This window comes from Oryctolagus cuniculus, chromosome X (genome assembly GCF_051225735.1).
Source record: "Oryctolagus cuniculus isolate XC-2025 breed Fujian yellow rabbit chromosome X, ASM5122573v1, whole genome shotgun sequence".
NCBI classification, from domain to species: Eukaryota; Metazoa; Chordata; class Mammalia; order Lagomorpha; family Leporidae; genus Oryctolagus; species Oryctolagus cuniculus.
In genome coordinates, this window is record NC_142888.1 from 97,300,946 (window position 1) to 97,445,124 (window position 144,179).

The window sequence follows — 144,179 nt, forward strand, 5'->3', positions numbered from 1 at the left end:
AGTTTCATTCATTCACAGACTATATCCTGATCAGTGACATGTTTTATGTTTGATGAAGAATTGTGATTTTTAATATTCCTTAAAAATTTTAATAATGAAATATTTCAAAAGCAAATATATTATTTCTTTTACTAAGTTCCTCAATTTTTCTCAACATTGTCAGACTATTTTTAATTTCATAGTATCAGTATCTAGTTGATGTTTTTGTCCTTACATTTATTATTTTCACATATGGAAATCATAACTATTATGGTGTAAGGCAATCATAGCATGTGAGCTTGTGGACATGTTTATTGGATTTTTTTTTTCTAGTTGAGATCATCTCCCTCTGAATTCTGTAAATTGTCATGGAAAATTTCTTGCATACAGACAACTTATGCTGATGGAGTTAATTTCCTTTCTTGATTATATTTTATAAGTTTTCTGGACTTTAATAGGTCTATAACTGCCCCTTAATTTATTTTTGAATGTATGTATACATTTGGGTTTTATTGTAATACAGCAACTTTTACACTTTTTAACACTTAAACTGAGCCTGATCTTTCATTTGCGTTGAAACAAAAGAAAATAAAGATGAAGAAAATTATAATAGATAATTTCAATGCTAAGTAAGATCCTACAAGCTCTGCTTATTCTCCCAAGTGGCAGAGCTCATCATTATTAGGAAGAATTTGATTTTTAAAAGAGTCATCTTGAACTTCAAGGATGTCTATTAAACAGTTAATCATGCCGAAAGAGAAGCTGTATTGTTAAAATGCCAATTTAACCAGCCCAAACATCGCAAATCCACCCTTTGCTGATGTTCCATAACCACATTTTTAAAAGTTTTTTTGTCTTTTTTTAACTAAGAGAAAGTAAATAGATACATGTCGGTAAATGTTAACTGAGCCCAATATACAGAGAAAGGAAGAAAAGTGGTGTAATTCTGTGTACTACTACGCAGGGGCCTAGCACCCTCCAGCACTCGGCAGAGTGAAGGCAGTATTCTTTTTTTCCGCAGACATAGAAATGCTGATTCTGTAATGTTTTTCTCAAGACAAGAAGTAATAAAAATTGAATTTGGAACAGAAAGGTGTAGAGATTCTTTTCTTATTTACTCTGGCCAAGGTATTTGCCCATAATGAGATGAGGACCATAGTCTTTGAAAGGATACCTTAAAGGCAGGGTGACTGAGGAAAAGAAGAAACTGATAAAAATAACAGACTGAAACTTGCTCCCAGTTACTGAAGAAAATTTTTTTAAAAGTATCCTGTAATCCATCAATGCTCTATTAGCTATTAGTCATCATCTCCTTTCATCCCCTCTCCTTCTGCTCCATTATTTTAACACACAGAAAGAAAGAGAAACAGAGGGAGATCTAGCTGCTGGTTCACTCTCCAAATGGCCTTAAGGGCCAGGGCTGGGAAAGGCTGAAGCTAGGAACCGAGAGGTTCTTCTGGGTCTCCCACGTGGGGGCAGGGGCCCAAGAACATGGACCATCTTCCTCTGCTTTTCCAGGCAAGGAGTTAGCAAGGAGTTGGATCGGAAGTGGAGCAGCCGAGATTCAAATTGGTGCCTCTAGGGGTTGCTGGAGTCTCTGGTGGAGGCCTTACTCTCTGTGCCACAACATATTACCCTTCATCTTCAACTTCAGCTTCTTCACTTCCATCCTCAGCCCTTTCCTAATTAATATCATAAATAGCCCCCTCTTTCTTTGCCTTCTTCATTTTCATCCTCTCCTTCCCCGTCCTCATCATCCACATCAGGAACCAAGTACCACTGTAATGGATTCGACCAAATATCTTTGATGGGCTCTGCTCTCCCATCTGCAAGTACATTACAATGGTCAGTAAACCAGATAAAGAAGCCTTCTGTAGAAAATTAAAAATAAGAAATGGTTGGAATTCATCAGTTCTTTATTAGTAATCTCCTTCATACTTCTCTACTTCATATCATCACCTTCTTGACTTTTATCTTCATACCCTTCTTCAATGTCTTCCAATACTACTTCATCATTGTCATCTTCTCCTTCCCCTACCTCATCATCAGCATCAGAAACCAGGTACTTCGGTAATGGATTCTGCAAAATATCATCTTTGTGGACCTCTCCTAACCTATCTGCACCTGCAATGAGATGGTCAGGAAATCAGGTGATGTGCCTTTTCCTGCTGGCTTTGTTCAGCATTTGAATTAAAGTTTTCCTCAAGTCCTTTCCAGATTTCCATCTGAGTTCCATGGGCTTTGGAGAGGGATCACTACTCTCATTCAAATAATGATTTTCATCAAAAATATGTATATTTTGTATATAAAAGCATATATATTCTGTACCTTGATTTAATATATTCAAATTATATATTTTCAAAAGTGTATATATTCAAAAATATATTTATTCTGTATATACTATATATTGTATACATAAAAAATAAATATATATATGTATATTCGGTAACTTGATTTAACATATTCAAATTCTGCATCTTCAACTCTTGTCGGGTAAGACAGAGCATTTTTAGCCTCTGGAGCAGGGCAGACACTTTTTAAATTCATGGTTGACAAACTGTTACCCCCCCAAAATCTGGGATTTTGGCGATCAGTCGTTGGCGGAGTTTGTTATATTTCTGTCTCACTGCCATAATCTCCTCAGGCGCTTATTTCAACCATAGTTCAGTTGCTTGTTCTCTGAGCACCTATAGGTACCTTAGGGTTGAGTCCAGCTCAATTTTCCTAACCTGGGCCGCCGACTCGCTAGGGGGCGTGTAGCGACTTCCCCTTGTGCCTAAAGCGCTGGGGCTCACTCTACCCTAAGTTGCCACCCTTTCAGTATTTCCCCGCTCTGTCCCCTCGCCCACGTGCTACATCTGTCCTTACTGGGCAGCCCCTTTGCCCGAGTGCCTCCAAGCCCACTCCTTGGCGGGTGCCAGAACTGAAAAAGACTAGGGGCGGGGCGGCGGGGCTGAGAGGGAGCGGGGCTCCTGTTCACTTTGGTGAGGCGGCCACGGCAGTGGTGGTCAGCAGCACTGTCACTGAGCTCAGTGCCCTGTGTGCTGTTTGTTCTCCCAAGGGAGCCCAGTTTTGCTTTGGTAAGTGCCTTGGGTGTGAGCGGGAGTCCTGTGCTGGCATGTTTATGTTCTCAGTAACTAATGTCATGTGGATGTCTTCTTTATTATAGCAGTCCTTCCTGTCTACTTGCCTTGTTAGTGCCGTTGTCACAAAATCTTCCTTTCCATGACTTCATAACAGTATCATTTATATAGCAGCAGGCATGTCCTGTTGTTATGTTGTCATTTGTAGATTACCAGCACCTGAGCATGAAAGCCAGTGCCAGCCCCTTGAGGGTGGGCCATGAGCTTACATTTCCACAGCGCCCTCAGCCTGGTCCAGGGCGTTGTTCAGGATGCCTTCATGTACACATTTATGACAGGGAACTAGGGCCAGTATCATCTTTCACCCCGTCAAGGTCACATGTTTTTTTCCTTCCCTACATTTTTATGGGATTTACATAACCATGAATTTTTGAAATTTTCCAAAGTATAATTCTAGACACCAATATGCTTATTTAATTCTATTCTGTTAAGTTACCTCATCTTAAATTTGATTTCAGTTCCTGGAATATTTTATTAGAATTGTTTTATCTGACCTGTTTCTACCAAATTCTGTTGTATCTGCTTCTCAAATTATTCTTGCTCTATCTAAATTTGTCAGTAATCACAATAACTTTTATAACACATGTTCATCACCTTTTTATTTTTTTCTGCTTGAATATGCTGTTCTGTGTATTTATTTAATTGATATCCAAGTGTAGTCCAATCCTAGAAGTGTTAATTTATGACCATGATGGCTGACTATTCATTGTGAAGTCATGTCCCTCAAAACTCTGTATGTCTCATGAACATCAGGTATGGGGTTGCTCAGATCCACCTTATGATACTCTAATCATTTAATCTTCATTTACCATGCTGATCTGTTCTGTGGTTTTACAAATTTTAGAGTGTACAGCCTTGGACACTGGATTATTTCTTTTAAAATTCTTTGTAAAGTTGTAGAATTTTTTTCCTCCAATTTTTGGTTCTGAAAATTTAAATTTAATGAATTGAAAACTTACATACAGAGGATGGATTCCCACCTGCAGTTTCACTCCCCCTGTATATAACATCAAGGAGGTGGGACTTCAGCCTTGGTCTCCCACATGAGTGGCAGGGTCTGATATACTTGACCTATCTACGTTGCCTCTCAGAAACTGAAATCAGGAGCCAAATCTGAGATTCAAACTGAGACACTCAGCTGGGGAACAAGACCTCACCCACCACTGTCTAAACCACTAGGCCAACTATACTTTCTGCCCCTTATATTTTCTGAAATAAATGCAATATTTTTTACCTGATTTTGGATTGACTTTCAATTTGTCCAAACTATAAATGAAAACCTCATATCATTTCCTTGAGATTATACTGGTAAATACGATTATGTTTCCTAGACTTAATATCCTGCTAATTTCCTTTATTCCTTTGTACAGATGACTTTAGAACTGCTTTGCAAAAATGTCCCTTTAGCTACTTATGCCTAGATTCCTACTTATGCCACATTATTTTTCTAGTCAAAATATTACATTATATATTGTAGTATGTGCTTTGATTTTTATTTTTTGCTTTGTCTCCGCATGATTATGGACATCTGGGTTTATCATCAATAAACTATTTGTAAACATATCTCACATAGTGTATCATGGTTATTTTAATTTAGTTTTTAATAGTAAAGTCAGCAATTTTTTATGAATTCTGAATGTGATTCCAGCAACTTTCGTGTTCCAAAAATTTTCACCGTTGTCCAGGGCCATGCCATGCCATGATTCTCTATTGCAGGTGATTATATATGGAAATGTGTGTGTGTGTATCTCCTTTGTAGGATTTTTATGGAACTTAAAATTTCTCTTTTTTATGTTTTCCAAATTACAATTGTTTATGCTAGTATCATTTCTTTAAGTTTGTTACATGAAGTCACATTTCTTGATTTCAATTTCCACAATTTTCTTTATATTCTTTCTTAGATGTAAACTTTATGGAATCTTTTTCACCCAATTTCTGCATATGTGTTTGTCACTGTAATATGTTTCTTAGAAAATTACCCAGTTATACTCACAGGAATCACAGTATCATTTTATATTGTCACATGTCTTATTTCTTAATTTGCCTTTCATTTTGCTAGTTTTACCTGGTTTTGTCAATAATATAGTGCAAGGTTTGGTGTGCACAGATATCTAGAGCCAGCTGTGTTGTTGTTATCCCAGCCAATGGAATAGAAACAGGCCCTGGTAGAGGCTTGAGCAGCTCCCTCACCAAAACTAAGCAATGTACTCCTTGGACTTTGCTGTTACCTCCTGGTGGGGACACTACCCAGGTCCATAGGAATCAGCTGGAAGCTGCTATTAGTCTTAAGTTTTTTTCTGAACTTCTCTTGGGCTCTTCACTGAGGTCCTGTGAGCCTTGAGGCCAGAGAGCACCATTGTGTGGTTCAGGGCTTCTCCACAGGAAGCTTTGGGGTACAGTAGCACAATGACTGGCTTGAACCAAATGAAGGACTCCAGGGCTTTTGACCTGACCCACCTCAGGCAGCTGCTGTTAGAAGACCTCCTTGGGCCTGACCCTACCTTCTGCCATCCTAGGCTTTCTGTAATGTTTCAGAGAGGACCTTTACCTGATGCCTTTAGATCATTCAGGTCTCTGTGTAGGGAGAGAACCAGCTGGAAAAGAGGGTTCAGTGCCAGGTTGATGCCTATGTAAGGCTTGTTTTCCCCTATGTAACTGTTTCTGAAGATGCTGATTTTAAAGGCCAACTCACAGCAAGCTACCAAACCAGTGAGGTTGTGGAAAATTCCAGACCTTACCTGCAAGTCTCTCCTAACTGCCACTGCACCCACTACATGTTGGCTATCTGAAACCCAGAGGTGGATGCCCCTGTGGACCTGAATTCTTTCCCCAGAGATGACCAGCATTTAACCAACCCAAGACCCCAGGACCTGGAGCAACGTCACATGTTACGGTATAGAAGCAGGAGAAGACCTCACTAACTTGTCAAAGAAGGAGCCCTGGTCAGTGTCCACCCTCTGGCTGCACATTAGAAGAGACCAAAGGCTTCAATTTTGCTCCTCTTCAGTTGAGAGCAGGGCTACAAACGGACTGCTCCTACAAAGATTAGTGCACTGAAACTCAAAAATACTGACTGGTTGGTAGGCAGGTGCTGTCTGGCAATGGGGAGGAGGGTGTGCTTCACCCTTTCAGCCTTGGCTTTTCATTGGTTTATGGCAGGGGAGCATCCATTTCCAGTGTAGTGGAGGAAATACCAAATGTGTTGTTGTTCTGCTCAATCCGTTTCACTGTTTCTAATAAAGGAAGCAGCTGAAGAACAGCAACAAAAAATGCCTTTGCTGTGAAATTATTGTATTAAGTATTGTATTGTATTAAGTAGCAGTATAGTATTTTTATATTCTTTTTTTATATTCTTCTTCCTCTGTATCTAATTGTGAATCTATTAGTGAGTCCAGCTAATTATATATTTCTACTCAGAATCATCATTATAAAAATATATCTTATGACATACATCAATTATTAATTTTCACATTGTATTTGTTTTTTTAAAGCTTTTATTTAATGAGTACATTTTTCATAGGTACAATTTTAGGAATATAGTGGTTCTTTCCCCCATATCCACCCTCCCACCCCGACTCCCATTCCACCACCTACTCCCTTTCCCACCCCCTTCTTCATTATGGTTCATTTTTAGTTTAACTTTAGATACAGAGGACCAACTCTATGTTAAGTATATAGTTCAAGAATTTGCACCCACACACCCACACAAAATATATAATACAGTTTGAGTACAAGTTTTGAGTTAATTCTCCTAGTATTACTCATTAAGGATGGAGGTCCTACATGGGGAGTAAGTGCACAGTGACTTCTGTTGTTCCTTTAACAATTAACATTCTTATTTATGACATCAGTGATCACCTGACGCTCTTGCCTTGAGCTTCCATGGCTATGAAAGCCTTTTATGACCGAAGACTCCATCAGTAATTGGACACAGTCATAAGCAAAGTGGAAGTTCTCGCCTCCCTTCAGAGAAAAGTACATCCTTCTTTGATGGACCCTTCTTTCCACTGAGGTCTCACAGAGATCCTTCATATAGGATATTTTTTGCCACAGTGTCTTGGCTTTCCATGCCTGAAATGTTCTCACAGGCCTTTCAGCCAGACCAGGTAGCCTTAAGGGTCAATACTGAGGTCAGAGTGTTATTTACAGCGAATTTCATTCTAGGAGTCTGCTGTGTGGACTGCTTCCCGTATTGGACATTTCCTACTTTTTAATTCTGTCTGTTATTATTTCCAGGCACTTAATGTTATTTATATGGTCACTTTTACACTTAAATCTATCTATATGTTGACTTTAACATTTAATATGGTCACTTTAACAGTTATGATGGCGTATGTACCACCGATTTTCATGGTTTTGGAGTCCCCTGACAAGTTTTTAGGCTGTAGGCTTTGAAGTAAGTCTGTAGGACTGTATGCAGAACTATACACCTTTATAGTTATATACTACCTCCTCCCTCTCTTATTTTTTACATATGATTAACTCGGTGTTACATAAAGAGTTCAACATTAGTATGAAGAAGACAAAAGAAAAGGAAAGAAAGAAAACAAATAAAAAAAGGAAATACAAAATAAAAAGTAACAATAAAAAACTGTCCCTTGACCAGACGAGTGTTATTCAAGTCAATGTTTCTAAAAATGTCTATTTCACTTCTATAGTTTTCATTTTAGGATTGCTATTAATTCTCACAGATCAGGGAGAGTATATGGAATTTGTCTCTTTAGGACAGGGTTATTTCACTAGTATGAAGTTTTCCAGCTTGATACCTTTTGTTGCAAATGACTGAATTTCATTTTTTAATGCTGTGTAGTATTCCATAGTGTACATATCCTACAATTTCTTTAACCAGTCTTCGGTTGATGGGCATTTAGGTTGATTCCATGTCTTAGCTGTTGTGAATTGAGCTGCAATAAAAAAGGAGGTGCAGATAACTCTTTTGTTTACAGATTTCACTTCCCTTGGGTAAATTCCCAGGAGAGGGATTGCTGGGTCATAGGTAGGTCTATATTCAGATTTTTGAGGTATCTCCATACTATCTTGCCTAGTAGCTTTACCAGTTTACATTCCCACCAACAGTGTGTTAGGGTGCCCTTTCCCCCACATATTCTCAGGAATTTGTTGTTTGTTGATTTCTGTATGAGGGCCAATCTAACTGGGGAGAGGTGAAACCTCATTGTGGTTTTGATTTGTGTTTCATTGATGGCTAGTGATCCTAAACATCATTTCATGTGTCTGTTGGCCATTTGGATTTCCTCTTTTGAAAAATATCTGTTTAAATCCTTTGCTCATTTCTTAACTGGGTTGTTTGTTTTGTTATTGTGGAGTTTGTTGATCACTTTGTAGATTCTGGTTATTAATCCTTTAACAGTTGCATAGTTTGCAAATAATTTCTCCCATTCTGTCAGTTGCCTCTTCACTTTACTGACTGTTTCTTTTGCTGTACAGAAGCTTCTCAAATTGAGGTAATCCCATTTGTTCATTTTGGCTTTGACTGTCTGTGCCTCTTGAGTATTTTCCAGAATTCTTTGCCTGTGCCAAAGTCTTGCAAGGTTTCTGCCAATATTCTTGATTAACTTGATGGTGGTGGGGCATATATTTAAATCTTTAATCCATGTTGAGTGGATTTTTGTGTAATGTGTGTAGTAGGGGTCTTGCTTCATACTTCTGTGTGTGAACATCCACTTTTACCAGCACCGTTTGTTGAAGAGACTGTCCTTGCTCCAGGGATTGGTTTTAGCTCCTTTGTCAAATGTAAGTTGGTTATAGATGTTTGGATTGATTTCTGGGATTTCTATTCTGTTCCATTGGTGTATCTATCTATTTTTGTAACAGGACTAGGCTGTTTTGATGATAACTGCCTTGTAGTATATCTTAAAGTCTGGTATTGTGATGCCTCTGGCTTTGTTTTTGCTGCATAAGATTGATTTAGCTATTGGAGCTCTCCTTTTCCTCCATATGAATTTCAGAATCCTTTTATCTAATCTGAGAAGAATGTTTTTGTTATTTTTATTGGTATCACATCGAATCTGTAAATTCTTTCATAAGAATGGACATTTTGATGATATTGATTCTTCCAATCCATGAACATGGCATAGTTTCCATTTTTTCATCTTCTTCTATTTCTTTTTTTAATATTTTGTAATTCTAATCAGAGAGATCTTTGACATCCTTGGTTTGGCTATTGTGAATGGGATTGATCTTAGAAGTTCTTTCTCAGCAGTGGCATTGTCTGTGTATACAAAAAATGTTGATTTTTGTGTATTGACTTTATATCCTGCTGCTTTACCAAACTGTTCTATGAGTTCCAATAATTCTGTAGTAGAGTCTTTTGCATCTCTATAAATATAATTATTTCATATGCAAAAACGGATAGTTTGACTTCATCCTTCCCAATTTCTAGCCCTTTGATTTCTTTTTTCTTGACTAATGGCTCTGGCTCATTCTTCTAGAACTATATTGAATAGCAATGGTGAGAGTGGACATCCCTGTCTGGTACCAGATCTCAATGGGAATGCTTCCAACTTTTCCCCATTTGATAGGATGCTGGCCTTGTGTTTGTCATAAATTGCCTTGTTTCTGTTGAGGAATGGTTACTTTAAACCCAATTTGATTAGAGTTTTCATCATAAAATGGTGTTTTATTTTATCAAATGCTTTCTCTGCATCTATACAGATAATCATATGGTTTTTGTTCTTCAATTTGTTAATGTATGTATTACATTGATTGATTTGCAAATGTTGAACCATCAATGCATTCCAGGGATAAATCCCACTTGGTCCAGGTGAGTGATCTTTCTGATGTGTAGTTGGATTCGATTGGCCAGAATTTTGTTGAGGATTTTTGCATCTATATTCATCTGAGAGATTGGTCTATAGTTTTCTTTCTCTGTTGCTTTTTTTCCAGGTTTAGGAATTAAGGTGATAATGGCTTCATAGAAAGAATTTGGGAGTATTCCCTCCCTTTCAATTGTTTTGAATCATTTGAGAAGAACTGGGGTTAGTTCTTTAAATGTCTGGTAGATTTCAGCAGTGAAGCCGTCCAGTCCTGGACTCTTCTTTGTTAGGAAGGCATTTATTACTGGTTCAATTTCTGTCTTCATTATGGGTCTGTTTAGATTTTATTTACCTTATTTGCTCAATTTAGGTAAGTTGTATGTGTCCAGGAATCTACTCATTTATTATAGGTTTTCCAGTTTGTTGGCATACACTCTTTCTAGTAGTTTCTGGTGATTTTTTTTTATTTCTGTGGTGTCTATTGTTACGTTTCCTTTTCCATATATAATTTTATTGATTTGCATCTTCTATCTCCTTTTTTGGTTAGTTGGGCAAATGGTGTGTCATATTTGTTTATTTTTTCAAAAAAACCACTTCTTCAGGGCTGACGCTGTGGCACAGTGGGTTGACAATTTGGCCTGAAGTGCCAGAATCCCATATGGGTGCCAGTATGAGACCCAGCTGCCCCACTTCTGATCTAGCTCTCTGTTATGGCCTGGAAAAGCAGTAGAGGATGGCCCAAGTCCTTGGGACCCTGCAGCAGCATGGGATACCCAGAAGAAGCTCATGGCTCCTGACTTTGGATCAGCGTGGTTCCAACCATTGCATCCAACCGAGGAGTGAACCATCGGATTGAAGATCCCCCTCTCTCTCTGCCACTCCTCTCTGTGTAACTCTTTCGAATAAACAAATAAATCTTAAAAAAAAAAAAAACAGCTGTTCGTTTTACTGATCTTTTGTATTGTTTTTTTGGTTTCAATTTTGTTGATTTCTTTTCTAATTATAATTATTTCTTCTACTGGTATTGGGTTTAGTTTGCTGCAGCTGTTCTAGATCCTTGAGGTGCATAGAGAGTTCATTTATTTGGGCATTTCCAGTTTTTTGATAAAGGCACCAATTGCTATAAACTTTATTCTTAATACTGCTTTTGCAGTATCCCACAAATTTTGGTAAGTTGTATTGTCATCCTCATTTGTTTTGCAGAACGTTTTTTATTTCTTCTATGACCAACTGCTCATTCAGAAACATGTTGTTCATTCTCCATGTGTTTGCCTATAATGCAGATTCTTGAGTTGTTGATTTCCAGCTTGTGGTCTGAGAAGATGGATGGTATATTTCGATTTTTTTTGAATTTGCTGAGACTCCCTTTATGTCCTAGCATATGGTCAATCCTAGAGAAAGTTCCATGCACTGGGGAGAAAAATGTGTACTCGTTTGCTGTAGGGTGGAAGGCTCTTTAGTTATCTGCTAAGTCTGGTCTGTAGCATCAATTACCTCTATTGTTTCCTTGTTCATTTTCTGTCTGGTTGATCTTCCAATGCTGAAAGTGGGGTATTGAAGTCCCCTGTTACTATTGTATTTGAGTTTACATATCCCTTTAAATCCCTTAATAATTCTTTCAAATAGCCTTTGTCTCTTTTAATAGTTTTTGTGTTAAAGTCTATTTTGTCTGATATTAGGATGGGCACATTGGCTCTTTTTTGGTTTCTGTTATCATGGAACATCTTTTTTCATCCTTTCATTTTCAGTCTGTGTGCCTCTTTGTTGGTAAAGTGTGTTGCTTGTAGGCAGCAGATAGATGGGGTTTCTTTTTTAATCCATTCAGTTAGTCTGTGTCTTTTAACTGGGGAGCTGAGACCATTTGCATTCAGTGTGACTATTTTTAAATACTGGCTTTTTCTTGTCATGTTTCTGTAATGTGGATTTCGTTTGTACTTTTGCTGGGTCATTTTTTACATTTATCTTGTTTTGTAGTGAAGTTCCTGTTTCTGAGACAGTGTTGTAGGTCTTTGTGCAAAGATACAAATTGTTTCAATTTCTGTTTGCTGTGGAAAATCCTTATTCCTCCTTCATTCATAAATGAATGTTTTGCAGGGTACAGTATTCTGGGTTGACTGTTTTTTTTTCTTAGGACTTGAAATATATCTTGCCATTGTCTTCTAGCCTTGTAGGGTTTGTGATGAGAAGTCCGGCGTGAGTATGATTGGATTATCTCTGAATGTGATTTGTCATTTTTCTCTGGAACATTTTAAAATACATACTTTGTATTTCACTGAGCTGAGTGTTGCCACAATGTGAATGGTGAATTCCTTTTATGGTCATATCTATTAGGAGTTCTGTGTATTCTTGTACTTCGATGTCTCTTTCCATTTGTCTATTGTAGAGGTTTTCTGATATAATTTCATTTAGAAGTCCTTCTAATCTGTTCTTTCTTTCCACACCTTCTGGAACTCCTATGATCCATATATTCAGTTACTTTATAGAATCTTGTAAATCTGCAACCATGATTTTTAATTTTCTAATTTCTTCTTCTTGTGCTTGGTTTGACTGTATTATTTCTGGAAGTCTCTCTTCTAGTTCTGATATTCACTCTTCTATCTCATGTGTTCAACTTCTAAGAGTTTCCACTGTATGTTTTATCTTGTCAATTGAATTTTTCATTTCTAGTATTTCATTTTGGCTTCTCTTTAAAATTTCAATTTCTTGGGAGTGCTTTTCATTCATATCTTGAATCTGTTTTTGATTGCTTCTAAGTAATCTGATTATTACTTTTCTGAATTAGTTTTCAGGCATAGTCTCAATTTCTTCTTATTCAGCCTCCATTATTGAAGATTTAGATTGCTTCATTGTCAAGTTCATAAATTCTTCTTTATTCTTATTCAGGATTTTTCCTTTCTTCTTCAACATTTATGTTTGGTTTCTGGTTGGTTTTATTTTTAAATTGATTTCCCTCTGCTATGAGCCACTATGTGTCTGCGTCCTTTGCAAGTGGAAGCACGCAGCTCCCCCTCCTGGAGCTTTGTTTACTTCTGGGTCCTGATGGAGGTGGATACCCGGGCTTTGGTGTATAAGCCATGCCTACTGGGGCTGGGCTCCCAGCCCATTTGTATGTAAAAGGAGCATGGGTTTTCGTTGTTTAATATTACTCTTTTTTTTGGACAGAAAGAGTTAGACAGTGAGAGAGTGAGAGACAGAGAGAAAGGTCTTCCTTTTCCATTGGTTCACCCCCAAAATGGTCGCTACGGCTGCAATGCTGCACCAATCTGAAGCCAGAAGCCAGGTGCTTTCTCCTGGTCTCCCATGTGGGGTGCAGGGCCCAGGCACTTGGGCCATCCTCCACTGCCTTCCCGGGCCACAACAGAGAGCTGGACTGGAAGAGGAGCAACTGGGACAGAATCCGACACCCCAACTGGGACTAGAACCTGGGGGTGCTGGCGCCACAGACTGAGGATTAGCCTAGTGAGCCACGGTGCTGGCCAAATATTACTTGTTGTTGTATAACTTGTGTGATGGGGGGAAGTCACTCTGAATTGTTGTGATCCTTGTTCCCACATGAGTGTGTTGTGAGGTTGCCCCCGCAATTGATGGGTTTGTGCATGGGAGGTGAATGTGGTAGCCAGCTGCCTATATTCAAAAATATAAACAATCAATATAGCTTCTCTCTGCCAGCTGTAGCTCCAATGGATTGTGGCGTGTTCAACCTCTCTACCCATCCCCCAGAATTTCTGCTTCTTCCCGCTTAGATCTCCAAGCACTGTTCACCAAATTAACCCAATCATCAATGTCTGCATATCTGTAGGCTGTCAACCTCTCAGCTGGTTTGCTGAGGAAGTGGCACCTGTCTCCTCACTGGGTCCCTGTGCCACTTCTCTACACCTTGGCCACCTCTCTGCTTCCCCCAGCATGGACCTGAGCAGCTTCTGGTGGAATCCTGGCCCACTCCACGTGAACTTTCATGATTCCACCACCTGCTTGTACCCCTCTTCTTATTAATTATCCGTTTTTCCTTGCTGACTTGGAATGTCCCACTGCTATACTACCATCTTGCCCCAACCTCCCACATTATCTTTGAATGCATTCCAATAACTTGTGTATATCACGAATAAATTCCTTCACTCCAATACTAGCAGAAGGAATCCATGGACACTTGGGTTTGCTTTTTCATTGTTTGGTCATTAATTCATTCTAAATTCTGTAATTGGCTGTAGCAAGATTCATGTTCAGCACTTCTCAGAATTATCCAGGGCCAGCTGTCTCTTCTTCACTTTCTGCATTGCAGTATGTGTGTGTGTGTGTGTGTGTGTGTATAGGTGTGTGTATATATATAATGTGTATATATATATTTCTTTTCTGGATTTTTATGAGACTGGAAATCTTTGAAGTTTTAAAATTTTCAAACGACAGTTTGTCGTACTGGTATTTTAATGTTTAGTATAACAGTTCCATTATATGTTTCCTTCATTTAAGTTTCAAACGTTGTATTTATATTAAGTGTGAAATTTAATGAACACCTTTTCGCCCAATTTCTGTATCTCATGGCACAGCATCAGGAGAATCTGTAGGGTCAGGTGGAAGCAAGTGCACACTGATGCTCATTTTCATAGGATTGGGACATCATTGTTGTTCCACCAGGCCCACACATGAATGTTTCTCCAAGGCATGCATTTCCTCATGTCCATAGCAGGGGAAGTTGATGCAATAGTGGTCTAAAAGCTGATTTAATTATATCATGGTTGACATAGGTTTGACTGTGTGGAATTTGGCTTCTACTGCCTAAAAACACCTGGTTGGTTAAAGTGTAGTATTCATAATCTTGACCAGATTGCATGGTTCTGTTTACATAGACAAGTACATAAGATTAGAGAATATTGAACACAATTCTTATTCTTTGTTGTTTCTGTGTCTAGATACTATTCTCCATAAGAGTAATAATAACAAGATTTTAAATGAATGATTATAAATGATTTTGATGAGAAGAGACAGGAAGAGAGATCATCCACCTCCCGTTTGAATCCACAAATGACCACATTATTCTGTCTGGATAGCTGAAGCCAGTAGCACAGATCTCCATCCAGGCCTGTCATGTGAGTGGCAGGGACTCAAGAATGGTTGCTCCCCGGGGAACTTGATGGAAAGCAGCATAGATGGGACTCAAATGTGCACTCACATATGGGTTGCCAGAGTCCACAAGATCTTCTTAACCTGCTCTACTACAGCGTCCACCTTAATATAAAATATATTTTTGGTAAAAGTTAAACAGTAACAGAGTTTGTATATTTGGTGTATGTAAAACTACAGATTTGATGGGGGCCTCTAAATATGGCTAATGTGCTTGCATTCTTGAGACTGATGAAATGGAGGATTAAGTGTTATTAGGACAATCTTCTAACTCCAGATGACCCCTGGAGGCCTGATGAGGATGTAGTAATTCCCAAATGAACAATAAAGGCCACGCAGGATGCTGGCCAGATCTTGGGGTCAAGGGAGTCACAGGAAGACAGCAATGAAGTGTGAACCTCTAACACTCTTCTTGGAACCTATTGGAAACAGATAAAGACAGAAAACAAGAAAATCCTTGCCCATGAACATAATATCCAAAAGGGAAGGAAGACTTATCCCTAACCCAGATCCCTTTGATCCCAAGGACTGTGATATCCTCCTAGGGAAATGGGCTCATCCCTGAGACCCCCACAAACCAGACAATGATGAGATGGACCCCATCATTCCCATAGCACAGGACCAATCCACACCTGTTCAGGAAGTCATAGAATATAGGATCTCTTAAGGCAGATGAAATGCAGGGCTGACTTCAGAATAGACATGACACTGTTGAGGCTTGTCTGCCAGCTGGCAGCTGCTGACAGAGAAACCTACACCCACTGTCTAAAGGAGGCTGTAATGAAATGCTGACCCCAGCTGGACAAGCTCAGAATGTCCAGTTATTACAGATGCAACATTCCATTCATTTCTCACATGCATGGATAAAGTAACATTGATCTATAAGAACCACTCCTTTTTTTGTTAGAGCAACTGAGAAATATGGGGAAAGAGATGAGGGGAGCTTGAGGGAGAGATACAAAGGCACAAATAAAATAGAGTTCCCAAAAAGCTGGTTTATTCTCCATGTGGGAAACATATGAGACAAGGCCAGGTCACTACCTCTCATTCTAGGTCACCTACTTGGTGGCATGTACCAATGCCAACTCACTAGTCAAAGTGATCAGTTTCAGTTCATAATTGATCATAATGATAGGACTAAGAATCAAAGAGATCACATAAACAAGACTAGTGTCTGCTAATATTAACTGATAGAATTAAAAAAGAGAGAATGATCCAATATAGGAAGTGGGATACACAGCAGACTCATAGAATGGCAGATGTCCTAAACAGCACTCTGGTCTCAGAATCAGCCCTTAAGGCATTCGGATCTGGCTGAAGAGCCCATGAGAGTATTTTAGGCATGGAAAGCCAAGACACTCTGGCAAAAAAAGGACTTAAATGAAAGATCTCTGCAAGTGAGATCCCAGTAGAAAGAATGGGCCATCAAAGAAGTAGGTACCTTTCTCTGAAGGGAGGAAAGAACTTCCACTTTGACTATGACCTTGTCTAAATGAGATCGAAGTCGGCAAACTCAAAAGGCTTCCATAGCCTTGGCAACTGGTGACAAGAGCCTTGAGTGATTACTGATGCCATAAAAAGAGTGTCAAATTGTTAAGTCAACAACAGGAGTCACTGTGCACTTACTCCTCATGTAGGATCTCTGTCCTTAATGTGTTGTATAATGTGATTTAATGCTATAACTAGTACTCAAACAGTATTTTACACTTTATGTTCTGTGTGGGTGCAAACTGATGAAATCTTTACTTAATATATACTAAATCGATCTTCTGTATATAAAGAGAATTGAAAATGAATCTTGATGTGAATGGAATGGGAGAGGGAGCGGGAGATGGGAGGGGTGCGAGTGGGAGGGAAGTTATGGGGGGGAGACATTGTAATCCATAAACTGTACAATAGAAATTTATATTTACTAAATAAAGGTTAAAAAAGAAATTTATATTTATTAAATAAAAGTTTAAAAAATAGTTGCCTTACAATAAAATGATAAATTAAAAAAAGAAGCTTCAATGTGCAATGGATCCTGTACATGAACCCATGCACTAGGTGATGATTGCAGTTCTCTGAAGGGCATGATACACCTGGGCCAAACTCCTGCTAAGGCCTTTGACCTTACTTGATGCATTCCAGATGCAGTGAGACCAATAGTGTATGTTGGGCCCTAGTGCTTGCATGCATGTCCTTGTCTCTTATTGGCCATCATTAGCTCTTTTACTTGGGCTGGTAAGATCTCTCTGAGTGTGGCTGGTTTTTTAGCTTTCTTGTTCACTGCATCGCTTTCAAGTTTTCCTGCCTTAGACTTATAAATTCTTTCCTCTTCCATCTTTTGACTTGTGCCCCTCCATACCCCACATTTGTTGTTTTCTCCTATACTGGAAAACCTTGTTTGTTTCCACAGTCAAATGACTATCTTTGTGTCAAATCCAGCCCATGACCTGTTTCTCCAAATAAAGTTTTATTAACACATGGTCCCAATCAGTGTTTATAGAATGATTAGGACTTCCTGCTTGGTACAGAGGCAAGCTGAGTGGTAACGACAGATGCTGGGAGAACCTCAGAGTGAATGATGTGCTGGGTGGCTCTGATTAGGCCCGACATGTAAACATTTTCAATCCAGACCACAGGGCCCTTGCTCGTGTTATTTCCTCAGCAGGCTGAATTCCTTCCCTGGCCTGAGCACCCTCGCTGCTTCTCTTGCGGGGAGAGATGACCACGGGCAATCTGTGAGTAAACTACCATCTGGTTGAAAGTGGAAGAGACCAGGGAGCGGAGTGAAAGGTGGATGGGGGGAGCTCAGACTACAACTTGGGTCTGTGGGGTCTGCTTAGTTTTTATAAGCCCTGGGTACTGACCCTACCCCTTCCTCAGGTGGACTCTTGCAGTGGAGCTGGACTAGAATCACCCTCCTCCCTTCACCTCCCCAGCCAGAAATTGTCGCTCCCCCTCTTCGTGGAGGAACGACACTAAGCCCTGCCTAGGCTTCATATCCGAGTCACGGCACCATTATGTCGCTCCCCCTCTTCGTGGAGGAATGACACAGGACCCTGCGCTGTTCTTTGTCTGCTCGGCCCTCCCCGGGTTTGCTGCTGGTTCTTCCCGGGTTGGCTACTATCCCTTCCACCTCCGTGGAAGGGCAGTTCCCCCTGGCCACATTCCCCACTTCCGCAGGGGAGCGGCACACCGCCGGCCGGCTCTCTCGGGGGCTGCACAGCTGTTCCCCTTAGATGTTCCTGGTGCATGCCGTCTCTCTCCTCCTTTATAGTCCTCCTCCGCCAATCCCAACTCGGCTGCCCACACGCCGAGTACGCTGCTCTCCAATCAGGAGCAAGTCCTACAGTTAATTGGTTGAACTGGAGGCAGCTGTGCGGAAGCTGTTTACTTCTCTCCCAGCGCCATATTGTGGGAGAGCAGATGCATAGAATAAGTCTTAATTCCAGTAACTCAGTCTAGTCCGGTTGCTCCCCACAGAAATCATACCCGTCTTGCTTGCACAACTGATGGGTTTCCAGGGGAAGGCCAACTGGATTTAGTCCTAGGCAGTGGGCTGTGCCTGTGGATGTGGAAGTCCTGAAAACGATGACTATAATGGAAGTGGGCATTGTCTTCCTGCCACCCTCATCATCTAGGTCTTTATCATTTGTCCAAGAACACTGCCCTTAATGCTCAGCATTCCCCCTTCAAATTTAACCTTCTCACATTATGTACCTGGGTATTCCATCTAGGATTACCCCAAGCCCTAGCCCATGCCCTAATATTAATAAAACCATAAGCACTTGTTCTTTTTTGAATATTTTATTTAAGTTATACACATTTCACATTTTCCTTTACACCATTTTAGGAACATAGTGGCACTTCCCTCCCAACCATGCTCCAACATTTCCTTCCCCTCCTCTTCCCTCTCAAACTCCCACTCTTAATTTTTACAGTGATATTTTTTGAGTAAATAAATGATCTTATAGTTAACTTTACCTTAAGTAAATTAGTTCAGCAAATATTATAAATAGAAAACGAAACAAAACACTGATGCTCAATAAAAGAGACAAGGGTTATAAACAATCATCACTTCTCAAGACATCTATTTAATTCCAATATGTTATATTTCAGGTACTCTATTAATAACACTTGTTCTTTTTAAGGTCTATTAATTTATTTGACAGAGTTACAGAAAGAAGAGTGGGAGTGGAGGGAGAGACAGACAGATCTCCCAACTGCTGGTTCACTCCCGAAATAGCTGCAATGGTTGGAGCTGGGCCTATCTGAAGCCAGGAGCCAGGAGTTTCTTCTGGGTCTCCCATGTGGATGCAGTGGCCCAATTACTTGGGCCATTTCGCTCTGTTTTCCCCAGGCATATTAGCATGAAGCTAGATAGGAAGTGGAGCTGCTGGGACTTGAACCAGTGCCCATATGGAATGCTGGTGCTTTAGGTAGCAGCTTTACCCACTATGCCACAGCGCCGGCCCACAGCAATTGTTATTAAACATATGATAATACCCACGCACTGTTAACCTCATGACCTTACTCAACCAAAGGAACTGGCCCTTACCTCCTGGACTTACATGGAAGTCCTACCCAACCTAGCCCAAACATGAGACCATATGAACCTTGCAAGTCTCCCTTGTTCTTTCCAATCTGGCTCTGCATGCTTGGCCTTGCTGTACTATTTACCCTTTTGGCCAGACCACTTGTCTTTTCCACTGTTCAATGCACATGTAGGCTTCTGCACTGGGGTGACCCACCAAGTCATCACTATATAAGAGTGTCTGCAATATGAATGTCATATCCATTGCCTTTATCTTAGTCTATATGCATCTCTCCAGTCTCCCTTCTTACTGACCTGGTCAATCCCATGTGATATAAATATTATGGTGTAGGGTCTGGGCTGTGGCATAGTGGGTAAAGCTGCTGCCTGCAGTGCTGACATCCTATATAGGCACTGGTTCATGTCCCAGCTGCTCCACTTCCGATCCAGCTCTCTGCTATGGCCTGAGAAAGCAGTGGAAGATGGCCCAAGTGCTTGGGCCCCTGCACCCTCATGAGTGATGTGGAGGAAGCTCCTGGTTCCTGGCTTCAGATCTAGCCCAGCTCTGACCATTGTGGCCAGTTGAGGAGTGAACCAGTGGATGGAAGACTTCTCTCTTCTTCTCTTTGCCTCTACCTCTTTGTAACTCTGCCTTTCAAATAAACAAATCTTTAAAAAAATATTGTGGTGCAATGAACAGGCCATAACTGTCCTGCTCTTAACAGCCAACAGTACTCATGTTTACTTAGATATTTGATCTCAATCATGTCATCCCCTTAGAGAAAGAGTCTTGTGGATACACACCAGTGGCAAAACTAACTGTCCTGAACCCTGTGATCTCACAATCCCTGACTTCCCCACCTCACCATTCTGGCCCTCACCTGCTGAGCAGGCTGACCCACATTGCCTTAAGCTTCTAGATCCACACACTGGGATGTCCTCACCTGGCATTACACTGTGGCCAGAGCTCATGCTCTTATCTTTGTAGCAGGTTATATGCATATAATCCTGACAATATCTTGTCCATCCTTGACTGGTACTAACCTGCTAGTCTTACATCCCAAGGGAAAATACCATATATTTCCTCACTCTCCTGAGCTCTACCCCATCCCCCTAGTCCTAACTCACTGACTTAATTCAAAGATCCTTCCCCCTTCTGCAATTCTACAGCCTCAAAGTCTTGCACAAGACTCCCCTGTGGTTTCGCCCCCTCTTGTGAACTTTTTATATTTCCAACCCTGTATGCCTTTCTGCCTTTTCCCAAGACCTGCCTACAATGCTTTGCCAACCTGGTCTTTCCCACTGAAGCATCTTCCTTGGGAACTAGCCCATGCACTAGCCTTAACTCTCACAAAACCTTACTTGCCCATTCCTCCTGATTTACAGCCCGAGATATTCCCATATGGTGTTCACCTCCCAGCATACTTAATTGGTCATAACATCTTTGCCCTAACCACCTTAGAATTGACACCCCAGCTTCCTCTGCACAAGGGATCCACCTGCTGATTTGCTACTTTCCAGCTTCATTCCATTGTGGTTTGAGAAGATGCATGGTGATTGCAATTTGTGAATTTGGTGAAACTGGCTTTATGTCGTAGCATGTGGTGAACCCTGAGGAAAGTTCCATGCACTGGTGAGAATATGTATTCTGTGGCTGTAGGATGGAAAGTTGAGTAGACATTTGTTAGGTGCAATTGGTCTATAGTATTGATTAACGCTGTTGTTTCCTTGCTCATTTTCTGTCTGGTTATCTGTCCATTGCTGAAAGTGGAGTACTGAAGTCCTCATTACTATTGCATTTGAGTCTATGTCTCCCTTTACATCCCTTAAGATTTCTTTTAATTGGTCAAGTGCCCTGTAATTAGGTGCATATACAGGTATAGTAGTTATATCTTCCTGTTGAATTGATCCCTTAATCATTATGTAGTGCCTTTTTGTCTCTTAACAGTTTTTAAAGTATATTTTGTCTGATATTAGGATGGCTACAACAGCTTATTTATGGTTTCTGTTAGCACGAAATAACTTTTCCTATTCTTTTGCTTTCAGTATGCATGTAGTGATGACTGTGTTTCTCTGCGCAGCCCATCCTTAAGACTCTGTGGCAAAAAATATCCTACATGAAGGATCCTTGTGAGAATTCAGTGGAAAGAAGGGGCCATCAAAGAAGGATGTACTTTTCTCTGAAGGGAGGGGAGAGCTTCCACTTTCCTTACGACTGTGTCCAATTACTGATGGAGTCTGTGGTCACAAAAGGGTTCTATAGCCTTGGCATCTTTGAAAGAGCCTCAGATGATCACTGACATAATAAATAAGAGTGTTAATTGTTAAAGGAACAACGGAAGTCACTGTGCACTTACTCCCTATGTTGGACCTCCGGCCTTAATGAGTTGTGCTATGAGAATTAACTGCAAAACATGTTCTCAAACTATACTCTATATGTTGTGTGGATGTGTGGGTGGCATTGTCTACCAAACTTTATGCCCCTGGATTAAACCTCTTAACATTGTACTTCTGTCCTCATAATCCAGGTCTTGAACATTTGGCCATGATATTTTCCTTGATGCCCAATCCACTTCCCCAAACAACTTAATCTTCTGACATTTTCAAGCTGGGCTTCCCCATATGACATTAACCCCATGTTGTAACCCTTCATTCATAGGAATATGCCCATAACTCCTTGTTACAAATCTGAGCATACCAGTGTGGCGTTAATCTCCTGACTTTTCTCACCAGATGGTAAAGTTCCATTACCACCTGGAATTCTACGGAAGGCCTAGCCAACCTGTCCCAATCCTGAGGCCATAGAACAGTTGCAAGTTTTTCGTATTCTCAACCAACTTGCGTTGTGTCCATGACCTTGCTGTCTTCTTGCCCTTATGGCCTGGCCCCTTGTCCTTCTCACTATGCAATGCCCTCTTGGGCTTCTGCACATGGATCAACTACTGAACCTTCACTATATACCAGAGCCTCCAATATGAATGCAAGATCCATTGCTTTACCTTAACCCATACTCATCTTTCCATTCCCCTTGCTTTACCAGCCTGTTCATGCCTAAGTGGTATTGACATTGTGGTGAAATCGCCTAGCTTTTCCATTGTGTCCATAACATTTTAGGCATCAACAGCGTTAATCTTACTCACTTAGAAACATGATCATGTCTGTTCGTTGCCATGTGAAATGAACCCTGTGGTCTCAGGACTGTGGATTTTCCTACCTCATTTTTATGTCTCATCACTTGCTGAGCAGGCTTTCTCACATTGCCTTGAGCATCCAGATTCAGCCACTGGGATTTCTCCGCCCAACATTACACCATGGCCAGACCTCAGAACATTACCCTATTTGGTTTTATGCCTACAATCGTCTGGCCTTTAATACTTGTATATCCCCAGCTGAAATTTACCCGGCAGCCTTATTCCACAAGTGAAAGCCTCCTAGGATTTACTTCCTGGCCTTAGCCTTACCACATTAAGCAGATGGTCATAACAAAGACCTTTACCCTTTTGCTCTGACCCCATGGCCACCAACTCCTATAAATTCTCACTGTGGCTTCTCCAGTTGATTTGACCCTTTGGAATACCTGCATTCTGGATGTCTTTCTGCTTTGCCTATGCCTCGCCCTACCATGATTTTCCAGCTTGGCTTTAACACACCAGACTATAACAGGATATTCCTCATGTGGAATTACATCTCCATTGCCCTTACCTTCCATGAATACTCATCTACCTATACCCCCTTATTTACACCACTGGATATCCCTGTCTGATGTTATACTCCAAGTATATTGAACTGGTAACAACATCTTGGTCTTTGCCTCCTTGTCATAGGCACCTGAGCTACTCTGGTCTGGCCTGCATAGAACCACATGTGTAGACATATGCATCTTTCCCAATTCCTTGTACTGATTCCACATGTCTTACAATCATGTCCTTATCAATCTCACTTTTACTTCCTGAAGACATCAGGCTTGCCAACCTTGCCTTAAACTTCTGAATGCACTTTGCCACCCAAACCTGGCATTGATACCTGACCCGACCCCAAGCCCTGACTTGTCCCCATACACTATGCCCATTAGTCTCAGTGTTCTGACTTCCTGGCCTTGATGACCTGATCACAAATAGTGTACATTATACCACAAGCCCCCTATTATTCTATTGTTCTCTTGTATAGACGCCCCACAGAACACAATGTTGGTGAATACACTTCTGAGCAGATACACTTGGATTGTCCCCATTGGCCTTGTCCATCTGGCATTAACCATATGTTTCTATCATCTTGGCCTCTCCAAACTAGCTTTTCAGTGTATATTTGCTCAGCTGATCACAATACCTTGGCCATAAACCTCTGCCCAGAGAGTGTAGTCCTTCCCCACCTATCTGCCTGACCCTCAGCATTTGCCCATACCCAACAGGCCTTAAATTCAGACCTTGCCCACTTGGCCAGAACCATAAGGCCATTCACCCTTAGTCAATATTCCTTCCCCTCAGATATCTCTACTATGTGCCATCTAGCCTAGCCTACAAATAATTACCATCCAGGCCTTAAGCCCATTCCCATAACCATCATTTACTATGACCACAACAGAAATATTCTGGCCAAATCAGGAAATCTTTGGCCCCTGACAAAATACAGGCCCACTACCACTTTCACACCAGGATTAATTTTCCTGATACTGCCCAGATACCTGTTATTTGCCAGTCACATTCCCTCAGCCATAGCCTCTTATCCTTAACTCTTTTGATTAACCCATTGGCTTCTATGACCTGCCTTAATTCCCTGCCCAGTCTTTGCACTCAAATCTTGCCTACCTGATCTATACCCCAAGGCCAGGTGCCTGTGACTGAAATTCCCAGTACTTACACCTCTGCCCCTATCCAACCCCAGTATTGCCCAACCACCCTCATCTTACTGCTCTTGCCTGTCTGCCATTTACCATGTGGCTTTGTTGACCTGACTAGACCTACCTCTCTTTTCACTGTGGTCTTGTGGTCAAGTGGCCATAAAGTCTAGGCCACAAATCCCTACCTGAATTTCCTTGACCTTGTCCCTTTGGCCTTTGACCTATGGCCTTGACTCCTAGGTAGTGTCCCCTTGTCCTCTTCAGCCTGGCCTTGACTCATTCACTTGCTCACCAGGTCTTCTGGAGGTGACCGCTCAAAGTGGCTTTACATTCAGCCCTTGTGAAAGATAACAAAAACTTCTGGTCCAAAAATCCTGGATGGAATTCTCTGTCCTAATTTCTATTCCCTATGTGCCCTATGACCTTCCCTATTTGGTATTTTCCCTATAATCTTATCTGATGGGCATTTCCAATCTGGCACTACCCTTATATCCAGACCCCATTGTCCATAGTGCTGCCATATGCACCAATCCCATCCCCCCACCCATACCCACCTCATCTGACTACCCATTCTTTTCCACATGGACAACTTCATGTGATATTTCCACACTAGCCCTTATCCCTGGATTACACCCTCCTAGCTTTAAGGCCATGTCCTCATATCCCACATTGTTATAGTTCTACATGACAATCCACCCTTACACACTGAGCTGGAGAATTGTAGGCATAAACTCATGACTAGACTCCTCTGTTTTAGCCTCATTTATTTATACTTCTGGCATCACCTCCCAGGCTTCATGCTTCTGGGTTAATCCTGTTGACATGGTCTTTCCAGCCTCCACACCCAGGTCTTGACCATTTGGTCATGATTACTATCCTCGATACCCCAGCCCTTTCACAACTCCCACATTAACCTCTGACATTATCTACCTGGGCTTCTCCATCTGGCACTACCCTCAACCCAAAACTGAGCAGTTACCCTTTGTTATGGTCATATGCCTTCAGGCCCCTGTGGTTATACACATGTGGAATTAACTTGCATGCCTTACTCACCAGATGGTAACTCTTTGGCTCTTATCTCCTGGTATTAACCAATTGGGCTGACTTGGAAGGCCTAGCCAACCTGTACTACACCTGAGGCAATAAAACTTTGGCAACATAATTGCCCAATTGGTCTTCCATGATTGCATTGTGCTTTTGTGTAGATTCCCTTGGTCAGATATTGTTGGTGATAGACCTGTGGGAAAACTCAGGTTGATTGTTTGGCCTTCTCTGTGTGGCATTAACTACATGTCTACCCTAGTGGCCTGGCCGAACTAGATTTCTATCATATATCTTTTCCTCCAGGCAGAAACTCCCTACCCACAACCACCTGTCATACCTCAGCTGGCCAGATGTCTTAATATTTGTCCTTACTCAATCAGTCTGAAGTGTAGACCCTGTAGACTAGGCCAGAACTATAAGGAGATCCACCCTTGGCCAGAATTCCTTCCCCGTAATTCCTTCCACTTTTAGCTGCCCTTGCTTACAAATCCTTCCCAACCTGGCCTTAAGCACATTTCCATACCAACTGGGTACTCTAATTGTGGCGATAACATTCTTGACAAATCCCATAACCCTGGCACCTGATGACATTTGAGGACAATTCCCTCTGCTCTTAACCTGGTTTGTTTGAATCTCTGCTATTTCCTACTAGGATATAGTCACCTGGTATTGCCCACTCACCCATTATCTCCAGCTGATATTCTCATGACCAAACCTCTTTGCCTTAAATCTGTTGATTAACTAATTGGCCTCAACCTCCTGGCCTTAGTACCTTTTGCTGGCCTTGTATTTATTTTTGCCTAGCTGACATCACCCTAATATCAGACATCCATATCCAAAATTCCCTGTCCATGCAACTCTCCCCTACCCAACCTATCTTTTGCCTACAAACCCTTTTCCTTTTGTCCTGGCCTTGCATATCTGCCATTCATTGTGTGATTGACCTGACAAGACATAGCACTCATTTCACTGGAGACTTGTCCACTTGGCTGAAAAATCTGGGCCTCTAACCACTGCACAAACTTCCCAAACCTTGCTCATCTGGTCTTTTATCTAGGAATTTGTCACCTTCTGGGTCATGCCACCGTGTCCTTTTCTGCCTGGCCTTGCTTCCTTGAATTTCTTACCATGATTTTGCAAATGGCCTTGCTAAACTGGCCTTATATTGACCTTTAGGAAAGACACCAGTGCCCACGAGTTTTGAAATCCTGACTGCATCACTGTGGTGGAATGAGAAGGCCATGCCAAGATGGTCACTGGCAAGCGAGCATCAGTTACTCAGGAATGGCTTCGGAAACCACCTGGCAATGAAGCCTGCCTGCATGGCAACAGGCTGTGATTGGCTAGGGCATAAACTGCCCCTTGACCGGATTGGCTGCCTTGGCTATATAAGCTGCTGTACCAACTGAAATAAATGAGTCTGCGAGCTGCTCACCTCTGGCCCGCTTTCACCTGATTCGTGGTGTCTGTGTGGTGACTCCGCGCCTCTTGCCCCCACCATGCTCCTCTTCTCAGAGTGAATCCACAGCAAAACATCACCTTATTTACTAAAGCTGAAAAATATGCAACAGAGAAAGAGAATTACAGACCAATTTCCCTGATAAAAATAGACACAAAAATCCTCAACAAAATTCTAGCCAATAGAATCAAGCAGCTCATCAGAAAGATCATCCACCCAGACCAAGTGGTACTTATCCCTTATTTGCAGGGCTGGCTCAACATTCGAAAATCAATCAGGGCCAGAGCTGTGGCACACTAGGTTAATCCTCCACCTGCAGCACCAGCATCCCATATGGGCACCAGGTTCTAGTCCCGGTTGCTCCTCTGCTCCTCTTCCAGTCCAGCTATCTGATGTGCCCTGGGAAAGCAGTGGAGGATGGTCCAAATGCTTGGGCCCCTGCACCGCATGGGACATCAGGAAGAGACACTTGGCTCCTGGCTTTGGATCAGCGTAGCTCGCTCCAGCTGTTGCAGCCATTTGGGGAGTGGAAGAGCGGATGGAATACCTCTCTCTCTGTCTCTCTCTCACTGTCTGTAACTTTACCTGTCAAATAAATAAATAAATAAATCGTTAAAAAAGAAAATCAATAAATGTAATAAACATATTAACAAACTGCTGAACAAAAACCATATGATTATATCAATAGATGCATAGAAAGCATTTGATTAAATACAGCACCCTTTCATGATGAAAACTCTAAACAAATTGGGTATAGAAGGAACATTCCTCAGCATAATCAAGGCAATCTATGAAAAAGAAAATAATAAAATAGTAAGCTCTTCCTCGACTGTCAGGACAATAGCTGATCAAGTCATTCCTTCTCATAGTGTCAGTTTCACTAGTACAGGTTTTCTTTTAAGTGCTCAGTTAGTTGTCAGAGATCAGGGAGAACATATGATATTTGCCCCTTTGGGACTGGCTTATTTCATTCAGCGTGGTGTTTTCCAGATTCCTCCATTTTGTTGCAAATGATGTTTACCTACCAACCAATGCTAGAAGCAACTCAGAGGAAGTTACCAGTATTGAACATCTTATTCCTTCTACCTAAAGGGTTTCTATATGGAATCAATATATTGTTGAAGTGTAGACTGAGCATCCATTCCCAGTTTTCATTTGGCTCTCTACCTCAAAGCAAATTTTGCTGAAAATTATGATTATATACCGCTATATCAGAGAAATGTTCATGGTATGGGAAATGCAGAATAAATTCTTAGAACCTAGAACATGACACCATATTAAAACCAATGAGTTTCAGGGAAGAGTATAAATGCAAGGAAATGTAAATTGTACTACAATGTGGGCATGTCACCAATGTGAGAAGCTAAGGTTGTTACAGTATTGAAAGTTAATATACTATGAAATGCTTCTGAGAAAGAAAGAAGCCTTAAATAAAAAGACTCCTCAAATAAAACTAAATCTCATTATTGAAAATCACTTTGTTCATTTACTGTGAGTTCTTTATTTGAACTATTTGCATACATTAGAGTTTTTTTTTCTACTTAAGAGATTTTTGTCCTAGAAAATCTGAATTTGTTTAGGCAAATTTTTCCCTTTAAATATTGTGGATTTTAAATATGGCTGCTCTCTGATCCATAGTTTTCAAATGGCTTAGATTCTGTGGTGCTCTGTATGAATAGTATCAATATATGCCTATTACATGTATTTAGTAGTTGATGTCTGAAATCATTCATAAAGAAAATTTTAAATTAAAAAAATAATAATAATAGAATTAAAAAGGAGAGAATGATCCAGCATTGGAAGCAGGCCACACAGCATACTCATAGAATGACAAATGTCCTAAACAGCACTCTGGCCTCAGAATCAGCCCCTAAAGAATTTGATCTGGCTAAAAAGCCCATGAGAGCATTTCAGGCATGGAAAGACAAGACAATGTGGCAAAAAATGACCTACATGAATGATCTCTGTGAGTGAGATCCCAGTGGAAAGAAGGGCCATCAAAGAAAGAGGTACCTTTCTCTGAAGGGAGGAGAGAACTTCCACATTGATTATGGGCCTGTCTAAATAATGTCAGAGTTTGTGGACTCAAGAGGCTTCCATAGCCTTGGCAGCTCATGACAAGAGCCTCGAGTGATCACTGATGTCATAAACAAGAGTTTCAAAGGGCTGATGTTGTGGTGCAGTAGGTTAATCCTCCCCCTGCAGTGTTGGGATTGCATATGGGCACCGGTTCTAGTCCCGGCTGTTCCCCTTCCAATCCAGCTCTCTGCTGTGGCCTGGGAAAGCAGTAGAAGATGGCCCAAGGTCTTGGGCCCCTGCACCCATTTGGGAGACCAGGAAGAAGCACCTAGTTCCTGGCTTCGGAGCGGCACAGCCCCGGCCACTGCAGCCATTTGGGGAATGAACCAGTGGATGGAAGAGCTTTCACTCTGACTCTCCCGCTCACTGTCTGTAACTCTATATCTCAAATAAATAACTAAATAATAAAAGAGTTTCAATTGTTAAATTAACAACAGGAGTTGTTCCCTTATTCCCCATGTAGTGAGCTCTGTCCTTAATGAGTTGTACTTTGAGAATTAACGGTTAAACTAGTCTTCAAACATTACTTTATACTTTGTGTGTCTGTGTAGGTGCAAACTGTTGAAATCCTTACTTAGTATAAAGTTGATCTTCTGTATATAAAGATAATTAAAATGAATCTTAATAAAGAGGTGGGACGGTTTTTTGGGGGTGGGAGGGCGGGTATGGGGAAAAGTACTGCTATAATCCAAAAGTTGTACGTATGAAATGTATATTTATTAAATAAAAGCTTTCTAAAAAAGAAACCCTGGCTGCAGTTCCCTTTCCTGATGCCCATGGCCTTCCCCACGTGGCTTTTGCATATAATCTTATCCAATTGGCACTCCCAATCTGGCGGTATCCCTTTACTCAGACCACATTGCCCCTAGTTCTGCTGCCACACATAGTCCTGTTCCACCTGCTTCTATCCATCTTGCCATAAGTTCATTTTTCTATATTTACATACCCATAAACCCATATCCTTGCACATGTAGTGACACCCAGCTTGAGGTAATATCAACTTGGGATACCATTCCCAATCTAGTGAGTAAATACTCTGGAAATATCCCCATGTGCTTAGGTACCTTTCCTTGGACCACTGGCCTCTCCTTGTCCCTCTACTTGTGGCCATGCCCCCGGATCCTGCCCCACATACCCTACCCTCATGGCCATATGTACCTGTGCTTATCCACTGCGGCTTCTGCTCCTGGCAGTTCACCCCTGGCTAAAACTTTTAGCACTTAATGTTACATCCATACTCATCTACCCATTCCCCATGCCTCTATTTACCTGGCCAGATCCATCTGCCCTTGTGCGGTCACAGGTCATAGACTTAAGACCTTATCCTATAGGCTTTCATCTCATAGTCTTTGCTGACTTATGCACCAGTTCTTATTCCCTGCTCTGCCCACTATAACAGGCTCCTTGGGTCAGTACACCTTTGTGTACTTACAGCATTACACTTTGGCCTGGTCTCCTTATCTGTAACCCACAATGTCCACCAGGCTTTTCCATCTGTGGTAAGCACTTCCCATTATCCAAGTGGGCCTTCCTCACCTGACATTCTTCCCCATCCTAACCAAATGCCCTTACCCTTTTGGCATGCCTATATACCTTTAAGTCCCAGGAAGTACACAGCTGGCCGTAAAACCGGGTGGTCTTACACTTGGGCCTTGTTTACTTGTTTGATCCAGTGGGCAGACCTCTATGACAGAAACCCATGTCCATGGTCTGCTTTCTTTGTCCACCAGTCCTTGCTAACCTTTACTTTTGTAGCCATGCCTGTAGTTCCTGTGCCAGTACTGCCCAAGTGGGCATATACACCTGGGATTAACCAAAAGGGCCATCTCCACCTGTCCATACCCTCCTGCCCAGCAGACTGCATTACACATACCCCACCTGTACTCCTCTGCCCTTCCTTGTTGCTTTAACCACTTGGCTCAGCCCATCTGCTGTTAAGTTCCTGGTGTAGTCACCAGATAATAACCTCATGAGTTGAACCTCTACACCCTAAGTAACTTGGCTCTATGATCCAATCTTCCTGAGAAGCCTCCAGGATCGTGAAGTTCTGAGGAGACTTGTGTAGTCCAGTGTGTCCTGAACCCCTTGCCCACCAGACCTGCATATATTGCCTTAAGCATCTAGACTGAACATTTTTAAACCTTCCCCAACTGGAATTTGTTTCTGGCCTGACTTCATACCCATAGCCTTTTGCCATACCCGTGCAACCAGAAGTTCTTGCCTTTACACATTTGCCTATGCATATCCTGTATTCATCTCCAGGCCTTACCCGACTCAACTGGGATAGTTCTGGGATAGTACCACTTGTCCATCTGTCTTAATGTAATGGCAGACACCCATTACATTGATTCCCTCTAGTTCCTTCCCTTGTCCTACAGTCCAGGCATTTTCATTGTTTACTGACCTTTCTGGACCTTCTCTCCATACATTCCCCATATGGCCATTTGCACCTGAACTGACCCATTGCACTATCCCCAAGTGCTATGCAATTGCCAAACTCTTTTTTTTCCTGAATATTTATTCATTTACTCATTTACTATATAGATGGCAGAGTGACAGATATGGAGGGAGAGAGACGAAAGTTTTTCCTTCTGCTGCTTCTCTCCCCTGAATGTCCCCCCAAATAAGGCTGATTCAGACTAAAGGAAGGAGACTGTTTTACTCTTACCAGGTCATAACCTCCTGGCCTTATCCCATACACCTTCATCTCCTGGCCTTATTCACTGGACTTAACCACATTGCCTTTGGTACCACTATATTAGTGGGCTTAACACATATGGCTTTGTATTCAGGCTGTGCTAGCATGGCCAGGACTCTATGGTCATAGAGCCCTGTCTGATATTTGCCCTTTTACCCTTCTCTTCCTATTTTCACCTCTGTCACCTTGTCCTCCTGGTATTGCCCACTGGGCCCTTCTACTCCTCCCTTGGCATTTCATCTGGACCTAACAGATCAAACATTCTCCTCCTTGGAATTCCCCCACCCCAGCCCAATCTCAATGCCTGAATCCTTGCCAACAGGTAGATACTCTGATCTTTACCTTTGCCAACAGAATAGAAGAACTACCCCTGTAGTTTCCTACTCCATCTGATTATCAGCTCTGAAAACCTGATCATAGATGTTTGGTATACCTATGTGGTTTTTACTGTGATGTCTTACATCCTGAACCAAACCTGGTGACCTTTATGCAGAGGCCATAATGTTTGGCACTAACTCCTGGACCTATCTTTCTGGACTTATATCACCTGGTATAAACTCACCGGCTTTAACAACCTCATCACAAGTACCTGGAGTTATTACCTTCCTGATTATCTTACCTAACACATCAGGCTCAAACTTTATGCTCATGCACCCCTGGCCAGAATATCAAGTCCTTCTCTTGTAGCTTTATCCACCAGGCAGTGAAACTGGGTCTAACCTCCCTGTCCTTGCTTACCCAGATTTGACATCCTGACATTGTCCTCCTACTTCTCCCTCTTGGTTTGGTTCACCTGGTCAAAACCATCTAACTTTAATATGGCCAACCCAACTGGCATGGCAACCAGTCATTGCCCCTAGTTTGAAACGCAGGGGCATGAGCTTCTGTCCAGAACTCCTAGTCTTTGAACATCTCCCCTGCATTTCCAAAGCTCTTACCTCCAAGATCTACCCTTCAGTGGACTTTTGCACATTATCTGATCCACCCACAGTACCTTTCTGACTACACCCCATTGTTTTTATCCCCTGTAATGACAAGGCCCATCTCCCTGTCACTACACCCTTGGACTCACCATCTATCTTTCCCTCCAGGCCTTACCTTATGGTATTGGACTCATGGCCATTGTTATCCATTGGTACGGTACCATTCTGCCACTAAACTCTTGGCCATAAGTCCCTATTCTCACTTCCTGCTCTAAAGACCTGGCCTGCATACCCTGGCCTTCACTCCCGAACTTAGCCCCAGGCTACTTCCCCATGGCCTTAACACATTGGCTTTCATTTCATGACCTCTATACCATAGCCTATCCTACTGGTCTTAGCAAATGGACCAAAATACATTGGACATTACTTAACTGATCTTCCAATATTACATTTCCCTTTCTTTCTGATTCCCATGGGCATACACTGTTGGTGACCTACTTTTTAGCATGTTTACTTTGCAATGCCCACCTGGCCTTGTCCACCAGGCAATAACCATATGGATCATAACCTTCTGGTCTAACCTAAGTGTCTTTCTAGGATGTCTTTTTCCAACAGGCCAGAAATACCTTCCCAGAACACCATCCTTTCCAGCAGGCCACTTGACCTTCAGTGTTTTCACTTGCACAATGGATCAAACATTCAGGCATTCCACACTTAGAACCATAAGGCCATCTACCCTTGGCCAGAATTCTTTCCCTATACTCCCATCCACTGATTGTCTGTTTGCTATTACTACAAACCCTTCAAGTCCTAGCCATGAGCACATTCTACTGTCCATTGGGTACTCTCAATGCGGCAATAAAATCCCCATAACCTTGGCCCCTTAAAACACATGAAGCCCATTCCTCCTGCCCCTACACAGCTGGTCTGACAGTCCCACTGAGATATATTCACCTACTATTGCCCATCTATCTTCCCTCCACTTGCCAGTCCCCAGGACCTCATCTCTTGGCCTTACCTCCTGTGATTAACCCATTGGTCTTAATACACTTGCACTCAAGTTTTGGCTGCATGACCTCAACCCTAATGCTAAATGACCATGACCAAAATTCCCTGTCCATCCACGCTTCCTCTACCTGACCCCAGCTTTTCCTACCAGACCTTATCCCACTGGCCTGGCCTTGCCTATCTGCCATTTACAATGCAGCTTTGTTAACTTGGCCAGACCTACCAGCCTGTTTTTTTCTGTGGTTTTGTCCATGTGGCCATGCTTTTTCCCTTCTGGCTTTTGACCTGTGGCCTTGCCTCCCAGATATTGGACCCTTGTCTTTTCTGCCTTGCCTTGCCTCCTTGGTGTTGTCAACAGATATTTTGGAGATGCCTTTAGCAAACAGGCCTTGCACTGAGGCCTTGCACAACATACCGGAACTCACCAGTCCTAATTACACCTGCCTGGAATTTGCTCTTGTAATTTCCATTTCCTAGATGCCCTCTGGCCTTCCTTCCACAAATGGCTATTGGCACGTTGCATTATTTAGTGGTCATCCCCAATCTGGCAGTAAACCTCCATACCAATCCACTTGTCCATAGGACTGCCCACATGCCTAGTACCATTCATTCTGCCTTTTCCCACCCACTCTGCCCACACATTCTTTACCACATGGCCATCTCCATCTGCTATTTCCATCCCAGTGCTTATCACTAGAGCCCAGCCTCCTAGGCTTAAGGCCCTGGCCTCATCTATTTGTTATTACATATTAAGCATGCATTCTGTTCTTATACACTATGCATAAGAGCTACTGTTTTACACATGTGTGCTGATTCCTCTATTCTTAACTGATCTCTTTGTACTGGTGGTTTTGTCTCCCAGAGTTTCTGTGCCTGGCCTTAGCCCCATGATATTGTCTTCTGCCACCTGGTTCAAATCTTGACCATATGGCCATGAACACTGTCCTTTATGTTCAGCCCTCACCTGCCCACAACTTTACATTTCTTAGACTGTCTACTTGTGCTTTTCCCCCTGGCATTCCCTCTAGCCCTATGACCTGACCATACCCAGCAGACATTAACTTCCTGGCCTTACTCAACAGATGGTAACCTCCTGGTATTAACCAACTGGATTTACATAGAAGGCTTAGCCAACCTGTCCTAAACCTGAGGCCATGGAACCCTAGAAAGCCTCCCCAGTTCTTAGCCAGCCTGCTATGAATCGTTGGCCTTCTTGAGCTCCTCCTATACTTATAGTTACTTGTCCAGCACTTCCCATTGTGCCTCAATCATGTGGCCTTCTGTATCTGGGATCAACCACTGAGTCTTCACTACATGTAGTGCCTCCAATGTCAAGGCCAGATCCATTGCCCTTACCTGAGTCATACCCTTCTCCCACTTCCATCTCCCTGCTTTACATACCTGGCCATGCCTGTGTGATATTAACAAGTCTGGTGTAATCACCTGGAAATAATTTTTGGCCACCAAAATCTATCAATCATATTCACACAGATACTTGATCTTACTCTGGCCATTGCCACATGGAGAGACCTGCATGGTCATTCATAACTGTCAAAATTACTTCCTGAACCCTGTGGCTTCACAATCACAGATCTCCTTAGCTCACTTTCCAGCTCTCCCTTGCTCAGCAGACTTGCCCACATTGCATTAAACATCTAGATTCAGCCACATAAATTCTCCTGCCTCGCATTATACCCTAGTCAGACCTCATACCTGTACTGCTTCTAGCTAGTTATATGCCTAAAGCCCATGGACTTTAATAATTGTCCATCCCCAGCTGGAATCAGCCTCCAAGTCTTACTCCCCAAACTAAACTCTTCTAGGATTAACTCCCCAGTCTTAGCTTTACGGCCTAACCAAAGGGCTACATTCAAATGCCTTTGCCCTGGCCCAGATACCATATCTACCACTTCCTGCACAGCTTCCCCTATGGTTTTTCCCCTTGATGTGACCCTTTGGCACACCTGCAATCACACAACTTTCTGACTGCTACATGGCTCTGCTTACCATGCTTTGTCAACCTCATCTTAATAAACTTGGTCTTACTCAGTGGGTTTTCTTCCTTTGGAAGTACCCTCTTCATATCTTTACCTCCTGTTAATATATTTCTGCCTGTTTGCCCTTATTTACACAGCTGGGTATGTACAAGCTGACATTGAACTCCTGGTATTCTCAACTGGTCATAACATTTTAGGCTTAATTTGCTTAACAGATATCTGAACTTACTCTGGCCTTGCCTGGGTAGACCCACCTGTGTGGACTTAAACCTCTGGCCACATTCCCTGTACTGACTCCTGGTGTGTTGTAACCATCTCTTTGAAACCTCACCTGGACTTGTTGACAGGCCCAACCAGGTTTGCCTACCTTGCCTTAAAACTGGAATGCCCCATGCCAGCCCACCCTTGTAGTGTTCCACTCCAAGCCAAGCCCTTACTTGTCACTATATCCTTATGCCCATTAAGTCATGGAGTTAACACTTTTGGTCATACCTATCTGATATTAACCTACTGACTTTACTCACCAGCTAACAATATCATGATATCAACAATATATTCCTAAATTCCTGTTATTATCCAACATGTTATATGCAATTGCCTTGTCTGCCCAACCCAACGCAACCCAACCCTATGGTGTTATGTACCTGGAAGGTCTCCCCTATACTGAACTCCAAAGGTCTTGTATACTCTTTTCTCACTCTAACTTTGACCTTTTGCCTATGGCCACTAGCCCTTTGGAACATACTATTCTCACATGGGCATACAATCCTTGGCTTACTCATTGTCCTTTCCACCTGGCAGTTCTCCTGGTATTAAGAAAGTTCTTTTCCCCTCTGCAAGACCCATCTGTGTTACCACACTAACCATATTAAAGTGATATAATCCTTCTGCTGTACTCACCAGTCATAACCTCCTGGCCTTATACCCAAGGCTTTAACGTCCGGTCCCTAGCTAACTGTCCTTAAGCATCTGATTTTACTCAGCGTGCCTACACATCTTGAGCAGCCTCCATGAATTTTTTTATCAGTGAGACTCTCAAGTCTTAAGCCTGTGGCCCCATCCCTTGTATTATCCTTCTAACTTTGTGCATTGGAGCTCCCATCATGCTTTAATGTATCTAAATTCATTTTGCTGAAACCATGTCCCCAGAAACCCTTGTCCTTACACATCTGATGACACCCAACTGGAGTTAATATCCTCATCATTTCATAATGTGATAACATCCTTACCAAAAACCACTGGCCTTATATATTAACCTTGTCCACCTGGACCAATTATTCAATATATAAAAATTCCTGGAGGCCGGCGCCGCGGCTCACTAGGCTAATCCTCCGCCTAGCGGCGCCGGCACACCGGGTTCTAGTCCCGGTCGGGGCGCCGGATTCTGTCCCGGTTGCCCCTCTTCCAGGCCAGCTCTCTGCTGTGGCGAGGGAGTGCAGTGGAGGATGGCCCAGGTGCTTGGGCCCTGCACCCCATGGGAGACCAGGAAAAGCACCTGGCTCCTGGCTCCTGCCATCAGATCAGCGCGGTGCGCCGGCCGCAGCGCGCTGGCCACGGCGGCCATTGGAGGGTGAACCAACGGCAAAGGAAGACCTTTCTCTCTGTCTCTCTCTCTCTCACTGTCCACTCTGCCTGTCAAAAAAAAATTCCTGGAGATATTGCGATTTGCTTAGGCTCCCAGCCTTGGAATGCTGGACTTGCCCCACTCTCCCTCAGCCCTGGCCATGCCCCCAATTTTGCCCTCTATGCCCTGTCCTCATGGCCATCTGCATGTGCCTAGCTACTGCTTACCCATATGCATGTATCCACAGGCCATAACTCTGAGCTTATCTACTTGAGTATTTTGCTCTTGGCAGTTCATCCATGCCAGATCTTTTAGCACTTGTTCCCCATCCATCCTCATCTGCCCATTACCTTGGCTTAGTCCTACTGGCCACATCCATCCAGTATTAACACTCCTAGCCTTATGCCATAGGCCTTCATCTTGTTGAGTTTTGATGACTTATGACTTCTCTACTAGGCTTATTCACTATTCCACACACCGTGACAGCTCCCATGCACATGCACCTGTGACTGTATGCTTTTATCTTTACCCCATGGCCTGGTCTACTTATCGGTGTCCTCCAAAAATTGTCTTCCAGGTTTTCTTATCTTCCCAAATGTATCTATAGTTATCCACTGGGCTTTCCCCACCTGGTATTAGCCCCTGTGTTAACTTTTCCCATGGCATATGTTTATGCCTTTAGGTTCCTGGCTTCACACAGCTGGCCATAGAAAAAAAGTCATATTAAAATTAGGCCTTGTTCACTTGCTCAAATCCAATGGGTAGAACATCTAAGAAAAAGCCCTGTCGGTAGTTTGTTTTCCTTGTCCACCTGACCTTGCTCCCTCTTATTTGCTTTTGCGGAAATGCCCATAGTGCATTCTCCATGTGGTGCATGTAGCCATATACATCTTGGGTTACCCAGTGGTCCATCTCCACCTGTCCATACCTTCCTGTCCAGACATCTTTTCACTGAACCCTGCCCATACCTATCTGCCCTTCCTTATTGCTTTACTGACTTCGCCATGCCCATGTGCCGTTAAGTACTTGGTGTACTTCCCACATCATAACCTCATGTTTTGACCTCTAGACCCCAACCAACTTGCGTCTATCATCTGGACTCACTCTCTGTTCTTGCCAACTTGAGAGACTCCAGTGGTTGTTAACTTATGGTGAGACTCTCGTGTCTTAGTACATGTCTTGAACCTCTTGTTCACTAGGCTTGCTTGTGTTGATTTAAGCATTGAGACTGAAAATTGTTGTGCCTTCCCCAATTAGGATTTGCTCCTGGCTTGACTTTACACCCACAGTCATTTGCCATACCTATGTGATCAGAAGCTCTTGGCTTTACACATTCACCAATACACATCTAATATTAATATCATGGCTTTATTCTCTCCTTAAGCACCTGCATTTTACTACTTGGTGGCTGTTCAGGCCTGTTCATCTGCCTGAACATAATGGCAGACACCCATGGAGATATTTCCCTGTTGTTGCTTCCCTTTGCTGGCTTCTCTGGTGTTCCCTATGATGCCTTCCCCATGTGATTGCACCTGAGCTGCCCAACTGCACCATCCCTACATGATGCTACTCCTTTGCTTGATTCTTTTTTATTTCCTTAAAATTCATTCATTCATTCATTCATTCATTGATATGATTGGCAGATTGATAGCGACAATGGGAGAGACACAGAGATTTTCCATCTGCTAATTTACTTCTTAGTATTAACATGAGGCAGGACTGGATTAGGCCAAAGGCATTGGCCTGGAACTCTAGGTTGGCAATCCCCATGGCTGACCAGGTACCCAAAGGCTTAGGCCTTTATGTACCCCCTTCCTAAGTGCATTAGCAGGAAGCTCAATGAGAAACTGAATTATTGAGATTCAAACCACAGCTCTAGTATGGAATGTGGTATTCCTAGCAGCATCCTAACCTGGTGTGCCACATGCCAACCACTTGCCTCATTTCTTTATTCTTTCACAATTCACATATACCCTTCTCCCTTGGATTTATCCCCTGGCTATACTGTTTATATTCTGGTGTACTCACCAGGTCATAACATCCTGGCCACATCCTCTAGACCTTCATTTCCTGGCTTTAAATGTTTTAGTTTTTAAATATTTATTTGAAAGGCAGAATTACAGAGATGCAGAGAGAGAGAGAGAGAGAGAGAGAGAGAGAGAGGTCTTCCATCTGATGATTCATTCCCCAAATGGCCATAGTGGCTGAAACCCTGCCGATCTGAAGACAGGAGCCAGGAGCTTCCTCCAGGTCTCTAACATAGGTTCAGGGGTCCAAGGACTTGGGCCATCTGCTGCTGCTTTCCCCGGGCACATTAGCAGGGAGCTGGATTGGAAGTGGAGCAGCCAGGACTCAAGCTAGCACCCATATGGGATGCTAGCACTGCTGCTTTACCCACTATGCCATAGCACCAGCCCCTTCTATATGTTGTGTGGGTGTGTGGGTGCAAACTGTTGAAATCTGTACTTCACATAGAATTGGTCTTCTGTATATAAAATCAAACTAAACACGAAGCATAATGAAGAAGGGGATGGGAGAGGGAGTAGGAGATGGGATGGGAGTCAGGATGGGAGTCGGGGTGGGGTGGGTGGGTAGGGGGGAATGAACCACTGTATTCCTAAAGTTGTACCTATGAAAAATGCATTCATTAAATAAAAGCTTAAAAAATGAACTGTGTCCAAAGGCACCTGTGCTCTATTGGCCTCTTACAGGATACTGTTGCAGGGTGATCGAGGAGAGAGAAACATGCCCCCTGCTTCTTTTCTTCCTCTGCTTTGCCAGGTATACTATCCCGAACAGGGCTCCTGGCCAGATTCTCTCCAGGCTCTTCCCGTGGCTTTATTGCCAGTGACTTGGGATGCTGCAGTCTGGTCTCACCTCACTTTGGAGCTGGTGCTGAGGTTCTCAGCTGCTGGGGTCCTGAGTTGTGTGTGTCCACAACCTCCACGTAGGTCCAGAGTTTCCCTCTAATTTGTGTGGATTTTCCTCTGCAATTGTTTCCCAACTTATCCCCAAGAACAAACTCCTTCCACTTTTTTTTAAACTATCTTCTCCTAGACTGTGGGGAGCAGTAAGCTCCCTACCTGTCCCGCCATCATGATCCAATCCTGTATCCCTGTATACCATGGGTTTTGATATGTTGTATTTCCATCTTCATTCATTTCAAGGGATTTTTTTATTTCCCTTTTGATTTCTCCTATTACCCACTGTTCATTCAGGATCATGTTATTCAGTCTCCATGTGTCTGCATATTTTGTGGAGAATATTACATTACTAACTTCCAGCTTCATTCCATTGTGGTCAGAAAAGATACATGCCATGATTTCCTTTTTTTTTTTTTTAATTTTCTGATACTTGCAATATGGCCCAGTATATGATCTACCCTAGAGAAAGTTCCACTCACTGAGGAAACAAATGTGTCTTCTTTGTCGCTCCCCCTCTTCGTGGAGGAATGACACAGGACCCTGCGCTGTTCTTTCGTCTGCTCGGCCCTCCCCGGGTTTGCTGCTGGTTCTTCCCGGGTTGGCTACTATCCCTTCCACCTCCGTGGAAGGGCAGTTCCCCCTGGCCGCATTCCCCACTTCCGCAGGGGAGCGGCACACCGCCGGCCGGCTCTTCTCGGGGGCTGCACAGGTGTTCCTTCAGCTAGATGTTCCCCATAGATGTTCCCGGTGCATGCCGTTTCTCTCCTCCTTTATAGTCCTCCTCCGCCAATCCCAACTCGGCTGCCCACACGCCGAGTACGCTGCTCTCCTCCAATCAGGAGCAAGTCCTACAGTTTATTAGTTGAACTGGAGGCAGCTGTGCGGAAGCTGTTTACTTCTCTCCCAGCGCCATATTGTGGGAGAGCAGATGCATAGAATAAGTCTTAATTCCACTAACTTAGTCCAGTCCGGATTGCTCCCCACATTCTTCAACCGTGGGGTGAAATGTTCTGTAGATATCAATTAGGTGCATCTGGTCCATAGTGCAGATTAGCTCTGTTGCTTTTTCTGTCTAGTTGATATGTTCATTGTTGAAAGGGGGTATTGAAGTCTCCTATTAATATTGTATTGGAGTCTGTATCTCCCTTCAGATCCATTAACATTTGTTTTAAATAGCCAGTTGCCTTGGCATTGGGTACATATATATTTATTATAGTCACATCTTCCTGTTGAATTGATTCCTTAATCACTGTATAATACCCTTCTTTGTCTCTTTCAACAGATTTTTGCATTAAAGTCTATTTTGTCTGATATTAGGATGGCTACACCTGCTCATTTTTGCTTTCTGTTAGCATGTAATATCATTTTCCATCCCTTCACTTTCAGTCTTTTTGGTTTTTTGTTGGTAAGGTGTGTTTCTTGTAGTCAGCCAATAGATGGTCTTGTTTTTCAATCCATTCATCCTGCCTGTATCTTTTAATTTGAGAATTTAGGTCATTTACATTCTAGGTTGCTTTTGATAAATAATAACTTGGCCATGCTCTTATTCCATAAATATTCCTATTGTTTGCATTGGATGTCTTTTTTGTGCTTTTACTGGGAGATTTTCTGCCCTCACATTCTTTCATAATGATGACTATCTTTCTGTGTCTCTGTGTGTTACACGTCCTTAAGCATCTTTTTAAGGCTGGAGGAGTGTTGACAAATGCTTTCAATTTATTTTTGTTATGGGAGGTCTTTATTTCACCTTCCATTCATAAATGAGAGCTTGGCAGGGTACAGTATAATGGGCTGACATTTTTTTTCTCTTAACACTTGGACTGTGTCTCTCCATTATCTCCTAGCCTGTAGGGTTTCTGATGAGAAATCAGCTGTCAGTCTAATTGGAGATTCTCTGAAAGTAATCTGACATTTCTCTTGGGCACATTTTAGAACATTTTCTTCATGTTTTACTGTTGACAGCCTGACTACAGTGTGTCTTGGTGAAGGTCTTTTCTGGTCATGTCCATTAGGCATTCTATGTGCTTCCTGTACTTGGAGTTCCCATTCTTTCTTCAAAGCAGGGAAGTTTTCTTATTATTTCACTGAATAATTCTTCTAATCCATTTTCCATGTCTTCATGAACTCCTAAGACCTGTATGTTGTATCGTTTGCTAGTATCCCATAAATTCCCAACACACTTTTCTTTTTCTAATTTCATCCCCCCTTCTTTAATCTGATGAGATATTTCCAACGATTTATCTTCTAGCTCACATATTCTTTGCTCTACATCACCAAGTCTGTTGTTATGACTTTCCACTGTATTTTATGTGACCTTTTGCATATTTAATTTCTAAACATTCAGTTTGATTTCTCTCAATGTATCTATCATTGGTAAAATTTTCATCCGTTTCATGTATGGATTTCTTTAACTCATGAAGTTGCTTCTCATTGCCTCTGAATAATCCTATGATCATTCTTCTGAATTCCTTTTCTGGCATTTCATCAAGCTGTACATCTTCACATTCTAACGTTAAGGTGTTGTTGTGTTCATTTGGGGGTGTCATGTTGTCTTCATGTTTCTTGTACTTCAGCATTTATTTTTAGGCATTTGTGGAAACACTTGTTGGTTATCTCCTCTGATGGCTTTTATCTCAGAACTATGCCTTTGTGGTTTAGTGGAGTGTCTGCTCCTTCACTGCTCAGAAGTGTGTGCTGGGGGCGAGGACAGGGAGCTCAGGTCAGTGCTGAAGGTTGGAGTGAGAATCCAGGGTGACACCTACGTTGGACCTACTAGATCCCCTCTATTTTCAGCAGGGCAGAGGGTATGATCACTTCCATCGGTGTAATCACACCCTCACCTCTTTGCCAAGGTGATCAATGCCCAGTATTAGCCCACATTAGGCATAACCCTCACTGAAGTTGGCACGTGAACCACATAAAGGGGTTTGTGCAGACCTCAGTGTGAGCATGGAACCCTTGGCAATGATCCACTCCAGGTAGTCGGAACCTCTGGCTCCAGACAGAGTGATTGTCCAGAGACCCAGCTACACCCCATGCCCAATTATGAAGTCACAGAATTCTCACAATCACAGCTCTGAAGGCTCCCATGATCACAGGGTACAGTGCATCCCCTCGCAGCCCTGAAAACCTACCCTGTCCACGGAGAGAGAAGTGATGTCCCCAGAGCCTGCTGCCTGTGGGTGCTCTGCCTTAGAAGTTTGAGCCCTGGAGCCTGTGATAGGTTGAGAGGATGGGGGCATCACCATCACAATCCTAAGTGGGTGCCCAGGACCCATCATCCCTCCCAGCCACACTCAAAATCAGTGGGAAATGCAGACTTTTCCCCTCTGGTAAAATCCCATGGTTGGTGTGCACGAAGAGCAGCCACAGCCTCTCCTGGTATCAAGATGGCACCTTCTCCCCACTGGTTGTCGGGCTTCCTTGTTGGGGAAAAGGGAGAAAAACATGTGCTTTTCCTTCCCTGGATTAGGTGGGTGCACTGCCCCTGATAGGGCTCTAGGCCGGATTCAAATTCGGTGTGGTCCACACGGTTCTCCCTCACGCAATATCCACAGTGGCATGGGCTGCCATGGGCTGCCTTCACCTTGCTCTCAGAAGCTGGTGTCTCCTCCAACCCCCAGCTGCAGATGTCGTGTCGTAGTGTCCCCTCTGGCTGCTGTGCGTCCACTCTTTCCACACCGCTCGATGGCATCCCGCTTCTTTCTGTAGAATTTCCACTGCAAACTTCTCTCCAACTCTCCCCTGAGAATACACTTCCTCCGCTTTTCTTCTGCTACCCTCCCCTGGTCAATGTCAGCACATCATTTTCCTATTCAGCAATCATGGAACCCAATCATTTTTCAATAATGCTTTCCTCTGTGCTGTTTTTTCTGTCTAAAGTCTCTTACTTTCTTCCTTGTGCTAGCATTGAATTCGTTTCTTCTTTTGTGGTTGTTTGTATTATATACATACATCAAAATTTTGATTTCAGATATTTGTTCTTTACTATTGTAGATGTGTGTGAATATAAATTGTCCTCTGGGCATTACTCTCGCTGTACTTTTTTCATTGTAATTCATCTCTAAGTATTTTCTAATGTCCTCAGTGATATTGCTTTTAACCCACTGGTTGTTGAACTGTGTGTTGTTTATTTTCACACATTTGTGAAATCCATTTTTCTTTCCTCTATGGATATATAAGTTCATTGTGATTGGTGAAGATATCTTATATGACTTCTGTCTTTTCAAGTATATTCAAACATGTTCTGTGGCATAGCAATTGAGGGGTTCTGGTGAATTTTCGTGTATACGTGAGAGAACATGTGTATTCTGCTGTATGATTGAAAGGTCTGTTGAGAATATTTGCATTCTAGTTTTGTTTTGTTCAAGTACACCATTTCCTATTTGATCTCTTTCTAGTTGTTCCATCCCTCATTGAAAATGTGGGATTGGTGTATCCAAGGATATTGAGAAATACCTATTTCTCCCTTTACTTCTATCAGTGTTACTTCATATAGAGCGGCTCTATTGTTAGGTGTGTTACCGTCTGTAATTGTTTTATTGTGTTGTATTTATATAAAAGGAACACATTTCATGTATTTTATATGTACAGTATTAAGTGCATAATAATTCCCAACCTACACTCCCTCCCCCTTCCTTTATTTTTCTTATTTTTTTTTTCAGGGACATACTTTTAAATTAGTTTATAATCATAAGTGTAACTCTCCACGAAATAATGAATTCAACAGGTACTACATAGAAAACCGCTGTTCCTCAAATGGACATAAAAGGGACATAAACTAATCAAATCTCAACATCAATTTCACTCATTTTTTTCCATCCTCCGTATATTAATTATCACAAACCAGGGAAAACATATGGTAGTTGTCTTTTGGGGACTGGCTTATTTGACCAAGCATAATAGTTTCCAGTTGCACCCATCAAAAGTTTCTGGTTGCAAAAGATAGGATTTCATACTTTTTTATGTCTTAGTAGTATTCCATCGTGCATATATACCACAATTTCTTGCTTCAGTCATCAGTTAGTGAACATCTGGGTTGGTGCTGCTATAAACATGGGGATACAGATAACTCTTTCATACACTGATTTCACTTCCTTTGGGCAAGTTCCCAGAATGGAATGGCTGGGTCTTTTTTTCTATCTGAGAGGGAGATTTCCCCATATTCGTCTTCATTCCCCGATTGCCCACAACATCCAGTGTTGAACCAGCTGATATGGCACGTGGACATCGTAATCAGTGTCTTAACCAACAGGGCAAATTCTCACTCCATGTTATATCTTACTAGTGCAATAATTTTTTCAATATATAAAGTCCTTCTTTGTGTCCTATAATCATTTTGGTCTCAAGCATGTATTATCTGATGTTAGCATAGCCACACCAGCTGGATTTTTCTGTATGATATAAACATGCATGTCCTATTCCAGCCTTACTTTCAAACCATTTGTGTATTTGAATCTGAAGTAATTTTCTGTAGACAGCATATGATAGAATCAACTTTTTGAATATTTATTCTGTAAAATATGTGCTTTTTCATTGGAGAGACAAATCTATGTACATTAAAATATTTATGACATAGTTGAATGATTTGTGAATGTGAATATTTTAAAATTTACTGCGCATGGGTGAAATGGTCATTTTCCCATTCAACTATTGGTTATAGCTCTTGTCTACATTCCCACTAAACTAGAGATTTTTTGCTTTATAGTTGTTAAACTTCTTATTCAGAGAAGTATTAAGCCTTTTTAATGCAATGTAATTTTAAAATATATTACCTCAAGAACTAAAAGAAAGGGAAAAGGTAAGGGGAGGAGGGAGAGATGGAGGGAGGGAAGAAGGGAATAACATTATGCCCTTAGAATTGTATCTACAGATCACATTGAATCTGTTAAAATGAATTACGATTAATTTTTTTAATCTAAATTATGATACTACTTTTGAAAACTTGATGTTTGTTTTCTGTTATGTCTTAAGCATTTTCTCCTCCTTATTTCCACCATTACCAAGTTTGTAAAAGTTTAGTTGAAATTTTGTAGTGAACAGTTTTAATTCCCTCCTCCTTTTCTTATTTGGATGCATTTGGGATACTTTGTGTACATATTGGTGATACTCATCCTAGCATAATTAGTATAGGAGACAAAGAAGGACATTATGTATTGATGAAAAGCATTGTGTCGAGAAGACATAACACGGGGTGGGTATTTGGCCTATTGGGTAAGACACCAGTAAGGATGCAGACCCCAAATATATATAGGAAATTATCTCAAATATGTTAACATTGGAGTTAGATATAACATCCTAAATTGGTATCTATTTAATTTGAGTTGATGCTACCTAAAATGGTGTACAGAGAGTCTACTCCTTGTCACAGATTATAAAATCTTTATATATTGCATGTACAAAAATGTACATTTATAATTATTTTTGTATATTTTTCCTTGAATTGTACATGAGATAAAAAGTAGAGCCATGGAAGGGCATTTGGGGTAGCCCTGAAGTCACCTCTTGGGTTGCTCAGAGGGGAAGGCCCACATGGTTGTAGCCCAGATTGTGTTCCTGGCTCCACAGCATTTGTGGGGAGAGCCAGCAGGTGGGAGCTCTCTCTTTCTCTGTCTCTGCTCCGTTCTCGTTCTGCCTCTCAAATAAAAAATAAACATATGGGCTTCAATGTGGTGTTAAAACCCAGAAATACAACAATACTGGCTTTTATACTTGCCATGCAGTTACCTTTTTATTTCAGTCTTTATTTCTCATATTGCTGAGTTTGGGCCTCTTGTCCTTCATTTCAGTCTTGTTGAGAATTCTCAACTTTGTTTCATATGAGCATGTTTTAATTTCTCCCTCATTTTGAAGGATCCCACTGTTGAGAGCGCAGTCCTTGGCCGTTAGTTTTCATTAAGCATTTTAAAGGTTTTCTATATCCCGGCCTCCATGGTTTCCAGTGATTTAACCTTATTGAGGATCCCTTGCATGTGATGAGTCTTTTCTCTCTTGCTGACTTCATATTTTTATTTTGTCTTTTAAAATTATTTATGTTACTTAATATAAGTGAGAGTTAGAGAGCAGGAGAGTTAGCATGAGAGTACTTCCATCGGCAGCTCACTCCCCAAATGCCTGCCACATCTATGGCTCTGAAACCTGGAGTGGGTAACTTCATCCAGTTCTCCCATGGCAGTGTCAGCAACCAAACTACTTGAGCTATCTCTGCTGCCCAATAGTGGCTGCATTAGCAGGAAGCTGGAACCAGGGGCCCGAGCTGGAACTTGAACGCAGGAATGCCAATATGGGATGGGGGTGTCCCAACTGGTGCCTTAACCATTAGGCCAGACATGTGTCCCAAACTTTGTCTTTTTCCAATTTGAATATAACATGTCTCAGCATGGATCTCTTTGAGTTTATCCTGGCTCAGGGGTTTTGTACCTCTTGGATGTGTACACTCTTGGAAGTGTACACTCATGTCGTTCCTCTAACTGGGAATTTTTTTTCAGACTTTTGTTTCTTCAAATATTCTTTCTGTCTCTTTATGGCTCCCATTTTTATGTAATTTGAATTATTAAAGACCTGATATGCTTGATAGTGTCTTATTGGTCTTATTTACACTCCATTCGTGTTTCCTTGGTTTTTTTTTTCTTTCTGCTCCTCAGACTAGAAAATCTCAATTATGTTCCATTCAAGCTCACTTACCTTTTCTTCTGCCCACTCATATCTGCTTTTAATCTTTTCTAGTGAACATTTTACTTTAGTTTTTTTTTTTTTCTGGCTCCAAACTTTCTGTTCGCTTCCTTTCTGTCATTTGTGTTTCTTTATTGACATTGTCATTTTGTTCAAATAACGATTTCCTGATTTCCTCCAGTTCCTCTATGGTTTAATTGGGCTGTTTCTCTATCCAAAAGCGTGGCCTCAACTTCTGTCCTTGTGGACAGTTTCTAATAATTTCTTATACTTCTGGTAAAAGAGACGTGCTTTCTTGTTTGCATGACACACGGCTTCTTGTTTAAGACACATACATCTATCATTCATATCTCTGCCCCATCGCGGTTTCAGGTTCGTTGTTCCTGTTTGCTGTGTGTTATTTCTTAACAAATTTTGAAAATTCTGTGTTTGTTTTCTCTGGCTACTGAAATGTGCGTTCTTTCCATCAGGGCTCAGTGTTTCTGTTCCTAAAATGCCTTACATCTGTGTGGGTCCACTTCTTAAGTGGCTAGCAAGAACGTCTCCTCTTTGCGATAGCCTTCTGTTCCTGCTTGTGTGCATCCTGCTGATCAGCCAGAGGGGAAATCTTAAGGCACTACTCTGGTCTTTCCTGAGCATGCATCCCACCTTGGACATGTGTGTGGCATTCCTGATTACAGGCTGTAAGAAAGAGGTTTGAAAGCCCATGTTACCCTGGGTGTGTCCTGTCCTGTCCCTTCACTCCTTCTCCTTTTTGATCAGTCTGTGGCTCATCCCAGATCTTCTCTGATATCCCTGGCTTCTGGGGCCCATGCTGGTTCCTGTGTGAGCTTTCAGCAAATGTCACCTGAGAAACTGCCCCAGCCTTGGAAATGCTCCAAGTCAGGCAAAACAAAGACAAGCCTCTGTGCCACTGCATCAGGGACCATCACACAAGTTGAATAGACAAGCATGGTCATTAAGATTAATGCCTGTATTGCTCCTTCTGGCATTAGCAACCTGCATCAGGAGTTTGTGTTGCTGACCTTATCAGTGGTTGCTCACCTGAAACTGGAATATGTAGGCAGGCATTTAAGCTGCAATAGCACTTTCTTAACTCAAAGCCACAGAGTCCTTCTTTATTTTCCAGGTCCTTAGTTGCTGCTGAGGAGTGATCTAGCCCTGGATATCCCTACTTTGCAATTTTCAGTGATATTACCGTGCACATGGTTTTGGTTATGAATATGGGCCTGACTTGCCGAGCCAAGGGCATTCAGATGAGCAGATTCTGTTCTGTTTATTTGCACTCAAAGGTTCCTTTAACTCATTCAAATGCTTCATTAAGGTGCTTATTTAAAGATTGGCTTTCTGCAGTCGGAAGGCCTAGACATGTAACCCAGAGGCTCTGAGACTACTGGACAAAGTGCTTATCCTCCTGGACACAGGTGTCCACATCTGTAAAAGGAGCTATTTTGATGAGATCTGCTTGTCAGATTAATGCAGGCCTGCCATTCCAGAAGTCTGTCACTCTATTTTCAAAGTCATCTTAGGGAATTCCGGGATTGTTCTGAACCTAACTGGGTCACACTGTCCCCACAAGTTCATGTTGAAGCTCCATACTCCGCTGTTTGGAATGTGACTGTATTTGTTTATTATTCCTTTTACAAAGTAATTGGATTAAAATGAGGCCATTAGTTTTGGCTAGAGTCCAAGTGGACTGTTTCTTTAAGAAAGGAAGTATTGGGATTTACAGGGAACCAGCAGGGGTATTTGCGCACAGATAAAAAGGCAGGTGAAGATACAGTGGGAAGGCAGCCGTCTGCAAGGCAAGTAGAGTCTCAGAAGCAGCCAACCCCGACAGTACTTTGCCGTTTGACGCCCAGCCACCAGAACTGTGAGGAATTAACTTTGGTTTTTAGCCACTTTGCCTGTGGGATTTTATGATAGCTTCCCTAGCACACTCATCAGGGAATTTCGTCCATCAAAATGAGCTTGCCTTTGGCCTGGGAAACTTTTAGAACGCTGCCCCTCAGCTCACTAAAATGCTTTTTATCGCCCCCATGTGGCTGCGCCCACTTCCGGCATAAGGCCATCTGGCAGACCGGAAGAGGTGGTTGATCAGGCAAGATGGCGGCGGAAATGGGCGCTAGCGTGGGTATGCGCGTGGGTTCAGGGATCCAAGGTGCAGAGGGCGGCAGCAGAGCTCTGTGTGAGGGTGCATGGGTGGCGGTGTTGTGCCTGCTATGGTTTGCGCTGAGCACGGGTGGCAGCGTGATCAACAAGCTGATCCTGAGCACCTTCCCGTTCCCGGTGACTTTGTCACTGTGTCACTTCCTGGTGCTGTGTGCTGGACTCCCACCACTGCTCCGAGCTTGGCGTGTGCCCTCAGCACCACCTGTCTCAAGCCCGGTGTCCAGCCCGCCTACCTCACCCAGCCAGCAGCTGCCTCCGCATTTCTACCCACGCTATGTGCTGCCGCTTGCCTTCGGCAAGTACTTTGCATCCGTGTCGGCGCATGTGAGTATCTGGAAGGTGCCCTTGTCCTATGCGCACACCGTCAGGGCCACCATGCCCATCTGGGTGGTCCTTTTGTCCCGGGTCATCATGAAAGAGAAGCAAAGTACCAAGGTGTACTTGTCACTCATCCCCATCATCAGTGGCGGCCTACTGGCCACTGTGACCGAGTTGTCTTTAGATGTGTGGGGACTCCTCAGCACCCTCGCTGCCACACTCTGCTTTTCGCTTCAGAACATATTCTCCAAAAAGATATTGAAGGATTCTCAGATCCATCCGCTCCGGCTGCTGAACATCCTGGGCTGCCATGCCATTTTCTTTATGATCCCCACGTGGGTCTTGGTGGACCTCTCTGCTTTTCTAGTCAGCAGCGACTTGACCGACGTCTCCCAGAGGCCTGGGATGCTCCTGCTCCTGGCTGTAAGTGGCTTCTTCAACTTTGCCCAGAACATCATCGCCTTCAGCATCCTCAACCTTATCAGCCCCCTGAGCTACTCGGTCGCCAATGCCGCCAAGAGAATCATGGTTATCATCGTATCCCTGATAACGCTGCGCAACCCAGTCACCAGCACCAACCTCCTGGGCATGATGATGGCTATCCTGGGGGTCCTCCTGTACAGCAAGATCAAGTCCGAGGCAAACCAGCAGGCCCAGAAGCACCTCCTCCCCATCACCGTGGCTGACCTGACTGGCACCCAGCGAGAGCAGAGGCTCCTTTCTCGGCAACCCGGGGGCTACCAATATGGCTACAACGTCTTAACAGAGCACTTTCATTAGAGCCAACAGAGCTTCTCAAACTCAGAGTTTCAACCCTTATGATGTGTAGAGGCCAGGGGATGGGAGGAGGCCCGGCTCAGGTTCCTTCCCCTGCCTTCCCGGCAGATTCAGAAACTGGTGACCGCCCGTGAATGCTGCTTTCACTTCACATTGCCGGGATGTGTCCAGGAATGACATGGGCATCAGGCAGACCAGGAGACTGGTCTGGGAGTTCTTCAGGTCACCTCCAGCTGTAAAGTTTCCCCATCATCCCTGTGGCTGTTTGCAGTCACTGGCAAATGTTCCCATGTGCAAAGCAATCCCAGTTAGCCTTGAACTCCTAGAACTTGACTCTGGGATGTGCAAATGGGTGCTGGTATCTGGCAGATCCCGAGGGTAGGGAAACTAAACTCTTGCCTCTGCCCTTGTCTTCTCATGCCAGAGCAGGGCACCTCTCCTCTCAGAGTAGTGAGGCGGCTCTTTAGGAAATCATAGTGATCCCGGTAATGTCTGTTGTATTTATTATCTTTTAGGGCACATTTCTGCCATCTCTTTGATGAGCTGGTAGGATGTTTCACCTTGCACTTTCTCAGGGGATGTTTTGTAGTTGTGTGTTTTTGTGTGCCTGAGTCCCCATCAGGGGACACTTGAGGACTGGTCTATGGCTCAGATATGGTTTTGTTTTTACTGCGGCTGCTTGTCTGATGCATGATGGCATTTGGTCTGTCTGTTTTAGCTTGCTTTATAAATATGCAGGTTCCAGGTTTTAGGGCAGCTGCAGTGTTGAATGGGAAGCAGAAATCTTCCAGGGCGTTATTTGTGAAAAGAACTTGCCAGAGGCCTACACCAGAGGCTAGTATCTGCTGTGAGACCTTTCTCACTGCTGAACTACAACAAATGATGAATCATTTTGCACTGTGAAGATCTTACACTCATTGTCAGTATGCTTATGGTGACCGAGTCCTTGAACTTCTTCATTGAACTCCGAAATGAGTTATGCCTCTATTTGGATTTAATGAAATTTCTGATGTAGGGACAATGACTGGTTTTATTATGGTTTATGAGTTAAGAAATTGGATATTTAATTTTGTACACTAAGAAATAAGGAAAATAAAATGTTTTTCCCCTTTTGTCTTGAAAGATAGGCCCTTGGGAATAGCTGGACAGAAACAGCGCCCTTCACATTTATATCCTTACCATGTGTGCAGTTCTTTTTATGTGCCAGGCATTGCCCTACGTACTTTACAAATATTAACCCATTTATCTTTATAATGTCCCAGAGAGGAAGGCACACTCATCATCCCCACTGCTCATGAGAGGGAACTGCAGCCAGCAAGGGTTAAGGATCTTGGCCGATGTTCCAGGGCTACTCCATAGCAGAGATTCCACCACAAGAGTGAGATAGGAGAAACATCTTCCCCAGGCTGTTGCTGTGAGGAGTGGGAGAGTCAATGCGTGTGGTGTGGAGTGTTTCACTCTGCCTGGCACGTACGGAGCAGGGGCTCAGCAAGTGGCCAACACTGCCAGTGTGACTTTTAGTATCGGTATCTAAAGCTGAGTATCTGAAGGAGGAACACAGATGTTTCATGTGCCACCACTAGGAATAACATAGAATGGTGATACACTGACACACCAATTCCTTGAAAATAACAGGTCTGAAGGTTTATGTGCCATGTCCCAGGCAGATGTGTACATTCAGACATAAATAAGGTTTTACAATATACTAGTATATTTACTTCTCTATAATGCTGGAAGTAAAGTAAAGGGAAAAGGCATCCTCATCTCAATATTTAGTAAACATTTCCTGAATACCAGGTTAGATAAGGAAACAGTAGGAAGCCAGATCCCAAAGAATAAAACCTTTGTCCTAATTGTCATGTAAGTTTCTGCAGATTAGTTGTTGTTTTTGTTGTTGCCATTGTTCAAACAAGGAGTTTCAAAACATTTCTGTTCCTCAAAATCTATTTATATATGTGAATATTTACTGCTTTCCTGTCTCTCATTCCCACTGCAATATACAAATATGTTGTCGTACAGTATTATATAAGTTAGTCCCTGCCCTTTGAATCATTTATGTCATTTGGAATCTTGTGATTTAAAGTAACAATTTTTCTCAGCTGCTTCTGCAATGGAGCTTTGCATAGCTTGGTGCTATTGGCTCTGAGAAAATTCATTAGGACTTTACATACAAGGACAGCATATTCAGTCTGCCACGGCATGGTTTGTGGACACTTAAGCTTCAGTCTTTTAAATTTAGTTAATGAAAATTAGAGAGTTGACATTGTAAATAATGACTTACAGCCTCAAAATAATGTGTGCTGTGATGTGAAGGTGTAGCCACCTAATAATGATAGAATGCGAGCTAGATCTACCATGGAAATATTTTAACTTGCTTCCTTCAATATCTATAATTTGTGCCTGATATTTGTTATACCTATTGCATACATTATTAAGGTGGGGGCAGTTTAGCTGATAGGTTAGAGATTTGTAGATCCCTCCAAAAGTTAAGAGGCTATTTTGCTTTGGTATACTAATTGATTCAGTGCAATTATTTTTTCTTGCTGAATCTTAAAAATCTATCTTAATTTTTTCTCAACTTCGACAACAGCAAGTGGCATTTTTCCCCCCAGGAACTGTCTACATCTTTCCATATCCACATGAATTTTTCTACATACTTTTTTTCCCTCATTATGGAACAAGCAGTCATTTTATTGTAGGTCGGAATTAATCTTTTAAAACAAAAACACATTTTCCATACATTGCCCAAAAATGATTTCCCATTCCAAAGTTGTAATATACATGGTTATTAACAGATCCAAATACGTTTTTCCTATCTGTAGCATATCAGAATAAGGAAAAAAGTGCATGAACTTAGTAACCTAAAGGTAGCAGTTAATGTTTAGTATTTTATTACTTTGAAATGATCAACATATTAATGGCATCTGTTATTTAATTTAGCATGTGTTTAAGGATCCGATTTACAGAAACTATTCTGGAACATATTTTTAAGCTGACTTTTTAAAAAATTAATTAATTATTTTTTTAAGGAATGCAAATTTCGTAAGTACAGCTTTAGGTATATAGTTGTTTTTTTTTTTTTTTTTTTTTTTTGACAGGCAGAGTGGACAGTGAGAGAGAGACAGAGAGAAAGGTCTTCCTTTGCCGTTGGTTCACCCTCCAGTGGCCGCCATGGCTGGTGCGTTGTGGCCGGCGCACCGTGCTGATCCGATGGCAGGAGCCAGGTGCTTATTCTGGTCTCCTATGGGGTGCAGGGCCCAAGGACTTGGGCCATCCTTCACTGCACTCCCGGGCCACAGCAGAGAGCTGGCCTGGAAGAGGCGCAACCGGGACAGAATCCAGCGCCCTGACTGGGACTAGAACCCGGTGTGCCGGCGCCGCAAGGTGGAGGATTAGCCTAGTGAGCCACAGCACTGGCCGGTATATAGTTATTCTTTCCTCCATACCCACATCCCCACCCATACTCCCATGCTTTCACGTCCTCCCTCTCCACTTCCTAGTCCCATTCTCCATGAAGATTTATTTTCAATTAATTATGTACACAGAAGACCAACTCTATACTAGGTAAAGATTTTAACAATTTGCACCCAAACACACATGCACACACACACACATACACACCAAAAATAAAAAAAAAAAACCTGAGAACTAGTTTTAGAGTTAATTCTTATAAGAGAACTCATTGAGGACAGGGTTGTGCATGGAGAGTTAGTACACAGTGACTCCTGTTGTTAATTTAAAAATCAACACTTTTGTGTATGATGTCAGCAACCCCCCAAGGCCCTTGACATGAGCTGCCTAGGCTGTGGAAGTCTTTTGAATCCACAAACTCCATCAGTATTTAGACAAGGCCATAAGCAAAGTGGAAATTCTCTCCTCTCTTTAGAGAAAAGTACATCCTTCTTTGATGGCCACTTCTTTCCGCTGGGGCCTCACTCACAGAGATCCTTGATGTAGAAAAATTTTTGCCATGGTGTCTTGGCTTTCCATGCCTGAAATGCTCTCACAGGCTTTTCAGCCAGACCAGGAAGACTTAAGGGCTGATTCTGAGGTCTGAGTGTTATTTAAAGCAATTGTCATTCTATGAGTCTGCTGTGTGGACTGATTCCCATGTTGGAACATTCTCTCCTTTTTAATTCTATCTATTATTATCAGACACTTGATCCTATTTATATAGTCACCTTAACACTTAATATGATTACTTTAACACTTAAGATGGCATTTTTACCACACAGCTTAATGGGATTTGGGGTCCCATGACAAGTTTTTAAACTTACTTAGAAGTAAGTCCTTATTATCCTTTATGTAAAGGATGTCAGGATAATGACTCAGTTTCACTAAACTCACATTTTAACTTTACAGAATCGTATATATCTCATATACTCATTGTCATATTGCTTGTTTGACAAACTTATTTGTATTAATGGAGCATGTACCTCAGTAGCCTAAAATGTATGCCTATATTGTGAGTAATAAGGATCATGAAGATGCCACAGCTGTTATCATTACAAACAGTACAAAAGCAGTCTTGGTTTTGAAAGACTGGTCTAAATCACATGAACTGGAACTTTCACAAAATTTGGGTTGGATTTTATAAAATTCATATTTTCTATACAGCGGATGTATCACAAGTATAGTTTTTTGTGTTTTTTTAAAATAAAACTTCTCTTCATTTTAAGGGTACTTTATATTTATCAACACTTGTTTATTTTTAAGCCAGTTAAAAACAGCATTTCTGTGAGGGATTTCATAAATTCGTGTGGAAATAATTTTATAGGCTAGGAAAATCTCACACAAGGATAGTTCAAGAACTTTGCAGAAGAGCAAAATTAATTGATAGGTTCATTTTGTGCAGAAAAATTTTGAAATTTTCCATGAGTATGTTGATTACTCCTTATCTGCATAGATTTCCAAATATTTTTGCACCAGAATTAACTAAGGTTTTCCTTCAATTGTCCAAGACTTTTTCCTGCATGTTCCTCATAGATAAGTACCTGCATAGGTAAATACCTGCATGTCCCCATGCATGTACAAACATAGAGACCATCATGGATACACATCTCAGAACTTGCCTTCTAAAACTTCTGGTATGGCTCAGGGATAAGCACAGAAATGCAGAACCCTCTGCTGTATATTTACAACAGTAGGTTCTTGTGTTTACCCCACTTGGTATTTTTATCTGGAATGTGTATCTGGCAGATAAAAACCAGTTGAGGTTCCCTGTCCAATATGAGGATTGAAGCTTCCCACCAGCCAGTATTTGTGGAGGATATTTTTAACAGTTCCTTTCCTCTGATATGACATGTCACCTTACCAAGGCTATGGACTAAAATTTTGGGTGAGGGATCAAGAGGATCTGGAAATGAGCAGGCAGATGTAATTAGGACTGGTGAGTTCCGGTATGTTGTGCAAGGCCTCAGTGCAAGGCCTGTTTGCTAAAGGCATCTCCAAAATATCTGTTGACAACACCAAGGAGGCAAGGCAAGGCAGAAAAGACAAGGGTCCAATATCTGGGAGGCAAGGCCACAGGTCAAAAGCCAGAAGGGAAAAAGCATGGCCACATGGACAAAACCACAGAAAAAAACAGGCTGGTAGGTCTGGCCAAGTTAACAAAGCTGCATTGTAAATGGCAGATAGGCAAGGCCAGGCCAGTGGGATAAGGTCTGGTAGGAAAAGCTGGGGTCAGGTAGAGGAAGCGTGGATGGACAGGGAATTTTGGTCATGGTCATTTAGCATTAGGGTTGAGGTCATGCAGCCAAAACTTGAGTGCAAGTGTATTAAGACCAATGGGTTAATCACAGGAGGTAAGGCCAAGAGATGAGGTCCTGGGGACTGGCAAGTGGAGGGAAGATAGATGGGCAATAGTAGGTGAATATATCTCAGTGGGACTGTCAGACCAGCTGTGTAGGGGCAGGAGGAAGGGGCTTCATGTGTTTTAAGGGGCCAAGGTTATGGGGATTTTATTGCCGCATTGAGAGTACCCAATGGACAGTAGAATGTGCTCATGGCTAGGACTTGAAGGGCTTGTAGTAATAGCAAACAGACAATCAGTGGATGGGAGTATAGGGAAAGAATTCTGGCCAAGGGTAGATGGCCTTATGGTTCTAAGTGTGGAATGCCTGAATGTTTGATCCATTGTGCAAGTGAAAACACTGAAGGTCAAGTGGCCTGCTGGAAAGGATGGTGTTCTGGGAAGGTATTTCTGGCCTGTTGGAAAAAGACATCCTAGAAAGACACTTAGGTTAGACCAGAAGGTTATGATCCATATGGTTATTGCCTGGTGGACAAGGCCAGGTGGGCATTGCAAAGTAAACATGCTAAAAAGTAGGTCACCAACAGTGTATGCCCATGGGAATCTGAAAGAAAGGGAAATGTAATATTGGAAGATCAGTTAAGTAATGTCAAATGTATTTTGGTCCATTTGCTAAGACCAGTAGGATAGGCTATGGTATAGAGGTCATGAAATTAAAGCCAAGCTATTAAGGCCATGGGGAAGTAGCCTGGGGCTAAGTTCGGGAGTGAAGGCCAGGGTATGCAGGCCAGGTCTTTAGAGTAGGGAGTGAGAATAGGGACTTATGGCCAAGAGTTTAGTGGCAGAATGGTACCGTACCAATGGATAACAATGGCCATGGGTCCAATACCATAAGGTAAGGCCTGGAGGGAAAGATAGATGGTGAGTCCAAGGGTATAGTGACAGGGAGATGGGCCTTGTCATTACAGGGGATAAAAACAATGGGGTGTAGTCAGAAAGGTACTGTGGGTGGATCAGATAATGTGCAAAAGTCCACTGAAGGGTAGATCTTGGAGGTAAGAGCTTTGGAAATGCAGGGGAGATGTTCAAAGACTAGGAGTTCTGGACAGAAGCTCATGCCCCTGCGTTTCAAACTAGGGGCAATGACTGGTTGCCATGCCAGTTGGGTTGGCCATATTAAAGTTAGATGGTTTTGACCAGGTGAACCAAACCAAGAGGGAGAAGTAGGAGGACAATGTCAGGATGTCAAATCTGGGTAAGCAAGGACAGGGAGGTTAGACCCAGTTTCACTGCCTGGTGGATAAAGCTACAAGAGAAGGACTTGATATTCTGGCCAGGGGTGCATGAGCATAAAGTTTGAGCCTGATGTGTTAGGTAAGATAATCAGGAAGGTAATAACTCCAGGTACTTATGATGAGGTTGTTAAAGCCGGTGAGTTTATACCAGGTGATATAAGTCCAGAAAGATAGGTCCAGGAGTTAATGCCAAACATTATGGCCTCTGTATAAAGGTCACCAGGTTTGGTTCAGGATGTAAGACATCACAGTAAAAACCACATAGGTATACCAAGCATCTATGATCAGGTTTTCAGAGCTGATAATCAGATGGAGTAGGAAACTACAGGGGTAGTTCTTATATTCTGTTGGCAAAGGCAAAGATCAGAGTATCTACCTGTTGGCAAGGATTCAGGCATTGAGATTGGGCTGGGGTGGGGGAATTCCAAGGAGGAGAATGTTTGCTCTGTTAGGTCCAGATGAAATGCCAAGGGAGGAGTAGAAGGGCCCAGTGGGCAATACCAGGAGGACAAGGTGACAGAGGTGAAAATAGGAAGAGAAGGGTAAAAGGGCAAATATCAGACAGGGCTCTATGACCATAGAGTCCTGGCCATGCTGGCACAGCCTGAATACAAAGCCATATGTGTTAAGCCCACTAATATAGTGGTACCAAAGGCAATGTGGTTAAGTCCAGTGAATAAGGCCAGGAGATGAAGGTGTATGGGATAAGGCCAGGAGGTTATGACCTGGTAAGAGTAAAACAGTCTCCTTCCTTTAGTCTGAATCAGCCTTATTTGGGGGGACATTCAGGGGAGAGAAGCAGCAGAAGGAAAAACTTTTGTCTCTCTCCCTCCATATCTGTCACTCTGCCATCTATATAGTAAATGAGTAAATGAATAAATATTCAGGAAAAAAAAGAGTTTGGCAATTGCATAGCACTTGGGAATAGTGCAATGGGTCAGTTCAGGTGCAAATGGCCATATGGGGAATGTATGGAGAGAAGGTCCAGAAAGGTCAGTAAACAATGAAAATGCCTGGACTGTAGGACAAGGGAAGGAACTAGAGAGAATCAATGTAATGGGTGTCTGCCATTACATTAAGACAGATGGACAAGTGGTACTATCCCAGAACTATCCCAGTTGAGTCGGGTAAGGCCTGGAGATGAATACAGGATATGCATAGGCAAATGTGTAAAGGCAAGAACTTCTGGTTGCACGGGTATGGCAAAAGGCTATGGGTATGAAGTCAGGCCAGAAACAAATTCCAATTGGGGAAGGTTTAAAAATGTTCAGTCTAGATGCTTAAGGCAATATATGCAGGTCTGGTGGGCAAGGGGTTCAGGACACACTGGACTACACAAGTCTCCTCAGAACTTCACGATCCTGGAGGCTTCTCAGGAAGATTGGATCATAGAGCCAAGTTACTTAGGGTGTAGAGGTTCAACTCATGAGGTTATTATCTGGTGACTACACCAGGAACTTAACAGCAGATGGGCTGAGCCAAGTGGTTAAAGCAACAAGGAAGGGCAGAGGAGTACAGGCGGGGTATGTGTAATGCAGTCTGCTGGGCAGGAGGGTATGGACAGGTGGAGATGGCCCTTTTGGTTAATCCCAGGTGTATATGCCCACTTGGGCAGTACTGGCACAGGAACTACAGGCATGGCTACAAAAGTAAAGGTTAGCAAGGACTGGTGGACAAAGAAAGCAGACCATGGACATGGGTTTCTGTCATAGAGGTCTGCCCACTGGATGAAACAAGTAAACAAGGCCCAAGTGTAAGACCACCCGGTTTTACGGCCAGCTGTGTACTTCCTGGGACTTAAAGGTATATAGGCATGCCAAAAGGGTAAGGGCATTTGGTTAGGATGGGGAAGAATGTCAGGTGAGGAAGGCCCACTTGGATAATGGGAAGTGCTTACCACAGATGGAAAAGCCTGGTGGACATTGTGGGTTACAGATAAGGAGACCAGGCCAAAGTGTAATGCTGTAAGTACACAAAGGTGTACTGACCCAAGGAGCCTGTTATAGTGGGCAGAGCAGGGAATAAGAACTGGTGCATAAGTCAGCAAAGACTATGAGATGAAAGCCTATAGGATAAGGTCTTAAGTCTATGACTTGTGACCGCACAAGGGCAGATGGATCTGGCCAGGTAAATAGAGGCATGGGGAATGGGTAGATGAGTATGGATGTAGCATTAAGTGCTAAAAGTTTTAGCCAGGGGTGAACTGCCAGGAGCAGAAGCCGCAGTGGATAAGCACAGGTACATATGGCCATGAGGGTAGGGTATGTGGGGCAGGATCCGGGGGCATGGCCATGAGTAGAGGGACAAGGAGAGGCCAGTGGTCCAAGGAAAGGTACCTAAGCACATGGGGATATTTCCAGAGTATTTACTCACTAGATTGGGAATGGTATCCCAAGTTGATATTACCTCAAGCTGGGTGTCACTACATGTGCAAGGATATGGGTTTATGGGTATGTAAATATAGAAAAATGAACTTAGATACTTATGGCAAGATGGATAGAGGGCAGGTGGAACAGGACTATGTGTGGCAGCAGAACTAGGGGCAATGTGGTCTGAGTAAAGGGATACCGCCAGATTGGGAGTGCCAATTGGATAAGATTATATGCAAAAGCCACGTGGGGAAGGCCATGGGCATCAGGAAAGGGAACTGCAGCCAGGGTTTCTTTTTTAGAAGGCTTTTATTTAATAAATATAAATTTCATATGTACAGCTTTTGGATTATAGCAGTACTTCCCCCCATACCCGCCCTCCCACCCCCAAAAAACCATCCCACCTCTTTATTAAGATTCATTTTAATTATCTTTATATACAGAAGATCAACTTTATACTAAGTAAGGACTTCAACAGTTTGCACCTACACAGACACACAAAGTATAAAGTAATGTTTGAAGACTAGTTTAACCGTTAATTCTCAAAGTACAACTCATTAAGGACAGAGCTCACTACATGGGGAATAAGGGAACAACTCCTGTTGTTAATTTAACAATTGAAACTCTTTTATTATTTAGTTATTTATTTGAGATATAGAGTTACAGACAGTGAGCGGGAGAGTCAGTGAAAGCTCTTCCATCCACTGGTTCATTCCCCAAATGGCTGCAGTGGCCGGGGCTGTGCCGCTCCGAAGCCAGGAACTAGGTGCTTCTTCCTGGTCTCCCAAATGGGTGCAGGGGCCCAAGACCTTGGGCCATCTTCTACTGCTTTCCCAGGCCACAGCAGAGAGCTGGATTGGAAGGGGAACAGCCGGGACTAGAACCGGTGCCCATATGCAATCCCAACACTGCAGGGGGAGGATTAACCTACTGCACCACAACATCAGCCCTTTGAAACTCTTGTTTATGACATCAGTGATCACTCGAGGCTCTTGTCATGAGCTGCCAAGGCTATGGAAGCCTCTTGATTCCACAAACTCTGACATTATATAGACAGGCCCATAATCAATGTGGAAGTTCTCTCCTCCCTTCAGAGAAAGGTACCTCTTTCTTTGATGGCCCTTCTTTCCACTGGGATCTCACTCACAGAGATCATTCATGTAGGTCATTTTTTGCCACATTGTCTTGTCTTTCCATGCCTGAAATGCTCTCATGGGCTTTTTAGCCAGATCAAATTCTTTAGGGGCTGATTCTGAGGCCAGAGTGCTGTTTAGGACATTTGTCATTCTATGAGTATGCTGTGTGGCTTGCTTCCAATGCTGGATCATTCTCTCCTTTTTAATTCTATCTATTATTATTATTTTTTTAATTTAAAATTTTCTTTATGAATGATTTCAGACATCAACTACTAAATACATGAAATAGGCATATATTGATACTATTCATACAGAGCACCACAGAATCTAAGCCATTTCAAAACTATGGATCAGAGAGCAGCCATATTTAAAATCCACAATATTTAAAGGGAAAAATTTGCCTAAACAAATTCAGATTTTCTCGGACAAAAATGTCTTAAGTAAAAAAAAACTCTAATGTATGCAAATAGTTCAAATAAAGAACTCACAGTAAATGAACAAAGTGATTTTCAATAATGAGATTTAGTTTTATTTGAGGAGTCTTTTTATTTAAGGCTTCTTTCTTTCTCAGAAGCATTTCATAGAGTATTAACTTTCAACACTCTAACAACCTTAGTTTCTCACATTGGTGACATGCCCACATTGTAGTACAATTTACATTTCCTTGCATTTATACTCCTCCCTGAAACTCATTGGTTTTAATATGGTGTCATGTACTAGGTTCAAAGAATTTATTCTGCATTTCCCATACCATGAACATTTCTCTGATATAGCGGTATATAATCATAATTTTCAGCAAAATTTGCTTTGAGGTAGAGAGCCAAATGAAAACTGGGAATGGATGCTCAGTCTACACTTCAACAATATATTGATTCCATATAGAAACCCTTTAGGTAGAAGGAATAAGATGTTCAATACTGGTAACTTCCTCTGAGTTGCTTCTAGCATTGGTTGGTAGGTAAACATCATTTGCAACAAAATGGAGGAATCTGGAAAACACCACGCTGAATGAAATAAGCCAGTCCCAAAGGGGCAAATATCATATGTTCTCCCTGATCTCTGACAACTAACTGAGCACTTAAAAGAAAACCTGTACTAGTGAAACTGACACTATGAGAAGGAATGACTTGATCAGCTATTGTCCTGACAGTCGAGGAAGAGCTTACTATTTTATTATTTTCTTTTTCATAGATTGCCTTGATTATGCTGAGGAATGTTCCTTCTATACCCAATTTGTTTAGAGTTTTCATCATGAAAGGGTGCTGTATTTAATCAAATGCTTTCTATGCATCTATTGATATAATCATATGGTTTTTGTTCAGCAGTTTGTTAATATGTTTATTACATTTATTGATTTTCTTTTTTAACGATTTATTTATTTATTTATTTGACAGGTAAAGTTACAGACAGTGAGAGAGAGACAGAGAGAGAGGTATTCCATCCGCTCTTCCACTCCCCAAATGGCTGCAACAGCTGGAGCGAGCTACGCTGATCCAAAGCCAGGAGCCAAGTGTCTCTTCCTGATGTCCCATGCGGTGCAGGGGCCCAAGCATTTGGACCATCCTCCACTGCTTTCCCAGGGCACATCAGATAGCTGGACTGGAAGAGGAGCAGAGGAGCAACCGGGACTAGAACCTGGTGCCCATATGGGATGCTGGTGCTGCAGGTGGAGGATTAACCTAGTGTGCCACAGCTCTGGCCCCAATTGATTTTTGAATGTTGAGCCAGCCCTGCAAATAAGGGATAAGTACCACTTGGTCTGGGTGGATGATCTTTCTGATGAGCTGCTTGATTCTATTGGCTAGAATTTTGTTGAGGATTTTTGTGTCTATTTTTATCAGGGAAATTGGTCTGTAATTCTCTTTCTCTGTTGCATATTTTTCAGCTTTAGTAAATAAGGTGATGTTTTGCTGTGGATTCACTCTGAGAGGAGGAGCATGGTGGGGGCAAGAGGCGCGGAGTCACCACACAGACACCACGAATCAGGTGAAAGCGGGCCAGAGGTGAGCAGCTCGCAGACTCATTTATTTCAGTTGGTACAGCAGCTTATATAGCCAAGGCAGCCAATCCGGTCAAGGGGCAGTTTATGCCCTAGCCAATCACAGCCTGTTGCCATGCAGGCAGGCTTCATTGCCAGGTGGTTTCCGAAGCCATTCCTGAGTAACTGATGCTCACTTGCCAGTGACCATCTTGGCATGGCCTTCTCATTCCACCACAGTGATGCAGTCAGGATTTCAAAACTCGTGGGCACTGGTGTCTTTCCTAAAGGTCAATATAAGGCCAGTTTAGCAAGGCCATTTGCAAAATCATGGTAAGAAATTCAAGGAAGCGAGGCCAGGCACAAAAGGACACGGTGGCATGACCCAGAAGGTGACAAATTCCTAGATAAAAGACCAGATGAGCAAGGTTTGGGAAGTTTGTGCAGTGGTTAGAGGCCCAGATTTTTCGGCCAAGTGGACAAGTCTCCAGTGAAATGAGTGCTATGTCTTGTCAGGTCAATCACACAATGAATGGCAGATATGCAAGGCCAGGACAAAAGGAAAAGGGTTTGTAGGCAAAAGATAGGTTGGGTAGGGGAGAGTTGCATGGACAGGGAATTTTGGATATGGATGTCTGATATTAGGGTGATGTCAGCTAGGCAAGAATAAATACAAGACCAGCAAAAGGTACTAAGGCCAGGAGGTTGAGGCCAATTAGTTAATCAACAGATTTAAGGCAAAGAGGCTCGGTCATGAGAATATCAGCTGGAGATAATGGGTGAGTGGGCAATACCAGGTGACTATATCCTAGTAGGAAATAGCAGAGATTCAAACAAACCAGGTTAAGAGCAGAGGGAATTGTCCTCAAATGTCATCAGGTGCCAGGGTTATGGGATTTGTCAAGAATGTTATCGCCACAATTAGAGTACCCAGTTGGTATGGAAATGTGCTTAAGGCCAGGTTGGGAAGGATTTGTAAGCAAGGGCAGCTGAAAGTGGAAGGGATTATGGGGAAGGAATTCTGGCCAAGGGTGGATCTCCTTATAGTTCTGGCCTAGTCTACAGGGTCTGCACTTCAGACTGATTGAGTAAGGACAAATATTAAGACATCTTGACAGCTGAGGCATGACAGGTGGCTGTGGGTAGGGAGTTTCTGCCTGGAGGAAAAGATATATGATAGAAATCTAGTTCGGCCAGGCCACTAGGGTAGACATGTGGTTAATGCCACACAGAGAAGGCCAAACAATCAACCTGAGTTTTCCTACAGGTCTATCACCAACAATATCTGACCAAGGGAATCTACACAAAAGCACAATGCAATCATGGAAGACCAATTGGGCAATTATGTTGCCAAAGTTTTATTGCCTCAGGTGTAGTACAGGTTGGCTAGGCCTTCCAAGTCAGCCCAATTGGTTAATACCAGGAGATAAGAGCCAAAGAGTTACCATCTGGTGAGTAAGGCATGCAAGTTAATTCCACATGTGTATAACCACAGGGGCCTGCAGGCATATGACCATAACAAAGGGTAACTGCTCAGTTTTGGGTTGAGGGTAGTGCCAGATGGAGAAGCCCAGGTAGATAATGTCAGAGGTTAATGTGGGAGTTGTGAAAGGGCTGGGGTATCGAGGATAGTAATCATGACCAAATGGTCAAGACCTGGGTGTGGAGGCTGGAAAGACCATGTCAACAGGATTAACCCAGAAGCATGAAGCCTGGGAGGTGATGCCAGAAGTATAAATAAATGAGGCTAAAACAGAGGAGTCTAGTCATGAGTTTATGCCTACAATTCTCCAGCTCAGTGTGTAAGGGTGGATTGTCATGTAGAACTATAACAATGTGGGATATGAGGACATGGCCTTAAAGCTAGGAGGGTGTAATCCAGGGATAAGGGCTAGTGTGGAAATATCACATGAAGTTGTCCATGTGGAAAAGAATGGGTAGTCAGATGAGGTGGGTATGGGTGGGGGGATGGGATTGGTGCATATGGCAGCACTATGGACAATGGGGTCTGGATATAAGGGTAGTGCCAGATTGGAAATGCCCATCAGATAAGATTATAGGGAAAATACCAAATAGGGAAGGTCATAGGGCACATAGGGAATAGAAATTAGGACAGAGAATTCCATCCAGGATTTTTGGACCAGAAGTTTTTGTTATCTTTCACAAGGGCTGAATGTAAAGCCACTTTGAGCGGTCACCTCCAGAAGACCTGGTGAGCAAGTGAATGAGTCAAGGCCAGGCTGAAGAGGACAAGGGGACACTACCTAGGAGTCAAGGCCATAGGTCAAAGGCCAAAGGGACAAGGTCAAGGAAATTCAGGTAGGGATTTGTGGCCTAGACTTTATGGCCACTTGACCACAAGACCACAGTGAAAAGAGAGGTAGGTCTAGTCAGGTCAACAAAGCCACATGGTAAATGGCAGACAGGCAAGAGCAGTAAGATGAGGGTGGTTGGGCAATACTGGGGTTGGATAGGGGCAGAGGTGTAAGTACTGGGAATTTCAGTCACAGGCACCTGGCCTTGGGGTATAGATCAGGTAGGCAAGATTTGAGTGCAAAGACTGGGCAGGGAATTAAGGCAGGTCATAGAAGCCAATGGGTTAATCAAAAGAGTTAAGGATAAGAGGCTATGGCTGAGGGAATGTGACTGGCAAATAACAGGTATCTGGGCAGTATCAGGAAAATTAATCCTGGTGTGAAAGTGGTAGTGGGCCTGTATTTTGTCAGGGGCCAAAGATTTCCTGATTTGGCCAGAATATTTCTGTTGTGGTCACAGTAAATGATGGTTATGGGAATGGGCTTAAGGCCTGGATGGTAATTATTTGTAGGCTAGGCTAGATGGCACATAGTAGAGATATCTGAGGGGAAGGAATATTGACTAAGGGTGAATGGCCTTATGGTTCTGGCCAAGTGGGCAAGGTCTGAATTTAAGGCCTGTTGGGTATGGGCAAATGCTGAGGGTCAGGCAGATAGGTGGGGAAGGACTACACTCTCTGGGCAGAGGTTTATGGCCAAGGTATTGTGATCAGCTGAGCAAATATACACTGAAAAGCTAGTTTGGAGAGGCCAAGATGATAGAAACATATGGTTAATGCCAGATGGACAAGGCCAATGGGGACAATCCAAGTGTATCTGCTCAGAAGTGTATTCACCAACATTGTGTTCTGTGGGGCGTCTATACAAGAGAACAATAGAATAATAGGGGGCTTGTGGTATAATGTACACTATTTGTGATCAGGTCATCAAGGCCAGGAAGTCAGAACACTGAGACTAATGGGCATAGTGTATGGGGACAAGTCAGGGCTTGGGGTCGGGTCAGGTATCAATGCCAGGTTTGGGTGGCAAAGTGCATTCAGAAGTTTAAGGCAAGGTTGGCAAGCCTGATGTCTTCAGGAAGTAAAAGTGAGATTGATAAGGACATGATTGTAAGACATGTGGAATCAGTACAAGGAATTGGGAAAGATGCATATGTCTACACATGTGGTTCTATGCAGGCCAGACCAGAGTAGCTCAGGTGCCTATGACAAGGAGGCAAAGACCAAGATGTTGTTACCAGTTCAATATACTTGGAGTATAACATCAGACAGGGATATCCAGTGGTGTAAATAAGGGGGTATAGGTAGATGAGTATTCATGGAAGGTAAGGGCAATGGAGATGTAATTCCACATGAGGAATATCCTGTTATAGTCTGGTGTGTTAAAGCCAAGCTGGAAAATCATGGTAGGGCGAGGCATAGGCAAAGCAGAAAGACATCCAGAATGCAGGTATTCCAAAGGGTCAAATCAACTGGAGAAGCCACAGTGAGAATTTATAGGAGTTGGTGGCCATGGGGTCAGAGCAAAAGGGTAAAGGTCTTTGTTATGACCATCTGCTTAATGTGGTAAGGCTAAGGCCAGGAAGTAAATCCTAGGAGGCTTTCACTTGTGGAATAAGGCTGCCGGGTAAATTTCAGCTGGGGATATACAAGTATTAAAGGCCAGACGATTGTAGGCATAAAACCAAATAGGGTAATGTTCTGAGGTCTGGCCATGGTGTAATGTTGGGCGGAGAAATCCCAGTGGCTGAATCTGGATGCTCAAGGCAATGTGAGAAAGCCTGCTCAGCAAGTGATGAGACATAAAAATGAGGTAGGAAAATCCACAGTCCTGAGACCACAGGGTTCATTTCACATGGCAACGAACAGACATGATCATGTTTCTAAGTGAGTAAGATTAACGCTGTTGATGCCTAAAATGTTATGGACACAATGGAAAAGCTAGGCGATTTCACCACAATGTCAATACCACTTAGGCATGAACAGGCTGGTAAAGCAAGGGGAATGGAAAGATGAGTATGGGTTAAGGTAAAGCAATGGATCTTGCATTCATATTGGAGGCTCTGGTATATAGTGAAGGCTCAGTAGGTGATCCATGTGCAGAAGCCCAAGAGGGCATTGCATAGTGAGAAAGACAAGGGGCCAGGCCATAAGGGCAAGAAGACAGCAAGGTCATGGACACAACGCAAGTTGGTTGAGAATACGAAAAACTTGCAACTGTTCTATGGCCTCAGGATTGGGACAGGTTGGCTAGGCCTTCCGTAGAATTCCAGGTGGTAATGGAACTTTACCATCTGGTGAGAAAAGTCAGGAGATTAACGCCACACTGCTATGCTCAGATTTGTAACAAGGAGTTATGGGCATATTCCTATGAATGAAGGGTTACAACATGGGGTTAATATCATATGGGGAAGCCCAACTTGAAAATGTCAGAAGATTAAGTTGTTTGGGGAAGTGGGTTGGGCATCAAGGAAAATATCATGGCCAAATGTTCAAGACCTGGATTATGAGGACAGAAGTACAATGTTAAGAGATTTAATCCAGGGGCATAAAGTTTGGTAGACAATGCCAGAGGTGTGAAAAATGGGGTAGGAACAGGCATTCTGGCTGAGGGTATATGACTATAGCTCTCTGGCTTAGTGTATAAGGACGTAAGGACTTTTCTTAACGGTCGAGGAATAGTTTCTTTTTTGTTTCTTCATACTGTTGTTGAATCTTAACAGAGATTTAATCATATGTGTATAAAGTCAATTGAAAAGAGAGTTCAGTAAAAAATAAGAGTGGCAATAAGAGTGCGAATAAGAGAGGGAGGAGGAAATTTGTAACTGCAAAGTTGTATAATTCTGCATACATTCCTACAGACTGACTTCTAAGGATACAGTTTATTTTTTAAGCTTTTATTTAATGAATGCATTTTTCATAGGTACAACTTTAGGAATACAGTGGTTCATTCCCCCCTACCCACCCTCCCACCCCGTCTCCCATCCCATCTCCTACTCGCTCTCCTATCCCCTTCTTCATTATGTTTCATGTTTAGTTTGATTTTATATACAGAAGACCAATTCTATGTGAAGTACAGATTTCAACAGTTTGCACCCACATACCCACACAACATATAGAGTATAGTTTGAGAACATGTTTTGCAGTTAATTCTCATAGCACAACTCATTAAGGCCGGAGGTCCAACATAGGGAGTAAGTGCACAGTGACTTCCGTTGTTCCTTTAACAATTAACACTCTTATTTATTATGTCAGTGATCATCTGAGGCTCTTTCAAAGATGCCAAGGCTATAGAACCCTTTTGTGACCACAGACTCCATCAGTAATTGGACACAGTCATAAGCAAAGTGGAAGCTTTCTCCTCCCTTCAGAGAAAAGTACATCCTTCTTTGATGGCCCCTTCTTTCCACTGAATTCTCACAAGGATCCTTCATGTAGGATATTTTTTGCCACAGAGTCTTAAGGATGGGCTGCGCAGAGAAACACAGTCATCACTACATGCATACTGAAAGCAAAAGAATAGGAAAAGTTATTTCGTGCTAACAGAAACCATAAATAAGCTGTTGTAGCCATCCTAATATCAGACAAAATATACTTTAAAAAACTGTTAAGAGACAAAAAGGCACTACATAATGATTAAGGGATCAATTCAACAGGAAGATATAACTACTATACCTGTATATGCACCTAATTACAGGGCACTTGACCAATTAAAAGAAATCTTAAGGGATGTAAAGGGAGACATAGACTCAAATGCAATAGTAATGAGGACTTCAGTACTCCACTTTCAGCAATGGACAGATAACCATCAGAAAATGAGCAAGGAAACAACAGCGTTAATCAATACTATAGACCAATTGCACCTAACAAATGTCTAGACAACTTTCCATCCTACAGTCACAGAATACATATTCTCACCAGTGCATGGAACTTTCCTCAGGGTTCACCACATGCTACGACATAAAGCCAGTTTCACCAAATTCACAAATTGCAATCACCATGCATCTTCTCAAACCACAATGGAATGAAGCTGGAAAGGAGCAAATCAGCAATATCTATAACATATTCAAACATAAGAGAGACTGAACAACATGCTACTGAGTGAATAGTGGGTCACTGAAGAAATCAAAAGAGAAATCAAATAATTTCTGGAAATAAATGAAGACGAAATACAACATATCAAAAGTTATATGACATAGCAAAAACAGTGTAAAGAGGAAAGTTTATAGCAATTGACGCCTACATCAAGAATTGTCAAAGACACCTAATAAATGAGCTATTCATGCATCAAGGACCATGAAAAACAACAGCAAACCAAACCCAAAACTAGTGGGAGAAAAGAAATAATTAAAATTAGAGAAGAAATCAACAAAATTAAAACAAAAAAGTACAAAAGATCAGCAAACCAAGAGGTGTTTTTTTTTTTTTTTGAAAAATACACAAAATTGGGGCCTGCAGCATGGCTCACTTGGTTAATCCTCCACCTGAGGCATCGGAATCCATATGGGCACCAGGTTCTAGTCCTGGTCACTCCTCTTCTAGTTGAGCTCTCTGCTGTGGCCTGGGAGGGCAGTGGAGGATGGCCCAAGTGCTTGGGCCCCTACACCCACATGGGAGACTAGGAAGAAGCGCCTGGCTCATGGCTTCGGATCAGTGCAGCACCAGCTGTGGCAGCCATTTGCGGGGTGAACCAATGGAAGGAAGACCTTTCTCTGTCTCTCTGTCTATAACTCTACATGTCAAATAAAAAAGTAAAAACAAATAAAAAATACACAAAATTGATGTACCATTGGCCCACCTAACCAAAAACGGAGAGAGACAACCCAAATTGATAATGCTAATGGCCTTGTCTAAATACTGATGAAGTTGGTGGACTCAAAAGGCTTCCATAGCCTAGGCAGCTCATGTCAAGAGCCTTGGATGATCACTTTCATCATACATAACAGTGCTAATTTTAAATTAACAAGAGAAGTTACTATGCACTAACTTCCCATGCAGGACCTCTGTCCTCAAAGTGTTATATTATCAGAGTTAAGAGTAAATCTTGTTCTCAAAGATTTATTTCATCGTAGTGTACTAAGTGGAGGATATTCTTATGTCTCATAAGTTTTAATTATGCCTAAGTGTCCAACTCCATTGCTTGTTTTCTTAGGGGCTTCCTTAACTAAGGATAAAACTTGTTCTCAAGGACCAATTTTCTTTAAACATATTAAATGGAGTATATTTTTATGTATCATAAGTTATAGTTATGTCTAATTCCACACAAAAGATGTATCACCCTTGGGTGCTTCATTAAAGTTAATTAAGTTTCTCAAAAGAAGTGAAATTAACTTTGAGATACAATGACTTTGAACAGCACTAGGCTCAATTGTTGAGGAACAGGTTTTTTTTTTTCATGCAAACAGTTGAACTCTTTCCTTAGTATAGAGTTGGTCTTCTGTGTATAAAGTTAATTGAAAATGGATCTTAGTGGGTAATGGGACTGGGAATGGGTGAGGGAGAAGGAAGAGGGGTGAGAGTATGGGTGAGAGGGCGGGTTTGGTGGGAAGAAACACTATATTGCTAAAGTTGTACTTATGAAATGCGTGAAGTTTGTATTTGGGAAACTTTATTTGGGTTTATTTGGGAAAATTTTTAAAAATAAAAAATCTTAAAAAAAAGAGTGAGGTTTATAGCAATTAGTGCCATCAAGAAATTGAAAATGCATCAAATAAATGAACCATCAATGTATCTAAAGGACCTAGAAAAATGGAAAACCAAACAGCAAATTTAATGGGAAGAAAGAAATGATTAAAATTAGAGAATAAACAAACCTGAAACAAAAAATATAAGATCACTGAAATAAAGAGCTGGCTTTTTGAAAAAATAAACAGAATTGATACACCATTGGCCCAACTAATCCAAAAAAAAAAAAAGAGGCAAAAGTCCCAAACCAACAAAATTAGAGTTGAAACAGGATGTAACAACAGATACCACAGAAATAAAATTAATCATCAGAATTACTAAAAAGAACTGTATGCTAACAAATTGGAAAATTGAGAAGAAATTGATAGATTCCTTGACACCTACAACCTATCAAAATTGAGTCATGAAGATACAAAAAATCTAAACAGACCAATAACCAAGATGGAGATTGAGTCAGTAAAATATACCTTCGCAGCAAAGAAAAGTTCAGGACCAGGGCCTGGTACTATGGTGTACATAGTAGGCTAACCTTCCACTTGCAACTCCGGCATCCCATATCAGTGCTGATTCGTGTCCTGGGTGCTCCGCTTCTGATCCCCTCTCTCTGCTTGTGTTCTGTGAAAGCAGAGGAAGATGGCCCAAGTGCTTGGGTGCCTTCACCAATGTGAGAGACCCAGAGGAAACTTGTGGTTCCTGACATCTGATCAGCCCAGCTCCAGCCATTGTGGCCATTTTGGGAGTGAACCAGCAGGTTGAAGACCATTCTCTCTGTCTCACCCTCACTCTGCTTGTAACTCTGCATTACAAATAAATAAATAAATAATAAATTAATAAATAAATTAATAAATAAATAAAAGAAGAGCCCAGGTCCAGATGTCTTCACTGCTGAATTCTAAATTTTTATGGAAGATCTAATTCCAATTATATTCAAATATTCAAAACAATTATAAAGGGAGGGCATCCTCCCAAACTCCTTCTATGATGTCAGAATCACCTTAAATCCAAAACCAGAAAAAAGATATAGCAAAGAATACACCAATATTACTGATGTACATAGATGCAAAAACCATCAACAAAATACTAGCTAATCAAATCCAACAACACATCAGATAGGCCATTCACCCAGACCAAATGGGATTTATCCCTGGTATGCAGGGACACACAACATACACAAATCAATTAATGTGATACATCACATTAACAGATTGAAGAATAAAAATCATGTTTATCTCAAGAGACACAGAGAAGGCACTTGAAAAAATATAACATCTCATGATAAAAAAAAAAAAACTTAAAAGCAAACTGTAGATAGAAGAAACATTCCTCAACACAGTCAAGGCATATACAACAAATCCACAAACCTACAGCCAGCATCACATTGAATGAGGAAAAGTTTGAACGATTTACACTAAGATCCAGAACCAGAGAAGTATGTCCATTTTCACCATTGTTATTCAATATAGGTTTGGAAGTTTTAGCCAGAGCCATTAGTAACATTGGTAACAAAAAGAAAAAGTGCTACAAATTAGAAAGGAGGAAATCAAATTATCTCAGTTTAGAGATGACATGAATATATGTACACATATACGCTCCAAGAGACTATTTGCCTATTTATACTCCTAAGAGAGTTTGGTAAAGTTGCAGGATATAAAAATCAACTCTCAAAAATCAATAGCCTATGGATACACAGACAATGTCATGGCTGAGAAAGAATGTCTAAGATCAGTCCCATTCACAATAGATAAAAAAAATTAAATACCCTGGAATAAATTTAACCAAGGAGGCTAAAGATCTCTATGATAAAAATTACAAGATATTAAAGAAATAAAAGATACAAAAAAATGGAAAAATATTCCATATTCATTGATTCAAAGAATTAAAATCATCAAAATGTCCATAATACTGAAAGCAATTTACAGATTCACTGTAATTCCAATCAAAATACAAAGGATATTATTCTCAGATCTAGAAAAAATTGTAGTAAAATTCATATGGAGACTCAAATAGCTAAAAGAATCTTAAACAACAAAAGCAAAGCCAGAGGCATCACAATATCAAATTTCAAGATATACTACAGGGCAGCTATAATCATAACAGCCTGGTACTGGCACAAAATCAGACATGTAGACCAACAGAACAGCATAAAAACTCTACAAATCAATCCAAGCACCTACCATCAACTAATCTTTGACAAAGGATCTAGAATCAATTCCTAGAGAAAGGCAGTCTCTTCAACAAATGGTGCTGGGAAAACTGGATCTCCACATACAGAAGTATGCAATTAGACCCCTACATTAGAGCTTATACAAAGATCCACTCTAACTGGATCAAAAACCTAAATCTACAACCTGATACCATAAAAGTGCTAGAGAAGACATTGACATAGGAAAATACTTTTTGGAAAAAATCCCAGAAGCACAGGCAATCAAAGCCAAAAATAGACAAATGGGATTGCATCAAGCTAAGAGGCTTCAGCAACTGAAAAGGCAATACTTAAAGTGAAGCACCCAGAAGATAACATTTGCAAAATATGTAGCTGATAAAGGATTAATATTTAAAATGTATAAAGAGCTGAAGAAAATCATTAATAACAAAACAATCTGGTTGAGAAATGTGCATGGGACTTGAACAGGCATTTGTCAAAAGGTAAAATTCAAATGGCCAACAGACTCATGAAAAATGCTCAGAAACACTATTCATCAGGAAAATGCAAATAAAAACCACAATGAATTTTCACCTCATTCCAGAATGGCTCTCATATAGAAATTAAAAAAAAAATCTGGCAAGGATGTTGGGAAAGAGATGAAAATAGATCTACCACACTATCCAGCCATCCCATTCCTGGGAATTTACCCAAACAAAATGGAATCAGCATATGAAAGTGTTATCTGTATCGCTGTATTTATCACAGATCAATTCACAATAATCAAGATTTGGAATCAACCCAGACGTCCATCAACCGACGACTAGATAAAGAAGATGTAGTATATATATTCTGTGGAATACTACTCAGTCTTAAAAATGAAATCCTGACTTTTGCAGTAAAATGGATGCAACTGGAAATCATTATACTTAGTGCAATAAGCCTTCCCCACACAAATACCATGTTTTCCCTGATCTGTGGTAACTAATAATATACAAAATATTATGTATATGAGAGAAACTGGCATTTTGAGATTTGATTATTTTTATAGCCCTCATCTCTACTGTTGAGGAGCAGTGTGTTTTTCTTCTATTTGTTGAGTTCCTTAGTTTGTAGAGGGTTAAGCTTATGATTATAAAATAAACTGAAAGTATGTCATTATACAAACTAAAAGAATGAGAAAGGAAGGAGTAGGGAGGGTAGGGTGAGAAGTATCACTATGCTCCTAAATCCAAATGTGTTTATATAAATGTATGAAATATATATTCACCTTATATAAATTTTAAAAAAATAAGTAAGAAAATTTATTGAGGGTTTAGAGACTTGGCACTGGATTAAGCTGTTGCTCATCAGATTCAAGTGTCAGCTTCTCTGCTTACAATCCAGCTCTCAGCTAATATCCCTTGGAAGCAGAATATCATGGTTCATATACCCAAGACTCTTGCCACACACATGGGAGACCCAGATGGACTTCCTGGTTCCTGGCTTCCACTTCACTCAGACCTGGCTGTTGCAGCCATTTGGAGTGAACTGGAAGATGGAAGGTATTCTTTGTCTTTTCTCTCTCTCTCTGTGTGTGTGTGTGTGTGTGTGCGCGCGTGCACATGCATGCACATGTGCGAATGTGCACACACCATTCTATCAGTCTCTTTCAAATAAATATTTTCATATCAGTAGAACCAAGCTTGTTTATTTGATAAATCAACAAAATTGACAATCTCTCAGCCAAATTAAGAAAAACAGTAAATTTGTTAGATGTTGTTGGTCTCATGGTGGGATACCAGGGGTTCATTCAGGTGAAAACATCCAGTTGTTTGCATCTCATCACCATTCCACCTTTCAGGTGTGCCTGCTTCATGGCTAGAGTCACCCTTCCCTTTCTTTCCCAGAGCTGGGAAGAGACTGAAGCTAGAAATGGAGATGCGGTATCTGGAGGCCCAAAACCTTGAAAAATGACCTCTTCACAATTCTGAACATCTTAACTCTGTCAGGCAAAACTTTACTCCTTCCTCTCCTGTCCCCTTACTTCCCTCTGCTCCTCTGCTGGAGTCCATAGGAGACAGCATGAGACCCATGCACAAAGGCCTACTGCCACAGAACTCCTAGAAAACATCCCAAATCACACCAACATAAATTTCCTAAACCCATCCACAGTGAGCGGAATCTCTGGGAGATAGATCTGCATGGCTGGTTGGGCATGCTTTCCACAGCTCATCTTGGGATTCTATAAATTGATTGCTTTGAATTGGAGAGACCTCAAGGACAGAGGGAAGCCAGGTTCCCTAGTTTCCATGCACAAGAGAAGTGTGTATGTTGAGGGGGGTGACTTTGGAATGTGGATGAGGTGCATGTTACAGAGAATTGTTCTCATGATCCCTGTAGTTGGACTCTTCCTCGGGTGGGGAGAGATGGTAGAGGAGCATCAAGGAAGGTGGGCTATAATCTTTGGCAGGTTAAATGACCTAACTCACATAGATCAAAACACAAATGTAAGAAGGATATGTAATATATGCTTTGTGACCAGGACTTAAACAAATGCCTTGTATCCCTTATAGATTTGAGAAGACTTTAGTCGGTACACTTGCTTAGACCATGCTAGAGTTCAAATTTGCACAACATTCAGAGATGGTAAGCATTTTGATGTCCCCTGTATTGAGCTTCTCCAGATACTGAAGAGGGAACATGGTAGAGAAAATTTGAGGCCTGGGATGTGAAGGTCTGAATAGTGAGTGGTAACTATATCTCTTCACACATAATCCAATTACACCACCCCTTCCAGAAAGGTAACAACAGGTGTTCCTCTTTAAAAGAGGCTCAGAAATGGACATATTTGGAGTCTGTAAACTCAATACTTGGGACCTGATGATCTGACAAGACTATCAGATGGTGCATACTAGTGCCAGCCTGAGAAGACAGGCCAGAAATGCAGGCTGCGAGGCTGAACGCATCAAATTAGGTATGCACATGACATAGCCCTCACTGGTCACCCCATCTTCTCCAATATGTGACAGAAACTGGCTTATATTTGAAAATAATTTCACTTGTTTATACACACTTGTTTATGAAAAGGAGAGATATGTGTCAAGCACTGCAGTTTCCATGGTGAATAGAACAGGGCTTCTCCTTTTCATGAGCTCAGGCTAGTGGTGATTTTTTAAGGATCTATTTCTGTTATTTAAAAGACAATTAAGTGCTCGCTTCGGCAGCACATATACTAAAAAAGACAATTATAAGACAGGGAGAAAGGGGAAGAGGGGGATGTGGGAAGGAGGAGAGGGATATTTTCTATCTTCTGGTTTACTTCCCAGATTGCCACCACAGCCTAGCATGTGCCAAGCCACAGCCAGGAGCCTGGATCTCCATCTGGGTCTACCACATCCCTGGCACAGGCCCAGGTTAGGCCATTCTCGGATGTATTCACAGGCACTTAAGCAGGGAGCTGGATAGCGGGTGGAGCTGTGGGGTCTGGAATCAACTCTCTTAAAGGATGAAGGTGTTGCAAGCAACTGCTTAACCCAGACGATACAACAACTGTTCCATAGTGTTGAATATTTTCATGTGCTCATCAGAGCAAGTAAAATACTACAATTCCCTTAGTCTGAAGAGCTTAGCCAACACTACATCAAGCCTGGAGGTAGAAAGGCGTAGAGTAGAACAGGATGTCATATGAGAGGACCTCAAGAGAAGGAGGGGAAGGAAGGAAAGGGATGAAAAGAAGCACAAGGCACACATAGAGAAGGAAACACTAATGATCAGAGGCAAAAGAAGACAGAATGCCTACTGTAATGGCAAGCATACCCATACAAGGTAAAGTGCACACATCTCACTCATGTCCATTGCAGGCTCTTCTATTTCTCCTTGCCTAAGAAGCTAGGCCACAGTTTGTCGTTCCCCTAGGGCACAAAAAGCCATAGCAACAGGCAGATAAGAAAGCAGAAGTAAACAGAATGGCCAGGGACACACAGCTCTGCTCTAGTGAGGACGATCACAAAGGATAGTGGAAGGGCTGCTTTCAGTTGCCTGGATTCAACTCCATCCTTGTTTCTTGGCCCTAGCTGTCTGGTTCCCAGATCAAAGGGAGAATATTAATGGAAGCATCTGTCCTGTGAGCAGATGTTGGTTTTGGTGAGCTCAGTGCCATAAGATGACAGGCCAGGCTTATCCCTTGCTCCTGAGGACTCCCTTCAGGCAGGTAGCTCCAAAATTGGGATATCAGTAAGATCTCCATTACCTTCGGCTACCAGGCTACTGTTCTAGGAAGCAAGAATTGATAGCACAATTACAAATAGGACCTCTAGACTCCAGTCAGTAGAGCAGGGAAGGATTCCCTATGTTTGTAGTAAACCTTTATACATTTACTTTTCTATTAATTTGAAACATTTCTGATCTCATTTGAGTCCTAGAACAGCTTTGTGTGATTTTCAAAATGGCAAGACTGATGGAATAGGCTCCATGTTTTGTTCATATTTACAGACCAAGTACTAGAGTTGGAGAGAAACCTTGTCTGCCTGTGTTGCCCCATATGTTCACAACTAAACCAGAAATGACAGCTTTTCTAACTTTTGTCCTTAGAACCAGAATAAGAAAGCCAAATCTGCTCCCCTAGTCAATCATATATGATGCATATAGTTGTGTTGCCTATAGCTTCACCAAACCAGCAATCTCCCATCAGGTCACACTTCAAACCTTCTCTTTTTTCCCACTGTAAAGCCTGAAACCCTCCTGTCCATCTCTGCTTCTCTGCCAAATGCAACTGTTCACAGCTGACTTCCTTTCTATAGTAATTTCTGAACAAATAGACCTTGCTTGCTTTCATTACGGTAGTCCTTATTTATTTCCATAAATCCCTTGAGTCTCGGTTGTCATATGCACAAAGGGAGCCAGTCAAGTGTCACATTATGGGTTCTGGACACCGTCAAGACACCCAAGGGTCTGGAGTATCATTATTTAAGATGTGACCTGACCTCTGAGGCCTCAAGCAGCACTCAGTGCATTTCTCCAAAGACAAGTCTGCATTCCATAGTCTAGAAGGAGGTTCAGTGATAGCCAGGACCCTTCCTACTCACACAGATGAAACCATTCTTGACCTGGTCCCTGGTGCTCTGGAACAGGTGGGTGGACTGCAGGAAATCCCGGTTGGCTTCAGACTATAAGTGTGGCCCTGGATCAGGGACCACTTAGCTACTGTGGCTCTCCAGGCTTCAGCTTCCTCATCTTCAAAGTGAGGCAGAAAAATGCCTAAATTCAGCCCCTTTCACTGGACACTAACTACCGAGGAGGTGACAGTATTTGTAGGACCCTTGGGTGGGTATTGAATACAGAATTGAACTTTGGAGATATTTGACAGGAAGGGCCCCAGTTTAGATTGCTTCTGTTCCCAAAAGTGTGGGATTGCAAAGGGGTTACAGGAGCCACTCAGCACTGGAACCCAGAGCCCCAGCTGCATTTCCTTACACTGCATAATTCATGGACATGGAACATAAAACACCTCTGCAGAATATACTTGATGTCAAATACTTAAAAGATAAATTGAAGCCAAAATAGACAAATGCACTTAAGTCATCACCTGCTGCCTTCCCCGGCACATTACCAACAAGCTGGATCAGAAGAGGAGTATCTGCAACTTGAATTTACACTCCAATAGGGGATGCCAGTGTCAATAGAGGGGTCTTAACCTTCAGTGCACCACTGCTGGCCCTACACTATGGGACTTCAATATCCCAATTTAAACAATGGGAAGATTATACAAATGGAAAAATAAATGAGACAGTGGCCTGTAACAATATTGCACATCAAATGGTCCTAACAGATAGATACAGACCATTCCATCCAACAGCAGCAGAGGACACAACCTTCTGAAGCATAAGCCACATGGCAGGCCACAGACCATAATGCATTTCAGAACGTCAAAACTCTTTCAAGTATCCTGTCCAACTACAATTTTATGAAAGTAGAAAGCAAACTAAGGAAAAGAGTAAAAATGTCACAAATATGTGGAAATTAAGCGGTATGCCGTGAAATAAGCAAGGGGCCAAAGAAACTCTCAAAGGGAAATAAAAGCTATCTTGAAGTATGCAAGAATGGCATCCAAAACGTATGTAATGTGACAAAAAGAACCAAAACAGGGAGCTGACAGTGATAAACAAGTACATAGAGTTAAAAACAACATCTCAAACAAGCTAACATTACACTTGAAGGAATAAAAACAATATAGGACAAAGCTTAATGCTGTACAAAAAGGAAATAAGAAAGACCAGAGCATAAACAAAAAAAAAAACAAACCAACTGTAAAAATATATACAAGATCAGTGACACCCATATTTAGTTTTTGAAAACACCAACAAAACTGACATTTAGCTCAACTAAGGAGAAAAGGTAGAGGACTAACAACAAAATAAGAAATGAAAGAGGAGACACGTCAAGTGATACCATGGGAATTAGAAAAGATCATAAGAGAATATTATAATTATATGCCAATAAATTGGATAACCTGGAAGAAAATGTTTAATTCTTCAAAACATACAACCCACCAAGACTGAATTATGGAGAAATACAAAATACAATCAGACCAAAAACAGATGAGAAGATTGAATCAGTAATCAAAAATTTCCCAGCAAAGAACATTCTGCTTCCTAAAGGCCTCATGTTGGACTTCTACCAAACATTTAAATCGATTGATACCACTTCCTCTCAATTCCTGGATATGAAAGCCAGAATAGAACACTATAAGAAAAGCACTGGCCAAAATTCTTGATGAATATAAGTATAATGTTTTCAGCAAAATACCAACAAAATGAATTTGAAAGCATAGTGATCATATACACTGATGAGGTGGGTGGTTCAACACAGGCAAATCCATAAGCATGGCATCTCGCATTAACAGAATCATAGTACACACAAAGCATTTGACAATAGTCAATATACTTTTATGATAATTACCCAACAAATGAGGTATAGGAGAAACTTATGTCTACAAAATAAAGGCCAAGTATGACAACCCCCAGCTAGCATCATAATTAATGATGAAAAGTAGAAAGTTTTTCCTCTAACATGAGAAAAAAAGACAAGGATGCCTGCTCTTTCCACCTCTATCCAATACAGTTCTGGAAATCCAATTCAAGGAAATCAGGTAAAACAAAGGGGAAAAAAAGCATCCAAATATGAAGTGAAGAATTAATATTTTCTCTGTATCCAGATAACATGTTCTTAAAGATGCCCAAAGACTCCACAAAAAAAAAAACACTGAAATCAGTAACCAGATTAATTACAGCATGCAAAATTAATATATAGGTATCAGTTGCATTTCAATAAATCAACAACACAGAAAAAAAGGAATTTAGAAAAAAATCCCATTTAGGATAACACAAAAAGAATAAAATACTCTGGAATGAATAACCTAATCAAGGAGGTGAACGATATGCATATGAAAATATAAAACTAATGGAAGAAATTGAACATAAACATGAATGGAAAGATATTATCTCATCATGGATCACAAGAATAGTTTAAAGATGTCAACACATCCCCAAACCATCTACATAAAATGAAATAAATATTTATGTTACAATGGACTTTTCACAGAAACAATGATTCTAAAATTTGTATGGACCATCCAAAGTTCCCTAAAAGCCACTCAAGGCTGGAGATTTCATATTTTCTGATTTCCATCTGTATTGCATACCTATCATAATCAAAATGGTATGGAACTGGCATCAAAACACACAGGTAAGTGCAACAGCGTAGAGAGCACAAAAGTAAATCTACACATACATTGTCAACTATTCTTATACAAAGGTTCCATGAATACACAATGGAGAAAGAACAGTCTCTTTAACAATAAACAGTGTTGGAAAAACTGAATGCCCATTCTGTAAAAACAGCAAAAAAATACAAAAAGGGGACAAGATCTTTACCTTGTACCATACACAAAAATCAACTCAAGGTGCACTGAAGATAGAAATGTAGTGCCTAAAGCCAGAAAACAACTTTCAGAAGAAAATACAGGGGGAGGACTCCATGACATTTATCATGAATGAAATTGAGTATTAGGACATGACCCTAATAACACAAACCAAAAAAAGAAGGGCAGGGGGATACATCAAACTAAAACGTTTCTGCAGAGCATAGGAAAAAATAATCAACAGAGTGAAAACAAAGCATACAAAATGGGGGAGGGGAGGATAGTTCAGAATCATGTATTAAATAAGGGGTAAATATGGGCCGGCGCCGTGGCTCAATAGGCTAATCCTCCACCTTGCGGCGCCGGCACACGGGGTTCTAGTCCCGGTCAGGGCGCCGGATTCTGTCCCGGTTGCCCCTCTTCCAGGCCAGCTCTCTGCTATGGCCAGGGAGTGCAGTGGAGGATGGCCCAGGTGCTTGGGCCCTGCACCCCATGGGAGATCAGGAAAAGCACCTGGCTCCTGGCTCCTGCCATCGGATCAGCGCGGTGCGCCAGCTGCAGCGGCGGCCATTGGAGGGTGAACCAACGGCAAAGGAAGACCTTTCTCTCTGTCTCTCTCTCTCACTGTCCACTCTGCCTGTCAAAAATAAAAATTAAAAAAAAATAAGGGGTAAATATGAAAAATAACTGGAACTCACACAATTCATCAGGGAAAAAGGATTAAAAAGTAGCTAAGGACCTTAAAACACATTCAAATAATAGATGCATACAAGCGACTGAAGTTTATATGAAAAGCTGCTTGATGTTGCTCATCCTCAGGAAAAAGCAATGTTAGCATGGCCAGTGCCAGAAATTCACAAGATAGCAAATGCTGGTCAGGATTTAGAGAAAATGGAATGACTATACACTGTAGGATGTAAATTCCAACAGTCATATGGAAATCAATGTGGAGATTCACCAAGAAAATTTGAACTAGAAATATCATATAGATCTAGTAACCCTACTTCTGGGTATATACCTAGGGGACTAAAATCACAATATCCCAAAGATGTCTACACTCCCATGTTCATTGCATAATTACTCATAGCTGATGAGATATGGAAACAATCTAAGTGTATATCCACAGATGAATAAATAAGTAGATTTCATACTGGTATGTATCCATGGTGTTGATATACTCCTACACTCCCACAGAAATATATATATAGATAGATAGATAGATAGATAGATAGATAGATGATACATACATTCATATATATGAAAAAGAGAGAGGCCTTCAGAACCAGTGGGGTGGGAGGTTGGGGGTTGGGCAATCTAAGAATGGATCTGGAGGTGGAAACATGGCCATGTGAACCCTAACCAAGGCTGTCCCCATACTTACCTGAGGCTTATCCAAGTTTTTGGCAGCCTCTCTTGGAATGGCAATGACCTTTCTCCTAGAAACTTCAGCCTTTTACAGGAAAGGAAGCTGAGATCTGCAGAGGGCAAGGCACTCAACCAAGCAAGGAAACCATCAGGCTTCACCACACTGCCACAGGAACCATACATTCCTGGCTGGGACCACAACTGACTGAGCTGTCTTCATCCTCCTGAAAAGAATTTGGGTGCCTGTCCCTCTCAGTCTCGGCTTTCACAGTTGTGAAATGGCGAAAGTCCTGCCACCCTCCAGAGACTAAAGAGAGACAGCTTTAAACGTAGTGGTGCTTAAATGTCCTGCTAACCAAGACACGAAGGCCCCCGCCCATGTTTGAGCTTTGGCCTCTGGAGAAACAGGGGCTATTCATGCACAAACTACACATCAGTATTCTTGGATTCCCATTACTTCAAGCTGTCTGCGTCTTAGGCCCTGTCATTCACCCAGAGTAGGAGGAATGCTTCTGGGCTACTCCTGGGCTGTCTCTTCCCATTCAGGACCCAGCCTGTCCTAGAATCCTTTCCTGAGGCCATGTCCCTGCCCAAGGCAAGAGCCTGCTGGGGAAGGCAGTGAAGCGGTTTTATGATGACTGCAATCTGAAGGTACCCACACACCTCTTGGGGGCTTCCGTTGCTCATGGCTGTGAAATGGAGAGGGAAACTCCCCTGATGTGGGTGGATGAGGTTTGGAGGAGAACTGGTGGCTGCCAGCAGGTGGGTCAAGTATAACCCAGGATTTTAGGACTGCCCACTTCATTAGTAGTTGACCCCCCCCCCCCCAGAGGAACTGGCACACCTGTGTGTTCACCCACTCATTCACTCCATTAAAAACTTCTCCTACATGTTGATGAAAGGGAGCACTCAGTGTGTTTTCAACTCGAGTTTGTTGAATGAGCAATCTGGGGGTGCCTGGCTGTGGAAAGAACCAGTGATAATTGGAGGCAGGCAGCACAAAGAAAGGCTAAACAACGGAACAGCTGCTCTGCTTGTTTTGAATGCCTCATCCACTGGGGAGGAGCAGTCTGAAAGCCCCAAGTCTTGGTATTCCACTCTGAACATAGGCTTCATATCTGCAGACAGGGATTTCAGAGATATGGTGAGGGTCTCGCCTGAATCCCCTCATCAAACATGGCTTATCTCAGGCATTCCTGATCCACAGAAAACCTGCTCACCAACCCTTCTAAGGCCCTGATTAACTAGGAGGGGGCATTTTGAATGAGCTTCTGGGCTCTTGGGTTATTTCTCTCAAATCAGACAATCATTTCAGAAACATAAAATTCTTGACTCTGGTTTCCATTCAATAGAAAAGTAATCTGTCTCATTAATTAGAAAAGAAAATCCTCATCATGGACAAATTCCAGAAGGTTCCATTACAAAATGATGACTCAAAGAAGCATAGAAGCCTCATGGTGGTTTGTCTCACTTATATGATTTTTTGTTAGCATTTTTTTTAAAGTCAATTGAGCTTGTAGCTCCAAATAGCTATTTAGCGGAGAAATGTGTTTTTTCCAAAATTCCATTTTGGAACAGGGACAGAGCCAGAACTGTTATCTTTTTTAGGTGTACATTTTATAGTCTGCTGCTTAAAGGAACAGAACAGAAGCCTAGGAGGATCTAGCCATACCCTGTGATGAAGTTCTTGTTCAAGTTTAAGTTCTCACAACTAATGGGTGAGGTACTCACTACCTGACTTCGGTTACAAAGCAGCTCTTACCATTGCTCAGCCATTCCTGTGCTGTCTGCCTCTGACCATTACCCAGTCTTTACCCAGTCCACACACAAGTGAATCATTCCCTCCTGTGAAGCTGAGTGAACCTTACTCCCACAGGACTGAGCACTGCAACTTCAGCAGCCGTCTTCAAGGCTCAGCTGCTGCCTATATCTGCTCAGACCATTTCAGTTAATTTTCCCAATCATCTTAAAGGAAAATAAGAACATGCTCCCTTCCCCCATCTCCAGGACTGACAAATGAGGCCCAGCAAAGGAAGGCACTTTGCTTGGAACACCACACTGGTTGCTGATGTGTCCAGAGCTCCCTGTCACAGCCCTTCCTCCAACCACGGGACTGAGCTGATGAGCTGGGGAATGCAGCAAAAGACGGAACAAGTGATTGGGGCCCTACCATCCACGTGGGAGTCCCACATGAAACTCCCGTCTCCTGTCTTTGGCTGGCTCATTCTTTTTCTTTGTGTCCACTTGGGTAGTGAACCAGCAGATGAAGGCCCTCTTTCCCTCTCTCTCTGTAACTCTAACTTGCAAATAAATAAATCTTTCACAAAGCAAAAAAAGAATGAGCTTACCACTAAGAGAAACCAAATGGACAAGAAAGATCAGCTGAGGTAGTATCGGGTTCTTTACTGTCAGGCCTGTTGTCTGCCACTCGTAAAATGTTGGATGCTTGTGCTCAGAGTTTTTATATCAGAACCGATTACTGAAAGGGAAATATAAATTAGAGAAACTTCAGGCAGGAGTGGTGGCTAGAGCAGGAGCAGGATTTATAATGAAGATAAATGAGACAGGAGAGTGGCAGCAACAATAAGTAGCTCATAAATGTTTTCACTTACATTATACTTCCCAGAGAATGAAAAGTATTTCAAATTGTTTTTTCAGGAACTTAGTACATTGGAAGTTTCCACATATATCTGCTCTACAAACCTTGCTTAGATGTCCAACATACATTTTTTTCTTGAATTGAAAAAGAATCTTGGGATACAACATAACTGAAAAACATGTACAGTGATCTAATCACAGTAATAATATTTTTCCATCTACATAGACATGACAGCACACACAGTTTGATAAAAAATATTTCAGTCAGTTTCTAGCAATTGAAGAACTATAAGTTTCATATAAACACTTTGATTTTGGTCAATCTTGAAAAAATGAAAAACTTGGCATTTCTGGCCCAACATTTTAGGCCAGCAACACTTGAAATGAAGCTGAATATTGACTGTTCTTTTGGAAGAGAAAGCGTCTTCTCCAGTTTGCTGTGGTCCTCGCCCCATTTGCCACTCTCCTTTGTATTCCCTGCAAAGCCTTGTTGGCATTTGAATTTGCAACCATCATAATCAAAATTGTTAATTATACAAAATGTCAAACACAGAAAAGCAGAGAGCATCATGAGGTGAATCTCACGTACCCATTACCCAAGTTAGTGGATTGTTCACAGACAACATTTTCCCATAAATACCCTAATCAATTCTCCAACAGACTTGTATCCCCCAAGGATATCTGTGATACAAATGTAGACAGTGTATTATTTACTTAGTAAGCATTTCAGTGGGTTTCTATTTAATAACCCCATGTGTGCTCCAAGTCAGATGTAATTCTATTACACCATATGTGCCATGGGTTATAGCGTGGCAATAGGACATATTTTGGGGTAATAATAACTTAATATATTGGAGGGGTTATGAAGTACTATGCTGGATATATATGTAGATTGTCATTTATTTTTCTCATCAATTCTCTGAAACACAGTACTTTCATTCCCACCTTACAATCTTTTCATAGAAGTCCTTCCTAATATATCCTTGTATGGATATGTGCATTTCTATATACATATATAAATGCATGCAAAACACATTACTTATGTATATTTATAGAACATATGACATGATAATATATTACCAGGGCAACCCATAAGGGAGATAAGGAATCCTGAGACTGTGGGGGATGAATAAGCCGTTGCTTTCGCTGGACTGACACTGGTAGGAAAATGGGTGCAAGGCAGGCAGAGAGCACAATGTAAAAAAGGGGTTAGGGCCTCTGCTGGCTGAGGATCTCATTCACTACTGCTTCAAGCTTTCCTGCTCTCCCTTATGGAGCTGGCAAGGCCACGGTTTAATAGGTGGCTCTGCCAGTTTTTGTGGCTTGTAAGCAGTCAAGGAGAATGCTGAGCAGCACAGAGTGCATCCTCAAGAGCCTGAACATGAGCAGATTCTCTAGGTCTCGTTTCTGGAGCCTTGGCTGAGACCACCCTGCTGATGGCTGAGGCCATTCTAGTCCCCAGAAAAAGAGCAAGAGTGTGAACAAAACTATTGTCCTTGTCAGCAGTGGACAGATTTCATGGACTTTGGGCTCTTTATTTGATCTTGGTCCCAGGACTCTGAGGCATCAGAGAGCTGGATCAGAAGTGGAGCAGCCAGGACTCGAACCAGCACCCTTATAGGATGCCGGCATTGCAGGCAAAGGCTGTGCCTGCTACGCCATAGCGCCAGCCCCCTCCATATGCTTCTTAAAGGCAGAGTTAGAGAAACATAAAGGCAGAGACTCTTATGTTGTTCTAATGCCTTTATTACATTTTTCTGATTTTTTGAATTGGACATGAGTCTAATAAACTGCTATAATAACCCTGAATAGGAGTCACTGTGCACTTACTCCTCATGTAGGATCTTTGTCCTTAGTGTGCTGTACATTGTGATTTAATGCTATAACTAGTACTCAAACAGTATTTTTCACTTTATGTTTCTGTGTGGGAGCAAACTGTTGAAATCTTAATGTATGCTAAACTGATCATCTGTATATAAAGAGAATCGAAAATGAATCTTGATGTGAATGGAAGGGGAGAGGGAGTGGGAAAGGGGAGGGTTGCGGGTGGGAGGGACGTTATGGGGGGGAAGCCATTGTAATCCATAAGCTGTACTTTGGAAATTTATATTCATTAAATAAAAGTTAAAAAAAAAAAACCTGTACAAAAAGTGAAGTTTATTAAGCTCATTATTTTGTAGATGATCAACAGATAGAAGTTAAATTTCTGGACCAAGTTAGAGAGATGGTATTAGGGATAGCATGCAGATACTATGTAAAATAGTATGTGACATAAATACTAACCTTTGATAGAAATATAGGTAGATGGTTTTCATATAGAATAAAAAGCAAGTTGATACTGTTTAAAATAGTGTTATAACTAAATGAAGTTTTCTGTAATCTTCATGATAATCATAAAGCAAAATCCTATAGAAGATATATGAAAGATAAAGAGATCAGAATCAAGGCACGCCTGTAGGGATCTTGCATTTTGGAGCAGTAGTTTAAGTTACCACCTGTGAAATCTTCATCTCCTATCAGAGTGTCGGTTAGAATTTTTGGCTGCTCCTCTTCTGGTCCAGCTCCATGATAATGTGCCTGGGAAAGCAGCAGCAGCAGGTGGCTCAAGGGTTGGCGTCCCTGCCACCAATGTGGGAAATTCAGATGGAATTCCTGGCTCCTATTTTCAGCATTGAACAGACCTTCCTATTGTAGGAGTGAACCAACGGGGAGTGAACCAACAGATGGAAGATTATCTTTGTATCTCTTTCTCTCTGTATCTCTCTCTCTCTCTCTCTCTGTGTGTGTGTATATTTCTTCTCTGATTTTTAAATGAATAAATTATAAAAATCCACACCAAAATACAGAATCTGCTTTTTTACTAATTAGAGAATGTTTATTTTTTCACTGAAATTCTTGGTTCCATTGATTTATTTTTCTTAGTTTTTTTTTACTTTTATTTAGTAACTATAAATTTCCAAAATACAGTTTACGGATTACATTGGCTTCCCCCCCCCATAACTTCCCTCCCATCTGCCACCCTCCCATCTCCCGCTCCCTCTCCCACTCCATTCACATCAAGATTCATTTTCAATTATCTTTATATACAGAAGATCAATTTAGCATATATGAAGTAAAGATTTCATCAGTTTGCACCCACACAGAACATAAAGTGTAAAATACTGTTTGAGTACTAGTTATAGGATTAATTCACATTGGACAACACATTAAGGATAGAGATCCTACATGAGGAGTAAGTGCACAGTGACTCCCGTTGTTGACTTAACAAATTGACACTATTGTTTATGGCATCAGTAATCTCCCTAGGCTCTTGTCATGAGTTGCCAAGGCTATGGAAGCCTTTTGAGTTTGCCAACTTCGATCTTATTTAGACAAGGTCATAGTCAAAGTGGAAGTTCTCTCCTCCCTTCAGAGAAAGGTGCCTCCTTCTTTGATGGCCCGTTCTTTCTACTGGGATCTCACACATAGAGATTTTTCATTTAGGTCCTCTTTTTTTGCCAGAGTGTCTTGGCTTTCCATGCCTGAAATACTCTCATGGGCTCTTCAGCCAGATCCGAATGCCTTAAGGGCTGATTCTGAGGCCAGAGTGCTGTTTAGGACATCTGCCATTTGATGAGTCTGCTGTGTATCCCGCTTCCCATGTTGGATCATTCTCTCCTTTTGAATTCTATCAGTTAGTATTAGCAGACACTAGTCTTGTTTATGTGATCCCTTTGACTCTTAGTTCTATCATTATGATCAATTTTGAACTGAAATTGATCACTGGGACTAGTGAGATGGCATTGGTACATGCCACCTTGATGGGATTGTATTGGAATCCCCTGGCACGTTTCTAACTCCACCATTTGGGGCAAGTCAGCTTGAGCATGTCCCAAATTGTACATGGACACTATGAGAAACAGTGACTTGATCAGCCCTTGTCCCGACCCGACTGTTGATGTACAATTTAATACTTTATCCCTTTTAGTATTTTTTTTGTTCTACTTAATACTATTGGTTGAACTCTGTAATTAACACACAATTATTCCTAGGTGTTTAAATTTAACTGAAAAATGATCTCTATTAAATATAAGAGTGAGAATAAGAGAGGGAGGAGATGTACAATTTATTTTTCTTTTTAAAATTTTATTTACGTGGGGCCATGCTGTGGTGTAGTGGGTAAAGCTGCTGCCTACAGTGCCAGCATCCCATTTGGGCGCGAGTTCAAGTCCTAGCTGCTCCACTTCCAATTCAGCTCTGCTGTGGCCTGGGAAAGTACTAGAAGATGGTCCAAGTCCTTGAGCCCCTGAATCCACGTGTGAAGACTAAGAGGAAGCTCCTGGCTCCTGGCTTTGGATTCTGGCTGTTGTGGCCAATTGGGGAGTGAGCAAGTGAATAGAAGACACCTCTCTCTCTCTCTCTCTCTCTCTCTCTCTTTCTCTCTCTCCCTCTGCCTCTCTAACTCTGCCTTTCAAGCAAATAAATAAAGCTTTAAAATTTTTATTTGTGGTATATAAAGTTCATGTATTTCATATATGCAGATTTAGGAACACAGTGATACTTCCCACCCTACCTCCCTCTCCTATTCCTACTAAATTTTTACAAAGACAAAATACCCACAAAGTGGAAATAAAGAATTAATGATATAAAAACTCAAAGGACAATGAATAAAATCTCCAATAAGTCCTTATTATGAGTACTTACCTCAAAGAACACTAAATCAATCTTTCCAAAGAAAATACATAATGTGGCTGGTTGGAATAAATAAATGATTAAACTATGGTGCTAACAACTATGGTGCTTACAAGAAACAACCTTTGAAAAATTCATATAGACTGAACATTAAGAGAAGGAAAAAGAAATCCCATATACACCATAAGCTAAAACAGCAAGGATGGGCATATGATTATCAAGTAAAATAGAAAAAAAGGTTCTGGTTTTATGTCAAAAACAGTAAAAAGACATTTAAAAGGTTACTGGAAAATAAAGAATCTTTTCATCAAGAGGATAGAAATTTATAAATATATATTCTTGAACATATGAAGAAAATATCAACAGAACAGACGGCTGAAATGCATAGTAATAAAATAGTAGTAGGGGATTTTAATATGCCACATTCAACCTGGGACAGATTGTCTAGGCACAAAAGCAGTAAGGAAACATTGGACCAGACCTACACGTTTGGTTAAATGGACCTAACAGATATAAGCAGCACATTCTACCCAGTAACACAGAATACACATTCTTCTCAAACAAATCAAACTCTTAGCTAGAACAAGTATGAAAGTTGACAATGATGCCAGAGTCACTCAAATGTTACATGTATGGCACTACAGCTTAAATAAAAATTAAATAGGGTTGAGATCACTGGTTGTTTTCTTGTAGAATGAAGTAGACCTTCCTACTCTGGAGTACAGAACAGGAAAGAGATATTGATAGGAGAGGGGCAGGATCCTAGCATCATAATGCAACATGAGGTTCTGGTCCCAGAAAATTTTTAAAATTATGAATGAAAACTGACAATAAGGTGGCCAGCACTGTGGCACAGCAGATTAACGCCCTGGACTGAGAGGCTCTGGCATCCCATATGGACGCTGGTTCGAGACCCAGTTGCTCCACTTCTAATCCAGCTCTCTGCTATGGCCTGAGAAAGCAGTAGAAGATGGCCCAAGTCCTTGGGCCCCTGCACCCACATGGGAGACCCAGAGGAGGCTCCTGGCTTCAGATCGGTGCAGCTCTGGCTGTTGCAGCCAATTGGGGAGTGAACCATCGGATGGAAGACCTCTCTCTCTCTATGCCTCTCCTCTCTCTGTGTAACTCTTTCAAATAAATAAATAAATCTTTTTTAAAAAGAAACTGACAATAAAGGATTGTGCATTCAGCAACACCATCTTTCAAAGTGACAGTGAAATTAAGACATGTTCACATTAAAAAAAAGTTGAGCAAATTCCCAACACTAGACGTACTACAGAACAGGCAAAAGGGAGACCTCAGGTTGAAATAAAGAACAAAAGGCAGAAACTCAAGGCTATATGAGAAATAAAAGCTAGAAATAGAGAACTACTTGGCAAATACAAAAATGAGTATTGTTGTATTTCTGGGTTTCAATACCACTTTGAAATCTATACATTTATTCTGTATTTGAATGACAGAAATGAGGGATAGACAGAAGTACAAAAAGAGAAAATTCCCATCTGCTAGTTCCCTCCCCAAATGCTGTGGAACCAGGAAATCAGTCTGGGTAGTGGGGATCCAAGCACATGGGCCTTCCAGGGTTCACATCAGGAGCATGCCAGCATCAGGATTGGAGTCCACACTCAAATCCAGAAACTCCTGTCTAGGATGCAGACATCCCAAGAGGTGACTTAACTGCTGCCCCACGCACCCACCCATGAGTCTGCTTTTATCTCCTATAATGTTTAAAAGGGAAATACATAAAAAGTATAAACAGGCATTTTATTATACACAATGTATAAAGATGTTATCTGTGACAAGAAACAAAAGGATTGGACTGAGGCACACAGAAAAGAATTTTTGTATGCTATTGCAGGTAGAATCAACTCAACTAAATTGCTATTTTTAGATGTTATATTTAATCTTAGTGTTGATACTTGAGATAATTTTGTATACATATTTGGGGTATTCATTCCTACTGCTGTATTAAATAAAGGCCAAATTTCCACTCCGTGTTATGTCTTTTTGACACAATAATTTTCCTCAATCTAATGTTATTCTTTGTCTCTTATACTAATTTTCCTAGGACAAGTATCCCCCAAATGTACATAAACTATCCCAAATATGTACAAAAAAGAAAAGGAAAAGGGAATAAAAAACTGTTCTCTACAAGAATTCAACTAAATGGATAAAATGCAGTAATGGTGGAACTGAGGGACAAAAATAGTACAGGACAGAACACAGTAAAATTTCAAAACTAATATTCTATTTTTTTAAAAAAAAAAAAAAAGAGCATCACTGGCCTCTCCCCTGTTGCTAGTCGCTATGATCACCCTCCCACAAACATGCTCTTGCCATCTATTTTTTTTTTTTTGGACAGGCAGAGTTAGACAGTGATAGAGGGAGAGACAGAAAGGTCTTCCTTCTGTTGGTTCACCCCCCAAATGGCTGCAATGGCCAGCACTGTGCCGATCGACCAGGTGCTTCCTCCTGGTCTCCCATGGGGTGCAGGGCCCAAGCACTTGGGCCATCCTCCACTGCACTCCCGGGCCACAGCAGAGAGCTGGACTGGAAGAGGAGCAACCGGGACAGAATCCGGCGCCCCGACCAGGACTAGAACCCAGAGTACTGGCACTGCAACCGGAGGATTAGCCTAGTGAGCCACGGCAATAGCCTCTTGCCATCTATGTTTAAAAGTCATTTTATCGGCCGGCGCCGCGGCTCACTAGGCTAATCCTCCGCCTTGCGGCGCCGGCACACCGGGTTCTAGTCCCGGTCGGGGCACCGGATTCTGTCCCGGTTGCCTCTCTTCCAGGCCAGCTCTCTGCTGTGGCCAGGGAGTGCAGTGGAGGATGGCCCAAGTGCTTGGGCCCTGCACCCCATGGGAGACCAGGAGAAGTACCTGGCTCCTGCCATCGGATCAGCGCGGTACGCCGGCCGCAGTGTGCTGGCCGCGGCGGCCATTGGAGGGTGAACCAACGGCAAAGGAAGACCTTTCTCTCTGTCTCTCTCTCACTGTCCACTCTGCCTGTCAAAAAAAAAAGTCATTTTATCTATTTGAAAGGTAGAGTTATGGGGGGGGGGGGGGTTGGAGAAGTCACCCAACTGCTGTTTCACTCACCGAATTGCCCCAAAGGCCTGGGCTGGACCAATTCAAAGCCAGGAGCCAGGAGCTTCTACCAGGCCTCCCATGTAAGTGCAGGGGCCCAAGCACTTGAGCCATCTCTTGCTGCCTTCCCAGGAATATTAGCAAGGATCAGGATCCTAAGTGGAGCAACCAGGACTTGAACCGGCATTGATATGAGATGTCAATGTTGCAGGTGGTGGCATAACTTATTATTCCATAATGCTGGTCCCTGTAATTATTTCTAATATACGGTTTCAACTCTCCAATGAAAAGGCAGATATTACCAGAATAAACATTTTGAAACTAAATTAAATTATATGCTGTCTACAGAAACTCATTTTTTATTCAAATACACAAATAGGTTCAAAGTGATGAACAAAAAATGACAAATATATTTATATCATAGCAAAAAAATCCAGCTGGTGTGGTCATACTAACATCATGTAATAGATGATTGAGCCAAAAATTATTACAGGACACAAACAAGGACATTATATACTGATGAAATTATTGTATTAAGAAGATATGGCTGGCGCCACGGCTCAATAGGCTAATCCTCCACCTGCAGCGCTGGCACACCGGGTTCTAGTCCCAGTCGGGGCATTGGATTCTGTCCCGGTTGCTCCTCTTCCAGTCCAGCTCTCTCTGGGAGTGCAGTAGAGGATGGCCCAAGTGCTTGGGCCTTGCACCCGCATGGGAGACCAGGGGAAGCACCTGGCTCCCAGCTTCAGATCAGCGCGGTGCGCCGGCCTCAGTGCGCCGGCCGCGGCCATTGGAGGGTGAACCAACGGAATAAAGAAAGATCTTTCTCTCGGTCTCTCTCTCACTGTCCACTCTGCCTGTCAAAAATAAAAATTAAAAAAAAGAATATATAATATTGGGTGGGCATTTGGCCTATTGGTTAAGACACCTGTTAGGACACCAATATGCCATATCACAGTGATAAGTTCCACTCACAGCTATGGCTATTGACAGCTATTCCTGTCAATGCACATTATAGAAATCCGCATGTGCTGACACAGGTACTTGGGTCACTGTCACCAATGTGAGAGATACACATGGATGTCCAAGCTCCTGGCTTGGGCCTGGCCTTGATCTGGCTGTTGTGAGCATAGCATTTGAGGAATGACAAAGCAGATTATTCTGTTCCAACTTAGCTTGCACCAGCTAGGAAGTACACTTGATCTTAGCCAAAAGGCTGAGAAGCGATACCAGTTAGGAAGTAACAGACGACAGTTCAAACACCAGAGTTCTTTCCACCATGTGGGAGACCCAGACGGAGTTTCTGGTACCTGGCTTTGGCCTGACTTTGCCCAGGCTGTTGAGCTTATTAGGGAGTAAACCAGCAGGTGGAATCTCTCTCTCTCTCTCTCTCTCTCTCTCTCTCTCTCCCTCCTCCTTCTCCACCTCCTCTCTCTCTCGTTGCCTCCCTATTTCTCCCTCAACCTCTCCCACTGTCCCCCTATCTCACTCTTTCCCTTTGTCTGTGTCACTCTGCCTTTCAAATAAATAAATCTTTTAAAAGTCATTGAAAGCAAAACTTGACTCTGAAAAATCAAAATAAATCACAAACCCTTTGCTAGATTAAGAAAAAAAGGAGAAACTCAGAAACAAAAAATCAAAATGAAAAAGGTAATACTGCCACTAAATTGACAGAAATCAACAGAATTATAAAAGAATTCTATGAATGCTGAACTCTAACAAATTAGATAATAAATGTACTAGACAAATTCTTACAAACCCATATACTACCAAAACATTCCAGAATAAATAAAAATTCTACATACACACAGACCAAGTATGATAGTTGATAATGATGCCAGGGTCATTCAAATGTTATGTGTACTGCATCACAGCAAAACACAAAGTTAAAAGGGTTCAGGTCTCAGAGTGTTTTCTTGTAGAAAGAAGCAGATCTTCCTACCATGGGGGACAGACAGAGTAAAGGCATTGATAGGAAAGGACTGGATGCTGGTCTCCAAGTGAATTCTGTGACTCTGGGGACAGAGACACTATTGTGGAAATGGATAGGGTGTACCCAAGCTGCAGCCACCAGACTACAGTCACTAAGGGAAAAGGCATTACAGGAACAGGAAAAATATGCACATTTCTCATTTGGTTCTATAAAATTAAATATTTCAGGAATTCCAATTTCAAACAATTGAAAATAAAGCTCAAGTACATAAAATAAACAATTCTTTAGTCAGATGTTCCTTTATGTTTCACTGGATTTATTGTTGCTGTTACTGTTGTTGAATATCCATGGCCTTCTCATCACTCAGGAGAGCAACTACATCATTACAAATATATCAGGGTACAGCTCCTGTGTACCTTTCTTGTGAGGAGGCAGTAAGAGAAATTAGTCAGAAAGATAGGAAAGATAATGCATCCTGAGATAAGGAACACTCCTGTAGCCTTAAATAACTATAAGAAACCCAGTTCTGGCATTAGATTGGCCACATACATTTTTATCTGGTCAGAAACTATTTTCAACTGTGACATCTCTGAAGTGGTCAGCAAACTTATTTAAACTGTTTCTGAACAGGAAGATAACATTCTCAACAGATAAGAGACCATGACCACTTCCTAGATTTTTAAAAAGACTCAGATCTCTGACGTCAGACCAGAACTCAATAGCAAGATAACCTGGTCAGAAATCATGACCACTTTCCAAGATGTATGTCTGATAACATTTCTCAACTGACCAGAAACCAGATCCCGGAAGCAAATGCATGCAAAAATAAAAACCAAAAAACAGACCTCTACATAGGGAAGTGATCACTGGATAGGTGCTCCCTTGTCTAAAACCTTACTGGACTCTTCCTTTGGGTCTCCTCCTGGTTATCAGGAGTCTTTGTTCTTCAATCAAACTTTAATTTCGCTTTTGCTCACTTTCATTGTCTCCCATGAGACAAAGAACCAACTCAAACTCCTTTAACAATTTGATTATGTAATTTTTAATCTTTGTAACGTCAAATAAAATATTTTCTCAGAGCATGCAGTGCAGTAAGGAAATGATCAGGGTTGTGATAGCTTGTGGAAATTGCCGAGGGCTTTACAATACAGCAACAGATGGGGCCGACGCTGTGGCGCAGCAGGTTAAAGCCCTGGCCTGAAGCGCCAGCATCACATATGAGCAACAGACAAGTAATTTTTAAGGACAGAAGGGCTCTTCCCTCAGAATGACCACATCATTTATTAAGGGCCCCACCTCCTAAGACCATCACACTGGGCTGAGGATAGCAACACATGCATTTGATGAGGACACAATAATTCAGTCTATATCTCTTTTGCAGACTAGCATTTGGAAGCAGACTAACACATTTGTGAGTCTGTAATTTTCAGGCACATATGCTTCCTCATGAGATACTTTTCATGATTATTAAAGCATCCAAATATATTAACTCTATATCATACAGAAATAAGACAGCAAATAGAATATACAAACCTTACACATATGTTCAGTAATTACTGTTTCAGTAGTTTATCTGACCTAGAAATGATATAGATTTTTATTCCAGGCAGACATGATAAAGAAAGCTAGCTACCATTTTAAGTAATCTCCTGGCAACTATTTTTCTATCATGTGCATATTTGGAAAGTAGCACAAAAGTAGAAATGTAAAAATTTTCTGCATAAAGCTTTAAATTCTCTACTGTGCTTGACACACATGAGGTAAAGGATATCACACACTTCATTTTTACTGCATCTTTACCTGTCCACATAGTCTGAGGTTAGGTTTATGGTTTCTCTAACTTTAAACATCCAATAGATACAATATTGGCTTTCTGGACAAGTGAGGCCAAGTAGAATGAGAATATGTGCTCATGTTATACTTAAAACTGAAAACTCAGAAGATAAAGCTGTTTTTATTAAATCTATGATATTAACTTACCTTATTTACAACAGAGTTACCTAATTTACATGCATTTGAAAAGAATTTGGGTTTATTTCTAGGAGTTATAGAAATGTTCACATATATATACATAAATATATATATGTATATATGTACTCATTCATATCAAAGCCAATTTGAGTGTAACCCCTCCAATTTTATAAATTCATTATTTTCTATCATCCAGATATGGAAATATCACATGTACCTAACATACATTCATATGAACATACAGACAGATGCAAACAGAGACCATACAGCTTTCATTCTATAATGTTAGCAATTATACAAAGCTCACAGGTTAATATCCACTATATATAAATGTATAATCAATATGGGTGAACACTTCTAAGAATTACTTTGAAAACAATATATAATCTAATGGGGACTATGGATCTCATGCTAGGGGAGAAACTGAGGGGACATGTATCAGCTGTTTGAATGTCTCCAAACCTCATCAGTGTTGAACAGATATTCGGTCTATTTTCAAAAGGCTTTTTTCCACTTGAGCTTCTGGTCATTCTTTTGGGGAATCTGAGTCCTTTGAGTACAGAGTGGAGGCAGGGGACCTAAAGTTAATATGACTGGAGAGAGCTGAGTGAATGAAGTGGCAAGAGAAAAGCCTTGCATCCTTCCACACAGGGGTGCAAGAAGTAAGTGTCCAGAGGGAAAGTATTAGAGCTTTCAAGGCAACTGAAAAGAGGACTACAGAAGGTAGGAGGAGGAAAGAGGAGAGAGCCATTGGTAAGAGACAGGTATTAGTGCAGCCTCTTTAAGGAGATTTTTTTAAAGGTAGATTGATTGGTTGGCTGATTGATTGATTGATTCGTTTGGCAGTGACAGAGAGACAGATATATTCCATCCACTACTTCACTGAAAACAACCACAACTGCCAGTTTTAGGCCAGCCTGAAGTCTGGAACCTGGAAATCCATGCAGTTCTCCCACATGGGTGGCAGGGCCCAAGTACTTGGGCCATCTTCCACTTCTGCCCCATGAGAGAAACAGGAACAAATGGTGAACATGGAGGACTCACAAAGGTCAAAGAAAAAGTATTCCAGTCCTGGGGGCCACGAAATAGTCCCCATACAAAATTGAAAAGCCAAGAAAAAAGTCTTTCCAGTCAAGAAGGTACCTTACCAAGTCCAGGATTCTCACTAAACTACAGAAAGCACACTCAGAATCCTAGAAATCAAATCTGCCCTGACTAGTATAAACAGAAGTATGTCTGGAGCAATGCATCAGGAGTCTGACTCACCAATGAGTCCCAAATCCATCGGTGAGAAGTGAAGTAAAGGATTGCCATATGCATACCTGGGATCCCAGGAGAGAGATACAGGAGTCCAATGATGATTCTGATCCTGTCCAAGTCATGGCACCATAGCTGTTAAATAAAATACTACTTAAAATACTTGTTTAAAACAGTAGTGAAAATTTTATTTAAAGCTAAACAACTGAGACAGGTAGAGGGACCTGTGTGGTGGGGTTTTACAGTGGAGATTACAGATGGAGTTCAGTTTGAATACACCAATGGGCAGGTTGAACTGAATACCCATACAATAGACTGCGGGCCAGTAAATTTGTGGGCAAATTTACTCAGAGGATACATCCAGTCTACCACTGATTTGGGCTAATGCAACCTAATAGGTTTCTTGATGAATGCATGCCAAGGCAATCAGAAATCACTGGAGGAATAGAAGAGACTGAGTGACCAGGACAGGACAGATAGCAATAATGATCAGACATAGTAGAATCGATAAAAATGATTTAACATATTTCTTGCTAAAATTAGGCAATTCATGGAAAAACTGAGAAATCCAGAAGTCTAGACCAAGCGGAAAAAGAGATCAGATGCTTGAGTATAAGTTGGTCAAAGGAGAGTATCTTTGTCAACACTGAAATTTTGCAATGAATAAAACAGGGTTCCCACTCGTAGGAGTTTAGTTTAGTGGGGAATGAGGGAGTGCTCCCATTTTTAAATGAATAAAGTGAATTTAAGTGACTATAAGGATTTTTTTCATATGGGATCCAATCAGGAGTAGAAATACAAGAATGGAAACAAGAGCATTCAATGAAGGGAGTTGAGGAAGCCGGAGACTGTAGTGGATGCCTATGATGTTGCTTTGGGTAGACTGAAGCTAGAAAGAAAATGGGTATAAGGAAGGTAGGGAGTGCAATGTGAAAAGTGAGAAGATGAAGGTTAGAGGCTCTGCTTGCTGAGGAGCTCACTCACTACTGCTTCAGGATGTCCTCTTCCTCATGGAGGCTTCATAGGTGGCTCTGTCAGTTCTGGCAGCTTGTAGTGGGTGAAGGACTGTTCTGAGCAGCAGAGAGGCCCATCCTGAGAGTCTGAACACAAGAAGAAGTATCTCTAGTTCTGGTTTCTGGCACCTTGGTTGAGGCCACCCAGCTGATGGCTAAGGCCATTTTGGTTCCCAGATCAAAGGCAAGATTTGAACAAACCCAGTGGCCTTGTGGATAATGGGAAGATTTGAAGTGGTTGGGGATCATTGTTTGACCTAGATCCCAGACCTCTGGAACACCAGACTCACTGCTGCTGCTGAACAGAGAGCTCTTGCAGGTTGCTGTATTGGCTTCCACATGCTGCTGTCATTCAACTGTCCAAAGCTGAAGCAACCTAGGAAACAATTCCTGATATGTGGACACAGGCTTTCCCACACCGGTGGTGGTCTCCTGCCCATGGGTAAAAGTGTGAGATCAGTGGAAATAAGCTACTAGGGCAACCATGTTCTTGACTCCTAACCACCTCTATGTGACTGAAGTCTCAACTGAACAGGAGACTTTGTCTCTGCCTCATTCTGGAAACCCTGCAGGAAAGGACATGGGTCACAGATCAAACTTTTCAACAGTATAAGCAACTCAGATTGTGTTTCCAGTGTGTGCTTATATCCTATATTATATAACATGGGGTATATACTGTAATAGGTATATGTACATATATATATATATATATGTATGAGAATACTTCAAAACATTGTGGGTAAATGAAATTAATGTATAAGTTTATTTGAGATAAAATTTTGAAATGCATACATATGTTTTTCATCAGATGGATATCCCACGAATTTTTAGACACTACAATGCACAGAATTCAAATAATATAAACTTATATTTTAATTCCATTTTCTATTAACCTTTGAAATACCCTCCTATATGTGTGTGTATAATATAGGAATGGCTCAAGTCAAATGCCATAATTTTTGGTCTGAATCTCAGAGGAAGTTAAATAAAACTATAAATGGGATGGATAAATGGATGTAGGAAGAAATATGATAGACTCATACCAGGACAGGGCATTGTTGCACAGTGTTAAGCAGCTGCTATGATTCTGGAATCCCATACCAGTAACAGTTCAAGTCCTGGCTACTTCTCCTCTGATCCAGCTCCCTACAAACATGCATGGAAAAGAGCGAATAATGGTTCAAGTACTTGGGTTCCTGCCATGCATGTTGGAGACCCAGATGGATTTCCTGGTTTATAGCTTTTGCATGAATCATCCGTGGATGTTCTGGGCATCTGGGAAGTGAACGAGTTGATGGAAGATCTCTTGCTCTCACTCTTTCTGCCTTTCAAATAAATAAATAATTTTAAAAGACTCCAAAATTTTCCTGCAGAAGTTGCAATATGTTTACATTAGGGTTATGAAAAATACAAGGTCACAAGTTAAATTACTGACAAATGACAAATATATTTTAGATAACTATGTATAATGCAATATTTGCAACTTGTTTACATTGAAATACTATTTGTAGTCTTTTAACTCAAACATAATACAAAGTCTTGCATTTTATCTGGCAATGCATGACTATTTCTTATTCTTCAAAGGGACAAAATAGAATACTGCTTTTAAAATGTTCCATCTATTTGTTCTTATATGTAATATTTTCTATTCAAAAATTCCATAGCATAGAGAGTAAATCTACTTACATTTCATGAGGAAGAAATCATGAAGGCTCACACTGAAGCTTCACACAGACATCACTACATAAAGGTAAAGGAAGGATGGGTGAATGGACGCCTGGATGCAGAGAAACAATGTAATAAAATAGGAATCATATTTTATATGCTTTTGAAAATAAATTAAACCTAAATGTTACTTCAACTTAAAAGAAGGAAAAGGAACAAAGGTGTTAAGAGAAGGAGAACAAAAGTGTTCAGAATATTTTGTAATAACAAGAGATATCCATTTGACAAAATTGCCTTGTCCTCCTCATGGATGTCCTGCATTTTCCAGCCTGTTATCTTATCTGCTAAATCATAATGCTTGTTCACCCTTTGTCAAGAAACTGCTTAACACTAAGAACAACAACCACATTGACATGAAAGAAAGATCAGCTCAGATGGTATCTCATTCTTTGATGTCAGGCCTCCTGTCTAAGCCACTCATCACATCTTGGATGCTGATGCTCAGAACATTGATATCAGAACTGGGTAAGAAAAGGGAAAGATAAAATCAGAGAAACTTCAGGCAGGGATTAGGATAGAGAGCAGTGTATATACAGGAGCAGGACATATAATGAGGATAAATAGGACAGAAGAGTTGCAGGCTACAATGATTAATAAATGTTTTCATTTACATTCTTATTTTCCAGACAATGAAAATTGTTTCAAACTTTTTATGCAGCTAGTAAATTGGATGCTTCAGAATGCATCTGTTCTACAAATTTTAGTAGATGCCAGCACACTTTTTTCTTTCATTGTACACAGTTTGGGGGTAAACCATGACAATCCATAATGTGTACAATGTTCAGTGATCAAATCAGAGTAATTACAATTTTTCATCTCCTTAAAGACAACAGCACACCTTTTGATAAAACATATTTCAGTTTCCCACAATTAAAGAACTAGAGTATTCAGACATTGTGATTTTGTGCAATCTTGAATAAATGAAAGGAGGGGCTCCAAGATGGCAGAATAGGGAGGGAGCTCACTGATAGCCCACGAAAAGATAGTTCAATAAAAGTGGAGATAGTGAAGTCTCAGGGAAGAGTTAGGGAAAAAACTGCAGAGGGAACCCTTCCGGAATTAGAGGGACATTGTGGATCTACAAGGCGCCCATTGCTCGGGAGCCCAGCTGCCAAGAATCTTCTCCTCACCAGCGCTGGAAAAAGAGGTGAGGTGAAACTGCAGTAGCCTAAGATACTGGAGGAAAAGTGGAAGGAAGAGCCTAGAGGGAAAGAGGCTTAGAGCCACGTTGGGGAAAATACAGCAGACTAACTGGAGGAGAGAAATGAATAAAAGGGATGGTATGGACACGATTCTCTCTCTCTACACACCTTAAAAAGGCATGCAAAACAATAGAGCAGACGCCATTTTGTACATACATAACAGCTGTGCCAGCTCAGGGCTGTGCCCACCCTCAGCCAAACAGAAAAACTTGACTCTGGTTGGGAGTAATAACAATAGGCTAAGACCTAGCAAATGTGTGGAGCTTATGAAACGGGAGTGCCAAATAAAAAACTGAGGGTGTGTAAGAGAACTCACGGTGTGGCTGAAACGTGAGCAGTCTCCATGGGAGACCCACAAACTTGGTAGCCTTGGCTACCCGGTGAGAGACATTGCAGGAGAATCTGAGCTTAAACTGAGGACTGCACAGATGCTATGTGTGGTCCTTGGGACAGAGCAGATGAATATTATATGCACTGGAGCTGGTGCTCAGGCACTGATTACCATCAAGCAGAAAAGCTCAGCTGAGCAGAATTACTTCCCTTATGAAGAGAGAGAGAGACAGAGAGAGAGAGAGGGAGATTTACCACATGAAACCTGGGTGTGCCACCTTTGGCACACCCTTAACCCTGAAGAACTGAATAAAGCTCTCTGGTGATACCCACCACAAGCCTCTAGAGATTCATCAAAAGCAGACAGTCCACTTAATACAGTCATAGTATAACAAGAAAAAAACACCACATCGAGGGAAGAAGAATCCAAAGAATATAATCCACAATGCCAAACAACAAACGCAAAAACCAAGGAAATAAGAACAAGGAAGAGATCATGACGCTCCCAAATGAACATGACACTCCAATACAAGATTATGAAGATGATGAGATAGAAGAAATTCAAGATATGGAATTCAGAAAATTTATGATAAGAACATTTAGAAGTTATCAAAAACAAATGCATTGACTTCAGAAATCCATACAGGACAGGACAGAAAATCTCTCTCATGAAAATGAAATCTTAAGAAGGAGCTGTTTAAATTTTAACTGAAATGTGATCCCTGTTAGGAATTTGGAAAACATTATGCTGAATGAAATAAGCCAATCCCAAAGGGACAAATACCACTTGTTCTCCTTGATAGGTGACAACTAACTGAGCACCAAAAAGGAAACCTGTTAAAGTGATATGAACACTATGAGAAATGGGGACTTGATCAGCCCTCACCCTGACTGTTGATGAGCAACTGGATATGTTATCCCTCTTAGTATTTTTATTGTTTGTTCTACTTAATACTTTTGGTTGAATACTGTAATCAATACGCAATTCTTCTTAAGTGCTGAAACTTAACTGAAAAGTGATCACTGTTAAATATAAGAGTGGGAATAAGAGAGGGAAGAGATGTGCAATTCGGGACATGCTCAAGCTGACTTGCCTCAAACGGTAGAGTTAGAAACATACCAGGGGATTCCAATTCAATCCCATCAGCGTGGCATGTACCAATGCCATCTCACTAGTCCCAGTGATCAATTTCTGTTCACAATTGATGATAATGATAGGACTAAGAACCAAAGGGATCCCATAAACAAGACTAGTGTCTGCAAATACTAGATGATAGAATAAAAAAGGGAGAGAATGATCCAACATGGGAAGTGAGATACACAGCAGACCCATAGAATGGCAGATGTCCTAAACAGCACTCTGGCCTCAGAATCAGCCCTTAAGGCATGCGGATCTGGCTGAAAAGCCCATGAGAGTATTTCAGGCATGGAAAGCCAAGACACTCTGGAAAAAAAAAAAAACTAAATGAAAGATCTCCGCAAGTGAGATCCCAGTGGAAAGAACGGGTCATCAAAGAAGGAGGTACCTTTCTCTGAAGGGAGGAGAGAACTTCCACTTTCACCATGGCCTTGTCTAAGTATGATCAGAGTCGGTGAACTCAGGGGGCTTCCATACCCTTGGCAGCTCATGACAAAAGCCTAGGATGATTACTGATGCCATAAACAAGAGTGTCAATTTGTTAAGTCAACAACAGGAGTCACTGTGCACTTACTCCTCATGTAGGATCTTTGTCCTTAGTGTACTGTACATTGAGATTTAATGTTATAACTAGTACTCAAACAGAATTTTTCACTTTATGTTTCTGTGTGGGAGCAAACTGTTGAAATCTTTACTTAGTGTATGCTGAACTGATCTTCTGTATATAAGGAGAAATGAGAATGAATCTTGATGTGAATGGAACGGGAGAGGGAGTGGGAAAGGGGAGGGTTGCAGGTGGGAGGGGCGTTATGGGGGGAAAAGCCAATGTAATCCATATTCTGTACTTTGGAAATTTATATTCATTAAATAAAAGTTTTTAAAAAAATTTAAAAAAGAAGGAATCAAATGAAATTAGGAATTTAGTACAACATGAAATTGAGATATTAAAGAGAAATCAAAATGAAATGAAGAATTCAATAGAACAAATGAAAACACATTTGAGAGCCTTAAAAACAGAGTCAGTGAAATAGAAGAGAGAATATCGGACTTAGAAGACAGAGCACAGGAAAGTATACAGGCAAACCAAAGAAAAGAAGAGGAAAGTAGAAATATAAAAAGTATTGTTGGGAATCTACAGGATACTGTTAAAAAGCCCAACATTCGGGTTCTAGGAGTTCCTGAAGGCATGGAGAGAGAGAAAGGATTAGAAGGCCTTTTTAGTGAGATACTAGCAGAAAACTTCCCAGGTTTGAAGAAAGAAAGAGACATCCAAGTACGGCAAGCACAAGAACCACCAATAAACATGACCAAAACAGATTCTCACCACAACACATTGTAATCAAACTCATCACAGTGAAACATAAAGAAAAGATCCTAAAATGTAAAAGAGAGAAACTTCAGATTACTCTCAGAGGATCTCCAATTAGACTCACAGCAGACTTCTCATCAGAAACCCTACAGGCTAGGAGGGAATGGCGAGATATAGCCCAGGCTATGAGAAAAAACCTGCCAGCCCAGAATATTATATCTGGCAAAGCTCTCATTTGTGAATGAAGTTGAAATAAAGACCTTTAATAGCAAACAGAAATTGAAAGAATTTGTCACCACTCCCCCGGCCCTGTAAAAGATGCTTAAAGATGTGTTACACACACAAACACAGAAACAGAGAAATACAGCCACCAATACGAAAGAAGGTAAAGGAAAAATATCTCCCAGTAAAAGATCACAGGAAGTTCCAATCATATATTAGAAACATCTTTGGAAAAATGGCAGGGCAAAATCACTACTTATCAACAGTCACATTTAATGTTAATGCCCTCAACTCTCCAGTTAAAAGACACAGACTGGCTGAATGGATTAAAAAACAAAGCCCATCTATTTGCTGCTTACAAGAAACACATCTTTCAAGCAAGGATGCATGCAGACTGAAAGTGAAAGGATGCAAAAAGATATTCCATGCCAACAGAAACCAAAAAACAGCTGGTATAGCCATCTTAATATCAGACAAAATAAACTTTAACACAAAAACTGTTAAGAGAGACAAAGAGGGGCACTATATAATGATTAAGGGATCAATTCAACAGAAAGATGTAACTATAATAAATGTATATACACCTAATTACAGGGCACAGGCTTTTTTAAAATATATGTTAAGGGACTAAAGGAGACTTAGACTTCAATACAGTAGTATTGGAGGACTTCAATACTCCACTTTCAAAAATAGACAGAGAAACCAGACAGAAGATCAACAAGGAAACAGCAGATTTAATCGACACTATCGCCCAAATGGATCCAACATATATCTACAGAACTTTCAATCCTACATTTAAAGATTTTACATTCTTCTCTGCAGTACATGGAACCTACTCTAGGACTGACCACATACTAGGCCATAAAGCAAGTCTCAGCAAATTCAAAAGAATTAGAATCATATAATGCAGCTTCTCAGACCACCATGGAACGAGTTGAAAAATAGCAACTTAGGAATCCATGGAGCATATGCAAAAACATGGAGACTGAACAACATGCTCTAGGGTGAACAGTGGGTCATAGAAGAAATCAAAAGAGAAATAAAAAACTTTCTGGAAGTAAATGAGGATAACAACACAACATATCAAAACTTATGGGATACAGCAAAAGCAGTGTTAGGAGGAAAGTTTATATCAATAGGTGCCTACATCAAGAAGAAATTGGAAAGGCACCAAATAGATGAGCTTTCAATGCATCTCAAGGATCTAGGAAAACTGCAGCAAACAGACTCAAAAATAGTAGGAAAGGAGAAATAATTAAAATCAGAAAACAAATTAACAGGATTGAATCCAAAAATAAGATTACAAAAAATCAGACAAATGAAGACTTGCTTTTTGAAAAAATAAACAAAATTGACACACCATTGGCCCAACTAACTAAAAAAAAACGAAGAGAAAAGACCCAAATCAATAAAATCAGAGAAGAAAAAGGGAATGTAACAACACAGAAATAAAAGGAGTCATCAGAAACTAGTACAAAGAGTTGTATGCCAACAAACAGAGAAATCTGTCAGAAATGGATATATTCCTGGACACGTACCACCTACCTAAATTGAGCCATGAAGAAACAGAAAACCTAAACAGACCATAACTGAGACAAAAACTGAATCAGTAATAAAGGCCCTCCCAACAAAGAAAAGCCCAGGACCAGATGGATTCACTGCTGAATTCTACCAGACATTTAAAGAAGAACTAACTCCAATTCTTCACAAACTATTCAGAACAATCAGAAAATAGGGAATCTTCCAAAATTCTTTCTATGAAGCCAGCATCACCTTAATTCCTAAGCCTGAAAAATATGCAGCGTTGAAAGAAAATTACAGACCAATATCCCTGATGAACATAGACGCAAAAATCCTCAATAAAATTCTGGCCAATAGAATGCAACAACACATCAGAAAGATCATCCACCCAGACCAAGTGGGATTTATCCCGGGTAAGCAGGGATGGTTCAACGTTTGCAAATCAATCAATGTGATACACCAAATGAACAAACTACAGAAGGAAAACCATATGATTATCTCAATAGATGCCAAGAAAGCATTTGATAAAATAAAACACCATTTCACGATGAAAACTCTAAGCAAACTGGGTCTAGAAGGAACATTCCTCAATACAATCAAAGCAATTTATGAAAATCCAAATCCAGCAATCTGTTGAATGGGGAAAAGTTGGAAGCATTCCAACTGAGAACTGGTACCAGATAGGGATGCCCACTCTCACAATTGCTATTCAATATAGAACTAGAGGTTTTAGCCAGAGCTATTAGACAAGAAAAAGAAATTAAAGGGAAACAAATTGGCAAGGAAGAACTCAAACTATCCCTCTTTGCAGATGATATGATTCTTTATTTAGGGGATCCAAAGAACTCTACTACGAGACTATTGGAACTCATAGAAGAGTTTGGCAAAGTAGCAGGATATAAAATCAGTGCACAAAAATCAACAGCCTTTGTATACACAGGCAATGCCATGGTTGAGAAAGAACGTCTAAGATGAATCCCATTCACAATAGCCACAAAAACAATCAAATATCTTGGAATAAACTTAACTAATGACGTTAAACATCTCTACGATGAGAATTACAAAATCGTAAAAAAATAGAAGAGGATACCAAAAAATGGAAAAATCTTCCATGCTCATGGATTGGAAGAATAAATATCATCAAAATGTTCATTCTCCCAAAAGCAATTTGCAGATTCAATGCAATACCAGTCAAGATACCAAAGACCTTCTTCTCAGATCTGAAAAAAATGATGCTGAAATTCATACAGAGACACAGGAGACCTCGAATACCTAAGCAGTCTTGTACAACAAATACAAAGCCAGAGGCATCACAATACCCAAATTCAGGACATAATACAGAACAGCATGGTACTGGTACAGAAACAGGTGGATAGACCAATGGAACAGAATAGAAACACCAGAAATCAATCCAAACATCTACACCCAACTTATATTTGATCAAGGATCCAAAACTAATTCCTGAAGCAAGGACAGTCTCTTCAACAAATGGTGCTGGGAAAACTGGATTTCCATGTGCAGAACCATGAAGCAAGACCCCTACCTTTCATCTTACACAAAAATTCACTCAACATGGATTAAAGACTTAAATCTATGACCTGACACCATCAAATTATTAAAGAACATTGGATAAACCCTGCAAGATATAGGCACAGGCAAAGGTTTCTTGTAAAAGACACCAAAGGCACAGGCAGTCAAAGCCAAAATTCACAATTGGGATTACATCAAATTGAGAATTTTCTGTACTGCAAAAGAAACAGTCAGGAAAGTGAAGAGGCAACCAACAAAATGGGAAAAAATATTTGCAAACTATGCAACCAATAAAGGTTTAATAACCAGACTCTACATAGAGATTAAGAAACTCCACAACAACAAAAAAAAACCCACTTAAGAGATGGGCCAAGGACCTCAATAGACATTTTTCAAAAGAGGAAATCCAAATGGCCAACAGACACATGAACAAATGTTCAGGATCACTAGCCATCAGGGAAATGCAAATCAAAACCACAGTGAGGTTTCACCTCACCCCGGTTAGAATGGCTCACATACAGAAATCTACCAACAACAGATGCTGGTAAGGATGTCGGAAAAAGGGGACACTAACCCACTGTTGGTGGGAATGCAAACTGGTAAAGCCACTATGGAAATCAGTTTGGAGATTCCTCAAAAACCTTAATATAACCCTATTATACAACCTAGCCATCCCATTCCTTGGAATTTACCCAAAGGAAATTAACTTGGCAAATAAAAGGGTTGTCGTCACCTCAATGTTTATTGCAGCTCAATTCACAATAGCTAAGACCTGGAATCAACCTAAATGCCCATCAACAGTAGACTGGATAAAGAAATTATGGGGTATGTACTCTATAGAATACTATGCAGCAGTAAAAAAAATGAAATCCAGTCATTTGCAACAAAATGAAGGAATCTGGAAAACATCATGCTGAGTGAAATAAGCCAGTCCCAAAGGGACAAATATCATATGTTCTCCCTGATCAGTGACAACTAACCGAGCACCAAGATGGAAACATGTTGAAGTGAAATGGACACTATCAGAAGCAGTGACTTGATCAGCCCTTGTCCTGACAGTCAAGGAACAACTTAATACTGTATCCCTTTTAGTATTTTTTTGTTCTACTTAATACTATTGGTTGAACTCTGTAATTAACACACAATTATTCTTAGGTGTTTAAATTTAACTGAAAAGTGATCTCTGTTAAATATAAGAGTGGGAATAAGAGATGGAGGAGATGTACAATTTGGGACATGCTCAAGCTGACTTGCCCCAAATGGTAGAGTTAGAAACGTGCCAGGGGATTCCAATACAATCCCATCAAGGTGGCATGTACCAATGCCATCTCACTGGTCCAAGTGATCAATTTCTGTTCACAATTGATCATAATGATAGAACTAAGAGTCAAAAGGATCACATAAACAAGACTAGTGTCTGCTAATACTAACTGATAGAATTCAAAAGGAGAGAATGATCCAACATGGGAAGCGGGATACACAGCAGACTCATAGAATGGCAGATGTCCTGAACAGCACTCATAAACAGTCAGGACAAGAGCTAATCAAGTCACTGTTTCTCATAGTGAGTCAGACACTTGATGCACCAGTTAGGAATGCTATCTGAAATGTCTACATGTGATATCAGAGTTCCTCGATCAAATTCCAGTTCCTCTGTTTCTGATAAAGCTTCCTGCTAGTATGTGCTCTGGGAAGCAGAAGATGATGCTCAAGTACTTGGGTCCCTGTCACCCATGTAGGAGACTGGATTGAGTTCAATCTCCTGGTTGGTCCTTGCCCAGCCCTGGCTATTACAATTATTTTGGAAGTGAACATTTTATGGAAGATGTGTATCTTTATGTCTTACAGAAAAGTGAAAATACATAAATATATTTAAAAACACCACATGGGGCCCAATGCTGTAGCATAGTAGATCAAGCCTCTACCTGCAGCACTGGCATCCCATGTTTCTGCTGCTCCTCTTCCTATCCAGCTCTCTGCTTATGACCTGTGGAAGCAGCAAAAGATGGTCCAAGTGCTTGGGCCCCAGTACACAAATTGGAGACCTGGAAGAAGATCCTGGCTCCTTGGTTCTGATCGTCTCAGTTCCAGCCATTGTGGCCATTTGGGAAGTGAACCAGTGGATCAAAGTGCTCTCTCTGTCTCTCCCTCTCTCCGTTTGTAACTCAACCTCTCAAATAAATAAATAAAATCTTAAACAAAAACAACAACAAAAAAAAAACCCACATGATTTGTTACCCAGAGGCATTCCCACCACTGCCCTAATGCTGAAAAGCAGGCAGGTCCCAGCTGCCTTGAACCCCTAGGCAACATTTGGATCAGAAAGGATGGGAAGGGGCCCTGGGAGAGGAAAAACCTGGACCCAGCATGGCTCCATGGGAAGTGTGTGCCTCCTGAGCCTACTGCTTATGGCACTAACGGCACATTTGTGGAGACTCTCTTTGTCCTGCTGGTGCTCTGGCTCTAGCTGCTGTTCTGAGATAACGTTGGACAATCTTTTGACCTTTTCATCTTCTCTCAATACAGTCACCAAGATCACAGGAGGAATCGCATCTGGGAAGAAGAAATGGCAGAGAGAGATCAGAGCATTTGATACTTGGGTATATGGGTCCCAGGTCAGGAGATTGGAACCCAGAGCAGGAGACAACAACATTAAGTTGTCCCAGGGAAAGGTGGTTCCCTGAAGCTCACTGTAACACTTGTCACCATCTAACACTGTCATGAACTCCCTCCTGGTCCTCACTGACCCCCAGGCTTCAGCAGCAAGTGTCATTGTAGCCACATCTGCACTAAAGCTCATGCCCTATGTGCTAACCATTACACTTTATGTTTTCACAACCTCTAGGCTGTGATCCACCCTGAACCAGAGTCATCCCAACAGGTGTAACCAACAGTCAGCTTGGATCCCCTTGTGATGCCTGGACCACAAGTCAGTTTGCTGGCCTCAGGTTCAAAATCTAATTGTTATACTCTAGAGGCTGACTGTTGGATTTCTCCTTAAAGCTAATTTCACAGGTAGGGACTTCAGGTGCATGCAAATGCACAGATGTTGAGGTAAACTATAGAAAGTGACTGCAAAAAAGGGTGCATGTATGGTGTGTGGCTTGTGTGCACAATAGTGGCTCTATCTTGCTGCTCAATTGACTACACACCACTTGGTTGGCCTTACCTTGAAAGGGGGTTTTGCCCAATTTTACAAGCCAATTTGGGCACAGGGATGGGGAAAACACCTCAATCTGTGCCTTGGTGAAAAGTTTGCAGACATCTTTTAACCCATCTCTGCATATCCAGTAGGCAGTAAGCTAGTAAATGAGCTGAAATAATTTCTTAGGAGAAAGCTTGCTTGAGGATTGTCAGTGATGCTGAGATCTTCATGCTTTTGGGAGCTGTGGGGGTAGAATGTGAGGGCTGGGTTTGCTTAGCACATAAGGAGCTCAAATGCAGTCTGCAAGAAACATATAGCACTTCTTGAGAAATTCCAAATACTACAGCATTTTAGAGTATCTTAGGTATACTTTTTGCACTTCCCTATGTGTCATTCACCAGGTGGCTGACTGTGGAGATTTTGTTCCACCAGTATAGAGACTCTTCTTCTCTGCCTAATACGAGTAAACTATTCCTAGAAGTCAGAAAAGAGCCTTTCCCGTTCTTTCCACTGGGATCTCACTCACAGAGATCTTTCAATTAGGTCACTTTTTTGCCACAATGTCTTGGCTTTCCATGCCTGCGAAACTCTCATGGGACTTTTCTGAAGGGAGGAGAGAACTTCCACTTTGAATATGGCCTTGTCTAAATAAGATCGGAGTTGGTGAACTCAAGAGGCTTCCATAGCCTGACAGCTCATGACAAGAGCCTCGGGTGATTACTGATGTCATAAATAAGAGTGTCAATTGCTGAATCAACAACGGGAGTCACTGTGCACCTGCTCCCCATGTAGGACCTCTGTCCTTAATGCATTGTACTATGCAAATTAACAGTAAAACTACTACCCAAACAGTACTCTATACTTTGTGTGTCTTTGTGGGTGCAAACTGTTGAAATCTTTACTTAGTATATACTAAGTTGATCTTCTGTATATAAAGATAATTGAAAATGAATCTTGATGAAGAATGGGATGGGAGAGGGGGTGGAAGATGGAATGGTTGTGGGTGGGAGGGAGGTTATGGTGAGGGGAAGCTGCTATAATTTAAAAGTTGTACTTTGGAAATTATTATTTATTAAATAAAAGTTGAAAAGAAAAAAAAAGAACCTTGCTTTCCCCCCAGAAGCCTTCTCTTACCTTGGTATTCATATTTGGAATACTTATCCAGGTGCCTAGAGCAATACCATAGATTTTGGTCCTTGATTCTAATTGCAGTTCACTGCAGGTATGACCATGTATCTGAATTGAGATACTACAACACCAGGATATCATGGACAGGAATTCTGCCATCATACAGACAGCTTCACTGCAACATTTTAGCAAACCGCAAGGCATTTTTCAAGAAGATCCTATACTGTGCAGACAACTGCAGAGGCTCAAAGAGGGCATAATCATGGCTCAGTGATCCACCTCCCTGGGAATGACCAACACTGCACACAAGATACATGGCATTTGTTTTTGCAGAATGGTCCTCAGCTTGGAAATGTCCCTGGTTCCTTTCCCCTCCTCATAATACCCAAGGCAGTGCTAGTTGTCTTTTATAATGGAGGTGACTTCACTTGGCTGCTCTGGCTTATTACATGATCCCCAAATTTAGAGTTTCCTCCTCTTTTGATTCTGGAAGCATTTCTCTTTCCTCTGCTGTCATTTGTTCATTGAATTTTTATACCAGTTTGTTAATCTTCAGTGCATTGATGCTGGCATTTTGTTTTACTCAGTTTTCCTAAACCATAATGCCTGACATATGAGCGATATATAGGTACCCAAAGATATGTGCTAGCTTAGCAGGCATATTAGTCAGATTTCTCCAGACTGGTAGAGGAGCACATAGGATGTTTTGAAATAGCTATCCATCCATCTTAAAATCTATCTATATTTAGATATTTATTTTTATGGATTTATTATAAAGGTATTGGCTCCCTTGAGCTTCCTCTAGAAGCTGATAGGTATGAAAAATTGTACGTGGCAAGCTGAAGACCCAGGGGAGTCAATGCTAAAGCTGTAGAACAAATTCTGGGCAAAACTAACATCCCAATTCTCAGTCAGGCAGGGGTAGGCCCTTCTTGCTGTGAGGAGACTCAGTCCTTTCATTCAATTTAGATCATCGAATTACTGGAGAAGGTACTCACAGCAGGAGAAACAACCTGCTTTACTTGTCTACCTGTTCATATGTTAGTCTCATCCACAAATACCCAAAAAAAAAAACACTAAGGAAAATGTTTGATAAAATATCTGCGCACCAAAAGGCCCAGTCAAATTGATGCAAAAAATGAACTATCATACTAGATTTACTTATGAATGAATAATGTCAGAATTCAAACAAAATTTCAGCACTTACAGCCGTAAGATTTTCAGAGACAGAAAGAAGGAAAGAAGGGTTGGAAGTTGAGGGGGAACAACAAGAAGGGAAGGCAAAAAGAAGATAAGCCATGGGGGTTAGTGTGAGGAGGGTGGTAGAAAAGGGGAAATTAAGAAAATTAGAATTGCAGAAGAGTAGTATGTAAGGAATATAATTCAAGGTCTAGGCCACAGTGACCTTAAGACAATAACCCAAACATTAGCTCAATCCCTTTTCCCTCAATAGATGGTGACCACCACTACCTATGGGGTCTCTTAGCCCAATTTTACTGAACTAAGAAGCTAACAGCGTGGAGGCTTGCAGATGTCTCTAAAGCAATTTTCTCAAAAGGACACAATATCCTTCGTACACAGGATTCTTCTCAGTTGTCACAGGAGATAAAAGTGAGGTGCCTAACCTCTCAATCCCAGAGGTCTGTCAAGTTTAGTGTAACAAAGTAAACTCAAGCAAGCAGAGTAGATAAAGACCCAAATTTGTCTCTCTTAAATCAAGCACACACTCACCATGGAGGAGCAGTCTTTCATAGACTAATGCTTCCTGAAGCTTGTTCTGTAATGGTAGAGAGGAGCTCTTGGCCAACCCTTCTTTGAAGACTGCAGCATGTTTATGAATGTGAACAGAGGGTTGGCTGGAAAAGAGGTAAAATTTTGGCTGTCATAAATTTATACTCCTGCAGCTAAAGACATTTGATGATCTGTTGGAAATATCTTTAAACTCTCCTTTTCTTGCAATAATTTTGCATGGTAGTCTTCTACCATAAACTGCCTATGTGATTCCACACTCAGGGAGCCTAGTACCTAGTCAGAGCTTAGTACTCCCCTTCAGTCATAACAAGGACTCCCAAGAAAGGTTTTGGGTTTTTGCACCCAAAAGCCTGAAATGACAGAATTCAGACTTGTGTCTCTGCATTTGGATTTCAGCTACAGTGGTCCTGTGTGTTTGCACTTCCCATCCCATGACAAGCACAGTATTCTGTCTCCAGCCCCACCCCCACACAGAGAACTCCCAAAGATGGCAGCCTGCATTTCAGGTCCTGGTGAGAATTTGGAGAATCTTAATTTCTGTTACTTGAATGATATTAAGGGAGCTACAACAGTGAACATGAATGAAGCCAATTATCGTCAATAATAGTGCAAGGAAGTTTTCAGCCTATGTGCTTGAGAATGAAAATTCCCACATCAGTCCTCCTCCTGCCTGGCACCTCAACACAGGGTCTAACTAGTGGGAACTCAAGACACCACATTCCTAGGACTGTCCCAGTGAAGAGGTGGCCTCCTTCTGATTGTTCTACCTTTTTATTGTATATTATGCTTACACTCTTAATCACCACTGCAATGAATAATATTTATTAAAATCTTGCTCCATTTCCAGTCTTATTCTGAGTACTTTATGTGAATCAACTAATTTTATTATCACATTAATCACAGTGGCTATAGTACACAAGAGAATCAGGTGAAAAGACCTGCTTGAAGTCACACTGGCGGTATGTGACCAACCTGGGAGTAGAACCCCTTCTGTGTTCATTTGGAGTCTGTGTTCTTTCTACTGAGCCACATTGTCTCTTATACATCCCTGTCCTCCTCCGTTCACCTCAACAAACCATCTTAGCAGGCTCTTTTTACAAGCAGTGTCCTGATGTATGTGGTGTCTTGCAAGCAGTCAGCTCAGCAATTCTTCCTGGATAAAGAACAAACATACCAGAACACTTCACTTTCTTTGCTTGGATGGAGACTAATCATCTTAAGGTGAGAACAAATTCCATATACAAAGCATGTTGTTTAAAAGCAGGGGTCACTCAGACTTTGGAAACTCATGCACTAAGAAAAATAAAGTAAAACTGGGTCCTTATGTAGGGTCATGATTTTCCCATTTCATCAGTTAAAAATATTTTAAAAAATCACTTATAATACTACTAACAGTACTAATAGCTGAACCTTTTACAGAGAGGTTATACTATACAATTTTCACTGTAGGATTTTCTAGGTATTTACATAAGTATGTTAATCTTCATAAAATGTCAATTCAGTAGACATTATTACTATCCTTATTTTATAGAAAAAAAAAAACAAACAAGTCATTGCTTCTGAGTCTGCTCTGATAACAGTGAAACTATGTTCTCTCACATTCCACTTTCATGAGACATCATTGAAGACAAACAAGTACACAAAAGAGGACTGATTTCAGAACTTGGGGATCAGTAAGTAAAAGCATAGACATTGAAGCCAAATGGCACTAGGTTTGATTGCTGGGCACATTACTTAACACTTAACTTTTCTTGAGTTTGTTCAAATATCATATGAAAGTACTTATGTTTCCTCACAAAGCTATGAAAGGATGTGACTTCACACATATTGAGCACCTAACAAATAATCTGGCACATGACAAGGGTCCTTAGCATTTACCAGTTGAGAAACTTACACTAACTCTCCTGGCACAAACCTATAAGGTCAGTGCCTGCTACACTGATTATGTGTAACACAGGCTGGCTTTGTTATTTAAGTTGAGTCATTTTGGTAACTGTTCATACCTCTGTCTTCTCTCACCCATTCTATCATCTTACTAAGAAGATAATGGGAAATTAGCAAGAAGGAGAGTCCAGTGGGAAGGAGACACAAAGGTGATTTTCCCTACAATGTAAAAGGATAAAATTTTGCCATTTTCCCTTTCCTGTTGCAGCACTTGACTGCCTGGGGGAAATTATAACGTATGTCTTTCTCCATGGACAAAGACCTAGCCTCACTGGCCTCCTGTTGTAGGATACAGATTAGAATTTCCTTCAATTCAGTCAATAAAGAGTTTCTCAAAGCCTAAGTGTTGGGATGATCTTGTTGATTACTGGGCTGTTCTCTGCAAGAGGAAGTATCTGTGTAGAGAGAGAATGCCTACTAGGAATACCAATTTAACCAAAACTACGTTGTTGTTTTGTGTTGGTTAAATAGAGATGACTGAGCTTTGCTCTGGACTAATGGACATGGACAATGGGCTCTAGGTATCAGCTGTTTAAATTTCTGAAACTGCAGACACTGCTCCTGCCCTGCCTTCCATATTTCACCAACTGGGGATTGGCAGTCCAGGAAAATTTAACTCTCCCCCTGAAGAGGTCGTGCTTCCCTGACCCTGACCCCAAGCCACAAGAACAAAACGGATGGGCCCTCTAGCTGATACTTGTGGATATTCTGGTTCCTAGACCTAGTAAAAGGGGTCTTACTCAGGGCTGCAGAGTTGGATGTAGGAATTACTGCTGTGGCATAGGAAGTAGGGTGCTCTCACAGGCCGGGAAGATCTCTTTTTTTTAACATTTTTTTTATTTAATGAGCATAAATTTCCAAAGTACAGCTTATGGATTACAATAGCTTCCTCCCCCCTATAACTTCCCTCCCACCCACAACGCTCCCCTCTCCCACTCCCTCTCCCCTTCCCTTCACATCATGATTAATTTTCAATTATCTTTATATACAGAAGATCAATTTAGCATATATTAAGTAAAGATTTCCACATTTTGCTCCCACACAGAAACACAAAGTGTAAAATACTATTTGAGTACTAGTTATAGCATTAATTAAATACCTAAGAGTAATTGTGTATTAATTACAGAGTTCAACCAATAGTTTTAAATAGAATATAAATGCAACTTTTGCATTGTTGTGGCTTCCCCCCCCCAACCTCCCTCCCTCCCGTGGCCCTCCCCTCTCCCACTCCCTCTCCCATCCCGCCCTTCATCACGTTTCATTTTCAATTACCTTCATATACTGAAGATCAACTTAGTATATACTAAACAGGGATTTCAACAGGCTGTGCTCACACAAAGGCCGGGAAGATCTCTTTCCCGGTAACTACCTTCACCACACAGCCCAAAACTTTGGTTACCGTGAAAACACTTCCTGGTACATTAATTAAAACCTTCCCCAGGCATGTAGTGCACCATGGGTAGACACGTGTGTGTATAGTAAATAAACCAGTATGGAAACCTCTTTCCTCAGTCTTTCTGGTTCCGCTGGAGGCTCCCCGCTTCCCACTTAGCCACCTTCACACCGCCAACCCCATAGGCTAGAGAGGACACCACTTCCCTCTTCAGTCTGAAAGTTCAGATGTCTGAGAGACGATGTGCCACACAATATTTTTTTAAATTTATTTCAAAGAGTTAGAACGACAGAGAGAGAGAGAGAGATCCTCCATCCTCTGGTTCACTCCCCAGATGACCGCAAGGGCCAGGACTGGGCCAGACAGAAACCAGAAGCCAGGAGCTTCTTCCACATCTCCCACATAGAAAGTAGAGGCCTAGGTACTTGGGCCATCTGCTGCTGCTTTCCCAGGCCACTGGCAGGGAACTGTATCAGAAGTGGAGAAGTGGAGACCCGAACAGGCACCCATAAGAAATATTGGCATTGCAGGCAGGGCTTTATGCTGTAATGTCTGTCTGCCACATAATAATTTTCAAACTTCAGATGTACTGACAACACAAATACAGTACTTCCGTGTATGTACCTAATGCATAGTAATTACTTAAAATGCATTCATTTTCAGAAATTCTCCAGAATTAAAGGGAAAAGCTAAATGGGATGGGGAGAAAAAGGACAAAGTATTCAAGCTAATTGAAAAACTAAAAACTGACAGCATATTTTTTAACAATTATAAGATTTAGCAAATAAAAATATAAGATATTTAAATAAATTTGAAATGAAAATCAAAAGCAGTTTTGATACCTAAATGAAATCTTTGAGATATATTGATACTAAAAACATTATGCATTATCTGTATTTAAATTATATATGTTGGGGCTGGTGTTGTGGGATAGTGGGTAAAGCTGTCATTTGTGACATTGGCATCCACTATGGGTGCCAGTTTTTGTCCCAGCTGCTCCACTTCTGATCCAATTCCCTGCTAATGACCCAAGAAAAGTAGCAGAGGATAGCTCAAGTGTTTGGGCCCCTGCCGTCCACGTGGGAGACCCAAATGAAGCTCTGGGCTCCTGGCTTGGCCTGGTTCAGTTCTGGCCATTGCAATCACCTGGGATGTAAACAAGCAGGTGAAAGATTCTTTCTTTCTCCCTCCCTCCCTCCCTCCCCCCCTCTCTCCCTCTCTCCCCCTCCCTCACTCTCTGTAACACTTTTAAATAAATGAATAAAAATCTATTTTTAAAAAGTATATGTTAGGCCGTGGCGCTGCTGCTCAGTCGGCGTCGGTCTTCGCAACTGCCTCCGTGTGGCGCGAGCCTGGAGCCTGGCTCTTGGTGGCGACGGCGGAAAGAGGGAGTGGAGGCGAGCGGACGGCGGGCTCCGTGGAGAGCGGCAGACGCCCAGGCAGAGGCGGCGCTTCCCTCCCGGCCCCCGGGCTGCAGTGACCGGCGCTCACCTCCCGCACCGAGTCGGAACGACCGCTGGCCCCGGGACTGAAGCGGCCTTGCCTCAGCTCCCCGCGCCGCCGTCTCGCCTGTCAGCGCGCCCGGAGCCCCGACGCCCGGATTCGTCCTCGCCCCTACTCCCCGGCGGGGTGGCGGCGGCCGGAGCAGCAGCTGCAGCAAGAACCCGCCTCTATGATGAAGTTCAAGCCCAACCAGACGCGGACCTATGACCGCGAGGGCTTCAAGAAGCGGGCGGCGTGCCTGTGCTTCCGGAGCGAGCAGGAGGACGAGGTGCTGTTGGTGAGCAGCAGTCGCTACCCAGACCAATGGATTGTCCCAGGTGGAGGAATGCAGCCGGAGGAGGAGCCTGGTGGTGCTGCCGTGAGGGAGGCAGGAGTCAAAGGAAAATTAGGCAGACTCCTAGGCATATTTGAGAACCAAGACTGAAAGCACAGAACATATGTTTATGTTCTTACAGTCACTGAAATACTAGAAGACTGGGAAGATTCTGTTAATATAGGAAGGAAGAGAGAGTGGTTCAAAGTAGAAGATGCAATCAAAGTTCTCCAGTGTCATAAACCTGTTCATGCAGAGGATCTGGAAAAACTCAAGCTGGGTTGTTCCCCATCCAATGGAAATTCTGCGGTCCCTTCCCTTCCAGATAATAACACCTTGTTTGTAAATGCTGCACAGACCTCTGGGGTGCCATCTTGTATAAGATAAAGAGGACTGGGCAGACCTCTCCCATCATGTGCAGTCTCACAGGGAGAAGCTTCATTTTCCTTGGCAAACATCTGAATGACGCTTGCAAACTGTCTGAATTTGCCATACAGGGTTTTCAAACAATTTGCATGTTTTTCAGATGCTTTCAAAACTTCTTTAAAAGAAATAGTGTAAAATATTTTAATAAGCCAAAGCCATGTGGAAATTTTTTTAGATGCCTTCACTGTGCCCTAACCCCCAAAAGGTTCTCATTTTTTCACAGCATTTTTAAAGCTTTTTTTTTGTCCATTTGACATGAGCCTGGTTTATTTTATCAGATCAAATTACTGTGGGTATATTTCCCCCCTAAACTTTTCTCTTACTCATGGAATTAACATATTCAATAAATCCTTCTGTGGTAGGAATTAATAAAAAACATTTTTGATATTGAAGAAATCCATCCCTCCCAAAATGTGCTTCATAAATCAAAACTTAGGATTCATAAATTTGAAATTTAGGTTATTTTTGTTTGGTCCATAACTGTTTTGACAGAATTGGCTTATTTGGGGGAATTTGTCAACTCATCTGTCTTAATGTTTTCAGCTGGCATTATGTCACTAGATAACTGAAATTGCTGCCTCCCATGTAACTCAATAGCAGTTTTCACATGAAGAACACTCTTCAGAGTTGGTGATTTTTAGGGAAATCTTGTTAGCAAAATGCATGTCTAATTACATCATCATGAAAATTGTATTCATGGGATTTATTTAGCATGCTCAATTGCCATTTCCCTTTATAATCTCTTTATATATAATAACTTAAAAACATTATTTCCCTCAATGTAAATTGCTCTTAAAACATTTCAGTTTTTAAGTTTAGCAATACGTTTTCAGTTAATTTTCTATGGTTACTAGTAACCACAGGGGCATAGTCTCAGCTTGTACCCAGGCAGTGATGACTGTACCACAGTGGAAGAAAATGGCCTTCCTGCTATTCAGCTATTACAGACTAGGACTGCAAAGGCAACTCAAGAGATCTCATATTTTCTAGGTTGTCAAAAGGTACTATTTGTCATGTAACTAACTTGTGGGGCACTGGAACATACCTGAGCTGAGTCATCCTCACTTGTCTTTACACTCACTTAAAGCATATATAGACCACCTGGGTACCTTGTCACAGACTCTGCACCTCCCCACCAAATCAGAAATAAAAGGAGAGGAAAAGCTTCAATAAGATGTGGGGTGGGGGAGGGTGAAAGATCATTTGTGTTAGACTTCAGCCTTTTGTAAATATAATAACTGGTGAGTATAAAGCATAAAAAGGATAGTTAAAACATTGGCTCTACAAATTAACCTTTAAATTGTAATTGCTGCTGAAAATAGAATCCTCCTATACTTAAGGAAAACTGGTGCCATTACAAAATGAGATCTTGTGCCATAAATGCAGCTAAATATAAATATTAGTTCCCAAATTATGCTAAGTAGGAAAACTTGTATTAACCAGTGTCATTTCATTCTAAATTATGTAGTGTGATCAAACATGATCATCCAGAATTTTTATAATTTTCTTTGTACAAAGGTTATGTATTCTGGGTGTTTTTTAAAAAGGAAATATTTTAAATCCCACAAATTGACACTTTCTATATCAATCTTCAATGGACTAAGCTTTTTTTTCTCAGTGATCTCTGAAATTTCTTTAAATTATAGACTTAACAGAGAAACTGGATTGCTTTTGTATATAAGACTGCTGCCATCTGAAACGCTGTCACAAATACTGGGGGGGGTTATCTTGTATATGATATTCTTAGAAGTAATAATGCATGAGCTTATTTTATAAACTCCTGGACTGTGTATTTGACATGTAAAATATGTACAGTATTAATGTCAACCATCTCTTAAAGTTAGCCTATAAATATTGTTGTATAATTTTCTTTGGTCAGAAATATTTGGACTAAGTAGTACCACTTGGTTCAAGATTTTCTTCAGTGCCATTTAGCAAACCAACTGTCTTTAGTCTATGCAATTAGCAAGAAATTAATACAACAGAATACTTCATGGCTTCCACACTTGAAATTTCACAGGAGGGGTTCCTTCCCAACTTCTCTGGAACCCGGTCCAGCAAAATTAGAGGAAAGGCCCTAAGATTTATTTCTGTTAGGAAAAGCCAATGTTTCCAGGCTAAAGAGTTGAATCTACTAAAATTAACGAATAGTGTCTACTATCTCAGACCTGCCGAGTTTCCAGTGCTGGAACTGTCATCTGTGCTTATTTGTGGGGTAGTTGAATAAAATCGGGCAGCTAAAATTTTAAATTCCGTGTGCTTCCTAAATAAAACACAGAAGTAGTTACCGTGAATTGAGTTGCACACAAAGTAGAAACTGTCCTGCATGTATTTTTTGTAAACATGACATTTTCCAACGAGGTACATGCCATCCAATTTTCTGTGGGTCATACCATTGTATAAAGCAACAGAACTGAAGGGGAGAAACAATCTTTGTACACACTGAATTGCTTTGCATGGTCTCTTGAGATAATTGGTGTAAGAATCTTGACTTTTTTATATTTGGAAACATCAAATAAAAACAGAAATGATCAAAAAAAGTATACGTTAATCCTAAAGCAGCACAGAAGAAGCAAATCTACCCACAGCTAAGGAGAATGAAATAATTGCAATGAAATTGGTGAGTATTCTCAGTTATCTCTATGCAAACAACAATGAAGAAGGAAGGGTGAATGAATGCAAAATATAGGGAGATTAGTTAATAAACCTGGAATGAGAGTACATTAAAAATATAAATGTTTATATTTAAAATTTTATTCACCAAAATAAAACAGAAGAAAAGAGATCGAGCAAATGCTAAATTTCTGAAATTTTTCATTTGTTTTTCTGTATTTGAAATGTTATGATACAAAGGGAGAGAGCTAAAGACTGAAACACAAAGATCTACCATTTGCTTGTTCACTCCCCAAATACTCAGAGCAACCAAAACTAGACCAGGCTGAAGCCACAATCCTGTGACACAATCTCTCCCATGTGGGTAGGAGGAACTCAAGTACTTGACCCTGCTGCCTCTGAAGATATGCATTTGTAGAAACATGGAATGAGAAGATGAGCCAGGAATCCAAAAGTGGTATTGTGACATGGTGTGCAGGCATTGCAAATGGCAACTTAACTGCTGCACAAAATGTTATCTCAGAAAGATATTTAAGTTCATAAAATATCCTTCTGTTTCTATAGGATGCACTACCCATTATATTATCTCTTTTGGGATTTTGTTAAGATTTTCCCAAGCTATCTGCTCATCATTTTAAAAAGCAGCAAAATGTGTCAAGAAATGAATATCAGGAAATGTCTTACCTACACCCTGATTTTGTACCCAGAGGCCTTCTTTCCTGAACACCTGGGATGTCTTGGTGATCAACAGTCATTTTTTGAGGTCATAACTATATAAAAGTAGAAAACAATATGGAGGCAACATTTGGGATGCCCACTTCCCATGTCAGAGTGCCTGGGTTTCAGTCCTGGCTGTGCTACTGATCTAGCTTCCTGCTAATCCCCACTAAGGGGCCAGCAAATAATAGCTCAAGTACTGAGATCCCTGCTCTTCACATTGGAGACCTGCATTGAATTTCGGGCTCCTAATAACAGCATGGTCCAATCCAAACAGTTCTGATTATTTAGGGCATGAACCACTGAGTGAGACACATCTGTCTTTCCCTTTCTCTCTCTCTCTCTCTCTCTCTCTCTGCCTTACAAATTAAAAAGATAACTTATAAACAGAATAAATCATAAAGCTACAAACACTCAAAGGTAAGAGTGGACAATGGAGGACTAGCATGTATCTGACCAAGACTTATAAAAAAGAATTGGCAGAATGATGAAATTCCAGGATTGTCAGTTTTGGAAGGACATTCCATTACAGCTCCAGAGTCAAAACCTAATATTGCCATGTCAGAAACAATTGTAAATTTACACCTACTTGCTGATTCTGATGTATTTTTACATGAAGTGCAGTATATTACTCTCATCTTCTTGTCAATGAGTCAACAGAAAGAGGTTGAATACTTTTTACTCAGTTACAGAGATAGTACTAGTTACAGCATCAAGATACCATGTGAAAAGCTTCCAATTGTGACATCAACATCTAGCATGTAGGTGGAAATGCAGATGGAGAATTTTCACAGGGAATTATAAGTTGTTATTAGCTTCATATAGCCTGCCATAACTTTATGAAGTTCCCTGTACTCTTCATGGCAATCAGAAAGTGAAATCCTATAGAAGATACACAAAACATAAAGAAAAAGGAAATAAACCATACCACTAGTGGGACTGCCTTTTCCAGCAGCAGGTTAAGCTACTACCTGTGAAATCTGCATCCTATGTGGAGTGCTGATTAGAGTTATAACTGCTCCACTTCCAATTGAACTTCATGGTAATATGCCTGGGAAAGCATCAGAAGACAGTTGAAGGGTTTGGACCCCTGCCGCCCATACAGGAGAACTGGATGGCTCCTGGCTACAGACTGGCCCAGACCTGGCTTTTATGGGCATTTAGGGAGTGAACTAGTGGTTTTAAGATTCTCTTACTCTGTGTGTGTGTGTGTGTGTCTTCTTCTCTCCTCTGTCCCTCTGCCTTTTGAATAAATAAATATATAAATATTTTAAAAAGCATACCACTAACAAGAAATCCAAAAATTGCAGAAAAACATCAACAAAGTGGAAGAAAACAATTAAGGATATAAAAATAGGCAAAAGTCAATTAGTAAAATGTCAATAGCAAGTCCTTACTATCAGTAATTTCTGTAAAATATGTTAAATGAATCTCTCCAAAGAAAAGACATGAAATGGTTGATTGGATTAAATAGGTAATCAAAATATGTTCTTCCACAACTGCAATCCTCCTGTCATTTAGCTCCAGAAATGGCAAAACATGACAAAGGATGATTTGGGAATTCAGTAGGACACTTGAGAGCTCACATGACTGGCTGATGTAAGACCTCACCCTTCCCAACACCCTGCTCATCTTTCTACTGTTAGCACCTTCAGGCTTTCCTTTGCCTCCATTAAATCCTGTGATACAACCCTTTTCTTTTTTTAAAGATTTATTTATTTATTTGCAAGTCAGAGTTACACAAAGAGAGGGGAGGCAGAGAGAGAGAGAGAGGTGGGGGTCTTCCACCCAATGGTTCACTCCCCAGTTGGCCGCAATGACCAATCCGAAGCCAATCCGAAGCCAGGAGCCAGGAGCCAGGAGCCAAGAGCCGGGTCTCCCACGTGGGTGCCGGGGCCCAAGGACGTGGGCCATCTTCTACTGCTTTCCCAGGCAGTAACAGAGAGCTGAATTGGAAGTGGAGCAGCCGGGACTAGAACCGGCACCCATATGAGATGCTGGCACTTCAGGCCAAGGCGTCAACCTGCTGCACCACAGCGCCGGCCCCGATACAACCCTTTTCAAGAATTCTACCTCCTCTATCCTTCCGTAATCCCCAGCCAGACCATTCCTGTATGACTCCAGTCCCTCAAATTCCTGTAGCTTTAGTCCCCATGCTTCATTAGGATACCCAAAGGCACTTGGGTACTCCAAAACAACCTGAGGCTGAAAACATTCACTGGAAATAAAATGGATTTTTTTATCCACCCAGATGAGTGTTAGAGTCAATCCCAGAAATCCTTGAAATCTACCTGATCCCTCACCCAAAATTTAGTCCCCTGCCCTGGTGAGATTACATGCCACATCAGAATAAACAAATTCTTTCTAAATATTTTATTTTATTTATTTGAAATGTAGTTACATGGGGCTGGCCCTGTGACATAATAGGCTAAATCTCTGCCTTCAGCACCAGCATCACATGCTACATCAGAATAAATAAATTCTAAATATTTTATTTTATTTATTTGAAATGCAGTTACATGGGGCTGGCACTGTGACATAGTAGGCTAAGTCTCTGCCTTCAGCACCAGCATCCCATATGGGCACCAGTTCATGTCCGGGCTGCTCCTCTTCCTATCCAGCTCTCTGCTTATGGCCTGGGAAAGCAGTGGAATATGGTCCAAGTTCTTGGGTCCCTCACCCACGTGGGAGACCTGGAAGAAGCACCTGACGCCTGGCTTTGGATTAGCTCAGCTCTGGCCATGGCAGCCTCTTGGGGAGTGAACCAGCAGATGGAAGACCTTTCTCTCTGTCTCTCCCTCTCTGTCTGTAACTTTACCTCTCAAATAAATAAATAAATCTTTAAAAATAAATGCAGTTACAGAGAGAGATAAATAGAGAGAGAGATTTTCCATCTGCTGGTTCACTCCCCAAATGGCTGCAATGGCTGGGGCTGGGCAAGGCCGAAACCAGGAGCCAACAGCTTCACGAGTGCAGAGGCCAAAGCACTCGGGCCACTTTCCACTGCTTTTCTAGGCACATTAGCAGGGAAATGGATCAGATATGGAGCAGCCCTGGGGCCGGCAATGTGGCATAGTGAGTAAAGCTGCTGCCTGCAGTGTCTGCATCCCATATGGACCGGGCTGCTCCACTTCCAATCCAGCTCTCTGCTATGGCCTGGGAAAACAGTAGAAGATGGCCCAAATCCTTGGGCCCCTCCATCTGTGAGGGAGACCCGGAAGAAGCTCCTGGCTCCTGGCTTAAGGTCAGCACAGCTCCAGCCGTTGCGGCCAATTGGGGAGTGAACCATTGGATGGAAGACCTCTCTCTCTCTCACTCTGTGTGTGTGTGTGTGTGTGTGCTTCTCTTTCTCTCTGTGTGTAACTCTGACTTTTAAATAAATAAATAAATATTAAAAAAAAAAGAAATGAAGCAGCTGGGGGGCTTGACCCAGTGCCTACATGGGAGGCCAGCATGGCAGGTGGAGGATTAACCCACAAAATCATAATGCCAGCCCCAAGAAAGGAACTCTTAACAGTCTCCTCCTCAAATACTGATTGGAAGCTTCACCTCTTGTGTTACACAGGGGATGTTAATATGTTTTATCTGCCAGAAACACATTCTTGATCAAAATATCAATTTTGCAAACACGAGAGCCTACAGTTGTATATAAACCAGGAATTAAGTATTTCTGTGATTATCCCTGAGTCGTGTCTGAGATTATGGAAGTGAAGGTCTGAGATGTCTATATGTGATGGCCTCTATGTTTGTTCATGCTTCTGGACATACAGGTATTTATGTACGTCGAACTTCAAAAGTTTGTTGACTATAGAATGAAAACATAACTTCATTTTGGTGCAAAATATTTAGATATCCATGAAAATGAGGTAATCAAAAAGTTCATGAAAAATGCGTACCATGAAAAAGCTATCAATGGAATTCAAAATTGTTCTGTACCAATATGAATCTCTTTTAATTTTATTCTTCCATTAAGTTTTTGAAGCATCCTTGTGAGATTTTCCTAGTCCATAAAAATATTACCACATTAATTTATAAAATCACTTAAACTATATTTGTAATTGGTTTTAAAATTTTAAAGTTCTTTTTTTTAATTTTTGAATTAATTATTTTTTTAAACTTTTATTTAATGAATATAAATTTCCAAAGTACAGCTTATGGATTACAATGGCTTCCCCCCCATAACGTCCCTCCCACCCGCAACCCTCCCCTTTCCCACTCCCTCTCCCCTTCCATTCACTTCAAGATTCATTTTCAATTCTCTTTATATACAGAAGATCAGTTTAGCATACATTAAGTAAAGATTTCAACAGTTTGCTCCCACACAGACACTAAGGACAAAGATCCTACATGAGGAGTAAGTGCACAGTGACTCCTGTTGTTGACTTAACAAATTGACACTCTTGTTTATGGCATCAGTAAGCACCCTAGGCTCTTGTCATGAGCTGCCAAGGCTATGGAAGCCCCCTGAGTTCACTGACTCTGATAATTTTTAGACAAGGCCATGGTGAAAGTGGAAGTTCTCTCCTCCCTTCAGAGAAAGGTACCTCCTTCTTTGATGACCCATTCTTTCCACTGGGATCTCACTCGTGGAGATCTTTCATTTAGTTTTTTTTTTCCCCAGAGTGTCTTGGCTTTCCATGCCTGAAATACTCTCATGGGCTTTTCAGCCAGATCCGCATGCCTTAAGGGCTGATTCTGAGGCCAGAGTGCTGTTTAGGACATCTGCCATTCTATGGGTCTGCTGTGTATCTCACTTCCCATGTTGGATCATTCTCTCCCTTTTTTATTCTATCAGCTAGTATTTGCAGACACTAGTCTTGTTTATGTGATACCTTTGGTTCTTAGTCCTATCATTAGGATCAATCGTGAACAGAAATTGATCACTTGGACTAGTGAGATGGCATTGGTACATGCCACCTTGATGGGATTGAATTGGAATCCCCTGGTATGTTTCTAACTCTACCATTTGAGGTAAATCAGCTTGAGCATGTCCTGAATTGCACATCTCTTCCCTCTCTTATTCCCACTCTTATATTTAACAGTGATCACTTTTCAGTTAAGTTTCAGCACTTAAGAAGAATTGTGTATTGATTACAGTATTCAACCAAAAGTATTAAGTAGAACAAACAAAAAAAATACTAAGATGGATAACATATCAAGTTGCTCATCAACAGTCAGGGTGAGGGCTGATCAAGTCACCGTTTCTCATAGTGTTCATTTCACTTTAACAGGTTTCCTTTTTGGTGCTCAGTTAGTTGTCACCTATCAAGGAGAACAAGTGGTATTTGTCCCTTTGGGATTGGCTTATTTCACTCAGCATAATGTTTTCCAAATTCCTAACAGGGATCACTTTTCAGTTAAAATTTCAACACCTAAGAATAATTGTGTGTTAATTACAGAGTTCAACCAATGGTACTAGAACAAAAAAAATACTAAAATGGATAAAGTATTACATTGTACATCAACCGTCAGGACAAGAGCTGATCAAGTCACTGTTTCTCATAGTGTCTATTTCATTTCAACAAGTTTCCCCTTTGGTGCTCAGTTAGTTGTCGCCGATCAGGGAGAACATATGATATTTATCCCTTTGGGACTGGCTTATTTCACTCAGCATAATGTTTTCCAAATTCCTCCATCTTGTTGCAAATGACCGGGTTTCATTGTTTTTGACTGCTGTATAGTATTCTATAGAGTTCTGACAAAAATTCCTAAAATGCCCAAAATTTTTGTTTTGTTTTGTTTTGTTTTGTTTTTTTAAAAAAGAACATCAGGCCCAGCATTGTGGCTAAGTGGGTTAAGCTGCCACCTGCAATGCTGGCATCCGTTATCAGCATCGGTTCATGTCCCAGCTGCTCCACTTCCAATCCATCTCCTTGCTAATGCCCTGGGAAAAACAGCAGAAGATGGCCCAAATGTTTGGATCCCTACCATCCATGTGGGAGACCTGAATGAAGCTCCTGGCTCCTGGCTTCAACCTGCTCCAACTCTGGCTGTTGCACCCATTTCAAGAGCGACCAAGGAGCCAGCGCCGTGGCTCAATAGGCTAATCCTCACCCTTGCGGCGCTGGCACACCGGGTTCTAGTCCCGGTTGGGGCGCCGGATTCTGTCCCGGTTGCCCCTCTTCCAGGCCAGCTCTCTGCTATGGCCCGGGAGTGCAGTGGAGGATGGCCTAGGTGCTTGGGCCCTGCACCCCATGGGAGACCAGGAAAAGCACCTGGATCCTGGCTCCTGCCATCGGATCAGCGCGGTGCGCCGGCTGCAGCGGCGGCCATTGGAGGGTGATCCAACGGCAAAGGAAGACCTTTCTCTCTCTGTCTCTCTCTCTCACTGTCCACTCTGCCTGTCAAAAAAAAAAAAAAAGAGTGACCAAGGATCTTTCACTATGTCATTCCCTCTCTCACTCTGTAACTCTAACTTTAAAATAAATCTTTAGAAAACCTGAATTCATAATACATCCACTGTGGAGAAAAAGATGACTTATACAAACCTAAATGTAAAGGTTACAATTCAATTAATTTAGGGTAGACTTTCACAAAGATAACATTAACATTGTTTGTAATAGTAATAACTAATTTATCTGCATTATCTTTATTAAACATAATATAAGCATACATTTTGTATATTGGGGTACATTCTTCCTATGTACTTCCTTTATTAGTCAAACAAGCAAGATTACATATGAGTATACTAGATATCTAAGATTCTGAAAACATAAATTGGAGTTTAATCAAACTGAGCCATGGCTCTCACAACCTTTATCTAAACTGCAATTACGTTTATTAACTCAGCATAAAAATATGCTCAAAAATATTTTTGGTAACTTGCATCATTATGTTCACAATAACTAAATAATAAATCTCCATTAACATGTCAATAATTTCAAAATGATAAAATACAAAACATTAACTGCCAACTTTATGTTACTAATTTATTCTGACATGATATGGATAGGATAAATATATTTGGGCTTGTTAATAAACCCGTATATAAAATATTTGCAAGAGAAACAACTTGCAGGTAATGTATAGAAAACGTGTTTTTGTTTAAAAACAGTAATTCTGACCAAAAGTAACATGACTCATTGTTTCATAATGAGAAAAATTAATATGCAGGGAAAAATCTGTGTGGATATATATCAAAAGATGTAGAAGGTTCCTGGGGAAAAATAATGCTAGATGTCCTCACGTGTCCCTTGATGGGGACCAAGGCGTGAAAACACACAAATCCTAACATCCTCAAGAAAACTGCAAGAATAAGGATCCTCCCAGCTCATCTCAGAAATGGTGGGAAATTATCCAAAAAGACAAGTACAACAGAAATGACTTGGAGCAGTGATTATGGTTTCCTAAAGAGCCCCCTCTCTACTCTAAGAGGAGAGGTGATCTGCTCTGACATGAGAAGAAAAGAGCAGAGATGAGGGAGTAGTTTAGTTTCCCTACCCCCTGGATCTGGTGGACGCCAGCACCTACTTCATATCCAAGACTCAGGCTCTAGGAATTCTAAGCTAATTGTGATAGCTTTGCAATTGGGAACATTTGCTAGTGACAGCAAACATACATGGGGATGATGAGAAAAAGCATTGATTTCATACCTGGAGGTGTCCTTAAGAATTCCCAGATTCCTCGTCTCCTCACCTACCTGATGCCCATGTCACTCCTAGACACATTCAAGCAGCATAAAATGAAAGCAGTGAATCTTATTCTCAAGTGTGGCCCATCAGTGTTTCCCTTGCCAGTAAATGACCTTTTTCCCCAGCTTCAAAGTCTGTGTCCACAGCGATCTTGCCTTTCCAGAGAGGGTTCTGAATGTGTTTATCTGCAAAACAGAATTAGAAAGTTTAACACACTGCTTGGGGAATATTTCCACAGAGAAAGGTAAAACTTAGCCAAGACTTCCAAGGGGACACAGTCTTCTAATAATGACAGACTCCAGGGAGAAAGAGTGTATGACACAGGTCTCCATTTACATTTCCCTCTGCCCTAGTCCCCTGGCCATCCACCCAGTTGCACACCAGGTACCAGTCACCCCAGGGTCTTCTGATGGTATCTTCTGTACCACTCCCTTTGCTGGGCAGTATTTTCACATGTTGTCAACAGTCTCTGATTCCACTGAGGGATAGGGGAATGAGTTGTAGCAGGGCCTCGACCCATCCCTTGGCCTATACAAGATGTGATGGTTCAAAATGTTTGAGTTTGGGTAGCTGTTCCAGCTGTACTGCAAGAGCTCCATCAACAAATCATAGCAGCTGTACTGCTAGTCCCCCGTACTGCCAAAAGAGGAGGCAGTTGCGGGGCTTCTCTTCTGGTGTCCAGTGTAACTCCTTGCTGGTCAGGTCTGCCTTGGTGTTGGGAATGAGGAGTTGTCAGGCATTCTGGTTTGCATCATACTTGATTTTGCTGTTTAAGAAGACTCCCAGCATAGCCCTCATCATACCCAGGGCCTTGGTGCTGGTGGCCAGGTTGCATAGTATGATCAGGGACACAATGATGACCATACGTCTATTGGCAGTGGGAGCAACCAAGCAGCTCAGGGTGCTGGTGAGGTTGAAGATTTTGAAGGCAGTTGCATTCTGGGCAAAGTTGCAGAAGCCACTGACAGCCAAGAAAAGAGTATCCAGGGCCCTGCGAGATGTCGGTCAAGTTGCTGCTGACCAGGAAAGCCAAGAGGTCCACCAGGACCCACGTGGGGATTATAAAGAAAACAGCATGGGAGCTCAGAATGTTCAGCAGCTGGAGATAGTGGATCCACGAATCCCTCAATACCTTTTTGGAGAATATGTTCTAAAGCAAAAAGCAGGGTTTGGCAGTGAGGGCAATAACAACTCACTTGGTAACAGTGGCCAGCAGGACACTGCTGATGATTAGATGAGTGACAAGTAAACCTTGGTGCTTTGCTTCTCTTTCATGATGACCCGGGACAAGAGGACCACGCAGATGGACACGGTGGCCTTGATGTGGACATAAGACATGGACAGCTTCCAGATGCTCACATGTGCTGATACAGACCCGAAGTTCATGCAGAAGGTGAGCAGCAGCATGTAGCATGGATACAAATGCTGCAGCAGCTGTGTGCTGCTCAATGGATGCAAGATGGGCCTTGGAGCCTGAGAGATGTGGCACATGGAGCATGTGGGAGGTGCGCAGAAAAGGTGAGAGCACTGTACATAGAGCCAGGATGTGGCACAGTGACAAGGTCACTGAGAACTGGAAAGCACTCAAGATCACCTTGTTGACCTCATTGCAGCCTGCACTCAGTGTGAAACACAACAGGCACAGGGCTGTCTCCAGTGTGCCCTTGCATGCCACACTGCTGCCACCCTCCATGCCCAGGACCCTCATGCCTGCGCCTGAGTCAGAACCCCAGACTTCTAAGAGCCTGCCGCAGCGGCAGCCCATTTCCACACTCCAAATGCTTGATGCTGCACATGGATGCAATAGCGATTACTGTAGTGTGCTGAGAGGCACAGTTGAAGTTTCCTAGACCACAAGATCTTTTTGATGAAACAAATTCTTCGTGAGTCTGCTATGGAAGCTGTCATAAAAATCACACAAAGTGGCTAAAACCAAGGAAAGTTATTCACTCACAGTTCTAGAGTCTGGAGGTCAAGGAGCAAACTACTGGCTGTTTTTTTTTTTTTTTCTGGGACTCTTTTCTCGCCTTGAAGATAATTGCCTTCACACTGTGTCCTCACCTGGCTCTTTTTTACTTCACAGACGTCCTTGCCACTTCCCTATATAAGTCCTAGCATTCTCCTCCTTTATAAAGCAGTCAAGCTGGATCAGGGCCCACACTAACAGACTCATTTTAATTCAATTACTTTTAAAGCCCTAATACAGTCACATTTTAAATAATAGAGTTTGTAGCTTTAACATGAGTTTTGGAGCATGGGAGAACCCAATTCTGTTGATAGAAATTCCTAAATTCTCTAAGATTATTTCAGAAATAGGGTGATAGAATTGTGGAATAGCAATACCGGATGAATCTGACAGGCTGATCTGGTCAAAATAACTCCTTTTATAGATGTGGACACCTGTGTCCAGCAATAAAAGCACTGTATACAATAACTACAGAGCTTTTGATTTACATGTCTGGGCCTCCTGACTGCAGAAATCCAATCGTCAAGCACCTTAATGAGGCATTTAAATGAGTTAAGAAGAGTTAAAGAAGTCCTTAGGTGAAAAATAAACATGATACAGAATCACTTCATCTGAATGCCCTTGGCAAGGCAAGTTAGACCAAATTCATAACCAAAAGCACGTTAATGATATTATCACTGAAAATTGAAATGTAGCAGATCCTAGGGCTAAATTGCTCCTCAAAAGTAACTAAAAACCTTCAGAGAAAGGTACCTCCTTCTTTGATGGCCCGTTCTTTCTGCTGGGATCTCACTCGCAGAGATCTTTCATTTAGGGTTTTGTTTTTGTTTTTGTTTTTTTGCCAGAGTGTCTTGGCTTTCCATGCCTAAAATACTCTCATGGGCTCTTCAGCCAGATCCGAATGCCTTAAGGGCTGATTCTGAGGCCAGAGTGCTGTTTAGGACATCTGCCATTCGATGAGTCTGCTGTGTATCCCCTTTCCCATGTTGGATTGTACTCCCCTTTTTTATTCTGTCAGCTAGTATTAGCAGACACTAGTCTTGTTTATGTGATCCCTTTGACTCTTAGACCTATCATTATGATCATGCTTGAGCATGTCCCAAATTGTACATCTCCTCCCTCTCTTATTCCCACTCTTATATTTAACAGGGATCACTTTTCAGTTAAATTTAAACACCTAAGAATAATTGTGTGTTAATTACAGAGTTCAACCGATAGTATTAAGTAGAACAAAAAAATATTAAAAGGGATAAAGTATTAAATTGTACATCCACAGTCGGGACAAGGGCTGATCAAGTCACTGTTTCTCATAGTGTCTATTTCCACTTGTCGAAATAAGATCGCAGTCGGCGAACTCAAAAGGCTTCCCTAGCCTTGGCAATTCACGACAAGAGCCTAGGGAGATTACTGACGCCTTAAACAAGAGTGTCAATTTGTTAAGTCAACAACAGGAGTCACTGTGCACTTACTCCTCATGTAGGATCTCTGTCCTTAATGTGTTGCTCAATGTGAATTAATGCTATAACTAGTACTCAAACAGTATTTTTCACTTTATGTTCTGTGTGGGTGCAAACTGATGAAATCTTTACTTAATATATACTAAATTGATCTTCTGTATATAGAGATAGTTGAAAATGAATCTTGATGTGAATGGAATGGGAGAGGGAGTGGGAGATGGGAGGGGTGCGAGTGGGAGGAAAGTTATGGGGGGAAAAGCCATTGTAATCCATAATCTGTACTTTGGAAATTTATATTTACTAAATAAAATTTTAAAAGGTAACTAAAAACATGAAAATCAAGTTTCCAGAACTCTGGAATGGGTATACCAACTTACAACAACAGTTTAATAAAGGAAGGAAGCTGTGGCTTTGAGTTAACAAAATGTTATTGCAGTTAAAATGCCTGCCAACATTTTCCAGTTCTCGGGTGAGCAACAACTGATAAGGGCAGCAATACAAATTCCTGATGCAGGTGACTAATGACAGAAGGATCAATACAGACATCAATATCAAAGACTGTGCTTGTGTATTCTACCTATGTGAAGGTCCTTGGTGGAATGGCATAGAGGATTACTTACCTTTGTTTTGCCTGACTTGGAGAAATTCCAAGGCTGTAGAAGTTTCCCAGGTGATTTTTGCTGAAAGCCTATAAAGGCAAAATAATTGGCCCCAGAAGCCAGAGAGATCAGATCATCAGCTGGAATGAGCCATAGATGTACTGAAAAGGGAGAGGAGTGGAGGAATGGGACAAGAGATAAATGGGGTAACAAGATCTTTCGAACCTCTTGTATATACCATGTAATCACGAATGTCACACACATGTCCAAGGCTGAATGCATGCTCAGGAAAGACCAGAGAAGTTTCTCTTGATTTCATCTCTGGCTGATTCACAGGATGCACACAAGCAGAAGCTGAGAGCTTTCACAAAGAAGAAACCTTGATAAACACTGGAGTGGACTAACACAGAGGCAATCTGCAAACAACAGGATGGATTTTTTTTCTTTTCTTCTGTTTCCTTTTGATTAAAGACATTTTAAGAACATAAACATTGAGAACATTTCAGTAGCCACATAAAACAAGGAACACAGACGTTTTTAAAACAGTTGGGAAAGTCACACACAAACAAGAAATAAACACACAACAGGAAAAACGAACCTGAGATGGGACATAGAGCTATGTATCGTAAACAAGAATTTTGTGCTATGTAAAGAAACAAGAAAGAATGTCTTTTACCAGGAGAAATTAATAAAAAAATTTCCACAAGCACATAAATTGAATAAATTGTCTATTGTGTGCAAAGAAACAAATTATAGACAAAAACTAGACAAATTAGGAAAATGATGTAACAACAAAATGAGACTATCAAAAAATAAATACAGATGGCAGAGAGGAAGCAAACAGAAAATCTGGAGATAGAAAATAAAACTGAAATGAAAAGTTCACCAGAAAAGATTAAATGCATATTCCAGTAGGCAGAAGAAAAGGCAAGTGAGCTTGATCATCAATTAATTGAATATTGATTAATTTAAATCTTTCAGTCTGAGGAGCAGAAAAAAAATAGGAATGAAAAATGAACAAAGTGTAAAGACCAATGAAACTCCATCAAGTATATCATGTCTTGCATAATTTAAGTTGCATAAGAATAGGAGACTTGAAGAAGCAGAAGGAATGTTTGAAGAATCAATGTCTAAAAAATTCCTAGTTGGAGGAAAGACATGAGTCTGCACATAGAAAATGCTCAACAACTCTAAGCCAGGATAAACTCAAAGATATCCATACTGATATATTTTATATTCAAATTGTAAAAATACAAAGTTTGGGCATCTGAAGGGCCTACCAGTTAAGACAGCAGTTAGGACACTCCCTTCCCACACCAGAGTACCTGTGTTCATGTCCTAGCTCTGCCACTTGATTCCAGCTTCCTGCTAATGCAGAATCTAGAGGCACCAGAGACAGCTCAAGTAGTGTGATTGTTGACAAGGGCATGGAAGAACTGGATTCAGTTCTCCCCTGCAGGTTTCAGATCGCCAGCTGTTGCAAGCACATGGGGAATGACCTGCCAATGGAAGTACTCTCTAACTAGCTCTACTGCTCTCTCTCTCCAACACCTCTTAAACAAAGTAATTAATTTAATGAAAAATCAAATAAAAATCTGAAATCAGAAAGACAGAAAAGACTTATCACATTTAAGAGATCCTCAATAGAACAATGTTAAGTCATTGGAAGTAATGGAGTCCAGAATGTAGAAAACCTTTAAAATGCTGAATGAAAACTGACAGCCAAGGATTCTGCATTCAGACAACACCATCTTTGAAAATGAGGGAGAAATAAGACATTTTCAGATAAAGAAAATCTATATCTTGCAGAGTTTCTCCAATGCTCTCTAATAATTTGATGGTGTCGGGTCGTAGATTTAAGTCTTTAATCCATGTTGAGTGAATTTTTGTGTAAGATGAAAGGTAGGGGTCTTGCTTCATGGTTCTGCACATGGAAATCCAATTTTCCCAGCACCATTTATTGAATAGACTGTCCTTACTCCAGGGATTAGTTTTGGATCCTTGATCAAATATAAGTTGGGTGTAGATGTTTGGATTGATTTCTGGTGTTTCTATTCTGTTCCATTAGTCTATCCATCTGTTTCTGTACCAGTACCATGCTGTTTTGAAAACAACTGCCCTGTAGTATGTCCTGAAATCTGGTATTGTGATGCCTCTGGCTTTGTTTTTGTTGTACAAGATTGCTTTAGCTATTCGAGGACTCCTGTGTCTCCATATGAATTTCAGCATCATTTTTTCCAGGTCTGAGAAGAATGTCTTCGGTATTTTGATTGGTATTGCATTGAATCTGTAAATTGCTTATAAATGGACCTAAATGGAAGATCTCTGTGAGTGAGATCCCAGTGGAAAGAACGGGGCCATCAAAGAAGGAGGTACCTTTCTCTAAAGGGAGGAGCGAACTTCCACTTTGACTATGACCCTGTCAGAATAAGATCGAAGTCGGCAAACTCAAAAAGCTTCCATAGCCTTGGCAACTCATGACTAGAGCCTAGGGAGATTACTGACGCCATAAACAAGAGTGTCAAATTGTTAAGTCAACAACAGGAGTCACTATGTACTTACTTCTCATGTGGGATCTGTCCTTAGTGTGTTGTCCAATGTGAAGTAATGCTATAACTAGTACTGAAACAGTATTTTACACTTTGTGTTTCTGTGTGGGTGCAAACTGATGAAATCTTTACTTAATATATACTGAATTGATCTTCTGTATATAAAGATAATTGAAAATGAATCTTGATGTGAATGGAATGGGAGAGGGAGCGGGAGATGGGAGGGGTGTGAGTGGGAGGGAAATTATGGGGGGGGGAAGCCATTGTAATCCATTAACTGTATTTGAAAATTTATATTTACTAAATAAAAAATAAAAAAACAAATTAATAATATATAAATAAAAAAAGAAAGAAAAGAAAACCTAAAACATAAGAGAATTCTTAACACTAGACCTTTCCTACAGAAAAGGCAAAAGGGAGATCCCAGAGTGAAATGAACGACAGTAGACAGAAATTTAAGGCTATAAGAGAAATAATGTGTTAGGGAAAAAGGGGTAACTACATGGCAACTTAAAAAAAGTATTACTGTATTTCTGGGTTTAAATGCAAAAACTAGTATTAATAAATATTTATTCTTTATTTGAAAAACAGAACAAGCAGACAGTTGAACAAAGAGAACTCCCACCTGCTCCCTCTCTCCCCAAAACCTATAGAGCCAGGAAATCAATCTGGGCAGCAGGGTTCCCATCACGAGGGCTGTTACCTGATGCCTCCCAGAATACACATGAGGAGGAAGCTGGAATTGAAATTGGAGCCCAGGCTCAAACCCAGGAACTTCTACATGAAATTTCAACAACCCAAAGGTGAATTAACTCTTGCCCTTAACAACCACCCATGAGCCCACCTTTTATTTCTTATAACGTTTAAAAAAATACATAAAAGTAATTGTAAACAGGCATTTTGGTTCACATAATGTATAAAAATAATAGCTGTGACAGAAAGAAAAAGGATTGGACTGAAGCATACAGGAGCAAAAAAATTGGTGTGCTGTTGCAGGTGGTATCAATTCAAACTAGATGGCTATGTTTAGGATGTTGAAGGGCTGGAGCCAGAGTAACTACATTTTGAAAAAGTGCCTCCATTCGTGGAGGCAGGCCTGACTTCCTGTGAAAGCAGTGTCACTCAGGGGAAACCGAAACTTACAACAGAACAGCTCGTTAGCATTCACTATATAAGGAAATCCCCCAGGTCCAAACCAATCAGGAACAACCACCTTCGATCAGGAAGTACCAGAGGGGACCCCAGCCAATCCACTCTTACCCCGCACCCCTCGATGATGTAACCCTGCTTTAAAAGAGGCTCCTGAGCATGGCTCGGGGCCTTCCTCTGCCCTCCACTGTGCAGTTGGTTACACGGGGTCCCTGCCAGGGCTTGTACTTCCAAAATAAACCTTGCTTTTGCATTTCAGTGTGTTTGAGTCTCTGGCGGTGTTTGGGGATCCAATGATCTGGCCACAACATCTTGGGGGCTCTTACGGGATCCCCAAAAGCCCCCCAGCGACTTTGACCCCAAAGGTTTGCTCCAGTTGACTGGGTGAGTTCATTAGTCTCTGTGTTGTCCGAGTGTATTTGATTGTTAACTGTTCTGTAGCGCAGCCGTCGCATCTGAAGTCTGAATCCGAGGGTCTTGCCAGAGCGGATGCACTTGCGGAGCAACCCTGGAGAAAACGGGAGACATCCGGATTCCTCATCTGGGCGAGGATTCCAATCTCAGAATCCTCCTGTCTGCGACCTGGGAAGATCCAATCTGTAACTCTGGGGACGAAGAGGAAGCTTTGTTGCAGATGCAGAGTTCTCGTCCCATCCGTAAGGTCTTTGGTCTCCTTCAAACTCCCGGAGGTTCACCCTTGGAGCAATCGAGACCAATTAGGCCATCTGTATTTGTCCGCACAAATTCAGTATGGGCCCGGTGTCTGATGTCTTTTTGTTAATTAGTGTTTGTCTCCATTGTATTTCTATTGACGACTGAATTGACGGGATGGAAAATAGGCGTGACTCCTTCCTCTCCATTAGACTTGACCCTTGTACATTGGAAAGATGTTTAAAAAGGTGGCTCATAACAACAGTGTAAATGTTAAGAAAAACAAGTGGGTTAGTTTCTGCAGCTTGGAATGGCCTACTCTGGATGTGGGCTGACCCCAAGAAGGAAAGTTTAACTTGACTATTATTTCTAAAGTTGAAGATTTGATCTTTCAGCCTCGAACCGGACACCTGGATCAGGTACCCTACATTGTAAACTGGAGGAGTCTCGTCGAACAGGTAGATGGACCCCTCCCCTGGGTCTGATCCTTTATACAAACTTCCCCAATACCAGTTTCTAATCCATCTACTCCCTCACAGGTGCTCCCTGTAAAACCAAAAGAAAAAGAATAAAAACCGCCCATTCTCCAAGGAGGGATGGATGAGTCCAAATTTTTCCCCACCCTATTCCCCTCTGGCGGGGAATGCACCCCTGCCCCGAGAGGAGGCAGGGCAGTGGGAGGAATTCCCCCAGCATGGTGCACGAGAGGAGGTGGGGCAGCAGGAGGAACTCCCCCAGGGGCCTGCTCAGTCCACCCGGAGCCGCAGGGGAGCCCTTCCTCAGCCTGACATCACAGTAACCCTGCCCCTAAGGGGGCAGGGGACCGGTGGACGCTGATGGCAACCAGCTCCTCTGATATTGGCCGTTCGTGACCAGTGATCTGTACAACTGGTGAACACAAAATGCCCCTTTCTCTAAGAATCCCCAAGAATTTATTAACCTTTTAGAAACTGTTTTGTTCACCCACTAGCCCACCTGGAATGATTGTAACCAGCTTTTAAGCATCCTTTTCACCACGGAGGAGAGGAACCGGATTCTGGAGGCAGCCAGAAAAGCAGTGCCAGGACCGACTGGGGCCCATTTGACAAATCCGGCGACAATTAATGCTTATTTTCCTGTCACCTGCCCCAATTGGGACTTTAATACGGCACAAGGTAAGGAGAGACTCCAAGTCTATCGCTAGGCTCTGCTGGTGGGTCTCAAAGCGGCGGCATGCAAGCCAACCAATATGGCCAAAGTTTCGGATATCAGGCAGGGAGCAGACGAAAGCCCCGCAGCTTATCTAGAATGCTCTACGACCTTCAGGCAGAGAATTGGCCCAAATGATAATGTTTGCCTTCATCAATCAGGCAGCACCAGACATAAAAAAGAAACTACAGTCACTAGATAGATTAGGCGAAAAACACCTTCAAGAACTAGTGGCAGTGGCAGAGAAAGTTTTTAACAAAAGAAAAATAGAACAAAAAGAAGAGAGATGAGAAAGAAGACAGGAAAAGAGCTTAGTGAGGCTCCTAGCACAGCAACAGGCACAACACCGGGAGGAATTACTCGAGATTCTCATTGCCACCAGCACTGGAACAATTAAGCCGCCTTCAGGAGAGAACAAAGGACCACAATGCTGCAATCCTAAGGTGGGGAAAAACCAATGCCCCTGTTGCGGGGAGGAAGGGCCCTGGGTCAAGGGTTGCCCCCTGAAAAAGGGGTGGCCCCAGCCAGCTCGGGTCCTCCAGGCAACCCTGGAGGAGGACAGCAACTAGGGGAGATGGCACTCAGATCCCCTCCCTGAGCCTAGGGTAACCCTAAAAGTGGAAGGGAAGCCAGTAAAATTCATGGTAGACACGGGAGCTGAAAACTCTGTTCTCTTAACTCCTGGAGGGCCTATGTCTGACAAAACAACATGGGTCCAAAGGGTCATGGGCACCAAGCCCTATAAATGGACTACCCGAAGAACAGTGGACTTGGGAGTGGGACGGGTAACCCACTCGTTCCTGGTCATATCTCAATGCCAATGCCCCTACCCCTGGTTGGGCCGTGATCTCTTGTCTAAAATGAAAGCTCAAATTCACTTTTCAGACCAAGGAGCACGACTGCTGCATGGTGATGGGCAGCCAATTTGGGAGCTCATTACAAATGATTTAACTGAAGAATACCAACCTCACCAGAAGCCCACTGTCCCAGAGACAGATATAGAAAACTGGCTGCAAGGATTTACTTTAGCGTGAGCTGAGACTGGGGGTATGGGACTGGTCAAGCACCGACCCCCAGTGTACATTGTGCTCAAAGCAGGTGCCAACCTGGTAAAGGTCCACCAGTACCCGATGCCACTACAAGCAAAGGAAGGAATAACTCCTCACATCAGGAGGTTGCTAAAATTGGGGGTCTTCATAGAATGGCAGATGTCCTAAACAGCACTCTGGCCTCAGAATCAGCCCTTAAGGCATGCGGATCCGGCTGAAAAGCCCATGAGAGTATTTCAGGCATGGAAAGCCAAGACACTCTGAAAAAAAAAAAAACACTAAATGAAAGATCTCTGCGAGTGAGATCCCAGTGGAAAGAACGGGTCATCAAAGAAGGAGGTACCTTTCTCTGAAAGGAGGAGAGAACTTCCACTTTGACCATGGCCTTGTCTAAGTATGATCAGAGTCAATGAACTCAGGGGGCTTCCATAGCCTTGGAAGCTCATGACAAAAGCCTAGGATGATTACTGATGCCATAAACAAGAGTGTCGATTTGTTAAGTCAACAACGGGAGTCACTGTGCACTTACTCCTCATGTAGGATCTCTGTCCTTAGTGTGCTGTACATTGAGATTTAATGCTATAACTAGTACTCAAACAGTATTTTTCACTTTATGCTTCTGTGTGGGAGCAAACTGTTGAAATCTTTACTTAATGTATGCTAACCTGATCTTCTGTATATAAAGAGAATCGAAAATGAATCTTGATGTGAATGGAAGGGGAGAGGGAGTGGGAAAGGGGAGGGTTGCGGGTGGGAGGGACGGTATGGGGGGGAAGCCATTGTAATCCATAAGCTATACTTTGGAAATTTATATTCATTAAATAAAAGTTTAAAAAAAATAGAAAAATAAAATTGGGGATCTTAAAGCCCATGCAGTCCGCTTGGAACACCCCCTTGCTACCAGTGAAAAAGCTGCATTCCAGTGACTACCAGCCAGTCCAGAACTTGCGAGAGGTAAACAAGAGGGTAGTACACATTCATCCTACAGTCCCAAACTCTTACACTCTCCTAAGTACTCTGCCTTCAGATCGGAAGTGGTACACCATCCTGGATCTAAAGGATGCTTACTTCAGCCTACGATTGGCTCCCAAAAGCCAAACTTACTTTGCTTTCAAGTGGCAGGACCCCAAGATTGGAATAAGTGGCTTGCTAACTTGGACGAGACTGCCCCAAGGATTCAAAAATTCACTGACCATATTCGATGAGGCCCTACATGAAGATTTGAGTGAGTATCAAACCCTAAATCCTAATGTAAGCCTGTTACAGTATGTGGATGACCTGTTGGATAGTGGCTGCAGACTGGGAAACCTGCCTGACAGGAACTGAGAACTTATTGCAGACTTTGGGGGGACTTGGGATATCGAGCCTCTGCCAAAAAGGCTCAAATCTGCAGATCTAAGGTGACATACTTGGGATACCTACCTGAAGATGGCCAGCAGTGGCCCTCTGATGTGCGAAAACAAACTGTGTTAAAAATCCCAACCCCCACCACCATCCGGAAGGTAAGAGAATTCCTGGGCACAGCATGGTTCTGCTGCCTTTGGATTCCTGGGTTGGCAGAAATAGCTAAGCCCCTGTATGAAGCCACCAAGGAGGGGCCGTGTTTTAGTTGGACTGAGCAACAACAAAAAGCATTCAACCTCCTCAAGAGAAAACTTCTGGAGGCCCCTGCCCTGGGACTCCCTGATGTGACTAAACCCTTTTACTTGTTCGTGGATGAGTGAAAGGGCATTGCGAAAGGGGTGCTTACCCAGACTGTGGGGCCATGGAAAAGACCAGTGGCCTACTTGTCAAAAAAACTGGATATGGTAGCTGCTGGATGGCCTCTGCATCATAGCTGCGGTGGCCCTCTTGGTGAAGGACGCTGATAAATTGACTCTGGGACAGAATTTGACTGTGGGCACCCTTCATGTCTTGGAGGGCATCTTCAAACAACCACCGGACTGGTGGCTAAGTAATACGAGAGTGACTCATTATCAAGCCCTGTTACTTAACCCTGCTGGAATAACTTTCCAGGTTCCCGCAGCTCTCAAACCAGTCATGCTGCTACCGGACCCTGCACTGGAGACTCCTCTCCACGACTGTGCTGGCATACTGGCCCAGGCTCACTGCATTCGACCAGACCTGAAGGACACTCCGTTACCCGACGCAGAAGCCACCTGGTTCACTGATGGCAGCAGCTTCGTGCGGGATGGCCAGAGTGTTCATAGATACTTTCTCTGGATGGACTGAAGCCTTCCCCATGAAACATGAAACATGAAACTACCTTCGTGGTAGCAAAAAAACTGGTTGAAGAGATCGTGCCCAGGTATGGATTTCCCACCACGATCAGGTCAAACAACGGCCCAGCTTTTACCTCGCAGATAAGCCAGGGAATAGCCACTGCACTGGGGGCAAAATGGAAATTACATTGTGCATACAGGCCCCAAAGCTCAGGACAGGTAGAAAGAATGAACAGAACTCTAAAGAGACCTTAACTAAATTGGCCTTAGAGACTGGTGCGGACTGGGTAACTCTCCTTCCCTTTTCTCTATTCCGGGTTAAAAATTCCCCCT

At 41.7% G+C, this 144,179-nt stretch overlaps 2 long non-coding RNA genes and 3 pseudogenes across 2 annotated transcripts; 3 read left to right on the top strand and 2 right to left on the bottom strand.

Annotated features, from left to right (window-relative positions):
* Positions 1-2,823: 2,823 nt before the first annotated feature.
* On the top strand, positions 2,824-72,645 carry LOC149119705 (uncharacterized). The gene is made up of 3 exons (XR_016227972.1): positions 2,824-3,059; positions 63,441-63,558; positions 72,160-72,645. It is a non-coding gene; the product is annotated as an uncharacterized LOC149119705 (long non-coding RNA).
* Positions 49,825-51,483, top strand: LOC149119706 (solute carrier family 35 member E1 pseudogene; annotated as a pseudogene).
* Positions 72,646-98,525: 25,880 nt separating the features above from the next.
* On the bottom strand, positions 98,526-99,896 carry LOC149119707 (uncharacterized). Its single transcript, XR_016227958.1, has 3 exons — positions 99,765-99,896; positions 99,446-99,561; positions 98,526-98,596 (listed from the first exon to the last, which is right to left on the bottom strand). It is a non-coding gene; the product is annotated as an uncharacterized LOC149119707 (long non-coding RNA).
* A 19,506-nt stretch (positions 99,897-119,402) lies between these two features.
* On the top strand, positions 119,403-120,228 carry LOC100348434 (diphosphoinositol polyphosphate phosphohydrolase 2 pseudogene; annotated as a pseudogene).
* Positions 120,229-131,465: 11,237 nt separating this feature from the next.
* Positions 131,466-132,724, bottom strand: LOC100349955 (solute carrier family 35 member E1 pseudogene; annotated as a pseudogene).
* Between the last annotated feature and the right edge of the window lie 11,455 nt (positions 132,725-144,179).